The sequence below is a fragment of the Pristiophorus japonicus genome, chromosome 5, assembly GCF_044704955.1.
Source record: "Pristiophorus japonicus isolate sPriJap1 chromosome 5, sPriJap1.hap1, whole genome shotgun sequence".
NCBI classification, from domain to species: Eukaryota; Metazoa; Chordata; class Chondrichthyes; family Pristiophoridae; genus Pristiophorus; species Pristiophorus japonicus.
The window spans coordinates 194,000,987-194,145,165 of NC_091981.1; the positions used below are offsets into that span (position 1 = coordinate 194,000,987).

The following is a 144,179-nucleotide window of genomic DNA, read 5'->3' on the forward strand; positions in this document are numbered from 1 at the left end:
CAAGGGAAGGTCATGTCTGACTAACTTGATTGAAGTTTTTGAGAAGGCAACCAGGAGGGTCGATGAGGGTAGTGCGTTTCATGTAGTGTATATGGATTGTAGCAAGCCTTTTGATAAGGTCCCACATGGCAGTCTGGTCACAAAAATAATAGCTCATGAGATCAAGGGCAAAGTGGCAAGTTCGATCCAAAATTGGCTCAGAGGCAGGAAGCAAAGGGTAATGGTTGATGGGTGTTTTTGTACTGGAAGGAAGTATCCTGCTGAAATCGATTCTTCCCATTGGTGGGCTTTGTGATTTTGAAAAATGCAGCAGTTTTAGATTATTGCAGGTTTTTTCCCACTGATGTTAACCTACTCAAGGTTTGGGTGGGTGTTGATTGTTTAGGCCTCCAGTAGCCATTGTGTAGGCCCTTGGGTTGTTTTGGGTTCCCTAGTTTTCTGAAGGTCTGCATAATTTCCCTCCAATTCAGTTTTCTCTAACCTACTCAAGGTTTGAGTAAGGGTTGATTGGGTTGGCCTCCTGTAGCCATTGTGTAGGCCCTTGGTTTGTTTTGGGTTCCCTAGTTTTCTGAAGGTCTGCATAATTTCCTTCCATAGTGTAAACATGGGGAAGACAATAGCCTGATAATGGCAATGAGTCAGTCCCACCGTTTTCGAGCAAGTGCTCTCCCATTGGCTTGAAAGCCCCATGCTTCGGGCTGTCTCTGTCTCACCATTGGCTCTCCGGTGTCCTCCCCCCGTCCAATCACTGCTCTGCCAAGGTCAAACCATCTCGGTTTCAATTTCACATTGTAGCACAGACAGATCCCACAGCCCTTTTCCTTCTGGGTAAAATGAGGGGTTTTCGTCCTCCCCTACATAATCCCCCATCTGACACAGTCAGACACCACTCGAGTGTGTCAAAGTTCAGGGTGGTGAGAAAACCCTAGGTCTTCCAAATTGCCCAACTTTCCCCAGTTTAACTCCAAACTGATCCCGTCGATATATATCGTAATTCCTTTTAACGTGGTACAAAACACAGAATCCAACAGGTTACAATATACGACAGCAATATACATATATGTACTTAAGGTTACAGCAGTAATTGTACATTGAGTCTCATTTCAGTCTTAACCGTAAAACAAAGAAACCTGCCCTGCAAACTCCCCAGGGGCCATGTATGAAAACGCAGTCATCCCTGGGAATAACAAAACTGCCTAAGTGTCACGGTCAAGCTTTGTTTACACGCCTTGAGTGTTTAGCAACGGCTCTCCTATCTGTGTAGTAGCCTGAGGAACTGCTTTCTTTTTCTTTTTCTCCTGAGCTTACAGCTTGTAACTAGCAGATAAGCTACAATCAGGAATTGGCCGATTACTAAGGCATGTGATCCCACCCGGATCCACGCAGGTATGTCTGCTCATATCCCCAAATCCCACCATGCTGGGGGTTTAATCTGGGCAATCTCCCCTGCTAGAATTTCAGTTTTCTGCTTCATGGTGTAAAAATGTTTTTGAGACAAATCCACTGCCTGGAGGAGGGCTGTAAGTTTTTCAGGTAGTGGGGCAAAGGGATAGCCAAAATGGGCGACATATTGTTGTAGGTGGCTGAGGTTGTTTTGTACCGTGAGGTGAATCGTGGAAGGTTCAGGGATGGGTGTGATTCTGGTGTGTGCCACTTGAACCTCTGAACTGGGTTTAAAGCAAAAGCTGCTGTACGGTATGAGACACTACCTTCCCGGTCGGTGTTCATACCGTTGAGTACTTGTGGTGACACTATGTCCCACCGCCTACATATGCTACCTGTGGAGGCATGTGGTTAGGGGCCATTACCTCCATTGTGCAATTGATGGGCTCTGCCCCAGCAGTGCTGAACCCGTATTGTGGCCTTGTAAAAGCGTTCAAGTGCTGGGGGCACAGGATTACCTGTGCTCCTCTGCTCCGACAACCCGAGAGGTCTGTACCTGTCACAGTGTGCTCCCACATTGTGACATAAGGTGGGACCTCTTGGAATCGAACATGCACCCCTCCACAAATGGCTCCCATATTCTCCACTCGGTACAGGGGTGCTGGTCGTGGGGACGCTCCTATCACGGGCATCCTGACCACCACACCCATAGAAAGCAATGGAGACCCTCTCTGAACACACGTGAGTGGATCCCCACATACACAAATAAATTCCTTGGTCGTACGCCCACCATTTCTCCCAGCACACCGTGACCTCGCCAGATGACCCCATGATGGTTCGGTAGGTATCATTATCGAGACGTTCCCAGTCCGAGTGTCGGTCTCCCACGTCCCTCTTGAGCTTTCTGAACCACCTCCACCGTCCCAGAGGTATGTTCCCTTGGCAAGTTAGGCGTACCTTCCTGCCTTCTGTCATTCTCACTCTGGAAGTGGCCACAGTGATCTCCGGGCAGGGGATGGAGGCCTCTCCGTAGGTAAAGTCCTTATGGTTGGAGTACTTGGTGGAGTTCGATCCCAACCACCCAGGCCATCTCTTCTTGTGGGAGTAGCTGACCCGGCCTTCCGCCGCTGGAGTCCCTTCTCCTGTGGTCACTGTCGGCGCTCTGCCCCCGGAGCATCCGAAAACCAAGGAGTCCTCGGTGTCCCCTCGGTGCCCGGTGCAGATCCTTAGCGATACCAGCATCACTAACGTCCAGTAGGGAGGTATTGACATCTGAAAGGCAAGAAGAACATGGCCTTGCCTTGAGAGACCTCTCCAGGCTCGGCCCGCTTAACATGTTCCAAACATAAAATGCTGTACCCAACCGTCACTGCCTTACCTAAACACATATGCACACAACACAAAGTAACAAAACAGGAAGGGAAAATATATATACCGCCACCCGTCCCCGGGTGGCCAGGCTACATCCTGTCACTGTACAGGCGTCGTCGACCACTCGGCTGACCGTACCCTGGGGACCAGGATGCCCACCGCTGGGGGGCTCGTATAGTTCCCCTTAATGAGTCTTGTGCTGCCCTCCCGAGCCCCGGATAATCGGTGGAGACCCTTGCTAGCGCAACAGAGCACCGTCCCTGTTGTCTTTCGCCTTTTCGGTCTGAGTAAACAGGGAACCACGGCGCCCTGGGCTGTGGCACTCTGTCACTCTTCCTTACTGTCGGTGCAGAGTCTCACGTTATGGGCTGCAATGCTATCTCCTCCACCTCTTGGGCTAGCCCCAGCTGATCCACCATGGGAGGTTCAGCTTCCCCTTGGAGCCTTTCTCCCTACTTCTGTTAGTGGGCTGGGAACCTCTACCCAGTGGTGGGATAGCCTTACTGGAGCAGTAAACCATCCCCGGCTGTAGAGCTTCGGGGCCCGCTGCCTCCTCCGGAGCCTCCAAATCCACCGGGGCCTGTTCTTCCCCCAGTGCCTGATTCCCTTCCCTTGCTCGTCCCCTCTGTTTTTTACCTCTTTTGGGGTCAAACAATTTACACTGATTAATGTGATACCACGTCACCCGGCAAGGCAATTGAACCGCATAGACCATAGGGCTAGCCTTGTCGACTATGCTGTATGGTCCCATATACAGTGGTTCAAATACCCCGACCCGGGCAAAGCATCTCACCATCACCTGGTCGCCCACCTCCCAATCATGGTGACTATGGGGTTCCAGCAGCAGCCGATTGGCACGGTGCTGTTTACCCATGTTGTTGGCCGCCTGTCAATGAATCTGTTGAAGCTGTTCAAACAGATTCCTGACGAAGCGATCCCGGTTCACCTCTCGAAGCTGCCCTTCGGTGAGAACCAGCGCCAACACATGCACTGGGGTTCTCATGATCCGGCCAGTCATCAGCTCATGGGGTGAGTACCCTGTGCTCTTTGACTGACTGGCCCGGATTCCCATGAGGACCAACGGTAAGACCTCCACCCACTTGTTCGGTGAGTCTCCCGTCTCCTTGCGCAGCCTTTCCTTTAGGGTCCGGTTCAGGCGTTCTACGGGGCCTGAGGACTGAGGGTTGTAGGCGTCATGCCATTTGGCTCTTATCCCCAGCACCTTTAGGGTGGCCTGCATCACCTGACCGGTGAAGTGGCTTCCCCGGTCGGACTCCACGATTTGAGGTAGACCCCACCGAGAGAACACCTCCCTCATCAGGATTTTTGCAGTCCCCACCGCGGTAGCTGTTCGGCAAGAGAAGGCTTCCACCCACTTGGAAAACACATCCACCAGGACGAGGCAGTATTTATAACCTTTCTGGGCGGCCGGGAGGGGTCCGATGTAGTCGATCTGGATCGACTGCCATGGTCCCTCTACCCGCCTGACGTGTCCCATAGGCACCTTCCTTTTCTGGAGGTACGGGTTGTTTGCAGCACAAACCAGACAGCCCGCACAGAAGTCGCGGACGTCTTCCCGGAGGCCTGGCCACCACCCTGCCTTTTCTACCCGTTGCCAGGTAGATTCCGGCCCGGGGTGTCCCGCACCTGGACCTTCATGGGCCAGCTGAAGGAATTCCCTCTGGTGTTGTGGCGGCACTACCCATTTGTCCCCTTTAAACAACATGCCTTCCCGCACAGCAATATCTGCAGCACTGTATGGGCCCTCCGCCTTTTCCCCCTTTTTGATAGCAGCCAAGGCAGCCTTCAGGACCGGATCCTGCATCTGGACTACTTTAAGGTCCAGGGCCGCAGCCGCCCCTACGCTCCCTTGTGTCCCTGGCTTGCTTCTTGCTGCTGCTATCCTGCCTGCCTCGTATGGGTCCCATGGGCGACCTGTACGAGCACCTTCCCTTGCCAGCAGGTCTGCCTGCTGGTTACCTTCCCCCCGTGGCTCAGTTTTGGAGTGGGCCTTTACCTTATGGATATATACATCCCCGGTTTCTCCCACTGCAGCCACGATCTTTTCTAGCAGGGGTTTGTTAAAAGGGGCTTCCCATCCGCAGAGGTGTACCCCCGGCGTGACCAAATCGCCAGATACTCTGTACACGAATTGCAAGTGAACACGCTGTCCGAGCAAATTGTGTATGGGGTAGGGAATTCCTCGGAGTGTGTGACCACATACATCACCGCCGAGAGTTCCGCCTGCTGGGCGCTCAGGGTGCATGGGAGTTTAAGAGCCAAGGCAATCCCTGCCTTAGGATCCCAAACTCCGCAGCCCGTGAGTCTTGTACCCGCGGAAACTGAACTGGAGCCATCAACGTAGATCTCGCGGCCTGTGGAGTGTATCCCTGCCCGAAATCCAAAGTTGATGTCCCATACCCGCTCCACAGAGCATCTATGCGGCTGCCCTGGATACATTAAATTTGCTGCGAGCCTGGGCTCGCAGAGACCCTTGACCTTTAAAGTCATTTGGGAGAGGAGGAGGGTCCAGCGAGTGATTCTAGCACTGCTCACTGTCCGGTCCTTAATCCTCCCGTCCAACAGCATCTGCGTCGGGGTATGATGGGTGAGGAGTGTAATGGGGGATACTCCGGTAAAGATCTGAGCTCTCTTTACTGCCCAGTGGGTGGCAAGCAAGTGCCTCTCACAATTGGAGTATCCCTTTTCTACCTCCGTGAGGACCCTGGAGGAGTACACCACTGGTCTCAGCTGACCGTTTCGCTCCTGGAGCAACACTGACTTGTTTTTAAAGTCCTTTTCATCAACAGTTGCGCGGGGGGGATCCCAGTCAATGAGTGCGGACGAGATCTGTATGCCAGCAGCAGTCGAGACAGGCGACCCTGCAGTTTGGGACCTTGGATTTTAAACATGCCTTGTTTAATGATTTGCACTGCTCTCTCCGCCTGGCCGTTGGAGGCCGCCTTGAACAGTGCCGTCTTGACGTGATTTATGCCGTGGTCAATTATAAAGTCGTGGAATTCTGCACTGGTGAAGCACGGACCATTGTCACTGACCAATATGTCATGCATTGCAAACATGGTTGTGAGGCTCTCCACAATGGTGGAGGTTGTGCTCGAGTTTAAAATGGTGCATTCGATCCATTTTGAAAATGCATCTACAACTACGAGGAACATTTTGTCCATGAATGGGCCCGCATAGTCTACGTGCACCCGCGACCACGGTTTGGTAGGCCAGGGGCTCAGTGGAGCCTCCCTGGGGGCAGTGCTGAGTTGGGCACAAATGGTGCACCTTCGGACGCAGAGTTTCAGGTCAGCGTCAATACCAGGCCACCAGACGTGGGATCTGGCTGTGGCCTTCATGAGAACGATCCCTGGGTGCCCGCGGTGGAGCTCCCGGACAAATGCCTCTCTGCCTCGCAGAGGCATGACTACTTGGCTGCCCCACATCAGGCAGTCTGCTTGTAGTGATAGCTCATGCATGTGCCTGTGAAAGGGTTTGAATTCCTCGGGGCAGGCATCGCAAGCCTCTGCCCAGTCACCGGTTAGGACACATCTTTTTACTAAGGATAACGTGGGGTCGCTGGCCGTCTAGGCTCTGATTTGGCGAGCCGTCATGGGCGAACCTGTGGACTCAAAGGCATTGATTGCCATGACTATCTCACAGTCCTGTTCGTCAGACCCTTCCGTGGTCGCCAGGGGTAGCCTGCTGAGCGCATCGGCACAGTTGTCTGTACCTGGTCTGTGCCTTATGGTATAGTCGTAGGATGCCAGCATGAGTGCCCACTGTTGAATTCGCACTGAGGCGTTGGCGTTTATTGCCTTGCTCTCGGATAGAAGGGACGTGAGGGGCTTGTGGTCGGTTTCTAACGCGAACTTGGCCTCGAAAAGGTATTGGTGCATCTTTTTGACACCGCACACGCACGCGAGCACCTCCTTCTCCACCATTCCGTACCCGCGCGAAAGTGACCTGGAGGCATAAGCTATGGGTTGTAATTTGCCCGCACTATTGACATGTTGCAAAACGCACCCGACCCCATACGCTGACGCATCGCATGTGAGAACTAGCTTTTTACCTGGGTCAAAGAAAGTCAAATACTGTTGGAACACAGAAGGTTGCGTGCCTTATTGAAGGCGCGTTCCTGGGCGTCACCCCAAAACCAATTGCACCCCTTTATGAGTAGCACGTGGAGAGGCTCCAGCAGCGTGCTTAAGTTCTGCATAAAGTTCCCAAAGTAATTGAGTAGCCTGAGAAAGGCGTGCAGTTCTGAGACATTCCGGGGCCTGGGTGCCAGGCGAATTGCTTCTGTTTTGGACTCTGTTGGGCGGATTCCATCAGCGGCAATCCTTCTGCCCAAAAATTCAACCTCGGGTGCGAGAAACAGGCACTTGGATTTCTTGACTCGTAGACCTACCCGATCCAACCGCTTTAGTACTTCCTCCAAATTGGGAGTCGGTGTCCCTGCCCGTGATAAGTATGTCGTCTTGAAATACAACCGTCCCCGGGATGGACTTGAGCAGACTCTCCATGTTGCGCTGGAATATGGCAGCTGCTGACCTGCTGCCGAATGGGCATCGATTGTACATGAAAAGGCCTCGATGTGTGTTGATGGTGGTGAGTAGCTTGGATTCCTCGGTCAATTCTTGCGTCATATACGCAGATGTGAGGTCTAATTTTGAGAAAAGTTTACCTCCAGCCAATGTGGCAAATAAGTCCTCCGCTCTGGGCAGCGGGTACTGGTCCTGTAGGGAGACTCTGTTTATGGTAGATTTGTAGCACCCACAGATTCGTACGGATCCATCAGGCTTCATGACTGGGACGATGGGACTTGCCCAGTCGCTAAATTCCACAGGTGATATAATGCCTTCCCGCAGAAGCCTGTCTAGTTCGTGTTCAATCTTTTCCCTCATCACATAGGGTACAGCTCTGGCCTTGTGATGGACCGGTCTAGCATCCTGTGTGATGTAGATTTTGACTTTGGCCCCTTTGAAAGTGCCCACACCTGGCTGAAAGAGATGTTCAAATCGCTTTATAACTGTTGAGCAGGAGGTCCGTTCCTCTAATGACATGGCATGGACATCATCCCATTTCCAGTTTAGTTTTGCCAGCCAGCTTCTCCCCAGCAGTGCTGGGGGGTCTCCGGGGACAATCCACAGGGGAAGTCTGTTCACTGTCCCTTTGTGTGTGACAGAGAGCATGGCGCTGCCGAGGACTGGTATGATTTCTTTGGTATAGGTCCTTAGTGTGGTGTTGACCCTTGTGAGTTTTTGTCTGTCTCTTTTATGCAGCCACAGTTGTTCAAATTGTTGAGCGCCCATGAGAGATTGACTCGCTCCTGTATCCAGCTCCATGTTGACAGATATCCCATTGAGTAGGACCCTCATCATTATAGGAGGCATCCTGTTGTAGGAGCAACGGCCATTGATCGTGTTGACCCACTGTACACCGGTGTCCCGGGTACTGTCCCCACCATCTTCTGGTCCGCTTTCCGACCCATCCGATTCGTATACCAGCCGAGCTGCCGTTTTTTTGCACCTGCGGGCCAAATGCTCTGTATATTCACAATTTCTGCAAACAGCCTGCTGAAATCGACATCCCCTTGCCGAGTGCCCACCCCCACACCTCCAGCACAGACCTGTTCCATTGTTCAAAGAGTTTCCAAAGAATGAGCTGCGTCTGGCTGATCTCTCTTGAGCTTCTCTCAGTTTGTAGTTGATTGCTCGCATTGTGGGTTGATGAGGTGTGAACGGCCGTTCCTGTGGCCCTTGATGGCTTCTGCCTGCTGTCGAGAGCTTGTTCTCCCGGTTTTGTCTGTGTGTGGGGGTAGCAGCTTGTTTAGTGCTGTAAACTTCTTGTTCCAATATTTTGTTAGTTGTCGTACCTGCATTGTAAATCAACCTCGATTCTTCTTCCCCTACCAAGAATGTCTGTGCAACCAGTGCTGCTGCCTCTAAGGTCAGGTTCTTGGTCTCTATGAGCTTTCGGAATATGCCTGCATGGCCTATTCCTTCAATGAAAAAGTCTCTCAGCATTTCTCGCCTCAGTTCATCAGAGAACTCACATAAACTAGCCAACCTCCGAAGTTCCGCCACGAAGTCGAGTATGCTATTGCCCACAGAGCGTCTGTAGTTGTAGAACCTGTGTCTGGTCATGTGTTGGCTGCTCGCTGGCTTCAGGTGGTCTCTTACCAGTGTGCTCAATTCTTCAAACGACTTGCTTGCTGGTTTCTCGGGTGCCAACAGATCCTTCATTAAAGCGTATGTTTTCGAGCCACAGCTGGTCAAGAGATGGGCTCTTCTCTTGTCTGCCTTATCATCGCCTAACCAATCTTTGGTTACAAAGCTTTGCTGGAGCCTTTCTATTAAGTCCTCCCAATTGTTTCCCGCATTGTACTTTTCATCTGATCCGTTGTTCGCCATTCTGTGGATTCTGTAATCCCGTAACCCGTTGCCACTGTAAAGTCCTGTCCCCTCAGTACAGATTCACACGAGGCATGCAATGAAGTCAAGGTCACTCTGGACCTGCACCTTTATTTCACAGCTCTGGAATGCTGCACTTGCCTGAGACCTGCCCTTATATACCTGTCTCTTGCAAGTGCACCCCTGGTGGTTACAGGTCATATCTTATTACAGTCATGTATAGCATGTTAGGATACAGTTATATATAATAATGTAAGATACATGACACTGCCGGTAGGGCCTGGTACAATTTGCTGTCCAGAGCGAAGAGCAGCAGCTTGGCTGTCTCTTCCTCGTCGCACCCATTAATTTTCCCTGCCTGCATCACCTCCATGAAGTGGATAGACGGGTCCCCGCTGTGAGTGAGTTTGGCCAAATGGGACACCATGGCCCTGAGTGATTGAACTCCATGGGGAATAATTAAATCGCTCTCCAGCGCTCCCTGACCTTGGCCACCTCCCTGTGGAGGACCGTACTTGCGCTGCCTGACCGGGCACATCCGCCCTGGTTCAGGATCTTTCTGCGCTGGTCTCTCTACCTCCGGCTGTCCCACCAAACCCGGTGCAGCAGACAGTGCCTGGTCGCCTGATCCAGCTCTTAACTGACCCTCGGCGGGAGCCTCACCTCCCTGCTGCTGAGCGAGACACATTGGTCCTGCCCCCAGTCCTGGGTATGCTACTACCTGCGTACCCCACTCCTCCTGGTACCCCACCGGACAAACCACCGGTGCCTCAGGAGGTGGTCGGGTGTCTCTTGCCTTTGGATCCTCCTCTATCCCCCAATACTCTCCTTTGTCCGCTGTGGACCCTCCAGGTCCTATCAGGGCGACCATCCCCTTTGCCTGGGATAGAGCATGGGTGAGAGTTTTAATCCTTTCCTGGCAGGGACCGTGATCTGCAAACTCACTGCTACTGGCCACTTTATAGTCTGCTTGTATGTCTTTTAATTTATTCTCTAGTTCCCAAATTTTCTGTTTGTACCGAGATTTCTGTTCCCGGAGGGACCCCTCACTACCCTTGGCCTCAGTGACCTGACACTGAAGATCGTCCCGGCTATTTCGGAAGGTCTCCTCCAACTGCCTTTTCCCTTGCTGCTCCTCTGCTAATTCGGCCAGCAGGTTGTCCCCAACCGCAGCCCGGAAAGCAGGGAGCTCCTCTGATTTCTGAAGACTCTGTTCCAAGTCCTTCACCCGCTGGACTTGGCGGGTGAAGCAGATAAGCCAGATGGCCTTTTCCGTCCTGCGTTTGTGGTCCTTCCCACCTGTCCACTGGGAAGCAGCATCCACTGGGCGCTCTGCCCGTGTGAGGGTTTGCACCCAAGGTTTGGTGAGGTTCACCTTGCCAAAAATGTATGAGGAAATTCTCTCCTCCATTTTAGTTTCCTCTCTTATCACCTCATCTGTTATATTAACATCTCCTGTTTGCTTATGTCCTGCCATGTTCTGTAAGGGGTTCTTGGGGAGTGTTGTTGTGCCTTCGGTGTCTCTCTCTGGGCTTCTGCCTTCACAGCTTATGCCTGGCCTGTGAGGTACCCTGAGTGCTGCAAGAGTGCTGGAGAGACTGTGTCCACAGCTTATGAAGGGGGTTTTTGAGACTCGTGCGTCCCCACAGCTTATGCCTAGCCTGTGAGGCACCTGTGAGTATCAAACACTCCTAACCCCTTCTTCCCTAGCCTGTGACACACAGTTGAGCATTTGTGAGGCGCTCCTAGCTTCCCTTACACTGTTCTGACATAAGACTCACGATCAGGAGATGTAATACAATAGAACTGAGACAAGGTGATTCCAAGAGGAACTTAGGCTTCCAATTTATTTGACAAGGTGTATCTCAACAAATAGCAAAACAACAAAACAATCCCCCTAAATCCCACTAAACGGACACAACGAAAATCTTTATGCAAGTTTAGCAGTACAATGCTCAACCTCCCACCTTTCCTGGCCTAACTGAGTTGGGAGTTCCGGGGACCAGAGGTTATACTTACTACTGTGCCTTCTGCAATCTGGTGATTTGTTTCTTCTATCTTCGGTGTCTTCAGACACTGGTTTTCCTTCAGTGTCGAGAGGCTTGCTGGTTGTTGGATCACGAGAGCAGGGAACCACACACACTACGTCAGAAACCCCTTTTTATAGCCAGATTATCCAGTCCGCCTCTCCTGCTGAAATCGATCCTTCCCATTGGTAGGCTTTGTGATTTTGAAAAATGCAGCAGTTTTAGATTATTGCGGGTTTTTTCCCACTGATGTTAACCTACTCAAGGTTTGAGTGGGTGTTGATTGTGTTGGCCTCCTGTAGCCATTGTGTAGGCCCTTGGTTTGTTTTGGACTCCCTAGTTTTCTGAAGGTCTGCATAATTTCCTTCCATAGTGTAAACACGGGGAAGACAATAGCCCGATAATGGCGATGAGTCAGTCCCACCGTTTTCGAGCAAGTGCTCTCCCATTGGCTTGAAAGCCCCATGCTTTGGGCTGATTCTGTCCTCCCATTGGCCCTCCGGTGTCCTCTCCCGTCCAATCACTGCTCTGCCAAGGTCAAACCGTCTCCGTTTGAATTTCACATTGTAGCACAGATAGATCCCACAGCCGTTTTCCTTCTGGGTAAAATGAGGGAGTTTTCGTCCTCCCCTAAAGTGGTCATAAAAGGCGCTATATAAATGCAAGGCTTTCTTTTCTTTTTTTTTTACTGTTTGGAAACTTATTCATAATAATTGGTAACCCCCCTGTTGCTCTACTGACCCAGAAATGGACAACATTCAATCAAAGTAAAATGTAGTGATATCTATTACAAAGCTGTTAATATACTTTGATATGCATGTTTACATTAATGGGCTTGATGTTGTTCACTTGCATTGCACAGTGATGCCATGTATTGTGTGTTCTTGATATAATTTACAAGTCAAGCAGAATCAAAGGTTAGAAACTTTCTGTTCGCTAAGCAGGACATTTCTATATATTTGTTTGACTGTTTCATACATTATTTTTGTTCCTAATGCCAATAAAAAAAGGTGCTTCCTTTTTCCCATGAGACATTCTAATTTCCCACAGTTAGCTTTGGAAGTTAATATAGATGTGCCTTTTCCAATCGTGCAATACAGAGTTGCAATGTGTACTGATGTATGAATTGTTGCATATGCTACTTTGTTGTCTGCCAATTCTTCCTTGATTAAAAACACACAATTTGTGAAGAATATATTATTTCCTTTTCATATCTTAAAGGGGCATCAACTTCTTGAAAAATTATTTCTCAAAAAGCTTTTTTTCATTTTTTCAGTTGTACAACACAATATTGTAAATCATAACCAAACATGCCAATGTGCATAACATAATTGTATTGAAAATTATACTTCACTATTTTCCCTCCCCAAACAAAAAAAGTCTTAAAGGGAAATTGTTTTCATGATAATAGAAACATAGAAACATAGAAATTTACAGTGCAGAAGGAGGCCATTTCGGCCCATTGTGTTCGCACCAGCCAATAAAGAGCTACACGGCCCTTGGTCAGCAGCCCTGAAGGTTACATTAAACTTATGAACAATGAACAATGGCGGACAGGAAAAGAGAATCCGGTCCAACCAGCCCGCCCCACACAACTGCGATATTCCATGTATTGCAACATTTTACAACTGCCAGAGCTATACGATCTCCTAGGAGAGGCAAAAAAAAAGATAAAATCCCAGGCCAATTGGGTAAAGAAATCTGGGAAAATTCCTCTCCGACCCACCCAGGCGATCAAAACTAATCCAGATCACTCTGGCCATATTAGATTTACTGAAGTACTTACCATCATATCTGTGTCAGCCAACAAATAGTATGCAGTCTAATCTCACTTACTAGCTCTAGGTCCATAACCCTGCAGGTTACAGCACCTCAAGTGCCTATCCAAGCACCTTTTAAATGTGGTGAGGGTTTCTGCCTCGACCACCTTTCCAGGCAGTGAGTTCCAGACCCCCACAACCTTCTGCGTGAAGAAGCTTCCCCTCAAATCCCCTCCTAACCATCCACCAATCACCTTAAACCTATACCCCCTCATAATTGACCACTATATTCAGGCCCCACAAAATTTTATACACCTCAATGAGGTCTCCTCTCAGCCTCCTCTGTTCCAAGGTGAACAAACCCAGCCTATCCAATCTGCCCTCATAACTAAGATTCTCCATTCCAGGCAGCATCCTCATAAATCTCTGCACCCTTTCCAGTGCAATCACGTCCTTACTATAATTTGGCGACCAGAACTGCATGCAGTATTCCAGCTGTGGCCTAACCAGTGTATTACACAATTTAAACATAACCTCCCTGCTCTTATATTCTATGCCTCGGCCAATAAAGGCAAGCATTCCGTATGCCTTCTTAACCACCTTATCCAACTGGCCTGCTAATTTTAGGGATCTGTGGACAAGCACTCTAAGGTCCCTTTGTTCATCTGCACTTCTAAGTGGCCTAACATTTAATGTGTAAACCCTTTCCTTATTAGCCCTCCCAAAGTGCATTACCTCACATTTCTCTGAATTAAATTCCATTTGCCACTGTTCTGCCCACCTGACCAGTAGATTGATATCCTCCTGCAGTCCATGACTTTCCTCTTCAATATCAACCACACAGTGAATTTTAGTGTCATCTGAAAACTTTTTAATCATACTCCCTATATTCAAATCTAGATCATTAACGTATACCACAAAAAGCAAAGTTCCCAGTACTGAGCCCTGCAGAACCCCACTGGAAACATCTTTCTAGTCACAAAAAGATCCATCAACCCTTTGCTTCCTACCTCTGAGACAATTTTGGATCCAACTTGCCACTTTGCCCTGGATCTCATGGGCTTTTACTTTCGTGACCAGTCTGCCATGTGGGACCTTATCAAAAGCTTTGCTAAAATCCATATACACTACATCAAACATACTACCCTCATCGACCTCCTGGTTACCTCCTTGAAAAATTCAATTAGGTTAGTCAAACACGATCTCCCCTCAACAATCCGTGCTGACTGTCCCTGATTAATCCTTGACTTTCTAAAAGTAGATTTATCCTGTCCTTCAGGTATTTTTCCAATAATTTTTCCACTACTGAGGTTAGGCTGACAGGCCTGTAATTACTCGATCTAGCCCTTTCTCCCTTCTTAAACAAGGGTACCATATCAGCAGTCCTCCAGTTCTCCGGCACGATGACTGAATTCAAAGAGGACTAAAAAATGATGGTCAAAGGCTCTGCTATTTCTTCTTTTGCTTCGCTCAACAGCCTGGGATGTATTTCATCCAGGCCTGGGGACTTATCTACTGTCAACGCTGTTAAACCCTTTAATACCTCCTCTCTCACTATGTTTATTCATCTAGAATTTCACACTCCTCCTCGATAGCAGTATCTTTCTTTCCTTTGTGAAAACAGACACCAAGTATTCATTAAGAACTATACCACCATCTGCCACCTCCACACAAAGATTACCCTCATGGTCTCTAATAGGCCCTACCCTTTCTTTAGATATCCTCTTGCCCTTAATATATTTATAGAACATCTTTGGATTTTCCTTGATTTTACTAGCCAAGAATTTTCCATGCTCTCTCTTAGCATTCCTAATCTCTTTTTTTTATTTTACCTCTGAACTTATTATATTCCTCCAGAGATTCTACAGTATTTAGCTGTCGGTATATGGCATAAGCTTTGCTTTTTTTCTTTATCCTCCCCTGTAAGTCCCTAGACATGCAGGGGGCTCTAGAATTGTTATTCCCACCCTTTTTCTTTAAGGGCACATGTTTGGCCTGAGCCTTCCGGATCTCCTCCTTGAATGCCTCCCACAGTTCCGACGCTGATTTACCTTTAAGTAGCTGTTTCCAGCCCACTGTGGCCAAATCACTTCTCAACTTAGCAAAGTTAGCTTTTCCCCAATTTGGGACTTTTATTACTGGTCTATCCTTGTCCTTATCTATAACTACCTTGAATCTGACTGAATTATGGTCACTGGCACCACGTGCTCTCCCACTGATGCCCCTTCCACCTGCCCAGCTTCATTCCCCAAAACTAAATCCAGAACCGCCCCCTCCCATGTTGGACTTGTTACATACTGACTAAAAAAGTTTCCTTGAATGCATTTTAGGAATTCTGCACCCTCTATACCCTTCACACTTTATTTGGCCCAATCAATATTCGGATAGTTGAAATCCCATACTATTACTGCCCTATGGTTTTGGTCTTCACAGAAATTTGCCTACATATTTGCTCTTCTATCTCCCTCCCACTGTTTGGTCATCTATAATACACGCCCAGCAGTGTGATCGCCCCTTTTTTATTTTTCAGTTTGACCCATATGATGATCCCTCCAATATATCAGTCCTCCTCACAGCTGTAATAGTTTTTTTAATCAATACCGCAACCCCCCCCCCTTTTTACCCCCACCCCATCTCTTTCCTGTATAAAAATCCTGTAACCAGGAATATTGAGCTGCCAAACCTGCCCCTCCTTCAACCATGTCCCTGTAATGGCTATAATATCATACGCCCAAGTGTCTACCTGTGCTCTCAGCTCATCTGCCTTATTCGCTATACTCCTTGCATTGAAGTATATACTGTTGAGCACAGGAAGACTTCCTTGATTACTACTTACTAACCCTTGTTTCCTCTGTTTTACAGATTCACTTTCTGCATTCTTGCTTTGAAATTTCAGCTTTACTTCCTTCCCTATTGAATTTGTTCTCAGGTTCCCATCCCCCTGCCAAGATAGTTTAAACTCTCCCCAACAACATTAGCAAAACTCCCCACGAGGATATTGGTCCTGGCACTGTTGAGGTGCAATCCGTCCAGTTTGTACAGGTCTCTTCTCCCCCAGAAGCAGTCCCAATGCCTCACGAATTTAAAGCCTTCCCTCCTACACCAACTCTCCAGCCACGCGTTCATCCTCACTATCCTTCTATTCTTGTACTCATTAGCATGTGGTAGTAACCCAGAGATTACTACCTTTGAGGTCCTACCCTTTCAATTTTGTCCTAGCTCCCTAAATTCTGCCTGCAGGACCTGATCCCCCTTTCTACCTATGTCAATAGTACTGATATGGACCATGACCTCTAGCTGTTTGCCCTCTCCCCTCAGAATGACTTGCGTCCGCTCTGTGACATCCTTGACCCTGGCACCAGGGAGGCACCATACCATCCTAGAGTCACGTCTACGGCCGCAGAAATGCCTCTCTATTCTCTTAACTATTGAATCCCCTACCACTACAGCCTTGGACTTGGCTCTGGCTGCACTCCCCAGAGGCATCCTCACCCTCACTGGTGCTCAGAAGAGAATATCGGTTTGAAAGCGAGATGGACTCATGGGGGGACTCCTGCACTACCTGCCTAGCGTTCTTCCTCCGTCTGGTGTTCACCCACGTCCCCTCTACCTGCATGCTTTTAAGCTGCAGGGTGGCCACCTCCTGAAACGTGCTATCCACGTAGCTCTCAGCCTCGTGGATGCATCGTATTGACTCCAGCCGCTGCTCAAGCTCCGATACATGGAGTTCGAGTAGTTGAAGCTGGAGACACCTCCTGCACACATGGTTGTCTGGATCACGCAAAGCATCCAGGACCTCCCACATGCCACAGGATGTGCAGTCCACAGGACTGAGTTGTCCTGCCATCCCTCTAATTTGACTTATCCGATTATAAAAGAGAAAGAGAGATTACTTACCAATCAATGAATGTGACTGGAAAATGTTTTTAGTTTTGAGATGAGGGATGGGAGGGCAGAAAATGTGTGCAGGATTTTTATCACCTGCAAATGATGAGCTAACCATTGAAATATTTTTATATTTGTTCTTGGGATGTCAGCAACCCTGGTAAGCCAATATTTATTGCCCTGACGGTATTGCCCTGAGTCAACCATGTTGTCTGGAACTGGAGTCACATGTAGAACAGACCAGGTAGGGGTGTCAGGTTCCCTTCCTTGAAAATATATTAATAAACCAACTATATTTACAGCAATCCAGCCGCTTATAAATGGGTATTTTCTTGTGCAAATGCAAATTGAAATATCTGCTTTGAGCTTGTAACCTGATCAGGGAGATGAGTAGGAATAACAAAATTATTGTTCTACAAGATTTTAATTATCCACTTATTGATTGAGATAGCAGGGAAGTAAACAGCGAAAGAGGAATGACATTCCTAAAATGTGTGCAAATCTCCTTTCTCAAGCAATATACGCATATGTCGACAAGGGGAGAAGTGGTGCTGGATCTAGTTATGGCAAAAAAAATAAATCAAATACATATGTGGGTGAGCAAATTGTTGTTGTTCCACATATAAAGGGAAAAATTGAGAACAAAAATATGGTAAATATAGTTAGTTTTAAGAAAGATGAGGAGTGAGCTCACTGAGATGAGGTGAAAAGAGAAATTCGCACACAGGACTGTAGATCAACAAGAGGATATTTTTAAAGAGGTGATTGCAAAGTTTCAGACTAAATATATACCATTACAAACAATAGAGACTACTTAAAAAGTCAGAAAACCATGGATAAAAAAAGATGTTGGAGATAAACTGACATTGAAGGAGCAGGTATATTGGGGGCAAAAGGTATGATAAAAGACTAAAAATAAATAAGAATATGAGAAAATAAGGAACAAAGTTAAGGGTGGGATAAGGAAATTGAGGAGGACTATAAGGATAGAATCTCAAAAATATTTAAGACAACAGTAAAGTATTCTATAACTATATCAATATAAAGAGAATTGTTAAATGTGAGGTGGGACTCAGAGGAGAAGATAGTGAATTAACAAGTAGTTTACCTTAGTGCTTACAAATGAGAAGTATACTGGGGAGGTAAATCCTAAATTGGTTAAAAGTGAGATGAGAGATATTATAATGAAAAACAGAAGAGAAGTTAGTTAAGCTAAAGGAGGGCAAAGAGCCAGGACCTGAGGGGATGCATCCAAGAATCTTGAGGAAAATGGTGGCAGAAACAGTGGAGTCCCTAGAAAATATATTTCAGGGTTGTATTAAGAGTGATTTGTGACAGAGAGTGCGAGAGTAGCCACTGCAATACCCATTTTCAAAAGGGGAGACAGCTAACCCTGGTAATTACAGGCTAGTTTGTGATAAGAAAAAATGATGGAATCTTTAATTAACTATGAAATTACTAAATACTGAGATGAAGGGAAAATAACTAAAAGCAGCCAACACAGATTTCAGAAAAGAATATTATACTTGACAAATCTTACAGGATTCTTTACGGTGGGTGGGAAAATGCAGTGGATGTGGTATACATGACCTTTCAGAAAGCCTTCGACATGGCACCATACAGAAGACTGTTAGAGAAGATGAAGGGATTAGAATTAGGGGTAGAGTAAAAATTTGGATTAAAACCTGGTGATTCCGGAACTTGCAGCCATTTTACAGCTTGTGTATTAGTGTGCTCTGAAGATATGACAAGAAGGAAGGTAACAGAGGTGTTCAGGATTGTTTCTCAAAGTGAAAGCGGGAGATGCAATCCAACGGGTTATGTTCCGTGGCTGTTTCTGTTCCCTGTTGTCATGTATTCAACTGGCATTGTAACCCATGTATAAACTGACCTAAGTTGTACACCATGAGAACATTGACCACTAGGTGGTGAACTTGTGGGAGACACTCCTAACCTGGACTTTCAGGTATAAAAGGGGAATCTCCACCCACCTTCATCACTTCAGTGCTGGCTAATAAAGGTTACTGATCACAGAGTGACCTTCTCTCAAGTGTGGGCCTCGTGTGCATTTAAATTGTATAGTAAGGACATATTATTGGCGACGAGAAACAGGGATTTAAACCACGCGAGCATGGCCACGAGCAGCACAGATGAGAGGCGCTGTGTTTGTGATGATTGGGACGATTTTATTGAGAGATTACAGCAAAGTTTCGTTACCAGGGAATGGTTGGGACAGGATTCGGCTGACAAACGCAGGGCTCATCTCCTGACGGTTTGCGGATCCAGGACGTACTCCCTGATGAAGGACCTTCTAGCACCAGAGAAGCCGGAGGACAAAACTTTTGAAGAGTTCAGTAAGTTGATCGGGGAACACCTTAAACCGGCGAGCAGCATGCACACGAGGCCCATACTTGAGAGAAGGTCACTCTGTGACCAGTAACCTTTATTAGCCAGCACTGAAGTGATGAAGGTGGGTGGAGCTTCCCCTTTTATACCTGAAAGTCCAGGTTAGGAGTGTCTCCCACAGGTTCACCACCTAGTGGCCAATGTTCTCACGGTGTACAACTTAGGTCAGTTTATACATAGGTTACAATGACAGCTGAATACAGGACATCACCTCCCCCCCCAAATTCTTATTGGGATCACAGGTTAAGTCTCTCTGGTGGTTTATGCTCCCTTGTAGAGCGCCTGAGTTGGGGCTCCTGTTGTTGGGCGCTGGCCTGAGTATCTGCTGTTTGCGGTGCCTCAGGCCTGTCCGGACTGCCCACAGTGACTGGGCTCTACTCCATTTGGTTCCGGTGTTCGGTCACCTGTGGTGGAGTGAACTCTACATCATATTCTTCCTCTGCTTCTTCTATGGGGTTGCTGAACCTCCTTTTTGTTTGATCCATGTGTTTGCGGCAGATTTGTCCATTGGTAAGATTAACTACCAGAATCCTATTCCCCTCTTTGGCAATCACAGTGCCTGTGAGCCATTTGGGCCCTGCAGCGTAGTTGAGGACAAAGACAGGGTCATTGACATCAATGCATCGCGCCCTCGCATTCCTGTCATGGTAGTCACATTGTGACTGGCGCCTGCTCTCAACAATTTCTTTCATGCTGGAGTGTATAAGGGATAACCTGGTTTTGAACATCCTTTTCATTTGCAGCTCTGCGGGTGGAACCCCTGTGAGCGAGTGTGGTCAATAGGAGGCGTGATAAGTGGCTTTGTAGGGAACCCCCTTGGATTCTGTGCATCCTCTGTTTGATTATCTGCACTGCTTGTTCTGCCTGGACATTTGAGGCCGGCTTGAACGGTGCCGTTCTGACATGGTAAATACCATTTCCCGCCATGATGTCCTGGAATTCAATGCTTGTAAAGCACGGGCCATTGTTGCTGACCAAGACGTCCAGTAGACCATGGGTAGCGAACATTGCCCATAGACTTTCTACCGTGGCAGAGGATGTGCTTGAATTAAGAATGTCACACTCGATCCATTTGGATAGGCGTCTACTACAACCAAAAACATTTTTCCCATGAAAGGACCTGCATCGTCCACATGGATGCGTGACCATGGCTTGGCATGCCAGGACCAGGGGCTAAGGGGGGCTTCCCTGGGCGCATTGCCCAGCTGGGCACACGTGTTGCACCTGCGAGCATAAAGTTCCAGGTCTGCATCTATCCCTGGCCACCAAACGTGTGACCTGGCAATTGCCTTCATCATGACAATGCCTGGGTGCTCATTGTGGAGTTCTCTGATGAACATCTCTCTGCCCATCTGGGACATGACTACTTGGTTACCACATAGTAGGCAATCGGCCTGAATCGAGAGTTCATCCTTGCGCCTGTGAAATGGTTTAAATTCCGCAGCGCATTCCTCATACGTGGCTGCCCAGTCCCCATTCAGGACACATTTCTTGACTAAAGATAGTAGCGGGTCTCTATTTGTCCAGACTTTGATCTGACGGGCTGTCACGGGTGAACCATTGCTTTCGAAAGCTTCAACAGCCATGACCATCTCAGCAGCATGCTCGGTTGCCCCATCAGTGGTGGCTAGTGGGAGCCTGCTGAGTGCATTGGCGCAGTTTTCAGTGCCTGGTCTGTGCCAAATTGTATAGTCATAGGCGGCTAACGTGAGTGCCCACCTCTGTATGCGGGCCGATGCATTTGCATTTATGGCCTTGTTGTCGGCCAAAAGGGACGTTAGGGGTTTGTGATGTCTCCAGCTCAAATTTCCTGCCAAACAGGTACTGGTGCATTTTTTTTACTGCATACACACATGCAAGCGCTTCCTTTTCTACCATCCCGTAGCCCCTTTCTGCCTGGGACAGACTTCTGGAGGCATAAGCTACCGGCTGTAACTGACCTATGGCATTAACCTGCTGCAAAACACACCCGACCCCATAGGACGACGCATCGCACATTAAAACAAGTTTCTTACATGGTCATATAATGCTAACAGATTGTTAGAGCATAACAAAATGCGTGCTCTATCAAAAGCCCTTTCCTGGCTGTGCCCCCAGACCCAATCACGACCTTTGCGTAGGAGCATATGTAGCGGCTCTAACAGCGTGCTCAATTTGGGAAGAAAGTTACCAAAATAGTTCAGGAGCCCCAGGAACGAACACAGCTCCGTCGTGTTACGGAGTCTGCGTGTTCTCTGGATCGCTTCCATTTTGGACGCAGTAAGTCTGATCCCGTCTGCTGCTACCCTCATCCCCAGGAATTCTACCTCTGGAGCTAGGAAGACGCACTTCAACTTTTTCAGTCGCAGCCCTACCCGGTCCAGTCTGCGTAACACCTCCTCCAGGTTGTGGAGGTGTTCTTCAGTATCGCAACCCGTTTTGACGATGTCGTCTTGAAAAACCACCGTCCTTGGAATCGACTTGAGGAGGCTTTCCATATTTCGTTGAAAGATCGCGGCGGCCGAGCGAATCCAGAACGGACATCTGTTTTACTCAAACAACTCCTTGTGTGTTGTGATGGTGGTCAGATTCTTTGACTCACTCGCCAGCTCCTGGGTCATGTAAGCTGAGGTCAGGTCCAATTTTGAAAAAAGTTTGCCACCGGACAGCGTCGCAAAGAGGTTCTCCACTCTCAGTAGCGGGTACTGGTCTTGGAGTGACACATGATTCATGGTGGCCTTATAATCACCACATATCCTGACCGACCCATCTGCCTTGAGCACCGGCACAATCGAGCTCCCCCAGTCACTGAATTCGACTGGCGAGATGATGCCTTCCCTCAGCAGGCGGTCCAATTCACCTTCCATCTTTTCCTGCATCACGTACGGCACCGCTCTGGCCTTGTGGTGTACTGGCCTGGCGTCCGGTGTTATTTGAATCACTACCTTGGTCCCTATGAAAGTGCCAATGCCGGGTTGAAATAACGAGTCAAATTTGTCCAGGAGCTGTGAGCATGATACTCGCTCCACAGAAGAAATTGCGTTGACATTGCCCCATTTCCAGTTCATGACAGCAAGCCAACTCTTCCCCAGTAGTGCGGGACCGTTCCCCGGGACAATCCAGAGTGGCAATCTGTTCTCCGAATCTTTGTGGGTCACGACTACCATGGCGCTGCCTAGCACCGGAATGATCTCCTTTGTATATGTCCGTAGCAGTGCGTCAATTGGCAATAATTTTGGCCTCCTGGCCTTGGACGCCCACAACTTGTCGAACTGTTTGATACACATCAGGGACTGGCTGGCCCCTGTGTCTAGCTCCATTGATATTGGGATGCTATTGAGGAGCACTTTCATCATTAGCGGTGGCATCCTAGTGTATGAACTGTATATGTGCTCCACATGAACTTGCTGAACTTCAGCTTCCAGTGATTTCCCTCAGTGTTCATTTGGCCTCGTGAGGCTTACATTGGGCCCGTCCTCCTTGTACATCAACCTGGCTGCAGGCTTCCTGCACATACGCGCCAAGTGACCGCTGACGTTGCAGTTTCTGCAGGTATATTGCTGATACCTGCAAGCTCTGGCTGGGTGTTTGCCTCCACACCTCCAACATGAGCCGTTGTTGGAAACAAAAGGTCCATTACCAGTTGATCGTCTCTGACTGTCTCTGTAACTGTCCTTAAGCACACCATTTTACTTGAGAGAAGATCACTCTGTGACCAGTAACCTTTATTAGCCAGCACTGAAGTGATGAAGGTGGGTGGAGCTTCCCCTTTTATACCTGAAAGTCCAGGTTACGAGTTTCTCCCACAGGTTCACCACCTAGTGGTCAATGTTCTCATGGTGTACAACTTAGGTCAGTTTATACATGGGTTACAATGACAGTTGAATACATGACATATGTGTACATAAATTATTTCTAAATAAAGCCACCATAAAGCAAACTTTCCAATCCAACTTTATTCATATACACATCCAATATTGCATCAAAAAAATTAACTAATCACCCTTGTGCATTCCCTTAGTGAGTGTCTTATGTGTGCATTTGCCAATCCTAGTGATGTCATGTCGTGCTACCCTAGTGGCTGCAGCATGGCTGATGGAAGTTTGCTGATTTTCAGTCGGGAGTCTACAGATGGCCTTGCAAGACAACATCGAGGAGCTGATGGCCTGGAGTGTGAAATCGAGTGAGGTGTTTCTTCTTCTTCTTCTTCACACTCCTCTCCCTCTTCTTGTTCAACCTTACAACATTTCCCACATTACAACAGTGACTACACTCCAAAAGTATTTCATTGGCTGTTAAGTGCTTTGAGATGTCCAGTGAAAGGCATTATATAAATACAAAGGCTGAAATTCTTGGGTGTCTGAAATGAGGAAGGCACAAGGGTAGGGTTGTGTTGATGGGAGGGTGGGAAAGCAAGAGCTGCATGCTTACACCATGTACAACTTGTACATCAGAAGATATTACGGGATGGGGGTAAGTAGGATGTAAGAAGGAGGATAATATATGAGGATAACAGCATTTTGTATTCTTTCAGCCCCGCCTCTGGCCAAAGCCTCAGCCATGCCCCTGCTAAGAATGGCCAGCACCGTCTCCTCCAAGTGGGTGAGGTGAAGCTAGAAATGTGAGGTGTGCCTTGTGTTTGGTAGAGATTGTTGGTAGGTGAGTGATGTGGGGTGCTCGTGCATTGGGCCATTTGTGAGGCTAGTCGTGCAGTTGGTAGGAGATGTCTTTTGAAAATGCATTCATTGACCCTGACCATTGGACTGAGGTCATGAAACTTCTTTGCGCACTGAAGCCAGGTCCTGGGTTTGACACTGCTGGCAGTGATGGCCTTGGTGATCTGGTCCCATATCCTTCTTTCTGGAGGGCCTCCTGGCCCCCTATGGGTAGAGGACCTCTCTTGCCGTTTTGACCCCTTACACAAAGCTGGAGTGCTGTGTCCGAGACCCTGGGTGTTCTGTGCCTGGCCTGTTGAGCCATTTGTGTTAGGGCTGAAGCACTTTTACCATTTTTATGTGCAGAAGGCAGTTCAGCTTTAAGTGCTGAACACTGCCTAGTTTGGAATGACTTGTATTGTTTTTTTGCAGAATGCAGTTGAGCTTTATGAGTTAGAGACTGCCTATGTTTGAATGATTTTTTTTCAGAAGGCAGTTCACCTTTAAGGGCTTGCGACTGATTTCAAAACTGATAGCCTTGCTTTAAGAAACTGAAGCATTGCTACATTGGGCCTCCTACTCAGTGCACAGCCTGAAGCAGCGCGATAATCACTGGGATGTGCGCTAAAATCATTTAAAATAGCAGTTAGCACCAAATTAACATGCTGCTTGTGCTTTCTAAATGGGCACGAGCAAATCGCGTCCCGCGTTTGTCCTACCCGTTTGTGGGCCTTATCGAATTTCAACCCCTTAGAACCTACATTATTAAGTGCTGGATATGACACACTTTCTCTGTTTATGCTACTCTTGTATAATAAATAAGAATTTATTATAAAACTTTCAATCAACATTTATAAATTGGAATTGTTGCATTTTGCTGCTGCAAAAAGTAAGACTTTTGACTGCAGATCTTTGTCATTATAATGTTTCAAAACCACAAAAATATAAATAATTAGTTTCAGCGTGGTGGTGGGAAAGTTCTATGAGCTTCTTTCCCATCTTGTTTACTGATTATTTGATTATGATCTCATGTTTTTAACAGGAATCCAGATTCCACATTATTTGCTGGTTATTTATATAGCTTATCATTTGTTGGGTCAAAAAGACAGAAATCTCAAATGCCTAGAAACATTTCTTGATTTAAAAAAAATCTGATGGAACAAGCCTTCTGAGGATTTCAGTGCTGGATTTATTTTATTTATTCACAGAAACAGCCGCTTTGCTCATCATCAATTGAAGAACGGGGAACTACGCTCAAGTCTGCTGGAAAATAGGGAAAAACTCATGCGCGCCAACAGAATTGCCGATGTCACCGGCAACTTGAGATAACAGCCGCTGAAAATGGCATCACCACTACCATTGAAACATTTGCGCTGGGGGTTGGCAATGTGGAGCACAGAGCTAACTTACTGTGCAACACTCTCTTGGTGGCGTTAATGGAGGCCTCCAACTCGACATTCCCATCCGCAGGCGGCGTTGCTGCTTCTGACAGCCCCTGGGAGCAAAGCTGTGGAGTTTGCAAGGGATTGTGGGCAATTAAAGGCGCAATGCATTCAAGAGTAATAAAAATTACAATGCAGTGGAAAAAATGCAGCTTTCAGCCCTTACTGCCTTTCAATAAAACAATTAAAAGGAAGTCCCAAATGGGATTCTTCAGCACTTGAAGCTGAATTCCCTTCCGAACCTCAAAAAAATGGAAAAAGTGCTTCAGCACTAACATAAATGGCTCAGCAAGCCAGGGAAGCATCACCCAGGGTCTCGCATGGAGCACTCCAGCTTTGTGCATACACTGCAAGACTGGCCCTCTAACCATAGGGGCCAGGAGGCCCTCCAGAAAAATGATATGGGACCAAATCACTGAGGCGGTCACTGCCAACGGTGTCGCCCCAACCACTTGGCTCCAGTAAGCAAAGAAGCTTCATGACCTCAGACCAGTGGTCAAAGGTCAGTGAATGCATCTTCAAAAGCAGTCTCCTACCAACTGCATCACTAGCCTCACACATTGCTCAATGCACAACTCCCCCCACCCCCATCACTCACCTACCAACAATCACGAGGCACATCTCCCATTCCTAATCTTACCTCATCCCCTTGGAGGAGATGGTGCTGACCATTCTTGGCAGGGGCATGGCTGAGCCCTTGGCCAGCGGCAGGGCTGAAAGGTGTATTGTATGAAATGATACAATGAACTCTGTACTGTGAGCCAGTGACTAGATGTAACCTGGTCAGTCTTTAATGGCTTCCAGAAGTGAAGATACAAAGGTGAAGTTCAGGTTATATACCGGTCCCAGCACTAGTGTACCTATGACCCTAGGACCTCCGCGGTAGTGCCCCTCTGGTGGTGGGCAGACCTTATGTACATACATTACATCATTCCCCCCCCTCAGTTCTTGGCGCAAGTCCATATTACAAGTTCAGACGGTCCGGAGCCCTTCGTTCCCTGGTTGACCGTCTCAGTACAATCCCAGTGCTTTCCGAGTCTCTCACAACTTGGGGCTGGGCATTGACTACAGTGGGTTCTTCTGATGGCTGGACATGAGTTGGTTGGTCATCTAAGCTTGCAGTGTCTTCTTTCAACTGTTCCATTTGTCAGTGTGTCTTAGCTTGATTTGATCAATGTGTTTCCTGCACATCTGCCCATTCTTGAGCTTAACCATATACACCCGGTTACCCTCCTTATTCGTAATTTTGCCCTGGAGCCATTTGGGCCCTTGACCATGGTTAAGTACATACACTGGGTCATTTACAGATATGTCAGGTGACACTGAGGTGCAGTCGTGATACCACTGCTGGCATTGATGTCGGGTTTTGACATGATCATTAAGGTCAGGATGGACTAGAGAGAGGCTGGTTTTGAGGCCTCTCTTCATCAATAATTCCACAGGCGGGACCCTGATGAGCAAGTGTGGCCTTGTCCTGTAACTGAGCAGTATGCGTGACAGGCATGTCTGCAAGGAACCATGAGTTATGCGTTTCAGGCTCTGCTTGATGGTTTGAACTGCCCGCTCCGCTTGACCATTGGACTCGGGTTTGAATGGGGCTGACTTCACGTGTTTTATGCCGTTGCGTTTCATGAACTCTTGAAACTCCAGGCTTGTGAAACACGGTCCGTTGTCGCTGACAACGATGTCTGGCAGACGATGTGTGGCAAACATGGCTCTCAGGTTCTCAATGGTGGCAGTGGAAGTGCTGGATGACATGATCACTCATTCTATCCATTTGGAGTATGCATCCACCACCACAAAAAACATTTTACCGAGGGAGGGACCCGCAAAGTCGATGTGGATTCTAGACCACGGTTTGGATGGTCATGACCACAGACTGAGCAGAGCTTCCTTTGGGGCATTGCTTAACTGCATGCAAGTGCTGCACTGATACACGCATGACTCTAAGTCCGAGTCAATGCCAGGCCACCAAACATGGGACCTGGCGATGGCCTTCACCATGACAATACCGGGATGCGTACTATGTAACTCCCATACAAATCTTGCCCTGCCTTTCTTGGGCATTACAACACGATTACCCCACAGTAAAGAGTCGGACTGATGGAAAGCTGATCTTTGCGATGGCTGTACGATTTGGTTTCATCACCCATTTCCTGGGAGATGGTCGACCAGTCCCCGTTAAGAACAGAACATTTTACAACTGATAGGGTCGGATCCTGGTCCAGGTCTTAACTTGTTGAGCAGTGACAGGAGACCCTTCACTCTCAAAGACATCCATGACCATAAGTAGCTCTGCGTGCATTGGCGTTTCCACCTCTGGTGTGGGCAATGGTAACTGGCTCAATGCATCAGCGCAGTTGTCGGTGCCTGGTCTATGGCAAATGACATATTCATAGGCAGATAATGTCAGTGCCCACCTCTTGATGCAGGACGACGCGTTGGTATTGATACCTTGTTGTTCCGAGAACAACAATATAAGCGACTTGTGATCAGTTTCCAGCTTGAAGTGAAGCCCAAACAGGTACTGGTGCATTTTTTTACCCAATAAACACATGCTAAAGCCTCTTTCTCGACCATGCCGTAAGCTCGTTCCGCCTTGGACTGGCATCGAGACGCTTATGCAACTGGTTGTAGTTTGCCTGACTCATTGGCTTGCTGGAGTATGCAGCCGACCCCATAGGACGACGTATCACAGGTCAAAAATAGATGCTTGCATGGGTCATACAGTACCAGTAGCTTGTGGGAACACAACAGATTTCTAGCCTTCTCAAAGGCTCTGTCTTGAAGTTCACCCCATACCCAGTTGTCTCCTTTCCTGAGCAGCTTGTGCAAAGGCTCTAATACTGTGCTCAACTTGGGTAAGAAGTTACCGAAGTAGTTGAGATGACCCAGGAACGAACGCAGCTCTGTCACATTCTGGGGCCTGGGCGCATTTTTGATGGCCTCTGTTTTTGCGTCTATAGGCCTGATTCCGTCTGCAGCAATCTTTCGTCCAAGGAATTCGACCTCTGGTGCCATGAAAACGCACTTCGAATGTTTCAGCTTGAGTCCCACTTTGTCCAGACGACGCAGAACCTCTTCCAGATTGTGCAGGTGCTCGGCGGTGTCACGACCTGTGACTAGGATGTCGTCTTGGAATACCACGGTCCTGGGGACGGATTTCAATAGGCTCTCCATGTTTCTCTGAAATATGGCTGCTGCCGAACGAATGCCAAAAGGGCACCTGTTGTAAATAAACAGTCCATTGTGCGTGTTGATGCACGTAAGTTTCTTTGATGATTCGACTAGTTCCTGTGTCATGTAGGCTGACGTTAGATCCAATTTGGTGAACGTCTGGGCATAATTGAATCTGCACCTTGCCTCCCTTGAAGGTGTCAATTCCTGGTTCAAACAGTGAGGGAAATTTGCTCAGCACTTGAGCACACAAATCATCATCCGCTGATGACAAAGCTTTGATATCGTACCATTTCCATTCTATTTTCTCCAGCCAATTCTTGCTGAATAAGGATGGACCGTTGCCCGGGATAATCCATAATGGAGGATCATGAAGCGTTCCCTCGTACGACACTCTTACTGCTATTTTTGTTTTTGTTCAATTGGTCTGCCATTTCTTTGTTCCCCATTATAAATTTACCTGATTCTGACTGCAAGGGACCTACATTTGTCTTCACTAATCTTTTTCTCTTCACATATCTATTGAAGCTTTTGCAGTCAGTTTTTATGTTCCCAGCAAGCTTCCTCTCATACTCTATTTCCCCCCTCTTAATTAAACCCTTTGTCCTCCTCTGCTGAATTCTAAATTTCTCCCAGTCCTCAGATTTGCTGCTTTTTCTGGCCAATTTATATGCCTCTTCCTTGGATTTAACACGATCCCTAATTTCCCTTGTTAGCCACGGTTGAGTCACCTTCCCCGTTTTATTTTTAATCTAGACAGGGATGCACAATTGTTGAAGTTCATCCATGTGATCTTTAAATGTTTGCCATTGCCTATCCACCGTCAACCCCTTAGGTATCATTCGCCAGTCTATTCTAGCCAATTGATGTTTCATACCATCGAAGTTACCTTTCCTTAAGGTCAGGACCCTAATCTTTGAATTATCTGTGTCACTCTCCATCTTAATAAAGAATTCTACCACATTAGGGTCACTCTTCCCCAAGGGGCCTCGCACAACAAGATTACTAATTAGTCCTTACTCATTACACATCACCCAGTCCAGGATGGCCAGCCCTCTAGTTCATTCCTTAACATATTGGTCAAGAAAACCATCCCGAATACACTCCAGGAAATCCTCCTCCACCATATTGCTACCAGTTTAGCCCAATCTATATGTAGATTAAAGTCGCCCATGATAACTGCTGTACCTTTATTGAACGCATCCCTAATTTCTTGTTTGATGCTGTCCCCAACCTCACTACTACTGTTTGGTACACAACTCCCACTAGCGTTTTCTGCCCTTTGGTATTCCGCAGCTCTAACCATACAGATTCCACATCATCCAAGCTAATGTCCTTCCTTACTATTGTGTTAATTTCCTCTTTAACCAACAACACTACCCCCACCTCCTTTTCCTTTCTGTCTATCCTTCCTGAATGTTGAATACCCCTGGATGTTGAGTTCCCAGCCTTGGTCACTCTGGAGCCATGTCTCCGTAATCCCAATTACATCATATTCGTTAATTCGTCCACCTTATTACCAATACTCCTCGCATTGAGGCATAGAGCCTTCAGGCTTGTCTTTTTAACACACTTTGTCCCTTTAGAATTTTGCTGTAATGTGGCCCTTTTTGATTTTTGCCTTGGGTTTCTCTGCCCTCCACTTTTACTTAAGTGTGAACTTCATTTTTTTTTTAATCAATTTTCAGCAGGCTCTAAGTTTAGTAATATCAGAATAATTAGTTAGCACTGATATCGTTACACAAATAACCTTCCGCAAATACAAGGGGACCAATGGTCTAACGAGAAGGAGGAACTGAAGAAAATCCTTATTAGTCAGGAAATTGTGTTTGGAAAATTGATGGGATTGAAGGCCAATAAATCCCCAGGTCCTGATCGTCTGCATCCCAGAGTATCTAAGGAAGTGGCCCTAGAAATAGTGGATGCATTGGTGATCATTTTCCAACAGTCTATCGACTCTGGATCAGTTCCTATAGATCGAAGGGTAGCTAATGTAACCACTTTTTAAAAAAGAAGGGAGAGAGAAAACAGGGAATTAGAGACCGGTTAGCCTGACATCAGTAGTGGGGAAAATGTTGGAATCAATTATTAAAGATGAAATAGCAGCGCATTTGGAAAGCAGTGACAGGATCGGACCAAGTCAGCATGGATTTATGAAGGTGAAATCATGCTCGACAAATATTCTAGAATTTTTTGAGGATATGACTGGTAGAGTAGACGAGGGAGGACCAGTGGATGTGGTGTATTTGGACTTTCAAAAGGCTTTTGACAAGGTCCCACACAAGAGATTAGTATGCAAAATTAAAGCACATGGTATTGGGGGTAATGTAATGATGTGGATAGAGAACTGGTTGGCAGACAGGAAGCAGCGAGTAGGGATAAATGGGTCCTTCTCAGAATGGCAGGCAGTGACTAGTGGGGTGCCGTAGGGCTCAGTGCTGGGGCCACAGCTATTTACAATATACATAAATGATTTAGATGAAGGAATTGAATGTAATATCTCCAAGTTTGCGGATGACACTAAGCTGGGTGGCGGTGTGAGCTGTGAGGAGGATGCTAAGAGGCTGCAGGGTGACTTGAACAAGTTAGGTGAGTGGGCAAATGCATGGCAGATGCAGTATAATGTGGATAAATGTGAAGTTATCCACTTTGGTGGCAAAAACATGAAGGCAGAATATTATCTGAATGGTGGCAGATTAGGAAAAGGGGAGGTGCAATGAGACCTGGGTGTCATGGTACATCAGTTGTTGAAAGTTGGCATGCAGGTACAGCAGGTGGTGAAGAAGGCAAATGGCATGTTGGCCTTCAACGCAAGGGGATTTGAGTATAGGAGCAGGGAGGTCTTACTGCAGTTGTACAGGGCCTTGGTGAGGCCTCACCTGGAATATTGTGTTCAGTTTTGGTCTCCTAATCTGAGCAAGGATATTATTGCTATTGAGGGAGTGCAGCGAAGATTCACCAGACTGATTCCCGGAATGGCAGCACTGACATATGAGGAGAGACTGGATCGACTGGGCCTGTATTCACTGGAGTTTATAAGAAAGAGAGGAGATCTCATAGAAACATATAAAATTCTGATGGGACTGGACAGGTTAGATGCAGGAAGAATGTTCCCAATGATGGGGAAGCCCAGAACCAGGTGTCAAAGTCTAAGCATAATGGATAAGCCATTTAGGACCGAGATGAGTAGAAACTTCTTCACTCAGAGAGTTGTTAACCTCTGGAATTCTCGACCACAGAGAGTTGTTGATGCCAGTTCATTAGATATATTCAAAAGGGAGTTTGATATGGCCCTGATGGCTAAAGGGATCAAGGGGCATGGAGAGAAAGCAGGAAAGGGGTACTGAGGTGAATGATCAGCCATGATCTTATTGAATGGTGGTGCAGGCTCGAAGGGCCGAATGATCTACTCCTGCACCTATTTTCTATGTTTCTATGTTTCTATGCTGCACTACTGATCACTAGTAAGAGCTCTTTGGTGTAGGTATGCAACTTCGCATTGATCGGACTCAGCTTGGGTCTCTCTGCCTTGGTCTCCCACAGCGTTTCGAAAGTCCTCTGGCTCATTATCGATTGACTTGCACCCGTGTCTAATTCCATGGATACCGGCACGCCGTTTAATTTTACCTCCATCATTATAGGTTGGCTCCTTGTTAGGAATGCACACACGCTATACACTTCCTTCTCGGAGCTCTCAAATGCCTCGGGCTTCATTGCCAGATCTACGCTGAATTGATCATCATCCACGTGGTGTGTTGCAGCTCGCTTGCTCCGCTGCGGACACGTCCGCTGAAGATGCCCTGTCTTCGCACACCCTCTGCATACATACTGCCTGAAGCGGCACTGATGGGGTCGGTGATTGCCCCCGTAATTCCAACACATTGAGCGCGGATTTGCGCCCGATGGCGGGCTTTGTGCGGCTCCCGTTCTCGCATACGCAGTCGAGTAGGCCCTCGATGGCGAACTTCGAGTGGCTCCCAGTCTTGCAGACGCAGTCGAGTAGACCCTGCCATGTGCAGCTCTGCTGGCTGTCGATGCAATTTTGTACACAGCACTTGCCGTGGAGTTCCTGTTTTGTCGCGATATCTGCTTTGTGCTTTTCTGCGTGGACATGCAAGCCTGGACGATGGTGATGACCTTGCTGAGGTCCGGCGTCTCCGCAGCCAGCAGGTTACTTAAGATTGCCTCGTGGTTGACCACAATCATGAAAAAATCACACAGAATGTATTCCAACGCAGGCCCAAATTTGCAAGGCCCTGCAAGACTTCTCAGGTCGGTAACAAATGCCGCTACGTCCTGGCCTTCTGGACGAATGTGCGTATGGAAGCGATATCTGGATATGAGGATTCCTTCCGTGGGTTTATAGTGTTCCCGAACTAGAGCACATAGGTCTTTGTCATCCTTTTCTGTAGGAGGAGTGGGTGAGAGCAGATTCTTGATGAGTGCATAGATCGTGAGGCCACAGACGTTGAGAAGAACTGCCCTGCGCTTCTCTGCATCCTCATCTTTGTTTCGGTCGTTTGCCACAAAATACTGGTCAAGACGATCCGTGAAATCTTCCCAATCCCCTCCCTCATTGAATCTCTTGAGAATTACAACAGATCATGCTGTGCTTGCCATACTTTTGCGTAGGTTCCTATTTGCCTCGTCGCCAATTGTAGTGTATGAAATGATACAATGAACTCCATACTGTGAGCCAGTGACTAGGTGTAATCTGGTCAGTCTTTAATGGCTTCCTGAAGTGAAGCTACAAAGGCGAAATCCAGGATATATACCGGGCCCAGCACGAGAGTACCTATGACCCTAGGACCTCTGACTGTAGTGCCCCCTGGTGGTGGGCAGACCTTATGTACATACATTACAAAAGGATATAAAGATGCTGGTATTCTCATATGTTACCCTCCTTCTCACATGCACTTCTTGCTTTCCCACCCTCCCCTCACCACAATCGCACCCTTGTACCTTCCTCATTTTGCACACCCAATTAATGCAGCCTGTCCAGCCAGTGGGTGACCAAGAAAAGGGAGCGCTTTTCACGCAAAGGGTAGTGAAAATCTGAAACTCTCTCCCTCAAAAAGCTGTTGATGCTAGGTCAATGAAAATTTTCAAGACTGAGACCTAGGAGAGTGAAGAAGAACAAGAACAAGAAGATTGATTTGACACTCCCAGCCATCAGCTCCTCAAAGTCGACCAGCAAGGCCATCTGCAGTGTCCCCCACTGAAAGTCAGCAGCCTCCTACCGGCCATGCTGCAGCCACTGGGGTAGCACTGTGTGACATCAGTAGGATAGACAAAGACACACACAAGACAGTCACTAAGGGAATGCATAAGGGTGATGAGTTGATTTCTTGATGTCATATTGGATGGATAGATGAATAAAGTTGGATTGGAAAGATTGCTTTGTGGTGGTTTTTATTTCAGTATTGTGGCCAAGATGAAGTTGTAATGGTCAGTAACAGAGGGAAGGTAAGGTGTGAGACTAATGTTGAAAGGGGAATTGGGGTTGAGGTCACTGGGACAGCAGGCGGATGATTTGATCCCGGATTTTCCGGCCACAAAAGGGCTGTCTGGGATACATCCTTCTGTCTGCTTCTTCCTCTTCAGCTTCCTCCTCTTCGGCTTCCTCTTCTTCTGTGTCTTCTTCTTCCCTCTGTGAGCAGATGCTGTAAATCTGAAATGCCAGCATAAAATTCTGGAAATACTCAGCAGTTCAGGCAGCATCTAGACCTAAGATATGAACTCTGTTTCTCTCTCCATGGATGCTGCCTGGCCTGTTGAGTATTTGTAGCATTTTCTGTTTTCTGAGAGGTCTTCTTTTGCCATCCAGCTGAGGCTTTGCAAGCATCCAGCAGCACTTAAAAAACACACTTGAAAAACTTTTAACATCTATTGCAGTAAGCCACCACTTCAGTAAAACCAAAAAAAAAACCACTCCAAAAACTTAAATGCAAACTTACCTGAAAAATGTGTGTGTTCCTTTAAGAGGTGCTGACAGTGCCTCTGTCAATCTCTTTGCATGCTGGGTTTCCCTGGTGTGGTTATGACCCAACACCAGGGTCGAAGTTGGCCGTGGGGACATTAAGTCAGCATGACGTCACGAGTCCATCACTTTTTTTTTGCAGGGCACTAATACTTACTGTCAGCGCTATGGGGAGAACCAAAATGGAGGATGCCATGTGACCCACCGCCGCACTTTCGCCATTTGTTGACAGTAACGGCTGGCGTAAAGCCCCTGAATTTTTCACCCAAGTCTCCAAGAGCTATACTGAATTTTACATGGATAACTTTAGGTAAGGTAAATAAGACATGAGCTTCTTATCATCAGGATGGAAAATAGGAAATTTATGAGGACAGGTTGCATAAACTTGGTTCGTATTCCCTTGAGTTTAGGAAGCTGAGGGGTGATCTGACTGAGGTGTTTAAAATGATAAAGGGATTCGATGGGGTAAATGCAGAAAAATATTTCCTCTGGTGGAGGACTAGAGAATAAGAGGACACAATCTTAAAATTAGAACTAGGCCTTTTAGAAGTGAAATCAGGAAGCGCTTTTCACGCAAAAGGTAGTGAAAATCTGGAACTCTCTCCTCCAAAAAGCTGTTGATGCTAGGTCAATGAAAAATTTCAAGACTGAGAGCGATAGATTTGTGTTAGGTAAGGGTATCAAGGGATTTAGATGAAAAGTGGGTAAATGGAGTTGAAGTACAGATCAGCCATGATCTGATTGAATGGTGGAACAGGCCTGAGGGACTGACTGGCTTACTCCTGTTCCTATGGTTTTCAGGAGAAGTAGAACCTCCCCACAGCTAATTTATGAAGGAAATAGCTGAGCCCTAAAGACCAGAATTAACCCAGATTCAGATTGGCAATTAGTGGGCTGGGATTAATAATAGGAGCAGTAGATGGTAACTTTGATTACATCTGTAGACGGGCAGGAAAGTGGAGTTGAGGTCGAAGATCAGCCATGATCTTATTGAATGGCGGAGCAGGCTTGATGGGCCGTATGGCCTACTCCTGCTCCTAATTCTTATGTTGTCAAGTTCAGTTTCAACACTATCGGATTTCACAGCTGTGTTGCCCGTTATCCTTGTTGCTAACTGTTATGTCCAGTAAACACTCATGTTGGTGTGATAATCTATTGGTTTCTTTCATTTCAGACCCTCTGGAACATTCTGGATATAGCATACAATGGCCTAGATTTTGCAGTGGGTAATGACGGTGAACTGTCAGCATTCGCCGTCGTTACCCCTCTGAAACTGACCATAACTTCAGGATTTAAGTCATGCGCATCTAAACGCGGAAATCCTAAAATTGCAGTCTGTCATTCACTGCTCCACCATCGGCTGTGCTGTGGAACTCCCCATAGCCGGCAATCAGTGAAATCAGTTGAACTGACAAAAACTTAAGCTTTTCTGATCTAATATCCCATTAAAAAAAGTTAAGTCTTATTGGAATATGTGTAACTGCGGTTTTAACAGGATATTGACTGCTGAACAACAATTCTGACCCTGAAAAACAGATTTTATATTTGTGGAATATCAAAATTCTCCATTGTGATAGAAAATTACTAGATTTTAAAATAATAAAAAATATTTTTATTAAATTTTGTTTTAAGTTTGTTTATGATTTTCAGTTTCTACCTTAACCCCATGTATATGTCTCTGTAAAAAAAAATTAAATTAAATTGAATCAGTGCTTTTTGAAATGGTTTGAAATGGCGTAAATTCTTCAATGTGATTGGCTGCTTTGACAACTTGATGACATCATTGTTGCATCGCGCTTGGGATACCCTATTGACAGCGTTTCAATCAATTTAATGTCGAGAAAGCTTAAGTTTTCGCCACAGAGATCATGCGATCTTTGTGGGCAACTTACTTCATGGTCAATGGCAATCGCCGTCACTTCACCGCTGACCGCAAATTCAGGGTCAATATGAGTGGTGACTCTGGAGTGTATCTGCTGCAGCATGCTTGCTCCTGTCAGGGAGGTCCTCTAGTGTTCAATTACCAATATGCAAGTCCAATACATAGCGAACAGTAATTTCCAGGCTTATATTTTCAAAAAGGATTTTCTAGTTGGCAGTGTAAAATGGCAAATTAGAAGGTCAAATTTTGTGCCAAACCATAATGAGGTACAGGAGGATACTTGCAGTTTCCATTTGTGTTTCAGCTGTGCAAAACCCAGAGAATTCTCGACAAAGAGAGGAAATAATGGAGGACAGGTTCTGATGGTTGATTATAAAACATTATTGGCAGACACAAATAACCACAGCCAGCATATGTTGTATAGCATCATCTTCAATCAGCCAAAGTAAAATCACCTCAGACTTACAGATGGCTGCAAGCTTTAACTAAATTGGAAATCAGTCAGATTCCCACAGCTATGTTAAGCTGCCTCATTGCTTAAAAATCAGAGGACAGCAAATAAAAACAAGTAGTCTCAAAGCACAAAGGCCTTTGGATGTGAATTAAAACTGACATTGTGCCACTGGGACATCAGTAATATTAGTCAGTCAGTTGTGCATAGACGCATTAAGCAATGCTTACAAGAGCAGGCAATTTCATCTCCTTTCCTATGACACAAAGGCAACACAATGACAGGGCACAGCAATGTCACAGTGGCAGGAAGGTTCCACTGTCTCAGAGATTTCACCCACATGTCCCTACCTGCTCCCATATTCAATACAACTGCTTACATCAACTTGTGACCAGCAGCACCACACTACGTGGGTAAATGCATGCTATGATGAGAAAATCCAGGAAGACTCCCAACGTAACATTGGTGGAAACTAGGCCAGGCCAGTTATGAATATGCTGGATCCTGGCCTTGCATCCAGGTTTCATGGATGGTCCGTGGGCATGGAGTCTTCTCCTGCCCCTTACAGCGCTATTGACATGAGGAAAGTGACATCTCCGAACATTGGAGGTCCCATTTCCTGGGCCTTCTTTGGGGCTATAGTGTATGTAAGCACCTTTAGTAATGACTCCACAAAGCAGGGTATGATACTTAAACTGTGCAGACCTGTAGTCCTTTATTTGCAGCTCCTGAGTGCAGACAACAAGCTGTGTGTTCCTTTTTATACTGGGTTACCTGCAGTGTGCAGGTAACCCTTAGATCTCCAGCAGCAGCACCCTCTGGTGTACAGTTCTCAGGTGACTGAAGAGTCCAGTGCGGAACCTACAGTCTCTGTCACAGTGGGGCAGACCTTGGTTGAAGGAATGGATGGGTAGGGTGCTTGGATTGTCAAGCGCTCCTTTCGCTGTCTATGCTTGGCTTCAGCTTGCTCCCGGTGAAGAGGCTTGAATTGTTCGGCGCCTTCAGGGATGTTTCTCCTCCATTTTGAGCGGTCTTGGGTCAGGGATTACCAGGTGTCATGGGGGTTTTTTCAAGGAGGCTTTGAGGGTGTCCTTGAAGCGTTTCTTCTGCTCACCTGGGGCTCGCTTGCCATGTTGAAGCTCCGAGTAGAGCACTTGTTTTGGGAGTCTCGTGTCAGGTATGTGGATGATGTGGCTCATCCAATGGAGCTGATCGCGGTGCATAAAGAGATACTGGACCACCTACATCTCTAAAAGCAGACACTCATACCCAGTAGTTATCCACCTCACTTCCTCCCCCGACTGAGAACACATTTTTAGGAAGTGGAAAATTCTGAGGGTGAAATTCATCTTGGGTGGCAGTGCAAAATGGGCGATAGCGAATCGGCAGCTCATTTTACACTCCGCCCTATTCTGTTTTCTGTTATAGTCTGTTTTGCACCACTGCCCAAGACAAAATTTCAGAACGACGAAACACCGGGAAAAACACACTGAGCTCACCTGCGCACTTCCATGGCCTCTTGCTGGGGTATAGATCCAAGGTTGTGGGTAGCTTTTTGATACCTCACTTAAGTGGCTATTGTTCATTTTTCATGCAGCATGCATGCAAATACCCCTAGAAATGCATCATTAATTTTACACCTTCAACATTCGGATTTCACTGTTCAGTTTTCAGGCATTTATGCTTTTTTTCCTCTTATAAAGTGGAAGGAATTCTTTGGTTGGGATGTTTTTCTGCGTTAGGGTACTATATAAATACAAAGTATTGTTGATTGGCTAGAGCTTAAGTTGCAAAGTCAAGGTAACTACTCTTTCCACATCTCATAGATTTATAATCAGGACCGTCATGGAGGTATCAACTTTGGGAGCTGTTTTGGCTATTTCTGGAACTGTTGGTCAAGTTTTCCTAGTTTTCTAGGTTGGTATGTATGAATGCACTGATATCCTTTAATAATTAACCATGCTATATCAAAGTTGGCACAAGGGGACAAAAACTGATTAGATAATTGATAGCTTTAAAAAAACACATGGTGCCTGAAAATTCACAGGGTGTTGCATCTCAGTGTAGGTGTTGAGATGTCCCCATTATAGAGCTCTGCCACTTATCCCACAAAAGTTCATGGAGTTGGGGAGGCCCTGAGATTTAAGTGTCTTCCGTGGATTGGGGTGTATTTGGCTACTCCCCCCGCAAATGGCCTCTCTCCCAACCTTCCGCCGAACAGGAAGGAAAATTTAGCTGAAGAATCCCAGGCTGGGGAACAGGCTCTGGGGTCATAATCCTTGCCTGCACCCCAACATGGGATTCACATCTGTCTATGCATCTGGTCACACCAGGCTTACCTGCAACAACCAATCATTGGGCCCCTGTTGTGTATGCATGCCTGTTTACTGTGTGATGTCTGTAACACTGTTATGCAAACTGAATGTACCCTTACACTGTACACACCTTACCTGTACACCAGAGGGTGCTGCTGCTGGAGACCTAAGGGTTACCTGCACACTGCTTGTTGGAACACAGCTTGTTGTCTGCACTCAGGAGCTGCAAATAAAGGACTACAGGTCTGCACAGTTTAAGTATCATACCCTGCCTCGTGGAGTCATTACTAAAGGTGCTTACATACACTATAACTGGTGATGGGAATACGAGGTCAAGAACTACACGCTCAACATGTCTAACCTCAGCAACCTTCAGCAATTTACAGAGGGGGAAGATTGGGACGCTTTTGTGGAAAGATTGGAACACTTCTTTATAGCCAACGACCTGGACGGGGACACACCAGCTACACTACCGAACAAACGCAGGGCCATCCTGCTTAGCAGTTGTGGGCCCACCATCTACGGTCTCGTCAGGGACTTACTAGCCCCAGCGAAGACAACCACCAAGAGCTATGAGCAACTTGTAACAATCATACAGGAACAACTGAAATCAAAAGAAAGCATCCTCACAGCCAAACACCAGTTCTACACTTACCAGCGACCTGAGGGCCAAGAAATTGCCAAGTATGCTGCACACTTAAGAAGACTAGCTGCACCATGTGATTTTGGCGACCACCTTAATGAAGCACTAAGGGACATATTTGTCATCAGAATCGACCACGAAGACCTCCTACACATAATTGCTCTCGGCTGACATCACGGTCACCCTGCAGAAAGCAATTCAAGTGAGCCAGGCCTACATGGTTTCAGCCAGCGACTCCAGGCGAATACTGACCCAGGACTCTGAACCGGTGAGCGCAGTGCACCGCATGGATACTTACTTCTAAAGGAAGAAATGCTGCCCCGAGTCCCGCAACCCTGAGTCCGCCACATGGGGCAAACCAGATGGCCCCGTGCTGGCGCTGTGGAGGAAACCACAGGGCCCACCAGTGCGGCTACAAAGACTATACATGCAAAGGCTACAAAGAGAAAGGGCACCTTCAGAGAATGTGCAGAAAAAGCTTTACTCACCGTGTCTCTGATGAGTTGGCTGATCACCGGGGCTCCGACACAGAGGAGGGTGAAGTTGGTCAACCCCTGGAAGAAAAGTATGGAACTCATACCTGCTCCACCAAAAGTCCTCCATGGGCGATGAAAGTAGACGTCGACAGTCCCAGTTTCTATGGAGAGCGACACAGGGGCGAGCCAATCTGTGATGAGCCAAGCGACCTTTGAAGAACTTTGGATGAATCCCACCAATCGACCACAACGGCATCCTGTCCAAGCGATGCTGCTTCCAGGCCTCCAGGCTCCGGCAATCGACCTCGAACATGGATCCATCGCAGCATCTGGAGATTCCACTGTCCAGCTCGACTGCCCACAGCACCCCGCCAAAATCTCCGAGATCGAGGATCCAAACTCCACTTACCAGGCCGGGGCAGCACTCCAAGAGGTGAACATCGACGAAAGAAATGGATTCCCAACATCCAGGATTAAATCTGTGGAAGAAAAGAGCACCACAGCCTATCTGCAGCAAGACCAGAAAATGGCTGCCGCAGCACAAGCAGCAGCACTTGTAATCAAAATAGGCGCCGCCATGCCAGCAGTGAGCATGGAGGAGCATCACATGACACCGAGCGGCCAATCGGATTTGAAGGCTCCCTTAAAGGAGACCGGTAACCAAAGGAATTTAAAGGGGAAGTTTCAACTATTTGAGTACACGGACTTTAAAGCTAAAGATGCGATTAAAGGGTGCAAGTATGAAAATGTATGCAATGTAACAATGAATTGTGATGCTGGTTTAACTAATGTGACTAATGATATGAATGCAGGTGTCAATATAGTTAAGAACAAGTTTATAATGCTTAACAATAATGATAACGTGAAATGCCTAATGTAACCATCTGTTGAAACCAGGACACCCAAAAGTGATGCAAATGTTAGAATGTATAATGAAGGCTCGACTATGAGTGATCAGAGCCAAGGTGTCATGTATACCGGTAGGACACTGCCAAAGGACATTGGGTCCTACAGGGACCATGCTGATGTCAATGGAATCCCCTGTGGGAGACCTCTAGGTACAAGAGAAGATGCACCAACATCGACAGGAACTACAGGTATTGCTATGTTAACTGCTTGGGCTGCTTGGAATCTGGCACACCTGGAGTCATTTGACCAGATGTGTTGTCACCTTGAGAGACATCGCCATCATCCCTTGCCAACACCTGTCAGTCCCCTACGGCTGGCTACTCCCTCAGCACAGTCAGATAATCTGCAAAACAATAATGATTTAATTGGCTTTGGGATCCAAGGGATGGGAAAAGTGTAAATTATTTCTTAATTTCTTGGGCAGAACCAGCAGGCTTGGTAAGAGGCAATTTTGCATTCAGATTTTTACCCCTAATAGATGCTCAAGGCACCAGTTGGTGCTAATTGCTTTTTCTGACATTTTGCAGGCCCTTGTCAGGATTAAGTGATTCCATTGACTGACACTTGGCCTCAACCATTGTTTATTGCTTCTTCTGAAATATTCCTGGCCTTAGATGATATGGACTGCTTTGCCTGACTGACACGAGGACTGAACCAATGTTGATTGCTTCCTCTAGTGACAGATGTTCCAGGCCCTGGCCAATGCTGACTGCTTCCTCTGACAAATGCTGCAGACTCAAGCTAACGCTCATCATTTCCCTAATGGGTGCTCCAGGCCACAGTTAGTGCTGACTGTTTCCCTTGACATGTTCCAGGTGCTGTTGATGCAAACGCTCTGGGCTTTAATCAATGCTAATTGTTTTCTGTACTGCTGCATGCTTTGGTTGATGCCGACTTCTTCCTCTGATGCATGTTCCAACTCTCACTTCTGCCAGCTTCCTTTAGCGATGAATGTTTTAAGCCCCAGTTGCTCGAGGCTTTGTAATGTTGACTATTTTTTTCCATTCCAGGTCAACATTAACACTGAATACTTCTTTTGATGGGCAGTCCAGGCCAGTGGTCAATGCCAACGACTTCACCTGACTAACAGTGTAGACTTCAATAACTGCTGACTGGTTCCTCTGGATAGCTACACAGGATCAATACTGACTGGAAGATCCCTTTTCCTAATCTGTCACCATTCACATAATAGTCTGTCTCTCTGTTTTTACCACCAAAGTGGATAACCTCACATTCATCCACATTATACTTCATCTGCCATGCATTTGCCCACTCACCTAACCTATCCAAGTCACTCTGCAGCCTCATAGCATCCTCCGCGCAGCTCACACTGCCACCCAACTTAGTGTCATCCGCAAATTTGGAGATACTACATTTAATCCCCTCATCTAAATCATTAATGTACAATGTAAACAGCTGGGGCCCCAGCATAGAACCTTGCGGTACCCCACTAGTCACTGTCTATCATTCTGAGAAGTACCCATTTACTCCTACTCTTTGCTTCCTGTCTGACAACCAGTTCTCAATCCACGTCAGCACACTACCCCAATCCCATGTGCTTTAACTTTGCACATTAATCTCTTGTGTGGGACCTTGTCGAAAGCCTTCTGAAAGTCCAAATACACCACATCTACTGGTTCTCCCTTGTTCACTCTACTGGAAACATCCTCAAAAAATTCCAGAAGATTTGTCAAGCATGATTTCCCTTTCACAAATCCATGCTGACTTGGACCTATCATGTCACCTCTTTCCAAATGCGCTGCTATGACATCCTTAAAAATTGATTCCATCATTTTACCCACTACCGATGTCAGGCTGACCGGTCTATAATTCCCTGTTTTCTCTCTCCCTCCTTTTTTAAAAAGTGAGGTTACATTGGCTACCCTCCACTCCATAAGAACTGATCCAGAGTCTATGGAACGTTGGAAAATGACTGTCAATGCATCTGCTATTTCCAAGGCCACCTCCTTAAGTACTCTGGGATGCAGTCCATCAGTCCTGGGGATTTATCGGCCTTCAATCCCATCAATTTCCCCAACACAATTTCCCGACTAATAAGGATTTCTCTCAGTTCCTCCTCCTTACTAGACCCTCTGACCCCTTTTATATCCGGAAGGTTGTTTGTATCCTCCTTAGTGAATACCGAACCAAAGTACTTGTTCAATTGGTCTGCCATTTCTTTGTTTCCCGTTATGACTTCCCCTGATTCTGACTGCAGGGGACCTACATTTGTCTTTACTAACCTTTTTCTCTTTACATAGCCATTGAAACTTTTGCAGTCCGTCTTAATGTTCCCTGCAAGCTTCCTCTCGTACTCTATTTTCCCTGCCCTTATCAAACCCTTTGTCCTCCTCTGCTGAGTTCTAAATTTCTCCCAGTCCCCGGGTTCACTGCTATTTCTGGCCAACTTGTATGCCACTTCCTTGGCTTTAATACTATCCCTGTTTTCCCTTGATAGCCACGGTTGAGCCACCTTCCCTTTTTTATTTTTACGCCAGACAGGGATGTACAATTGTTGTAGTACATCCATGCGGTCTCTAAATGTCTGCCATTGCCCATCCACAGTCAACCCCTTAAGTATCATTCGCCAATCTATCCTAGCCAATTCACGCCTCATACCTTCAAAGTTACCCTTCTTTAAGTTCTGGACCATGGTCTCTGAATTAACTGTTTCATTCTTCATCCTAATGTAGAATTCCACTATGTTATGGTCACTCTTACCCAAGGGGCCTCGCACAACGAGATTGCTAATTAATCCTCTCTCATTACACAACACCTAGTCTAAGATGGCCTCCTCCCTAGTTGGTTCCTCGACATATTGGTCTAGAAAACCATCCCTTATGCACTCCAGGAAATCCTCCTCCACCGTATTGCTTCCAGTTTGGTTAGCCCAATCTATATGCATATTAACGTCACCCATGATAACACCCCTAATTTCCTGTTTGATGCCCTCCCCAACATCATTACTACTGTTTGGAGATCTGTACACAACTCCCACTAACCTTTTTTGCCCTTTGGCGTTCTGCAGCTCTACCCATATAGATTCCACATCATCCAAGCTAATGTCCTTCCTAACTATTGCATTAATCTCCTCTTTAATCAGCAATGCTACCCCACCTCCTTTTCCTTTTATTCTATTCTTCCTGAATGTTGAATACCCATGGATGTTGAGTTCTCAGCCCTGATCATCCTGGAGCCATGTCTCTGTAATCCCAATCTCATCATATCTATTAACATCTATTTGCACAGTTAATTCATCCACCTTATTACGGATACTCCTTGCATTAAGACATGTTTTCAGGCTTGTTTTTTTATCACTCTTTGTCCTTTTAGAATTATGATGTAGTGTGGCCCTTTTTGTTTATTGCCTTTGTTTACTCAGCCTTCCACTATTGCTTTTTACCTTTCTACCATCTGTTTCTGACTCCATATTACTTCACCCTATCTCGCTGCATGGGTTCCCATCCCCCTGCCATATTAGTTTAAACACTCCCGAACTGCATTAGCAAATGTTACCCCTGGGGCATCAGTTCCAGTCCTGCACAAGCGCAGACTGTCCCTTTTGTACAGGTCCCACTTCCCCCAGAACTGGTTCCAATGTCCCAGGAATTTGAATCCCTCCCTCTTGCACCACTGCTCAAGCCACTTATTTATTCTAACTATCCTGCTCCCTCTACTCTGATTAGCACATGGCACTTGTAGCAATCCAGAGATTACTACCTTTGAGGTCCTACTTTTTAATTTAACTCTTAGTTCCCTAAATTCAGCTTGTAGGACCTCTTCCCGCTTCTTACCTATATCATTGGTACCTACATGTACCACGACAACTGGCTGTTCACCCTCCCTCTCCAGAATGCTCTGCAGCTGCTCCGAGACATCCTTGACCCTTGCACCAGGGAGGCAACATACCATCCTGGAGTCGCGGTTGCGGCCGCAGAAACTCCTATCTATTCCCCTTACAATAGAGTCCCCATATCACTATAGCTCTCCCACTCTTTTTCCCGCCCTTCTGTGCAACAGAGCCACCCATGTTGCCATGAACCTGGCTGCACAGAAGGGTGGGAAGCTATTGGGTTGTTGTAAAAACACAATAGGTTCATTAATGTTCTTTAGGAAAGAAAACCTACTAATCTTACCAAGTCTGGTCTATATGTGACTCCAGTCCCACACCAGCATGGTTGACTCTGAAGTGATCCAGCAAGTTGCAAGTAGTTGTATCAAACTGCTAATGGTTCAAGAGGAAGGCACACCACCAAGGCAACTTGGGATGGCGCAAGAGTGAATAAAAAAAAAACAGGCAAAGCTGGCGACCTCAATACCTGTCACTTTGATGACCCAAAACTTGAGAAGATAGGTCCCTACGTCACTCTCAGGTAGGTTTTCCAGGGCCTGCAGAAATGGTTGGTGGCATCTTGGCAGGTGTGACCAAACAGGCTGTGCTGTCGTTCATTCTGTAATGAAAAACATGACATACTATGATTGTGGTGCTTATAAAAAAACTTCCAACAGAATGGTTCGTCAGGAAACAGGGTCATTGATTGACTGTAAGGATAGCTTAGTACTGGGGTTTCCAATGATGGGACTATATTGGGCTTTATATGCTTAGTTTGAGAGTCAGTCTTAATTTTTAAGCTCTGTGATTTAAGATTGTATTGAATAGCTAGATCAACTTGAAGTGTGCTTTTGTTTCAGTCTTTGTTTAGAGAGAATGTTGCAAGAAGCATATAAAGTGTACCGTTCACTGTTTATACTATATACTTATTTGTTTTATGTAAATACATATGAGACTTGGTTAAATATAGTGTACATGCAGTCCACCTTTTGTAAAGAGAATCACATGGTGCCACATGATATAATCCATTAGTTGATATACAAAGTAAGACTTCTTTGTTACAATCCTTGGGTCTTGCTATTGTTTACCTACACATTAGGCAGATAAAAGTACACTCTAGATCATAGGGGGTGTATGGGTGCTGCTGGTTGCGCTGAACCTGAGAAAAATGAAAAAGTATCCCATACCGCAAAATGAGAGAGAGGTAGCTACTTACTTGGGAAATAAAGGTATTAAAGAATATGGAAAAAGGGAGAGACATTGGCATTGACATCAAGCAAAAATTTTCTCCAATTGACTATTGGGAAGACCGAAGTCATTGTTTTCAGCCCCCGCCACTAATTTCGTTCCCTAGCCACTGACTCCATCCCTCTCCCCAGCTTCTGTCTGAGGCTGAACCAGACTGTTCACAACCTTGGTGTCAAATTTGACCCTGAAATGAGCTTGTGATCACATATCTGCAGCATAACTATTTCCACCTCTGAAAACAATGACTTCGGTATGGGATACTTTTTCATTTTTCTCAGGTTCAGCGCAACCAGCCGCACCCATACACCCCCTATGATCTAGAGTGTAATACCAACCATCTCTGCCCCCTTGCCTCAGCTCATCTGCTGCTGAAGCCCTCATCCATGCCTTTGTTACCTCTAGACTTGACTACTCCAATGCACTCCTGGCTGGCCTCCCACATTCTACCCTACATAAACTTGGCTGCCCGTGTCCTAACATGCACCAAGTCCTGATCACCCATCACCCCTCGCTGACCTGCATTGGCTCCCGGTTAAGCAACGCCTCAATTTTAAAATTCTCATCCTTGTTTTCAAATTCCTCCATGGCCACGCCCCTCCCTATCTCTGTAATCTCCTCCAGCCCAACAACCCCCCGAGATGTCTGCGCTCCTCTAATTCTACCCTCTTGAGCATCCCTGATTATAATCGCTCAACATTGGTGTCCATGCCTTCTGTTGCCTTGGCCCTAAGCTCTGGAATTCCCTGCCTAAAGCGCTCCGCCTCTCTACCTCTTTCCTCTTTCAAGACGTTCCTTAAAACCTACCTCTTTGACCAAGCTTTTGGTCACCTGCCCTGATTTCTCCTTATGTGGCTCAGTGTCAAACTTTTTCTCTCATAATAATCCTTGGGGATGTTTTACAACGTTAAAGGTACTATATAAATAAAAGTTGTTGTTGTTGATTAAAAAGACAGAGCTACCATTGCTAACAAAAACAATGGAGCATACTTGAATGCACCCCACCCCCCACCCTCCATTCCTATTTACCACGTCTATCTTTCATACTGGTTTCTAATATCAATTCCTGTTGTAATTTAAAAAATAACTCCTACCTGTACATATTTATGTGGGTTTGAAAATAGCCAAACATTTTTTGCTAATTGACAAAAAAGACAATGGTAATTGAAGCATTTCCAAGAGTTAACCCAAACCAGAGGGGCTGAAGAACAATGAAAACATGAAAATGGAGTTCTTACAATATAATTGTTCACAGACACTTGGAGAGCAACGAGGTATGTAAATGAAGTGTCCCTTGGCAGTCAGCAAGCCAAGCTAAAATTAATGATGGAGGATGGTTTAGGAGCACAAATGTAATCCTTTGTGATTAAAAGAAAACAAGTTGGAGAAAAAGGCATGACTGGGAGATCATCCGACTGCCCACACTCACTGTTTTCTACGAGCGTACTATGCTTAAACAAAGGGGACTACAGTGGGATGAGGGCAGAGTTGGCTAAAGTAGACTGGGAACACAGACTAAATGGTGGCACAATTGAGGAACAGTGGAGGACTTTTAAGGAGCTCTTTCATAGTGCTCAACAAAAATATATTCCAGTGAAAAAGAAGGGCGGTAAGAGAAGGGATAACCAGCCGTGGATAACCGAGGAAATAAAGGAGAGTATCAAATTAAAAACCAATGCGTATGAGGTGGCCAAGGTTAGTGGGAAACGAGAAGATTGGGAAAATTTTAAACGACAGCAAAGAATGACTAAGAAAGCAATAAAGAAAGGAAAGATAGATTACGAAAGTAAACTTGCGCAAAACATAAAAACAGATAGTAAAAGCTTTTACCGATATATAAAACGGAAGAGACTGACTAAAGTAAATGTTGGTCCCTTAGAAGATGAGAAGGGGGATTTAATAATGGGAAATGTGGAAATGGCTGAGACCTTAAACAATTATTTTGCTTCGGTCTTCACAGTGGAAGACACAAAAACCATGCCAAAAATTGCTGGTCACGGGAATGTGGGAAGGGAGGACCTTGAGACAATCACTATCACTAGGGGGATAGTGCTGGACAGGCTAATGGGACTCAAGATAGACAAGTTCCCTGGTCCTGATGAAATGCATCCCAGGGTATTAAAAGAGATGGCAGAAGTTATAGCAGATGCATTCGTTATAATCTACCAAAATTCTCTGGACTCTGGGGAGGTACCATCGGATTGGAAAGCAGCTAATGTAACGCCTCTGTTTAACAAAGGGGGCAGACAAAAGGCAGGTAACTATAGGCCGGTCAGTTTAACATCTGTAGTTGGGAAAATGCTTGAAGCTATCATTAAGGAAGAAATAGCGGGACATCTAGATAGGAATAGTGCAATCAGGCAGACGCAGCATGGATTCATGAAGGGAAAATCATGTGTAACTAATTTACTGGAATTCTTTGAGGATATAACGAGCATGGTGGATAGAGGTGTACCGATGGATGTGGTGTATTTAGATTTCCAAAAGGCATTCGATAAGGTGCCACACAAAAGATTACTGCAGAAGATAAAGGTACGCGGAGTCAGAGGAAATGTATTAGCATGGACTGAAAATTGGCTGGCTAACAGAAAGCAGAGAGATAGGATAAATGGGTCCTTTTCGGGTTGGAAATCGGTGGTTAGTGGTGTGCCACAGGGATCGGTGCTGGAACCACAACTGTTTACAATATACATAGATGACCTGGAAGAGGGGACAGAGTGTAGTGTAACAAAATTTGTAGATGACACAAAGATAAGTGGGAAAGCGGGTTGTGTAGAGGACACAGAGAGGCTGCAAAGAGATTTAGATAGGTTAAGCGAATGGGCTAAGGTTTGGCAGAAGGAATACAATGTCGGAAAATGTGAGGTCATCCACCTTGGAAAGAAAAACAGTAAAAGGGAATATTATTTGAATGGGGAGAAATTACAACATGCTGCAGTGCAGAGGGACCTGGGGGTCCTTGTGCATGAATCCCAAAAAGTTAGTTTGCAGTTGCAGCAGGTAATCAGAAAGGCGAATGGAATGTTGGCCTTCATTGCGAGAGGGATGGAGTACAAAAGCAGGGAGATCCTGCTGCAACTGTACGGGATATTGGTGAGGCTGCACCTGGAGTACTGCGTGCAGTTTTGGTCACCTTACTTAAGGAAGGATATACTAGCTTTGGAGGGGGTACAGAGACGATTCACTAGGCTGATTCCGGAGATGAGGGGGTTACCTTATGATAATAGGTTGAGTAGACTGGGTCTTTACTCGTTGGACTTCAGAAGGATGAGGGGTGATCTTATAGAAACATTTAAAATAATGAAAGGGATAGACTAGAGGCAGAGAGGTTGTTTCCACTGGTCGGGGAGACTAGGACTAGGGGGCACAGCCTCAAAATACGGGGGATTCAATTTAAAACCGAGTTGAGAAGGAATTTCTTCTCCCAGAGGGTTGTGAATCTGTGGAATTCTCTGCCCAAGGAAGCAGTTGAGGCTAGCTCATTGAATGTGTTAAAATCACAGATAGACAGATTTTTAACCAATAAGGGAATTAAGGGTTATGGGGAGTGGGCGGGTAAGTGGAGCTGAGTCCACGGCCAGATCAGCCATGATCTTTTTGAATGGCGGAGCAGGCTCGAGGGGCTAGATGGCCTACTCCTGTTCCTAATTCTTATGTTCTTATGTTCTTATATTCTTATGTAACTGCATCTGCAGCCCTTGGTGCACCAACCATGAAGAACTGGCTCCACAGGCTTAAGGTCAGCACAGAGCTAGTTGCAGACCTATACCATCTACAGCTTAGAGCCATCACTGCTCGTTACAATAAACATCACTTCCTCCCTCAATATTTTTATCTGTACCTACTTCTAGGCTTCATCTGCAGCATCAGACAATATGTTGACTACACATGGCGTCAAATGATTCAGTGATGCATAGGTAAGTATGTCCAGCAATTCCTGCCCTTTTCCACTTAATGACAAAAGCACCATGACACAGCTTCCCAATTTCAGCACACTGCTGCATTTCTCAACATTGAGAGGTCTTTCTGATGGTTATCTTGTGGCTCATTTAGTGTGCCAGTAAGTGACTATGCATCGTGCAGGTCGGTTGTGTAAAAATAATTTTATGCATGAAACCCTTTGAAGGTGAGATTGTACCAAGGGTGTCCAGCTATAAATTGCAGCTTAAACTTGTGTTCTGGAGTGTGGATGTGATAAGCAATGAAAGAGCTGCAAGGTTGTGTGTGGGCTTGGCCTGGCTCAGCTGTAAATCTGAAACTTGCTTATCTGAATAAGACTAGGCAACACTTTGTAGCATATATACTTGGACTATCTATCTGGTAAACAATACTGTTGGGTAGTTTTACCTTGGCAGTTCCCTTAGGGTGTGCCATCCTTTCTATTTTTCCCATGTAATGTGGGTAGTGCATACAGTGTTAAGTTCTGACTATCGCCCTCTGCTGGTCATGCTGCACTGCTGCCCTCTGCAGAGGATGCCCTGGACCCAACAGTTCCACATTATTTGCCATGAAACAAGAGGTTCAGCTGCTGCACTGCTTTATCACATGTCCACAGATTCATTTCCTGCCCGCAGATTTAATTTGCTTTTTACCAGACGCTTTTCTTTTTGATAAATACCACCTTTTGAAAGACTGAAATGTACTTTTAAATTATTTTCAGCCTTTGTAAATGTTGCAAGGATATTCACCCACATCTGCTTGCCTTTAAGTGGGCATGTCCCTCTAAATTTTAGCTGAAGCCCTCTAAGATATGGACATGAGAAGAAGTTGCAAAACTTCTCATAGATTAACAACTTCATTAGAGAAGACACATGACCAGTGTGAGGAATTGGCTGGAAAATGAGTTCCAGAAAATCAAGCAATGTAGTCTTATTGTTGTCTACCCCTGCCTGCCTGTGCTTCATTCATTGGCGACAAGTGCTTTGCTCGGGCAACTCACTCTCTGACATACGTCTGTCCTGCCAGCCAGTTGTTCCCCACCTTGGCTCGAACCTGCCCTTCAACTTGCTGCTCCATTTGGCCTTTACACAAAGCTTCAGGAGAAGTATTGATTTATTTTTTTGAAAAATAACTGTTCTCTGTTGTACTGGCAGGATTTAGTGGGTGGGAAATGAATGTAAATAAATACGCAGTGGTGAGCACAAAACATGGCAGGGGCATGATCTAAATCTGTAAAATGCTGAAAGACATTGATAATGGGGATATAAGCAGATTATTACATTTATGATATGATTGCTGGAGGACATGATCACCAGGACCAACAATAGTCCAGCAACACTGGAAAGGAGAAAATAGGAGATATGTGGAATTTAAAGTAGCTAAGTTGATTCTGAATAGCTCCTTTAAGAAATAATTGGCTGACTGATTGAAGATCATCGGGATTAAATTGAATAATCCCTGAAAACGGGCGCAGGGATCGCGATGCAAGATTAGTCCGCGCTTGTTGATTGTATTGCAGGCAAGACGTCAAATTTGTGCTGCCTACTCATTTCCATGATAGAAAAATAGAAACATAGAAAATAGGTGCAGGAGTAGGCCATTCGGCCCTTCTAGCCTGCACCACCATTCAATGAGTTCATGGCTGAACATTCAACTTCAGTACCCCATTCCTGCTTTCTCGCCATACCCCTTGATCCCCCTAGTAGTAAGGACCTCATCTAACTCCTTTTTGAATATATTTAGTGAATTGGCCTCAACAACTTTCTGTGGTAGAGAATTCCACAGGTTCACCACTCTCTGGGTGAAGAAGTTCCTCCGCATCTCGGTCCTAAATGGCTTACCCCTTATCCTTAGACTGTGACCTCTGGTTCTGGACTTCCCCAACATTGGGAACATTCTTCCTGCATCTAACCTGTCTAACCCCGTCAGAATTTTAAATGTTTCTATGAGGTCCCCTCTCATTCTTCTGAACTCCAGTGAATACAAGCCCAGTTGATCCAGTCTTTCTTGATAGGTCAGTCCCGCCATCCCGGGAATCAGTCTGGTGAACCTTCGCTGCACTCCCTCAATAGCAAGAATGTCCTTCCTCAGGTTAAGAGACCAAAACTGTACACAATACTCCAGGTGTGGCCTCACCAATGCCCTGTACAACTGTAGCAACACCTCCCTGCCCCTGTACTCAAATCCCCTTGCTATGAAGGCCAACATGCCATTTGCTTTCTTAACCGCCTGCTGCACCTGCATGCCAACCTTCAATGACTGATGTACCATGACACCCAGGTCTCTTTGCACCTCCCCTTTTCCTAATCTGTCACCATTCAGATAATAGTCTGTCTCTCTGTTTTTACCACCAAAGTGGATAACCTCACATTTATCCACATTATACTTCATCTGCCATGCATTTGCCCACTCACCTAACCTATCCAAGTCGCTCTGCAGCCTCACAGCATCCTCCTCGCAGCTCACACTGCCACCCAACTTAGTGTCATCCGCAAATTTGGAGATACTACATTTAATCCCCTCATCTAAATCATTAATGTACAGTGTAAACAGCTGGGGCCCCAGCACAGAACCTTGCGGTACCCCACTAGTCACTGCCTGCCATTCTGAAAAGTACCCATTTACTCCTACTCTTTGCTTCCTGTCTGACAACCAGTTCTCAATCCATGTCAGTACACTACCCCCAATCCCATGTGCTCTAACTTTGCACATCAATCTCTTGTGTGGGACCTTGTCGAACGCCTTCTGAAAGTCCAAATATACCACATCAACTGGTTCTCCCTTATCCACTCTACTGGAAACATCCTCAAAAAATTCCAGAAGATTTGTCAAGCATGATTTCCCTTTCACAAATCCATGCTGACTTGGACCTATCATGTCACCTCTTTCCAAATGCACTGCTATGACATCCTTAATAATTGATTCCATCATTTTACCCACTACCGATGTCAGGCTGACCGGTTTATAATTCCCTGTTTTCTCTCTCCTTCCTTTTTTAAAAAGTGGGGTTACATTGGCTACCCTCCACTCCATAGGAACTGATCCAGAGTCAATGGAATGTTGGAAAATGACTGTCAACGCATCCACTATTTCCAAGGCCACCTCCTTAAGTACTCTGGGATGCAGTCCATCAGGCCCTGGGGATTTATCAGCCTTCAATCCCATCAATTTCCCCAACACAATTTCCCGGCTAATAAGGATTTCCCTCAGTTCCTCCTCCTTACTAGACCCTCTGACCCCTTTTATAACCGGAAGGTTGTTCGTGTCCTCCTTCGTGAATACCGAACCAAAGTACTTGTTCAATTGGTCCGCCATTTCTTTGTTCCCCGTTATGACTTCCCCTGATTCTGACTGCAGGGGACCTACGTTTGTCTTTACTAACCTTTTTCTCTTTACATATCTATAGAAACTTTTGCAATCCGTCTTAATGTTCCCTGCAAGCTTCTTCTCATACTCCATTTTCCCTGCCCTAATCAAACCCTTTGTCCTCCTCTGCTGAGTTCTAAATTTCTCCCAGTCCCCAGGTTCGCTGCTATTTCTGGCCAATTTGTATGCCACTTCCTTGGCTTTAATACTATCCCTGATTTCCCTTGATAGCCACGGTTGAGCCACCTTCCCTTTTTTATTTCTATGCCAGACAGGAATGTACAATTGTTGTAGTTCATCCATGCGGTCTCTAAATGTCTGCCATTGCCCATCCACAGTCAACCCCTTAAGTATCATTCGCCAATCCATCCCAGCCAATTCATGCCTCATACCTTCAAAGTTAGCCTTCTTTAAGTTCTGGACCATGGTCTCTGAATTAACTGTTTCATTCTCCATCCCAATGCAGAATTCCACCATATTATGGTCACTCTTCCCCAAGGGGCCTCGCACAACGAGATTGCTAATTAATCCTCTCTCATTACATAACACCCAGTCTAAGATGGCCTCCCCCCTAGTTGGTTCCTCGACATATTGGTCTAAAAAAACATCCCTTATGCACTCCAGAAAATCCTCCTCCACCGTATTGCTTCCAGTTTGGTTAGCCCAATCTATGTGCATATTAAAGTCACCCATTATAACTGCTGCACCTTTATTGCATGCACCCCTAATTTCCTGTTTGATGCCCTCCCCAACATCACTACTACTGTTTGGAGGTCTGTACACAACTCCCACTAACGTTTTTTGCCCTTTGGTGTTCTGCAGCTCTACCCATATAGATTCCACATCATCCAAACTAATGTCCTTCCGAACTATTGCCTTAATCTCCTCCTTAACCAGCAATGCTACCCCACCTCCTTTTCCTTTTATTCTATCCTTCCTGAATGTTGAATACCCCTGGATGTTGAGTTCCCAGCCCTGCTCATCCTGGAGCCACGTCACCCCTGATTGCTGCGTGCAGCCAGCACTCCCCACTCAGTTCATTGACTGCATGTATAAGCAGGGTGCCCGATATCGCAAGTGCCTAGCGCTACTTAAAACTAGCCTGCATCTCTTAAAGGTGCTTTGAGGCTGTTGGAATTGCTGAGAGTATTTTCAAAAGTGTGCTGTGGTTGATTCAACAATGCTTGACCATGGTGGAGAGCATGCACCAAGATTTTCAGATACTGCACTGGATGTCTTGGTGGAAGAGATGGAATGGAGGAGAGAGATCTTGTATCCTCAGGGCGCAGGTCGCCCTGCAGACACGGGCTCAGCAGGCAGTGGGACATCAATGCCAGGAGTGTTGGTCCTCAAAAATGGATGCAGAGCAGGAAAAAGTTTCATGGTCTCACAAAAGTTGACAAGGTCAGTGCGTATCTTCAAATACCATATCCTACCAACTGCACCACTAGTCTCATCCACTGTTCAATTCATTACATTCACATCACTCACCTGCCAACAATCATTATCATTCAGGACTCAACCCTGTCATACATATGCTTTTCTTCACCCTCACACACTTAGCACTGTTGCAAGCTTCACACCCTCATCTCACAGCTCGTACATACTGGCAGCTATTCAACCTTGACAGCCATATCATATTGCACGACAGTCACCAACACACTTCCCTCTCTTGCAAGAGAAGGTGGCGCTTAACAGGAGGCAGTAGGCCTGGAGGAGGACAAGCGCGCCTGCATTTTTAATCCCATGGAGGAGACAGTGCTGGCCATCATGGGAAGTGCCTTCGCTGAGGCTGTGGCCACTGGTGGGGCTGAAGCGATCGATGATGAGGGTATCGGCATACATAAGCCTCGTTCCCTCATCATACTTCTCCTTCATCCCTCAATCTCTTCTGACTGAAAAGCTGCAGAGGGTGTAAGCAGCATTTCTTACTTTCTTCTCTCCCCTCACCACAACCCAACCCTTGCCCCTTTTTGATTAAAGATACTCAAGATACTCAGGCAGTGGAGGAAGAGGAAGAAGAAAGTGAAGATAAGCCACCATCATTCAATCTCACCATCACAGCCACCAGCTCCGATACTGACACTGTACATATTTTAGAGGATAGGATAGAGGAGGTATATGCTTAAAACGTGAGGTCATCCACCTTGGGAAAAAAAACAGTAAAAGGGAATATTATTTGAATGGGGAAAAATTACAACATGCTGCGGTACAGAGGGATCTAGGGGTCCTTGTGCATGAAACTCTTTTGGAGTTTACCTGTAAAACATAAACATTAATCGGTGCCACCCAACCTGGATGACACACCAGACATTTACAAGGCCCCTTTTTTTTTTTCTTTCTTTTTTTTTGTGTTTTTTTTTTGTGTTTTTCTTTTTTTTTGTTTTTTTTTGGGGGACTAAAATCACATTTTTTTCCTCCTGTGCCCCCTATAAAAGGGGAGGGGGACACTAAAAGCACCGGCAATTAAAACAAATTAAACTTTAAAACGTAAAATCAAATTAAAATTTGGTTGCCGGGCGTGATGATGCACTCCAGTCCCTCCGGTGCCCACCTCTCGCGGAAGGCCGCGAGCGTACCGGTGGACACCGCGTGCTCCATCTCCAAGAACACCCTGGACCGGATGTAAGAGCGGAAGAGAGGCAGGCAGTCAGGTTGAACGACTCCCTCGACCGCCTGCTGCCTGGACTGGCTGATGGCACCCTTGGCCGTGCCCAGGAGCAGTCCTACGAGGAGGCCCTCGGACCTACCCACTCCCCTCCGCACAGGGTGCCCAAAGATCAGGAGAGTGGGACTGAAGTGCAGCCAGAATTTCAGGAGCAGCCCCTTTAAATAATGAAACAGGGGCTGCAACCTTGTGCACTCAATAATCCTTGTGCATGAATCCCAAAAAAAAGTTAGTTTGCAGGTGCAGCAGGTAATCAGGAAGGCGAATGGAATGTTTGCCTTCATTGCTAGAGGGATGGAGTACAAAAGCAGGGAGGTCTTGCTGCAACTGTACAGGGTATTGGTGAGGCCGCACCTGGAGTACTGCATGCAGTTTTGGTCACCTTACTTAAGGAAGGATATACTAGCTTTGGAAGGGGTACAGAGATGATTCACTAGGCTGATTCTGGAGATGAGGGGGTTACCTTATGATGATAGGTTGAGTAGACTGGGTCTTTACTTGTTGGAGTTCAGAAGGATGAGGGGTGATCTTATAGAAACATTTAAAATAATGAAGGGCATAGATAGGATAAAGGCAGAGAGGTTGTTTCCACTGTTCGGGGAGACTAGAACTAGGGGGCACAGCCTCAAAATATGGGGGAGCCAATTTAAAACTGAGTTGAGAAGGAATTTCTTCTCACAGAGGATTGTGAATCTGTGGAATTCTCTGCCCAAGGAAGCAGTTGAGGCTAGCTCATTGAATATATTCAAATCACAGATAGATAGATTTTTAACCAATAAGGGAATTAAGGGTTATGGGGAGCGGGCGGGTAAGTGGAGCTGAGTCCACGGCCAGATCAGCCATGATCTTGTTGAATGGCGGAGCAGGCTCGAGGGGCTAGATGGCCTACTCGTGTTCCTAATTCTTATGTTCTTATGTTCTTATTAATGTTGGGGAAGTCCAGAACCAGGGGTCACAGTCTAAGGATAAAGGGTAAGCCATTTAGGACTGAGATGAGGAGAAACTTCTTCACCCAGAGAGTGGTGAACCTGTGGAATTCTCTACCACAGAAAGTTGTTGAGGCCAATTCACTAAATATATTCAAAAAGGAGTTAGATGTAGTCCTTACTACTAGGGGGATCAAGGGGTATGGCGAGAAAGCAGGAATGGGGTACTGAAGTTGCATGTTCAGCCATGAACTCAGTGAATGGTGGTGCAGACTCTAAGGGCTGAATGGCCTACTCCTGCACCTATTTTCTATGTTTCTATGTTTCTCCTGCATAGCGGAAACTGGATGGGAGAGGGCTGTTAAAATGAAGCGGCTGAACCATCCTTGATCCGTTGCAATTTTAAAATGCTTCATTTTCAGGCATATAAGGTGCCTGCCTAAGTCAAGCAGACACCTCATGCATTTATGGAAATCAGAGTCCTATTGCGCCATCTTACACAGGTAGAAAGCTGGGTGCTCACAGCAGCCACCCAGAGAGCAAGAACCTGGTTAGACCACTGAAGAGGCCTTGTAAGGTTAATTTAAAACTTTCCTCTGTGGGGCCAAAAGGAGAAGGAATGCTCCTCCAGATCCCACAAGGGAAAATGTACGCCTCACCTGCACAGATTTCGCCCCTCCCCTGAACCACTGACGTCCCAGAGCCCCTGAGCCCACACTTAAACCTCTGGACAGTCCAGATTTCTGCCGCTTCCTGCTAATGTCCCAGATGTTTGACAAATTTGCTGGAAATCTTTGAGGATGTAATGAACAGGGTGGATAAAGGGGAACCAGTGGATGTGATGTATTTGGACTTCCAAAAGGCATTTGACAAGGTGCCACATAAAAGGTTACTGCACAAGATAAAAGTTCACGGAATTGGGGGTAATATATTAGCATGGATAGAGGATTGGCTAACTAACAGAAAACAGAGAGTCGGGATAAATGGTTCATTCTCTGGTTGGCAACCAGTAACTAGTGGGGTGCCACAGGGATCAGTGCTGGGACCCCAACTATTTACAATCTATATCAACGACTTGGAAAAAGAGACTGAGTGTAACGTAGCCAAGTTTGCTGATGATACAAAGATGGGAGGAAAAGCAATTTGTGAGGAGGACACAACAAATCTGTGAAAGGACATAGACAGGCTAAGTGAGCGGACATAAATTTGGTAGATGGGGTATAATGTTGGAAAGTGTGAGGTCATGCACTTTGGCAGAAAAAATCAAAGAGCAAGTTATTATTTAAATGGAGAAAGATTGCAAAGTGCTGCTGTACTGCGGGATCTGGGGGTACTTGTGCATGAAACACAAAAGCATAGTATGCAGGTACAGCAAGTGATCAGGGAGGCAAATGGAACCTTGGCCTTTATTGCAAAGGGGATGGAGTATAAAAGCAGGGAAGTCTTGCTACAGCTATATAGGGTATTGGTGAGGCCACACCTGGAATACCGTGTGCAATTTTGGTTTCCATATTTACAAAAGGATATACTTGTTTTGGAGGTAGTTCAGAGAAGGTTCACTAGGTTGATTCCGGAGATGAGGGGGTTGACTTATGAGGAAAGGTTGAATAGGTTGGGCTTCTACTCATTGGAATTCAGAAGAATGAGGTGTGATCTTATCGAAACGTATAAGATTATGAGGGGCCTTGACAAGGTGGATGCTGAAAGGATGTTTCCACTGATGGGGGAGACTAGAATTAGAGCGCATGATCTTAGAATAAGAGGCCGCCCATTTAAAATTGAGATGAGGAGAAATTTCTTCTCTCAGGGGGTTGTAAATCTGTGGAATTCGCTGCCTCAGAGAGCTGTGGAAGCTGAGACCTTGGATAAATTTAAGACAGAAATAGACAGTTTCTTAATCGATAAGGGATAAGCAGTTATGGGGAGCGGGCAGGGAAGTGGAACTGAGTCCATGGTCAGATCAGCCATGATCTTATTGAATGGTGGAGCAGGTTCGAGGGGCCTTATGGTCTACTCCTATTCCTATTTCTTATGTTCTTATGTTCTTATGTTTTGGTTGGGAAGTCGGCCATTGGCATGTTAATGAAGCCTGGCCATTAGAATCGGCCGGGATTCCTGCTGCTGCACCCAGATAGGCTGGCCACTCACTAGGCCTCTTTCCTGCACTAGAGTTTAAATTCTCACCTATTCTCATGACATGTGTGTGTATTAAATCAGTACTGCTGCATGCTGTGAAGAACACAGAATGCAAAGCAAACTACATTCAGGGTTCTGGAAGATTAGAGAGTATGTATGAGAGTGTTGGAACTGGACAAAAAAAGAGTAGCCTCTTACATTTTCTTTAGTACATCTAGAATCACTTTTATGTTTGCATGCAAATATTCACAAATATATACTGATGTCACTTAGGCTTTTTCATAAGTACATTCCATGTATTATCATTTCTTTAAAATCGTTCAAGTTAGACCTTACTATTATTAATGTTCAGGAGAAATAAATTTATCACCGATTGATCTAGTTTAGAGAGCAAGGAAGTAATGGATGATTTCTGCAAAGAACTGCTTCCAGAATAGAAACATAGAAAATAGGTGCAGGAGTAGGCCATTCGGCCCTTCGAGCCTGCACCGCCATTCAATAAGATCATGGCTGATCATTCCCTCAGTACCCCTTTCCTGCTTTCTCTTCATACCCCTTGATCCCCTTAGCCGTAAGGGCCATATCTAACTCCCTCTTGAATATATCCAATGAACTGGCATCCATCAACAACTCTCTGCGGCAGGGAATTCCACAGGTTAACAACTCTTGAGTGAAGAAGTTTCTCCTCATCTCTGTCCTAAATACCTACCCCTTATCCTAAGACTATGCCCCCTGGTTCTGGACTTCCCCAACATCGGGAACATTCTTCCCGCATCTAAACTGCCCAGTCCCATCAGAATCTTATACGTTTCAATGAGATCCCCTCTCATTCTTCTTAACTCCAGTGAATAAAGGCTCAGTTGATCCAGTCTCTCCTCATATGACAGTCTAGCCATCCCTGGAATTAGTCTGCTGAACCTTCGCTGCACTCCCTCAATAGCAAGAACGTCGTTTCTCAGATTAGAAGACGAAAACTGAACACAATATTCCAGGTGAGGCCTCACTAAGGCCTGTACAACTGCAGTAAGACCTCCCTGATCCTATACTCAAATCCCCTAGCTAGGAAGGCCAACATACCATTTACCTTCTTCACCACCTGATGTACCTGCATGTCAACCTTCAATGGCCGATGAACCATGACACCCAGGTCTCGTTGCATCTCGCCTTTTCCTAATCTGCCGCCATTCAGATAATGTTCTGCCTGTGTGTTTTTGCCCCCAAAATGGATAAGCTCACATTTATCCACATTATATGGCATCTGCCATGCATTTGCCCATGCACCTAACCTGTCCAAGTCACCCTACAGCCTCTTAACGGTCCCCTCACAGCTCACACCAGCACCCAGTTTAGTGTTATCTGCAAACTTGGAGATATTACACTCAATTCCTTCATCCAAATCATTAATGTATATTGTAAAGAGCTGGGGTCCCAGCACTGAGCCCCGCAGCACTCCACTAGTCACTGCCGGCCATTCTAAACGGTCCCGTTTAACCCGACTCTCTGCTTCCTGTCTGCCAACCAGTTCTCTATCGACGTCTGTACATTACCCCCAATATCATGCGCTTTTGCTTTGCACATAAATCTCTTGTCCGGGACCTTGTCAAAAGCATTTTGAAAGTCCAAGTACACCACATCCACTGGTTCTCCCTTGTCCACTCTGCTAGTTATATCCTCAAAAAATTCCAGAAGATTCGTCAAGCATGATTTCCCTTTCATAAATCCATGCTGACTTGATCCGATCCTGTCACTGCTTTCCAAATGCACTGCTATTTCATCCTTAATGATTGATTCCAACATTTTCCCTGCTACTGATGTCAGGCCAACCGGTCTATAATTACCCGTTTTCTCTCTCCCTCCTTTTTTAAAAAGTGATGTATCATTAGCTACCCTCCAGTCCATAGGAACTGATCCAGAGTCGATAGACTGTTGGAAAAGGATCACCAATGCATCCACTATTCCTAGGGCCACTACCTTAAGTACTTTGGGATGCAGACTATCAGGCCCCAGGGATTTATCAGCCTTCAATCCCATCAATTTCCCTAACACAATTTCCCACCTAATAAGGATATCCTTCAGTTCCTCCTTCTTACTAGACCCACTGTCCCCTATTATATTCGGAAGGTTATTCGTGTCTTCCTTCGTGAAGACAGAACCAAAGTATTTGTTCAATTGGTCTGCCATTTCTTTGTTCCCCATTATAAATTCACCTGAATCCGACTGCAAGGGACCTACATTTGTCTTCACTAATCTTTTTCTCTTCACATATTTATAGAAGTTTTTGCAGTCAGTTTTTATGTTGCCAGCAAGCTTCCTCTCATACTCTATTTTCCCCCTCTTAACTAAACCCTTCGTCCTCCTCTGTTGAATTATAAACTTCTCCCAGTCCTCAATTTATATGCCTCTTCCTTGGTTTTAACACTATCCTTAATTTCCCTTGTTCGCCACAGTTGAACCACCTTCCCTGTTTTATTTTTACTCCAGACAGGGATGTACAATTGCTGAAGTTCATCCATGTGATCTTTAAATGTTTCCCATTGCTTATCCACCATCAACCCTTTAAGTATCCTTTGCCAGTCTATCCTAGCCAATTCACACCTCATACCATCGAAGTTACCTTTCCTTAAGTTCAGGACCCTAATTTCTGAATTAACTGTGTCACTCTCCATCTTAATAAAGAATTCTACCATATTATGGTCACTCTTCCCCAAGGGGCCTTGCACAAAAGATTGCTAATTAGTCCCTTCTCATTACACATCACCTAGTCTAGAATGGCCAGCTCTCTAGTTGGTTCCTCGACATATTGGTCGAGAAAACCATCCCTAATACACTACAGGAAATCCTCCTCCATCGCATTACTACCAGTTTGGTTAGCCCAATCGATATGTAGATTAAAGTCAAACATGATAACTGCTGTAGCTTTATTGCACACATCCCTTATTTCTTGTTTGATGCTGTCCCCAACCTCTCAACTACTGTTTAGTGGTCTGTACACAACTCCCACTAGCGTTTTCTGTCCTTTGGAATTCCGCAGCTCCACCCATACCGATTCCATATCATCCAGGCTAATGTCCCTCTTACTATAGCATTAATTTCCTCTTTAACCAGCAATGCCACCCCGCCTCCTTTTCCTCTCTGCCGATCCTTCCTAAATGTTGAATACCCCTGGATGTTGAGTTACCAGCCTTGGTCACCTTGGAGCCATGTCTACGTGATGCCAATTACATCATATCCGTTAACTGCTGTCTGCGCAGTTAATTCGTCGACCTTATTCCGAATACTCCTCGCATTGAGGCACAGAGCCTTCAGGCTTGTCTTTTTAACACACTTTGCCCCTTTAGAATTTTGCTGTAATGTGGCCCTTTTTGTTTTTTGCCTTGGGTTTCTCTTTTACTATTCTCCTCTCTATCTTTTGCTTCAGCCTCCATTATATTTCCCTCTGTCTCCCTGCATAGGTTCCCATCCCTATGCCATGTTAGTTTAACTCCTCCCCAACAGCACTAGCAAACACTCCGCCCAGGACATAGTTTCCGGTCCTGCCCAGGTGCAGACCGCCGGTTTGTATTGGACCCACACTCCCCAGAACCGGTTGCAATGTCCCAGGAATGTGAATCCCTCCCTTTTGCACCACTCCTCAAACCCGTGTTCATCTGAGCTATCCTGCGATTCCTACTCTGACTAGCATGTGGCACTGATAGCAATCCTGAGATTACTACTTTTAAGGTCCTACATTTTAATTTAGCTCCTAGCTCCCTAAATTCGTCTTGTAGGACCTCATCCCATTTTTTACCTATATCGTTGGTACCTATGTGCAACACGACAACTAGCTGTTCACCCTCCCTTTTCAGAATGTCCTGCACCCGCTCCGAGACATCCTTGCACCAGGGAGGCAACATACCATCCTGGAGTCTCAGTTGTGGCCGCAGAAACACCTATCTATTCCCCTTACAATAGAATCCCCTATCACTATAGCTCTCCCACTCTTTTTCCTGCCCTCCTGTGCAGCAGAGCCACCCACGGTGCCATGAACTTGGCTGCTGCTGCCCTCCCCTGATGAGTCATCCCCCTCAACAGTACCCAAAAGTGGTGTATCTGTTTTGCAGGGGGATGACTGCAGGGGACCACTGCACTACCTTCCTTCCACTTCTCTTCCTGTTGGTCACCCATTTACTATCTGGCTGTGTACCCTTCACCTGCAGTGAGACCAACTCGCTAAACGTGCTATTCACGTCATTCGCAGCATCATGCATGCTCCAGAGTGAATCCACCCGCAGCTCCAGCGCTGCAATGCGGTCTGTCAGGAGTTGGAGGTGGGTACACTTCCCGCACACTTTGTCGTCAGGGACACTGGAAGCATCCCTGACTTCCCACATAGTACAGGAGGAGCATAACATGTGTCCGAGCTGTCCTGCATGACTTAACCCTTAGATAAACTTAAATTGGCAACAACAATGCTAAAGGTTACTTAAATATATAGAAAAGAAAAAGAAAAATTACTTACCAATCACCAGCCAATTCACTTACCCCCTTGGCTGTGACGTCACCTTTCGAGTTCTTTCTCCTTCTTTTTGCCTTCTCCCCCCGCTGCAGTTGCACAAGCACGCCTCTCCGACTGCCCGAACTGCTCGAGTGTAGGCCTTTTATAGGTCTCCGCTGACTCTGCTCCCTGGACTCCCGCCTCTCCGACTCCCCGGACTGCTCGAGTGTGGGCCTTTTATCGGTCTCCGCCGAGTCTGCTTCCTGGACTCCCGTCTCTCCGACTCTCCGAATGCAACAAGCGTACCAGTTGCTGAAAATAAGAGGTATGGAGAAAGAAAACAAGAGGTATGGAGAGAGAAGTCAAGAAATTAACACAGTTGACAGAATTGTTCAGGATATCTAAAACTAGCCTTCATGTTAAGGCGGCTAATTACTGCATGAACATTATGGTGGGGGCAAGGACCTGGAATAAATGTTTTGGACTGAGGATACAACATCTGCCTAATTAACCAAGGGAAAGAGAGCCAAAAATAAAATCTTTTTTTTTAATGAAGTCATTGGTTTATTTTTCACAAACTTATAAGACTTACAGAATAATTGCAACCCATACGATTCTCCATTGTTGTCCCTGATGGAATCCAGATCCTGTTGCAGCCAGAGAGTGACAACTTTGGCCATTTATAATGGTAGTTGCACTCTTTTGATTGGGTAAAACCTTGCAAGATTTTGGAATCATTTGGGAATTTGTTAATATTTGTGTAACTATTATTCTGCAAGGATATTAACATAAGAAATATAAACAGAAAATGCTGGAAATACTCTGCAGGTCAGGCAACATCTGGGGGGAGGGCTATCGCCAGGTGTTATGCAGAGAGAAGGAGTAATGAAGAGCTGTCAGATGGTGCCTGACCTGCTGGAAATTTCCAGCATTTTCTGTATATATTTCAGATTTCCAGCATCTGCAATATTTTGCATTTTGTACTACAATAAGTAATTGTTTTCAATAGTTTGTTTTTGTTTTTTATCATACTCCAGCTCAGTCCTCGTCTTGTTGCTCCAATAGAGACAGCTACCCGCATTGTGATTTTTAAATGATCTGCCTGAGCATCCTTTATGGTGCCTCTGTTTAAAACATGTATCTGTTCCAATTGTTTTTCAGAAGAAAAAATTTGCGAAATTGCAATAAATGGACATTTTCATTTCATCGAGAATTTGGACGAATGATTTTGTATTTACAAATGTTTCAATGATTCATTGGCATTGAAACGACACTGTGTGAAAATGTGCAGTGAAAGTAGCCACAATCCATAACTTCTTTGCCTCAGCATCTTTCCAGGCTGCTGTAGGGGACATTTCTCGCATCTCTCAGTCTGCTGTTTGTAAGTGCATTAAGCACGTTACCAATGACCACTTTGCAGGGATAAAGACGACATATCCTTCCTAATGGATGGCAACAGTCAGAATGACAGGGCTCTGGGATTTGCTGCAGTGGCTGGTTTCCCTTTGGCGGGATAAGGAGGGGAGGGTAGAGTGGGGAGTGAGTTCAAGCCCACCTGGTGTAGATGCTTGAGAATGGGAGTGGGGTGGGGGCGGTGTGCTAGACAGTTGGTTGCCAGGTGTTACGCAGCGGGATGGAGAAATTAGGAGCTGTCTGATAATGTTGCCGTGGAGCGCTTGGAATGGTTTACTACATTAAAGGTATATAAATCCAAGTTGTTGTTGTTGTTGCGCTCATCCTTGCTACTTTGATCAGGTTATTGAACCTTTTTTCTGCATTGAATCCATGTCCTGGGGGTGATACACTTTGAACTGACATGTTCAGCCACTTATCTCAATGCCTGTCGGTCGTTGGTCTTTGGAATCTACTTCGCATATGTTCAAAAGAGAATGTCCCTCCTTGCCCACAACTCTTCCATTAGCACCTCCAGGGAACCTGGAGGCTTGCTTGTGACTCATTTCCCACAATCATTGATTTGCAGCAGTATAGCACAGCAATTTTCCACAATGTGAATGCAACCTCCCTTTAAGAGGTGTATTCATGCTTTAAATAGGCCTTGGAGGCTCAGCCTGTTCCTGATGCATTTGGACAGACAATCGCCAGTCAGATGTGAATGAGGTCTGGCGTTAGCATTGTCCCAGTCTTTAGGTCGGTATGCACTCATCCTGCCCCCACTGCCTGAAACCCGCTGCCAATTAAAATTCTGCCCTTCATGTCAGGTTGATTTATTGGCACTTTCTTTTGGGTGTTCACTCATGGGGATGGGGGTGCAAGGGGAGTTGGGGGGGGGTGGAGAGGAAGTGGGGGTGGGAGGGGAGTTGGGAGGGGGAGAGGAGGTGGTGGTGGAGGGGTGATGGGGGCTGGAGGGGAGGTGGGGGGGCAGGGGGAGGTAGGGGAGTGGGGAGAGGATGTGGGGGTGGGAGGGGAGGTTGGAGGAGGGGAAGTCGGGGGGAGATGGGGAGGTGGGGGTTGGAGGGGAAGTGGGGGAGGGGAGGTGGGGGGAGGCTCCAGCATAGTCTGGCTGGTGATGCTGCTGATGAAAACAAAAGCTTTCTCTTTAAATTTATTTTAAATCTACTGCCCTGCAAACAATTTCATGAGACAAGGCCGTCTTTTCATTTAGAAATGGCTTCTCCACCTCCTTAGCTACTCAGGATGCAAGGAATGCAGTGGCAGTCATGATGCTTACTGTTAATGGCAATAATGATGAGAAAAAATATAAGATGATGCTTGCCGGTGTTACCATAAAATTTGCATATGCCAGCTTAAATACGAGCAGGCCAATTCAATATCAACAGTCACTTCCGAGAAACCGTGGAAGTGGTAGCAGATGTCAGGGAAGTGTCAGAATGGCTCCCCACTACAATTCCCACTCCATCAGCAAATCACATAAAAATGGATGTAACTACAGACAAAATACTAGGGGCTATAACTTCAGAAGAGGCGAGGGCCCAGGGACAGCACGGGCCAGCCCACACTGCGATATGTGTCGCACTAGATCCGTGCAGTAGAGCTGGTCTTCAGTCGTCTTGGTTAATCCTTGCTATTGGACCAAGACCGAGCTTTGTCAAACCCGCGTGGTGGCTGGTGTGCAACGGCCACCACACATTAAAAAAATCCAAGCACAGGCATCGTCCACCCTTCAAGATTTAGTTAGGACCTGGAATTTTAGGTCCATCATTGAAACACCTGTGAACTTTTTGACGTGGAAGCAAGTCACCCTCGATTCGAGGGACTGCCTATGATGATAACTTCAGTGTAGCCTGGTTTGAGGCGGTAACATCACCTGGTCACTAACTTTAGCAGCGGGCGATGTTCACCACCTCCAACCGGGACATTCAGTTTTAGCAGCCCAAGAGGGGAATGGAGCACTAAGGGAAGCGTTTCACACTCCACTTCGGGCTCTAACCCTGATTCCTGGGGCGGTAGTGCAGTAATGCGGCATCGCAACTGACGTTCTCGTGCTAGGAATCCGGCATCCTAAAAGGGAGTTCCGTTGGACTGGAACTGGAAAAAATGCACCGGAGCACTTTTGAAGATGATTGCTCACCAATCCAGGTGAAATAAGTGCACAATAACTAAATGGAAATGCAAAAATCGTAATTTATGGGCACCCACTTGCTCAGCCGTCTTTGTATCGCCCCGAGAGGTTGGAGAACGTCTGCTTTCCCTGTCGCGATTAACGGCAGGCGCTAAGGCAGGCGAACCCAATGAAATTCACAACCAGGGCGCTAACACGGTATTACATGCCCATCTACGTCACCAAGTGGGTGGCACGAGAGTGCGCAGCACAGCACAGTAACCGTTGTCATTGTTGTTGCCAAATTAAGTTAATCGAGGGCTTAAGTCATGGCAGGAGAGCTCGGACACGTGTCATGCTCCTCCTGTGCTATGTGGGAACTCAGGGATGCTTCCAGTGTCCCTGACAGCTATATGTGCAGCAAGTGTATCCTGCTGCAGCTCTTGACCGACTGCATTGCGGCACTGGAGCTGCAGGTGGATTCACTCTGGAGCATCCGCGATGCTGAGGACACGATGAATAGCACGTTTAGTGAGTTGGTCATACCACAGGTAAAGGTTTCACAGATAGAAAGGGAATGGGTGACCAGCAGGAAGAGCAGTGGAAGGAAGGTAGTGCAGGGGTCCCCTGCGGTCATCCCCCTCCAAAACAGATACACCGTTTTGGGTACTGATGGGGGGGGGGGATGATTCATCAGGGGAGGGTAGAAGCAGCCAAGTTCATGGCATAGTGGGTGGCTCTGCTGAACAGGAAGGCAGGAAAAAGAATGGGAGAGCTATAGTGGTAGGAGATTCTATAGTAAGGGGAATAGATAGGCATTTTGCAGCCACAATCGAGACTCCAGGATTGTATGTTGCCTCCCTGGTGCAAGGGTCAAGGATGTCTCGGAGCGGCTGCAGGACATTTTGGAGGGGGAGGGTGAACAGCCAGTTGTTGTGTTGCATATAGGTACCAACTATATAGGTAAAAAATGCGATGAGGTCCTACAAGTCGAATTTAGGGAGCTAGGAGTTAAATTAAAAAGTAGGGCCTCAAAGGTAGTAATCTCAGGATTGCTAACAGTGGCACGTGCTAGTCAGAGTAGGAATTGCAGGATAGCTCAGATGAATACGTGGCTTGAGGAGTGGTGCAGAAGGGAGGGATTCAAATTCCTGGGACATTGGAACTGATTCTGGGAGAGGTGGGACCAGTATAAACTGGACGGTCTGCACCTGGGCAGGACCGGAATCAATGTCCTAGAGGGAGTGTTTGCTAGTGCTGTTGGGGAGGGGTTAAACTAATATGGCAGGGGGATGGGAACCTATGCAGGGAGAAAGAAGGAAGTAGAAGGTGGGTGTTGTGTATCTGTAAAGCATGCACTCCCATGTTCCGCCACCAGGGAGTGCATCCCCTGAAGTCCCAAGGAATCCCAGCATTCCTTGGGAGCATTGTATATAAGCCGGCCCCGAAGGCCTGTTCCTCACTCTGGAGTGTCTTAACAAAGACTGAGGTCGCTGTTACTTTAACCTCCCTGTGTGTAGTCTCATCTGTGTTAGGAGCACAACAGGGGGCAGAAGCAAAAGAAGGCAAGAGGAAAAGTAAAAGTGGAGGGCAGAGAAACCCAAGGCAAAAATCAAAACGGGCCACATTACAGCAAAATTCTAAAGGGGCAAAGTGTGTAAAAAAGGCAAGCCTGAAGGCTCTGTGCCTCAATGCAATGAGTATTCATAATAAGATGAACGAATTAACTACACAGGCAGCAATTAATGAATATTATATAATTGGTATTACGGAGACATGGCTCCAGGTGGCCAAGGTTGGGAACTCAACATCCAGGGGTATTCAACATTCAGGAAGGATAGACAGAAAGGAAAAGGAGGTGGGGTTGTGTTGCTGGTTAAAGAGGAAATTAACGCAATAGTAAAGAACGACATTAGCTTGGATGATGTGGAATCTGTATGGGTGGAGCTGCAGAATACCAAAGGGCAGACAACGCTAGTGGGAGTTGTGTACAGACCACCAAACAGTAGTAATGAGGTTGGGGACAGCATAAAACAAGAAATTAGGGATGCGTGCAATAAAGGTACAGCAGTTATCATGGGCTACTTCAATCTACATATAGATTGGGCTAAGCAAACTGGTAGCAATACGGTGGAGGAGGATTTCCTGGAGTGCATTCGGGATGGTTTCTGGACCAATATGTCGAGGAACCAACCAGAAGGCTTGCCATCCTAGACTGGGTGATGTGTAATGAGAAAGGATTAATTAGCAATCTTGTTGTGCGAGGCCCCTTGGGGAAGAGTGACCATAATATGGTAGAATTCTTTATTAAGGTGGAGAGTGACACAGTTAATTCAGAGACTAGGGTCCTAAATTTAAGGAAAGGTAACTTCGATGGTAAGAGACGTGAATTGGCTAGAGTAGACTGGCGAATCATACTTAAAAGGTTGACGGTGGATAGGCAATGGCAAATATTTAAAGATCACATGGATGAACTTCAACAATTGTACATCCCTGTCTGGAGCAAAAATAAAATGGGGAAGGTGGCTCAACCGTGGCTAACAAGGGAAATTAAGGATAGTGTTAAATCCAAGGAAAGGAATATAAATTGGCCAGAAAAAGCAGCAAACCTGAGAACTGGGAGAAATTTAGAATTCAGCAGAGGAGGACAAAGGGTTTAATTAAGAGGGGGAAAATAGAATATCAGAGGAAGCTTGCTGGGAACATAAAAACTGACTGCAAGAGCTTCCATAGATGTGTGAAGAGAAAAAGTTCAGTGAAGTCAAGCGTAGGTCCCTTGCATTCAGATTCAGGTGAATTTATAATGGGGAACAAAGAAATGGCAGACCACTTGAACAAATACTTTGGTTCTGTCTTCATGAAGAAAGACACAAATAACCTTCTGGAAATACTAGGGGACCGAGGGTCTATGAGAAGGAGGAACTGAAGGAAATTGTTATTAGGCAGGAAATTGTGTTAGGTAAATTGATGGGATTGAAGGCTAATAAATCCTCAGGTCCTGATAGTCAGCATCCCAGAGTTCTTAAGAAAGTGGCCCTAGAAATAGTGGATGCATTGGTGATCGTTTTCCAAGAGTATATCGATTCTGGATCAGTTCCTATGGACTGGAGAGTAGCTAAAGTAACACCACTTTTTAAAAAAGGAAGGAGAGAGAAAACAGGGAATTATAGACCGGTTAGCCTGACAACAGTAGTGGGAAAAATGTTGGAATCAATTATTAAAGATGAAATAGCAATGCATTTGGAAAGCAGTGACAGGATCGGTCCAAGTCAGCATGGATTTATGAAAGGGAAATCATGCTTGACAAATCTTCTGGAATTTTTTGAGGATGTAACTAGTAGAGTAGACAAGGGAGAACCAGTGGATGTGGTGTATTTGGACTTTCAAAAGGCTTTTGACAAGGTCCCACACAAGTGATTGGTGCACAAAATTAAAGCACATGGTATTGGGGTTAATGTACTGACGTGGATAGAGAACTGGTTGGCAGACAGGAAGCAGAGAGTCGGGATAAACGGGTCCTTTTCAGAATGGCAGGCAATGACTAGTAGGATGCCGAAGGGCTCAGTGCTGGGACCCCAGCTATTTACAATATACATCAATGATTTAGATGAAGTAATTGAGTGTAATATCTCCAAGTTTGCAGATGAACTAAGCTGGGTGCTGGTGTGAGCTGTGAGGATGAAGCTAAGAGGCTGCAGGGTGACTTGGACAGGTTAGGTGAGTGGGCAAATGCATGACAGATGCACTATAATGTGGATTAATGTGAGGTTACCCACTTTAGTGGCAAAAACGAAGGCAGAATATTATTTGAATGGCGGCAATTAGTAAAAGAGACTTGGGTGTCATGGTACATCAGTCATTGAAAGTTGGCATGCAGGTACAGCAAGCTGTGAAGAGGGCAAATGGTATGTTGGCCTTCATAGCTAGGGCATTTGAGTGTAGGAGCAGGGAGGTCTTACTGCAGTTGTACATTGCCTTGGCGAGGCCTCACCTGGAATATTGTGTTCAGTTTTGGTCTCTTAATTTGATGAAGGATGTTCTTGCTATTGAGGGAGTGCAGCGAAATTTCACCAGACTGATTTCCGGAATGGCAGGACTGACATATGAAGAAAGATTGGATCGACTAGGCTTATATTCATTGGAATTTAGAAGAATGAGAGGGGATCTCATAGAAACATATAAAATTCTGATGGGATTGGACAGGTTAGATGCAGGAAGAATGTTCCCGATGTTGGGGAAGTCCAGAACTAGGGGTCATAGTCTAAGGATAAGGGGTAAGACATTTAGGACTGAGATGAGGAGAAACTTCTTCACTCAGAGAGTTGTTAACCTATGGAATTCCTTACCGGAGAGAGTTGTTGATGCTAGTTCATTGGATATATTCAAGAAGGAGTTAGATATGGCCCTTCCGGCTAAAGGGATCAAGGGGTGGAGAGAAAGCAGGAAAGGGGTACTGAGGTGAATGATCAGCCATGATCTTATTGAATGGTGGTGCAGACTCGAGGGGCCGAATGGCCTTCTCCTGTACCTATTTTCTATGTTTCTATGTTTCTAATGGGCTGTACATTGTTCAACTTCAATAGACCAATCAACAATTCATGAAAACTCTCATACATTTTGTTCTGTATCTGTAAAGCATGCACTCCCATGTTCCGCCACCAGGGAGCTCATCCCCTGAAGTCCCAAGGGATCCCAGCATCCCTTGTGAGCACTGTATATAAACTGGCCCCTAAGGCTTTTTCCTCACTCTGGAGTGTCTTACTAAAGACTGAGGTCACTGTTACTTTAACCTCCCTGTGTGCAGTCTCATCTGTGTTAGGAACACAATAACTGACGACGAGAATACGAATCCCAAACAAAGATGCAGTGAACTGTGGGCATCCTGGAGAAGTTCTCGGAGGGTGAGAACTGGGAAGCCTATGTCGAATGGCAAGACCAGTATTTTGTCGCCAACGAGCTGGACGGAGAAGGAAGCGCTGCAAAAAGGAGAGCGGTCCTCCTCACGGTCTTCGCGTCACCGACCTACAGCCTGATGAAGAATCTTCTAGCTCCGGTGAAATGCACAGACAAGACATATGAGGAGCTGTGTACACTGGTTCGGGAGCATCGTAACCCGAGGGAGAGCGTGCTGATGGCGAGTTATCGGTTCTACACGTGCCAGCGATCTGAAGATCAGGAAGTGGCGAGCTACGTTGCTGAGCTAAGGTGACTTGCAGGACAATGTGAGTTTGATGGCTACCTGGAGCAAATGCTCAGAGACTTTTTTTACTGGGCATTGGCCACAAGACCATCCTACGAAAACTTTTGACTGTAGAGACACCGAGCGTCAGTAAGGCCATTGAGATAGCACAGGCGTTTATGTCAACCAGTGATAACACAAACAAACCTCTCAGCACACAAGTGCTAGCAATGTTCATAAATTAACTGGAACTGTGTCTGCGCGCAGAAATGTACAGGGCATAACCCACGAGTCTGCAACTGCCAGCAGGCCTCAGGTGACCCAGATGACTCAGAGTCCCCAACAAAGGCTGAATGCAAGGCAATTCACACCTTGTTGGTGTTGTGGAGGCTTCAATTCAACCTATTCATGCTGCTTCAAAGGGTATGTTTGCAAGAGCTGTGGAACAATGGGGCACCTCCAACGAGCTTGCAGACGAGCTGCAAGCGCTGCAAAACCTGCTAACCACCACATGGCAGAGGAAGATCGGTCTATGGTGGATCAAAGCAATTTCGAGCCTGAGAGAGAGGAGGCAGCTGCTGAAGTACATGGGGTGCACACATATTCAACGAAATGTCCACCTATAATGCTAAACGTAAAATTGAATGGCTTACCCGTAGCCATGGAACTAGACACTGGCGCTAGCCAATCCATCATGAGTAAATAGATGTTTGAGAGACTGTGGTGCAACAAGGCATTTAGACCAGCCCTGAGCCCCATCCACATGAAACTGAGCACGTACATCAAAGAGCTTATCACTGTCCTGGGCAGCGCCATGGTTAAGGTCACCTATGAGGGCACGGTGCATGAACTGCCTCTCTGGATTGCCCCGGGCGATGGCCCCACACTGCTTGGAAGGAGCTGGCTAGGCAAAATCCACTGGAACTGGGATGACATCCGAGCACTATCACATGTCGATGAAGCCTCATGTACCCAGGTTCTTAACAAATTTCCTTCCCTTTTTGAGCCAGGCATTGGAAACTTTTCTGGGGTGAAGGTGCAGATCCACTTGGTCCCAGAGGCATGACCCATTCACCACAAAGCGCAAGCGGTATCTCACATGATGAGGGAGAGAGTGATGGCCTCACCTGCATCAACACGCACAAGGGACTGTTCATCTACAACAGATGCCCGTTTGGAATTCGGTCAGCTGCAGTGATCTTCCAGAGAAACATGGAGAGCCTACTCAAGTTGGTATCACACACGGTCGTCTTTCGGGATGACATATTGGTCACCGCCGAGCACCGACAAAACCTGGAGGAGGTCCTCCAGCGGCTGGATCGCGAAGGGCTGCGGCTGAAGAGGTCGAAATGCATCTTCATGGCAACAGAAGTGGAGGTTTTGGGGAGAAAGATCGCGGCGGATGGCATTCGGCCCACAGACGCCAAGGCAGAGGCTATCAGGAACGCGCCCAAGCCACAGAACGTCACGGAGCTGCGGTCGTTCCTGGTACACCTCAACTATTTTGGTAACTTCCTACCGGGGTTAAGCACCCTATTAGAGCCCCTACATGTGTTATTGTGCAAAGGTGAGAACTGGGTATGGAGAAAAAAAACAAGTAATTGCTTTTGAGAAAGCCAGAAACATTTTATGCTCCAACAAGCTGCTTGTATTGTATAACCCATGTAAAAGACTTGTGCGAGCATGTGATGCATCGTCGTACAGAGTCGGGTGTGTATTACAACAAGCTAACATTGTGGGGAAGTTGCAACCTGTCGCCTATGCTTCCAGGAGCTTGTCTAAGGCCGAGAGGGCCTACAGCATGATTGAGAAAGAGGCATTAGCGTGTGTGTTCGGGGTAAAGAAAATGCATTAGTACCTGTTTGGCCTCAAATTTGAGCTGGAAACCGATCACAAGCCCCTCACGTTCCTGTTCGCTGAAAACAAGGGGATGAATACTAATGCCTCAGCCCGCATACAAAGGTGGGCACTCGCGCTATCAACGTATAACTATACCATCCGCCACAGGCCAGGCACCGATGTGCAGATGCTCTCAGTTGGCTACCATTGCCCACCACGGGGGTGGAAAAGCGCAGCCTGCAAACTTGTTGATGGTGGCGCAGCCCGCAGACTTGTTGATGGGCATGGTAGCGTTTGAAAATGATGAATCACCTATCATGGCCCGCCAGATTAGGACTTGGAGCAGCCAAGATCCTCTGCTGTCCCTAGTAAAAAACTGTGTACTGCATGGGAGCTGGGCCAGCATCCCCGTTGAAATGCAAGAGCCAATGAAGCCGTTCCAGCGGCGAAAGGACGAGCTGTCCATTCAGGCAGACTGCCTGTTGTGGAGTAACCGCATAGTGCTACCCAAAAAGGGCAGGGAGACGTTCATTTTGGATCTCCACAGCACACACCTGGGTATGGCAATGCAGCGTGTGTGCTCAGTTGAGCAATGCGCCCAGAGAGGCACCACTAAGTTTGTGGTCCTGGCCCTCCAGACTATGGTTGAGGATACATGTCGACTATGCGGGCCCGTTTCTCAGTAAAATGTTCCTGGTGGTGGTGGATGCTTTTTCAAAATGGATTGAATGTGAAATAATGTCAGGAAGCACTGCCACCGCCACCATTGAAAGCCTGAGGGCCATGTTTGCCACCCACGGCCTGCCTAACATACTGGTCAGTGACAACGGGCCATATTTCACCAGTGCCGAATTTAAAGAATTCATGACCCGCAATGGGATCAAACATGTCACCTTGGCCCCGTTTAAACCAGCCTCCAATGGGCAGGCAGAGCGGGCAGTACAAACCATCAAACAGAGCCTTAAATGAGTAACAGAAGGCTCACTCCAAACCCGCCTGTCCCGAGTACTGCTCAGCTACCGCACGAGACCCCACTCGCTCCTCGGGGTGCTCCTGACTGAGCTACTCATGAAAAGGACATTAAAACCAGACTCTCGCTGGTTCACCCCAACTTGCATGATCAGGTAGAGAGCAGGCGGCAGAAACAAAATGTAAATGATGGTCGCACCACTGTGTCACGGGAAATTGATCTGAATGACACTGTGTATGTGCTAAACTATGGACTTGGTCCCAAGTGGATTGCAGGCACGGTGATAGCTAAAGAAGGGAATAGGGTGTTTGTAGTCAAAGTAGATAATGGACAAATTTACAGAAATCACCTGGACCAAACGAGGCTGCGGTTCACAGACTGCCCTGAACAACCCACAGCAGACACCACCTTTTTTGAGCCCACAACACACACCCAATGGATCAACGACACCACGCCGGACCAGGAAATCGAACCCATCATGGCCAAACAGCCCAGCAAGGCCAGGCTTACCTCACAGCCCTGCAGGGCCAACAACATGCCAGCCCAGCGAGGGCACAGCCAACACACCAGAACAGACATTTGTACCGAGGCGGTCCACCAGGGAAAGAAAGGCGCCCGACCGCCTCACCTTGTAAATAGTTTTCACTTTGACTTTGAAGGAGAGTGATTTTGTGTATCTGTAAAGCATGCACTCCCATGTTCCGCCACCAGGGAGCTCATCCTCTGAAGTCCCAAGGGATCCCAGCATCCCTTGGGAGCACTGTATATAAGCCGGCTCCTAAGGCCTGTTCCTCACTCTGGAGTGTCTTATTAAAGACTGAGGTCACTGTTACTTTAACCTCCCTGTGTGCAGCCTCATCTCTGTTAGGAACACAATACATTTCTAAGTTTATCTGAAGATCCTGCTTTTTAACTATATATAATTTATAATAGTGATGTGCAAGAGTAATAAAACATTCAGAGCTAACCAAGAATCTAGACTCAATCTGGTGACAGCAGTCTACAGCTACTGTTTATTTTGGAAGAATGTTCATGTAGGTTCACTTGTTATTAGTAGAATTGAGATTTCACAATGTTTTATCTGAAAATAAATTCTGCTCGCGAAAAAAACATTTTGTTCACAAGGGCATCAGTGGGTCTTTTCGAGTCAGAGGTAAATTCCAGTAATAGTTCTGGATTGGAAATACAGCTGGATTGCTTGCTCTCAGACCTTTGCTCTGAGTACTACTCCGCAAGATCCTACAAATAACCTGGAGGACAGACACACAAACGTTAGCATCCTCGAGCAGCTAACATCCCCAGCATTGAAGCACTGACCACACTTGATCAGCTCCGCTGGGCAGGCCACATTATCCGCATGCCAGACACGAGACTCCCAAAGCAAGTGGTCTACTCGGAACACCTTCACGGCAAACGAACCAAAGGTAGACAGCGGAAACGTTACAAGGACACCCTAAAAGCCTCCCTGAAAAAGTGCAACATCCCCACTGACACCTGGGAGTCCCTGGCCAAAGACTGCTCTAAGTGGAGGAAGTGCATTTGGGAGGGCGCTGAGCACCTCGAGTCTCGTCGCCGAGAGCATGCAGAAATCAAGCGCAGGCAGCGGAAAGAGGGTGTGGCAAACCTGTCCCACCCACTCTTTTCCTCAACGACTATCTGTCCCACCTGTGACAGAGTCTGTGATTCTCGTATTGAACTGTACAGCCACCTAAGAACTCATGTCAAGAGTGGAAGCAATTCTCCCTCGATCCCAAGGGACTGCCTATGATGACTAGGTTGGAGGCACTTTGCTGAAGTGGTGCTTTAGCTGTTGCAGGGCGGAATTTTAACACTCCTCTCCGGGCGGGAATGGGGCAAGCACACAGTTAAAATCTGCTCTGCTCTGCCACATTACTGCCCACGCGGTGAAAATTAAAATCTAAGATCAATGCGTCACAGAAGAAATGAGTCCTCGCCTTCTATTCCATGCCACGTGAAGGCTTTAACTTGTACAGGAAGAGCAGTGCAAGGAGGTAGTGCAGGAGTCCCCTGTGGTCATCCCCCTGCAAAACAGATACACTGCTTTGGGTACTGTTGAGGGGGATGACTCATCAGGGGAGGGCAGCAGCAGCCAAGTTCATGGCACCGTGGCTGGCTCTGCTGCACAGGAGGGCAGGAAAAAGAGTGGGAGAGCAATAGTGATTGGGGATTCAATGGTGAGGGGAATAGATAGGCGTTTCTGCGGCCGCAACCGAGACTCCAGGATGGTATGTTGCCTCCCTGGTGCAAGGGTCAAGGATGTCTCGGAGCGGGTGCAGGACATTCTAAAAAGGGAGGGAGAACAGCCAGTTGTCGTGGTGCACATTGGTACCAATGACATAGGTAAAAAGAGGGATGAGGTCCTACGAAACGAATTTAAGGAGCTAGGAGCTAAATTAAAAAGTAGGACCTCAAAAGTAGTAATCTCGGGATTGCTACCAGTGCCACATGATAATCAGAGTAGGAATCGCAGGATAGCGCAGATGAATACGTGGCTTGAGCAGTGGTGCAACAGGGAGGGATTCAAATTCCTGGGGCATTGGAACCGGTTCTGGGGGAGGTGGGACCAGTACAAACCGGACGGTCTGCACCTGGGAAGGACCGGAACCAATGTCCTAGGGGGAGTGTTTGCTAGTGCTGTTGGGGAGGAGTTAAACTAATATGGCAGGGGGATGGGAACCAATGCAGGGAGATAGAGGGAAACAAAAAGGAGGCAAAAACAAAAGACAGAAAGGAGATGAGGAAAAGTGGAGGGCAGAGAAACCCAAGGCAAAGAACAAAAAGGGCCATTGTACAGCAAAATTCTAAAAGGACAGAGGGTGTTAAAAAAACAAGCCTGAAGGCTTTGTGCCTTAATGCAAGGAGTATCCGCAATAAGGTGGATGAATTAACTGTGCAAATAGATGTTAACAAATATGATGTGATTGGGATTACGGAGACGTGGCTCCAGGATGATCAGGGCTGGGAACTCAACATCCAGGGGTATTCAACATTCAGGAAAGATAGAATAAAAGGAAAAGGAGGTGGGGTAGCATTGCTGGTTAAGGAGCAAATTAAGGCAATAGTTCAGAAGGACATTAGCTTGGATGATGTGGAATCTATATGGGTAGAGCTGCAGAATACCAAAGGACAAAAAACGTTAGTGGGAGTTGTGTACAGACCTCCAAACAGTAGTAGTGATGTTGGGGAGGGCATCAAACATGAAATTAGGGGTGCGTGCAATAAAGGTGCAGCAGTTATAATGGGTGACTTTAATATGCACATAGATTGGGTTAACCAAACTGGAAGCAATACGGTAGAGGAGGATTTCCTGGAGTGCATAAGGGATGGTTTTTTAGACCAATATGTCGAGGAACCAACTAGGGGGGAGGCCATCTTAGACTGGGTGTTGTGTAATGAGAGAGGATTAATTAGCAATCTCGTTGTGCGAGGCCCTTTGGGGAAGAGTGACCATAATATGGTGGAATTCTGCATTAGGATGGAGAATGAAACAGTTAATTCAGAGACCATGGTCCAGAACTTAAAGAAGGGTAACTTTGAAGGTATGAGGCGTGAATTGGCTAGGATAGATTGGCGAATGATACTGAAGGGGTTGACTGTGGATGGGCAATGGCAGACATTTAGAGACCGCATGGATGAACTACAACAATTGTACATTCCTGTCTGTCGTAAAAATAAAAAAGGGAAGGTGGCTCAACCGTGGCTATCAAGGGAAATCAGGGATAGCATTAAAGCCAAGGAAGTGGCATACAAATTGGCCAGAAATAGCAGAGAACCCGGGGACTGGGAGAAATTTAGAACTCAGCAGAGGAGGACAAAGGGTTTGATTAGGGCAGGGAAAATGGAGTACGAGAAGAAGCTTGCAGGGAACATTAAGACGGATTGCAAAAGTTTCTATAGATATGTAAAGAGAAAAAGGTTAGTAAAGACAAACGTAGGTCCCCTGCAGTCAGAATCAGGGGAAGTCATAACGGGGAACAAAGAAATGGCGGACCAATTGAACAAGTACTTTGGTTCGGTATTCACTGAGGAGGACACAAACAACCTTCCGGATATAAAAGGGGTCAGAAGGTCTAGTAAGGAGGAGGAACTGAGGGAAATCCTTATTAGTCGGGAAATTGTGTTGGGGAAATTGATGGGATTGAAGGCCGATTAATCCCCAGGGCCTGATGGACTGCATCCCAGAGTACTTAAGGAGGTGGCCTTGGAAATAGTGGATGCATTGACAGTCATTTTCCAACATTCCATTGACTCGGGATCAGTTCCTATGGAGTGGAGGGTAGCCAATGTAACCCCACTTTTTAAAAAAGGAGGGAGAGAGAAAACAGGGAATTACAGACCGGTCAGCCTGACATCGGTAGTGGGTAAAATGATGGAATCAATTATTAAGGATGTCATCGCAGTGCATTTGGAAAGAGGTAATATGATAGGTCCAAGTCAGCATGGATTTGTGAAAGGGAAATCATGCATGACAAACCTTCTGGAATTTTTTGAGGATGTTTCCAGTAAAGTGGACAAGGGAGAACCAGTTGATGTGGTATATTTGGACTTTCAGAAGGCTTTCGACAAGGTCCCACACAAGAGATTAATGTGCAAAGTTAAAGCACATGGGATTGGGGGTAGTGTGCTGACATGGATTGAGAACTGGTTGTCAGACAGGAAGCAAAGAGTAGGAGTAAATGGGTACTTTTCAGAATGGCAGGCAGTGACTAGTGGGGTACCGCAAGGTTCTGTGCTGGGGCCCCAGCTGTTTACACTGTACATTAATGATTTAGACGAGGGGATTAAATGTAGTATCTCCAAATTTGCGGATGACACTAAGTTGGGTGGCAGTGTGAGCTGCAAGGAGGATTCTATGAGGCTGCAGAGCGACTTGGATAGGTTAGGTGAGTGGGCAAATGCATGGCAGATGAAGTATAATATGGATAAATGTGAGCTTATCCACTTTGGTGGTAAAAACAGAGAGACAGACTATTATCTGAATGGTGACAGATTAGGAAAAGGGGAGGTGCAAAGAGACCTGGGTGTCATGGTACATCAGTCATTGAAGGTTGGCATGCAGGTACAGCAGGCGGTTAAGAAAGCAAATGGCATGTTGGCCTTCATAGCGAGGGGATTTGAGTACAAGGGCAAGGAGGTGTTGCTACAATTGTACAGGGCCTTGGTGAGGCCACACCTGGAGTATTGTGTACAGTTTTGGTCTCCTAACCTGAGGAAGGACATTCTTGCTATTGAGGGAGTGCAGCGAAGGTTCACCAGACTGATTCCCGGGATGGCGGGACTGACCTATCAAGAAAGACTGGATCAACTGGGCTTGTATTCACTGGAGTTCAGAAGAATGAGAGGGGACCTCATAGAAACGTTTAAAATTCTGACGGGGTTAGACAGGTTAGATGCAGGAAGAATGTTCCCAATGTTGGGGAAGTCCAGAACCAGGGGACACAGTCTAAGGATAAGGGGGAAGCCATTTAGGACCGAGATGAGGAGGAATTTCTTCACCCAGAGAGTGGTGAACCTGTGGAATTCTCTACCACAGAAAGTTGTTGAGGCCAATTCACTAAATATATTCAAAAAGGAGTTAGATGAAGTCCTTACTACTAGGGGAATCAAGGGGTATGGCGAGAAAGCAGGAATGGGGTACTGAAGTTGCATGTTCAGCCATGAACTCATTGAATGGCGGTGCAGGCTAGAAGGGCCGAATGGCCTACTCCTGCACCTATTTTCTATGTTTCTATGTTTCTATGTATTGGGCTACAGCTCCACGGTATTGGAAGTTGAGAGCCAATAATAGCAGCTACATTAATGACAGGGACATTTGGAGGGGGTTGCGCACTCTGGAGGTAAGCAGACAGGCACTCGGCTTCCTCACATCGAATAAGTTCCTGCACCTGCTTCTACCACAGAGGATGGTGATTACAGGCACCCGAATGAGACAGCATTTCCAACAGTTAATCATAAAGTGGTGCTCACATTCTGTTCCAAAGAATTCTCTCCAATAAGCCCCGAACCAATGATTTTTTTATATGCGATACTCAATGTTTAATGTAAGGTGAAGAATGACAGATGGTTATGCCATTCACAAAGGTTTTATTTTAAAATGAACAGCCAAGTACTTACCCACGCCTGTCGACTCATGTTTTTTAAAAATGTTCTCCTGTATAAAGTCAATGGCCCAGAAATTCCGTGTCCGTATGGAATGTGCACGGACCCGGGAAGGCAACGCAAAACCGGTTTTCAGCGCACAATGCGCATGCGCTGAAACTGTTTTTTCCGATCTATCAAGCTGGAGCTTGACAAATCCTCCGCATCTCGGGAGCGAGGAGATTTGCAAGGGCAAGATTGCGGCATTTACCCATATCTTGCCCAGCAAATGTCCTGAAAACTCTTGCACCTGATAAAAGCAGGCGCATAGCCTACTTTTACAGGCGTAAGAGTTTTAAAATACACAAAAACATTATAAAATTAAATTTTAAAAGCACATTTTATTAATAAAAACCGTCCCCACTACAATAAGTTTATTTTAAACTATAATTTAAAACATGTTAAAAATTAAAAAAAAACTTTTTTTTATAATACATAAATAACTTTAATTTAAATTAATAAAACTATGTGGTGTAATTTTTCTATTTTTTATCAGAGTTTTGTGTGTTGGGGTGGGGGGGTTCTCATTCATAATAATGGGAACTCCGACTTATGGAGTTCCCATTATTATGAATGAGAACATACTTTATCTGGATTGGCTGCCAGAGCCATGTGACTGCAGTTCCAGCCCTGCGCACGTTCTGACGTGTGCGCGCTCCGACGCACATTGAGAGGAGGCCTCAGGACCGGGAACTCATGTGGGCGCAGCAGGAACATGTAGGTACACATCTTTTTTAATATTTTTATCCAATCACCCGCAGGAAGCAACTGACCAGAATTTCTGGGCCAATAACTGTGTGACTTTTCTTTTGTCTATCTTTACCCTAATATCAGCTGGCAGTGCAAAACTTTTGTTTCCAAATAAACTTTTTTTTAATAAAAACTACAATAAAATATAGTTTAACAGTGAACAGCCGGATTCCAATAATCCAGGGAACTTTCAAGTGATTTTTCATCATAAAGAGAAAAGGCTTTTCGAGTTTTTCCTTTCCTTTTGTCTGACATCAGCTAAAGCCAAAAACAATCCTTTAAAATGCTGCCTGTTACTGTGTGAAGTAAAGGTTGCTGCCTGGCAGATATCAAGTTTCCTGCCTTGCCTAACCTGTTTGCACGTGCTGGGTGTGTACTGACTATTGGCTGAACAGAGGCTGTCAACTGAGGACACACCAGATCAATAGCATCATTGGCTGAAAACCTCTCCAGAGGCAATAACTTCAGACATCAACCTTCACATAACAGCCTTAATCCAAGAGTATTGGACACCACTAAGCGGGACACCAACCAGTGTGAGCAGATATCAGCACAGGTGAGGAAAAACATGAGGGAGCAATAGGCTAGAAGCCAATAAGGATAGCTCGCAGCAGATCAGGAATAGAGAGGCAGTCCTGGCTCGCAGGAGTCTTGGCAGTCATGTGATAATGTCTAGGAGAGTCGCAGAATGGTGCAGACAGGGAGTGCACATAGATGCTTTGGCTCTGGAATTCCACAGGGATTCTCGTAGTCGCTTAGCTTCCCCCATAAATTTGGCCAGGAAAATCTCTGCAGATTCTGGAAATTTTCACCTTCAGCACTTGACGAGTAAAATGGCAAAGTGGATTGCTCGCCCTTTACAGAACCCGACTGACTTTCAATTAAATGAATGCATAGGAAAATCAGGCAGGTTTTATTGCAGGCATGCGATCCATGTTGCCAGTTTACCATCCAAGGGGTGAAGGTAAAAGTTACATCCGCAGGCCCTGATTTTAAGTTACAATGCATTGGGAGTTGAGAGGTGGGGGGAGATGGGGGACGGGTCCGATAGCACTGGGGAAACTCAGAAGTAAGTTCAGCGTGTCTTTCAGTGGCTTTTTACTTCCAGGTTTCCCGTCCAATCAGCGATGGGAGGGGTTGTGAAGTGGACTCGCATAATGCAATCTCAACTCCAGTGATTAAAGGGACAATCTAAAGATGAAAGTCAGAGGAGTTTGGAGGTTAAATTATGAGGAAAGACTACACAAATTAGGGTTGTATTCCCTAGATTTTAGAAGGTTAAGGGGTGATTTGATCAAAGTTTTCAAAATATTAAAGGAACAGATAGGGTAGATAAAGAGAAACTATTTCCGCTGGACTAGTCTAATCTAGGACGAGGGGGCATAGTGTAAAAGTTAGAGCCATGCCTTTCAGAAGTGAAATTAGGAAACACTTCTACACACAAGATCCTCAAAATTGGGGTCATTTGCACCTCCCGTTAGCATCCCCCCAGCAGGCACTAACGGGACGCAAATGGCTTTTCGGCTGCAGCGGCACCACTACCAACTCCCGCTAAATTCTGTGGGAGTTTAGCGGCGGCAGTAACCCATAGCGCCCTGCTCCGCTGCGCCGGTGATGACAATATCATCACTGTGCTTAGCACTCTGGACCTTAAATTTGGTATAGCCTCCTGAAGCTGTGCTGGGTGATGCCAGTGACAGTTTCAGGGGGCGCATACAGGGCGGCCAGATGCTCGCGGGGCACAAATTATAGGGGAGGTGTGAGCCATTACAAAAAAAATCCATTGATTTTGCCCAGCGTTGTTGGTGCTTTGAACGCGGGGTCCGTGCCGCGATCAGTCAGGCCAGCACTCTGCTTGAGTGCCGGCCTGTTGGCATGGCATCTCCACTCCCCGGTGGTCCAGGTAGGTCCCTTTCATCACTGCAGACTTCGCAGCTTGGACCCTTCCCTTTAATTAAGGGAAGAGTCCTGCCTACACGGCAACGCCATAGAAACATAGAAACATAGAAACATAGAAAATAGGTGCAGGAGTAGGCCATTCGGCCCTTTGAGTTTGCACCGCCATTCAATGAGTTCATGGCTGAACATGCAACTTCAGTACCCCATTCCTGCTTTCTCGCCATACCCCTTGATCCCCTTAGTAGTAAGGACTACATCTAACTCCTTTTTAAATATATTTAGTGAATTGGCCTTAACAACTTTCTGTGGTAGAGAATTCCACAGGTTCACCACTCTCTGGGTGAAGAAGTTTCTCCTCATCTCGGTCCTAAATGGCTTACCGCTTATCCTTAGACTGTGACCCTGGTTCTGGACTTCACCAACATTGGGAACATTCTTCCTGCATCTAACCTGTCTAAACCCGTCAGAATTTTAAACGTTTCTATGAGATCCTCTCTCATTCTTCTGAACTCCAGTGAATACAAGCCCAGTTGATCCAGTCTTTCTTGATATGTCAGTCCCGCCATCCCAGGAATCAGTCTGGTGAACCTTTGCTGCACTCCCTCAATAGCAAGAATGTCCTTCCTCAGGTTAGGAGACCAAAACTGTACACAATACTCAGGTGTGGCCTCACCAATGTCCTGTACAACTGTAGCAACACCTCCCTGCCCCTGTACTCAAATCCCCTCGCTATGAAGGCCAACATGCCATTTGCTTTATTTTGCGCTCCATTTCTTTTGGGAGCAGTAACCCGAATTTAGCGAGCAGAGTGGGACTTCCACGCCTGGCGCAAAATGTCTCGACTCACGGAGGTTACGACCCCCAAATGGGGTGCAACGGAATTTTTCCCCCAAACGGTGATAGAAGTTTGGAACTTTCTTCCGCAACTGACAATTGATGCGAGATCAATTGTTAATTTTAAATCTGAGATTGATAGATTTTTGTTAATCAAAGGTATTAAGGGATATCGGACAAAGGCTGTTATATGGAGTTAGGTCACAGATCAGCCACGATCTCATTGAATGGCAAAACAGTTTTGAGATTCTAAATGGCCTACTCCTTTTCCTATCTTCCTATGATTGCAGCACACAGCTTAGTGCTGAATGTGCTGCTGACTGGCTGTGCGCTCAGCAGGTGACCAAAGTCTGCGCTATTCAAGCGAGACTAGCTTCACTTAAAGCTAGCCTGCTCTACTTAAAGGCAGTCAACACATACTGCAGAGGAAGAAGTTTTAAAGTGTTTCAGCACTAGGCAGTCTGCACCTCTTAAAGGTGATAAAAATGCTTCAGCACTAACACAAACGGCTCAAAGACCAGGGAAAAGACACCCAGACTCTCGGACGCAGTGCTCAAGCTTTGTGCAGAGGTGAAGAGCAGTCCTCTCCCCACAGGGAGCCGGGAGGCCCTCCAGAAGAAGGATATCGGACCAGATTGCCAAGGCAGTCATTGCCAGCAGTGTCGCCCCCCCAGGACCTGGCTCCAGTGGCCAAAAATGTTTCATGACCTTAGTCAATGGTTAAGGTCAATGAATGCATCTTCAAAGATTGTTTGCTACCAACTGCAGTGTCCCACTACTAAAAGTTAGCAGCCTTCCACCAGCATTTTTGCAGTCACTGGGACACTGCAAAAGAGTACTAGAATAGGCAAACAAACACGCAAGACACTTACTCTTCTTCTTATTAGGCAATCCCCCGGAGTCAAGGATGACTGGCTTCCACACTAAAATGAGTTCACAGGTAACTGATGAGACCAATGCGGGATCTGCAGTCTCTGTCACAGATGTGGCAGATGGTGGTTAGAGGGACGGGTGGGTGGCATGCCTGGTTTGTTGTACGCTCTTTCCGCTGTTAGTCCTTGGCTTCCGCATGCTCCCGGCAAAGAGACTCAAAGTGTTTGTCACCTTCTCGGATGCTTCTCCTCCATTTTGAGTCGACTTGGGCCAGGGATTCCCAAGAGTCGGTGGGGATGTTACATTTTTTCAAGGAGGTTTAGGGGTGTCCTTGAAGTGTTTTAGCTGCCCTCCTGGGGCTCGCCTACCATGACATAGCTCGGATTTGAGTGCTTGTTCAGGAGTCTAGTATTGGGTATGCAGACAATGTGGCCTGCCCATCGAAGCTGATCAAGCGTGGTCATTGCCTCGATGCTGGGGATGTTGGCCTGAGGGCGAATGCTGACGTTGGTGCACTTATCCTGCCAATGAAGTTGGTGGTACTTCTCCAGTGCTTTGAGGTGCCTACTGTACATAGTCCATGTTTCTGAAGCATATAGGAGGGCGTGTATCACTACTGCTCTGTAGGCCATGAGCTTGGTGCCAGGTTTGAGATCCTGATCTTCGAACACTCTTCCTCAGGTGACCGAAGGCTGCACTGGCGCACTGAAGGCAGTTTTGGATTTTGTCATCGATATCTGTCCTTGCTAATAGTTGGCTCCCAAGGTATGGGAAGTGGTTCACATTGTCCAAGGTCTCGTCCTGGATCTTGATCATCAGGGAGCAGTGCTGTGTGGTGGGGGCAGGTTGGTAAAGAACCTTTGTCTTGCTGATGTTTAATGTTAGGCCCAGACTCTCGTGCGCTTCAGTGAAGGTGCCAAGGATGGTTTGGAGTTTGGACTCTGAGTGTGCACAAACGCAAGCATCATCTGCATATTGTAATTCAATAACAGAGGTTGGAATGACCTTGGATCTGGACTGGAGGCATCGGAGGTTGAATAATTTCCTGCTTTTCCTGTAGATTAACTCCACTCCAGCGGGGAACTTGTTAACGGTGAGATGAAACATTGCATCGAGGAAGATTCAGAAGAACATTGGTGCGATAACACAGCCTTGCTTGACTGCAGTCTGCACTTGTATTGGGTCTGTGGTGGACCCGTTGGTAAGAATCACGGCTTGCATATCGTCATGAAGCAGGCGGAGGATGGTGACAAATTTTTGAGGACAGCTGAATTTGAGAAGGACATGCATAATCCTTCACGGTTGACAGAGTCAAAGGCCTTTGTACACTCACTAATGGAATGCACAAGAGCGATAAGTTGAATTATTGATGTAATATTGGATGTATATATAGATAAAGTTGGATTGGAAAGTTTGCTTTGTGGTGGCTTTCATTTCAGCAATGTGGCCAAGAGGACACTGTGATAGTCAATAACAGAGGCAAGTAAGGTACGGGACAAATGTTGAAAGAGGAATTGTAGTTACGTTCACTGGTACCGAAAGTAGATGATTTAATCCCGGATATCCCGGACAGAAATGGGCTGTCAGGGTTGCCGCCTGCCTTCTACTTCCTCCTCTCCTGCTTTCTCCTCTCCTGCTTCTTCCTCTTCCTCCTCCATCTGTGAACAGCTGCCTCTGCTCCATCTCCATGTTATGCTGCAGCCCAAGGGGGACTGCAACTAGAGCCCCTAAGACTATACCAAGTGATGTTCTCAGAGGCCTTTGTTTAAGAGCCACAACCGTGCAAACATCCAGCAGCAGTGCCAGCATTCCAGTCACACTCGAACAACTTTTTAAATGTATTACACCAAACCACTACTCTAATAAAGTGTAAAGAAACCAGCACAAAAGCAAAAATCTGAACTTACCTGAAAGCTGCATGCATTCCTTTAAGAAGCACTAACAGCAGGTCCATCATATTCTGCATGCACGTTCTCCCGTGTGAACTATGGAGAGGGCGTTATTTAGAGTAACAACGTCCAAAATACCAGATTGCAGTATTTACCCATATCTTGCCCAGCAAATGACCTGAAAACTCTTGCGCCTGATCAAAGCAGGTGAATAGCACACTTAAAACATAAAAAATAAAATTTCAAAAACACATTTTATTTTTAAAAACCTTGCCCACTACGTTACATTTACTTTAAAGCATAATTAAAAAAACTTTTTTAAAAATCGGAAAAATATATATTTTTAATAATACATAAATAACTTTAATTTAAATTAATGTTAAATATGTAGTGTATTTTTTCTATTTTTCATTAATGTTTTGTGTGTTTGGGGGGTTTCTCATTCATAATAATGGGAACTCCAACTTACGGAGTTTCCATTATTATGAATGAGAACATGCTTTATCTGATTGGCTGCCCAGAGCCATGTGACTGCAGCTCCAGCCCTGCGCAGGTTCTGACGTGCACGCGCTCCGATGCGCAGTCAGTGGAGGCCTCAGGACCGGGAAGCCTCATGGGCGCAGCAGCTTCAGGTAAGTGCGCTGCTTTGTAAAAGTTTTTTACCCGATCACCCGCTGGAAGCAGCCAACCGGGATTTCTGGGCCTATATGTCACTTTTCAAGAAGTGCTCAGGTGAAATATTTCATTTAAGAATTACTTTCAGATGTTGTGCATTGCGGTGAAAGCAAATAAAGCGAGGGCTGCACATAGCCAGCTTTTCAATGTGACATGTTTTTTTTATTCATTCACAGGATGTGGGCCTCGCTGGCAAGGCCAGCATTTATTGTCCATCCCTAAATATATTGACATTATAACAGAGACTGACAACGAGGTTAAGTGTACATGGTGGTTAATTTTTTATTTCATTATTTGTTATTTATAAGAATTTTAATGGTTTTTTTGCAGTCTTTTTAAATGCTCGTGTTATTTACAATTGATATTTACAAAGTATTATTAGAATAAATAAATATGTTAATACAATGTTAATTATGTAAACAGTATCTTATTTTCCAAATTTATAAGCCATTAGACAATATAGTTAGAAGATTTTCATTTTTAAACAGTTAATCTAAAATAATGTGGTTATGTTTATTGACCATTATATATATAATCACAGTCTCTGTATACTCATTTTTACATGCGTTTCATTATTTCATTATTTCTAAATGAAGGAAAACCAGAGACAGGAGCTGTATTATCACGTTTAACTCTAATTTTGTAATTTATAATCATTGACTGGCTTCAGATGTGTGTAATTAAATTATTGATGCATTGACAGTGCCCTGGATGCAATTGCTACGAATAATTTGTGCGCCACACGTAACTAAACAGCAGAGACACAATGTACTGACAAATATAGATTGAGCATTCCCATAATCTTTCCTTATTCGATAAATTACAATTCCTGACTAGGGTATCTAATGTTTTGCTGAGTCCTGGCTACCACTCAAATCATTTGTTTCACTCTCAACATTCTGAGCTTCTTTGCTAATCTTCATACAGAAAATCACTCGTCTCCAAGAATACAGAATAATCAAATTTGACAATTATTCTGATACTTGCCAGTGTACCCCATGGGCCCTCTTACTGCTTATTTTTCCAGCCACTCTTTAGCACAATATGTCATGATTAATTTAAACTACCAATTCTGCTCTGCACTGTTCTTATACAAATACTTAGCATGCTCATGCTAAATACCTCTCTATGTTATATTAGTGTGAGTGCACTATTCAAAGAAGAACAGGGGAGTTATCCCCAGTGTCCTGGATAATATTTATCCCTCAACCAAAGACCTAAAAACAGATTATCTGGTCATTATCACATTTACATTTGTGGAATCTTTGTCATTGGCTTAGAACTGGTACAAATCCAAAAGGTCAAGTGCAAATAACATGTGATTCATTAGTTCAAACTTATTTGCAAGGTTATTCACCTATGTGGACCTAGGAATGACAAGAGGAACTTGTGTGCAAGTCAAATTTAAAGTGAAGAGAATAATTAAAAGGGACTATCACAATGGAGTGACATATATTCAGTAAGCTTTTGGAGAGCCTCAAAATGCATTGCAACCAATTAGTAGCCTTTGTCAAGGTTAAACATAAAGTGAGAGGAAATCCTATTAAATATGAGTTAAATTGTCTGTACGTCAATGCACACAGTATCCGTAATAAAACAGGAGAGCTGGAGGCAATGATGCGTTGCGAGGAACCAGACATAGTAGGGATTACTGAGACATGGCTACAGACAAATCAGGACTGGGAATGAAACATTGCAGGGTGTAACATATTTAGAAAAGATAGAGGGAGAAAAAGGGGAGGTATTGTAGCTGTATTTATTAAGGATAACATTAAGGCAGTAGAAAAAAGGAATCAGCTGTCAGCAAGACAAAAATAGAATCCATATGGATAGAGATAAAATATAATAAAGGATCAATCACACTATTCGGAGTAGCCTACAGACCACCTAATAGTGGAAGAGAGGTGGAGGAAGAAATATACAGATAAATTAGGGAAATTAGTAAAAAACATAGAATAGTAATCATGGGGGATTTCAACTACTCCGATATTAATTAGACAGAAGAGGTAGGAAAAGGGGATAAGGGAAAACAATTCCTACAATGTGTACAGGATGCCTTTCTAACATAATATTTAAAAAGCTCAACAAGGGAGGATTCACTATTGGATCTAGCAATGGTGAATGAACCAGAGTAGATAAGAGAAGTAAAAGTAGGGGAACATCTAGGCAATAGTGACCATAGTATAATATGCTTTAAGATGATAATAGAGAAGGACATAAGTATGACGTAAACCAGGTTAATAGAATGGAGAAAAGCTGATTTTGAGTGGCTGAGAATAGAAATTAGGAAGATGAAATAGGCCACAATATTGGCAAACAATGATGCAGAACAACAATGGGAAACATTTAAAATGGTAGTCAACAGAGTGCAGGAAAAATATATTCTGCTAAAAGGAAAGAACAAACTAAACACAAATGAGACTCCATAGATGAATACAGGCATAAAATAGCAATTGAGGGTAAAGAAAGAGGCATACATGAAGTACATACACAGCAGAAGAGTGCATGATAAGAGAGACTATGAAGGGATTAGGAGAGAAGTCAAAAAAACAATTAGGAAGACAAAGAGGAACTATGACATTAAATTATCAAGGAACATAAAACAAAATAGTAAAATATTTTACAGGCATATCAATAAAAAAAGGAAGGTTGGGATGGGAATAGGGCCATTAAAGGATAGACATCATCATAGGCAATCCCTTGGAATCGAGGAAGACTTGTTTCCACTGTTAACATGAGTTCTTAGGTGGCTGAACAGTCCAATATGAGAACCACAGTCTCTGTCACAGGTGGGGCAGATAGTCATTGAGGGAAGTGCTGGGTGGGATTGGTTTGCTGCACACTCTTTCCGCTGGCTGCGCTTGTTTTCTGCATGCTCTCGGCGATGAGACTCGAGGTGCTCAGCGCCCTCCCGGATGCACTTCCTCCACTTAGGGTGGTCTCTGGCCAGGGACTCCCAGGTGTCAGTGGGGATGTTGCACTTTATCATGGAGGCTTTGAGGGTGTCCTTGTAACGTATCCTCTGCCCACCTTTGGCTCGTTTGCCGTGAAGGAGTTCCGAGTAGAGCGCTTGCTTTGGGAGTCTTGTATCAGGCATACGAACAATGTGGCCTGCCCAGTGGAGCTGATCAAGTGTGGTCAGTGCTTCAATGGTGGGGATGTTGGCCTGGCCGAGGACACTGCTGTTGGTGCATTTGTCTTTCCAGGGGATTTGTAGGATCTTGCAGAGACATCATTGGTGATATCTCTCCAGCGACTTGAGGTGTCTGCTGTACATGGTCCATGTCTCTGAGCCATACAGGAGGGCGGGTATTACTACAGCCCTGTAGACCATGAGCTTGGTGACAGTTTTGAGGGTCTGGTCTTCAATACTCTTTTCCTCAGGCGGCCGAAGGCTGCACTGGCGCACTGGAGGCGGTGTTGAATCTCATCATCAATGCATGCTCTTGTTGATAGGAGGCTCCCAAGATAAGGGAAGTTGTCCACGTTGTCCAGGGCGGTCTCCGCAAGATCCTACAAATCCCCTGGGAGGACAGACGCACAAACATTAGCATCCTTGTCCAGGCCAACATCCCCAGCATTGAAGCACTGAAGCATTGATCAGCTCCGCTGGGCAGGCCACATAGTTCGCACATAGCCTGACATCAGTAGTGGGGAAAATGTTGGAATCAATTATTAAGGATGAAATAGCAGCGCATTTGGAAAGCAGTGACAGGATCAGTCCAAGTCAGCATGGATTTATGAAAGGGAAATCATGCTTGACAAATCTTCTGGAATTTTTTGAGGATGTAACTAGTAGAGTGGACAAGGGAGAACCAGTGGATGTGGTGTATTTGGACTTAGATATGGCCCTTACGGCTAAAGGGATCAAGGGGTATGGAGAGAAAGCAGAAAATGGGTACTGAGGGAATGATCAGCCATGATCTTATTGAATGGTGGTGCAGGCTCAAAGGGCTGAATGGCCTACTCCTGCACCTATTTTCTATGTTTCTATGCCAGACACGAGACTCCCAAAGCAAGCGCTCTACTCAGAACTCATCCACAGCAAACGAGCCAAAGGCGGACAGAGGAAATGTTACAAGGACACCCTTAAAGCCTCTCTGATAAAGTGTGACATTCCCACTGACACCTGGGAGCCCCTGGCCATAGACCGCCCTAAGTGGAGGAAGTGCATCCGGGAGGGCGCTGGGCTCCTCGAGTATTGTCGCCGAGAGCATGCAGAAATCAAACGCAGGCAGCGGAAGGAGCGTGCGGCAAACCAGACTCCCTGCCCATCCTTTCCCTCAACGACTATCTGTCCCACCTGCGACAGAGACTCTGGTTCTCATATTGGTCTGTACAGCCACCTAAGTACTCATGCTAAGAGTGGAAGCAAGTCTTCCTTGATTCCGAGCGACTGCCTATGATGAGGTGATGATATATTTTATAGTATGCACCAGACCAGTATGCCCGCCGTCTTGACTGGCCCCAATCAGGATTGCAGTTGGCTGCTTGGGGACAAGGGTTATCCCCTTTCCACTTGGCTGTTCACGCCACTGCGGAACCCCAGAGCAATGCCAGAGCGTGCATACAAGAGCTAGGAGGGGTCAACCCATCGTCATCCTGGAAGGGCCGGGTGTAGACTGGCTAGCACCATCCTGGGAGGGTGTATCCTCACATATATGGAAGTGCCCGACACCTGCCCTGCAATCTCCCTCCATGCATTATGCACTGCCTTTCTGCCAGGTCTCCCCACGTCAGGAAACAGTATTCCTCTTCTGTCCTCCACACCATCCATCAGTGTCTCCAGCTCCATATCAGTGAACCTGTTGGCTCTACTTGCACCTCTTACACCAGCCAGCCATCCTTCCAAACACCTTACAAACTCCTCCCCCCCCCTCCTCAGGGCTTTGCTGCAAAGGCCAGGGAGCAGCTGGCTCATTAGAAACCCTTACCTGCATGCTGAATTTCCCATTGGTGATAACGCTCAAATTAAGACAGCCACACCGCTGAAAAATCCACTTTGGAAGGGTTCATTAGCGCTGGAACCAAATTGTTCACTTTGGCAACTGAATATGGGGTGGCCCAGCCACGAAAACATTTTGGCGCTAATGGCCCCAAAAAGCTGGGGGGAGCACCAGCTTTACAGCGGTACTGAATTTCGGGCCCTGGGAATGCAGTAGATTTGGTGAATATAGACTTTCAGCAGGCATTTAATAAGATGCCACACAAGAAGTGTATCAGAAAAATTCAAGCGTTGGGTGTAAGAGGAAATGTAGCAGCATGGACAGAAAGTTCATGAAAGAAGACAAAGTTAGGGAAAATGTGTGTTCCTTGTACTGGAGAAGGGTTGGAAATGGTATACTCCAGTGCTAGGTCCACTCGGTATATATAGATGATTTAGAGTAGCGTATAGGGAATGCAAATGCTAAGATTGATGATGACGCAAAACTAAGGTATTTTGCAAACAACAAGTAGGACTGTAAAAGTCTTCAAAAGACAGGTTAGTGGAATGAGTGGACAAGTGACAGATACAATTTAATATTGATAGCAATTTGCATTTATAGAGCGCTTTTAACGTAGGTAAATGTTCCAGAATGCTTCACAGGCATGTAATCAGACAAAAATTGACACTGAGCCAAAGTAGGAGATATTAGGATGGGAAACTAAGTTTGGTTAAAGAGGTAGCATTCAAAGAGAATCTAAAAGGATGAAAGAGAGGTGGAGAGGCTGAGAAGTTATGGGGAGAATTCCAGAGCTTAGGGCACCAATGATGGGCAAAGGGAGTGGAGGATGCACAAGAGGCCAGAGGTGAAGAAACAAAGACTTATTGGGGGGCTTGTGGAACAGGAGGAAGTTACAGAGATAGGGGTAAGGTTGTGGAGGGTTTTGAAGATGAAAGTGAGAATTTTAAATTTGAGATATAGAAGATAAGTGAGCAAAAGGTTAATGGATGAACAGGACGTGATGTGAGATAGGATACAGGCAATGGCATTTTGGATGAGCTCAAGTTTATAAAGGTAGAAGATGGGAGGCCAGCCAGGAGAATATTGGAATAATCAAGTCTAGAATTAACAAAATCATGAACGAGGGTTTCCACAGCAGTTGGGTTGAGGTAGGGGCAGAGAAGGTGGATATTAATGAGATGGAGGTCGGCGGTCTTTAGGTCACCAAGGTTGCAATCAGTCTGGTTCAGCCTAAGTCAGTGGCCAGGAAATGGGATTTAATCAGTGGTGAGGGAACAGAATTTGTGGCGGGGTCTGAAGAGCATGGCTTTGAACTTCCCAATACTTAGTTGGAGGAAGTTGCAGCTCATCCAGGACTGGATTATGGACAAGCTGTCTGACAAAACACAGCTAGTGGAGGGGTCCAGAAAGATGTTAGTGAGCTCGAGCCGGGTGTCATTGGCATGTGGATCTCATGGACAAGATGAGCTGAGAGCCAATGAAGAGAGATAAGACAAAAAGTAGAGAAAGATGGAAAGTCAGGACTAGGGCAGGGGGAACCTTGGGAAAGCTTGGCTTGGTGGACAGGGGTGCAGCAGAGGCAACTAGAATGGATTGTCTCAATCTGAGTGACAAAGAACTCCATGAGCTCCTCGCACTTGTTGTTGGAGGTGAGAGGGGAGGGGGAAGGGGAGAAGGGTTTTAGGAAATGGTTGGTTTTGGAGAAAGAAGCCAGGGGTTATCTTTGCATTCCAGGATAATCCTGGATTAATGAGCAATTTTGACAGAGGAAAGCAGGGCCTTATGGTGCTTAATGTAATCCAGCCAGAGCACAAATTGTGTGCAATATACATTCAAATCTGCGCCTCTTGGACTTAAGGAAATGAAGATGGAAATGATTAGGATGGGAGAGAGTGAGGGTTTTACTGGGGACGAGGACATTAAATGCAGAAGTGAGGGTATAATTTAGCAGATTGATAGCTGCAAAAGTATCATGGCAAATGGAGGGATAAAGGTTAGAAAATTGGGAGTTTGAAAGTGCTGTTATAAATGAATTGGTGGAAAGTTGTTACCAAGGGCAGATGCAGAAATAAATGGGATTGGAAAGGGGATATGAGTGCAAGGAAGTGATCAGATATAGCCTTGTCTATGATTGAGATGATGGGAATAGAGTGGTTACAAGATATGGCAAGGTTGAGGGAGTGGCTGTGAATACGGATAGGAGTTTCTCTGGAAGGAGCAGTTAAGGGAGGACCAGAGGGCAGTGACCTCAGAGGAGAGAGGGCAAGGTAAGTTGAGAGGTGAAGGAGTGACAATATGTTAGTGACAAACTTGGCGTGGGGCTTGAGTGGGCAGCAGGGTATACAGATTTTAAAGAAGAGGAGGTATGGGAATCAAGGGGGTGATGTTACAAAGAAGAAACAATGCCAGAGGAGTTTGCAGACAGATCAAGGTGAGATTTAGTGATAAGAATCATACTGCGGCGGTTTGGGTGGGGCAGGTAGAGGGAAGGTATAGCTAGACGGTATGGCTTCAGTAAGGGCTAAGGAAAAGCGTGAGGTATTATATTTTGGGGGGAAAACCAAGAATGGGAGAATGCACTCAAGATGAACAAAGACCCCATGGGATGATAATACATAACTCCCTAAAAATGCGCGTGCAGGTAAATAACACCATAAGAATGGCAAACAACATTTTGGGTTTATAAATAGGGTACAAGAGTAAACAAGTCATGGTAAAATTGTACAAAACACTGGCTAGACCACAGTTAAGAGTACTGGGTGCCCCATTATAGAATTCACAATACAGTCATAGAGACTGTAGAGTGTAGATTCATCAGGATGATGCCTGGAATGGAAAACTATACTTGAGCAGACATAGACTACTTACACTGGAATAGAAAAGGCTCAGAGGAGATTTAAGAGGTTTTTTCAAATTATGAAGTTAAAACAATTTCCTCTGGCTGAGGAGTCAATACTGAGGCATCATCAATTTAAAATTGTCACTAAGAGAGTGAAGCTAGAGCTTAGGAGCAATTTCTTTATACAGAGGGTTGTTGGAGCATGGAATCCTTTACACAGGGAATAGTTGTGACAGACATCATTGCACCTTTTAAAGAAAAATTGGATCAATATTTGAAGCACAGAAAGATACAGCGTTGTGGAGAGAGCAGAGGCTTGGAATCAGTTTCAAATTGCTCTAGTATAAAGCCAGCGCAATTGTCAAAGTTAAAGAGAGTGAAAGAGAAGGTGAAATAAATCAAGAAGTAGTAATTAGGTGATGCCAAGTTTGGGTTTTTAATGGCTGATGATTGTAGTGAGAAGGAAAGACTAAGGAAAATAAATTGTTCTGTGTTTTGAAGACACGGGAAAGACTAAGTTAGATTAAGTAGCTGTGCAATAAATCTTAAGGGTGGATTTTCGATCTGCATTTGTAGCAAGTCAAATGCCTCCGCATGGGCCCTCTAATTTCAACAAAGTAGAAGGAGCAAGAGCATTATCATTTTTAGGAATTGAGATCATTTTTCTTCATGGAAAATATTTTCCAAATTCCATTATGTTTACAGGTTGCGGTTTTAATAGAAAGTGAATTTGCACAGGTTTCAAAGGAGAGTCCACAAGCTGCAGGCACTTAGAGTTGCCAACCCTCCAGAATTGTCTTGGAGTCTCCAGGAATTAAATATTAATCCCCTGGACACTGCTGCGAGCAATGCAGGAGAAAAATCATAGAGACATAAAAACACAACTGAATGTTGTTTCCATTTCCTTTGAATATTTTTATATATTAGTTATAAAAGTATTTGGAGATAGGAAAAAAAAGCTGTTTGATTGACAGCCAAGAATCATCCAATCGGGTACTGAAGAGTCTGTTCGCTTTCTGATTGGCATGTGAAGGCGATATGCCACAAGGGTGGATATGTCAGGTGCGGGGGCTGGGTGGTTGAACGCGGGAGGTCATGTGATGAAACCACCAGGAATACATCCAACAAAGAGTTGGAATCCCTATAGGCACTGGAAATAATTATGAAAGCCAGACAAGCGAGTTTGGGGGCTGTCAAAATACACAACCAATTCCGAACTGATACCATGAGAATCTATTGTCTCATCCCAGATCAATTAACCAGAATAAGCAAGGACGTTAATCTCATTTCAGGTGGCCAAATAAATATGCACACCCATTGTGGTGAGGATGGTTCTATTCATATGAGCACGGTTTGAGGTGTCTGCAGAGAATATATTCCTGGGAGAGGCGTTAGTCAGTTTGGTTGAAAGGCCTGCTGGTGATTCCATGCACAGGAAGGTGTCAGAAACTCTGCTTCCTGAAACTAGAATTAACAGAAAAAGGGATGAAGGAACACAGGGGCAGTCAAATTTTAAAGAAGAGATTGTGAGGTATAGGCCAGGTGGAGCTGGAAGCTAAAACATGCTAAATTACTGATTTTAGCTGTTGGTTGAGGGATAAATGTTGACCAGGACACCATGAAAACTCCCTATTTTTCTTTCAATAGTATAGCAGGGTAATATCTATCTGACAGAGAAGATAGAGCATCGGTTTAATGTCTTATCTGAAAACATCCAGCAGAGTAGCACTCCCTCAGTACTTCAACTAAAGTGTCAGTCTAGATCAAGTCTCCAGAGTGTGACTTGAACCCGCATCTTTCTCAGAAGTGAGAGTGCGACCACTGAGCCAAGGCCGACACCTTACATTGCAGTGCAATAAATTTTTTTAATTCATTTTTGGGATGTGGGCGTCGCTGACAGGGCCAGCATCTATTGCCCATTCCTAATTGCCCTTGAGAAGATGGTGATGAGCCACCTTCTTGAACAGCTGCAGTCCTTGTGGTGAAGGTCCCACAGTGCTGTGAGTTCCAGGATTTTGACCCAGCGACGATGAAGGAACGGCGATATATTTCTAAATCAGGATGGTGTGTAGCTTGTAGGGGAACTTGCAGATGATGGTGTTCCCATGCACTTGCTGCCCTTGTCCTTCTGGATGGGAAAGGTCGTGAGTTTGGGAGGTGCTGCCGAAGAAGCCTTGGCGAGTTGCTGCAGTGCATCTTGTAGATGGTACATACTTCAGCCATGGTACGACGATGGTAGAGGGAGTGAATGTTTAAGGTGGTGGATGGGATGCCAATCAAATGGGCTATTTTGTCCTAGATAGTTTTGAGCTTCTTGAGTGTTGTTGGAACTGCACTCATCCAGGCAAGTGGAGAGTATTCCATCACACTCCTGATGTGTGCCTTGTAGCTAGGGGGAAGGATTTGGGGAGTCAGGAGGTGAGACACTCGCCACAGAATACCCAGCCTCTGACCTGCTCTTGTAGCCACAGTATTCATGTGACTGGTCCAGTTAAGCTTCTAGTCAATGGTGATCCCAGAATGTTGATGGTGGGGAATTCGGCGATGGTAATGCCATTAAATGTCAAGGGGCAGTGGCTAGACTCTCGCTTATTGGAGATAGTCATTGCCTGACACTTGTGTGGCATGAATGTTACTTGCCACTAATCAGCCCAAGCATGAATGTGGGATTCTAATGTGCTGTGTAGGACAGGGGTGGTAATGTAATTTTGCAATGAATAACAGAAAGATTTGAAAGACAATTTGTACTGGAAAAAATTATTTTGGTCTGATGATGCTTTGTTTCTTTAAACTGAGTTAGAGTTACAGCACAGAAGGAAGCCATTCAGCCTGTCGAGCCCTTGTGGGCGCTCTGAACGAACATATCAGCTGGTCCCACTCCCCTGCTCTTTCCCCGTAGCCCTGCAATTCTTTTCCCTTCAGGTACTTATCCAATTATTTTTTGAAAGCCACGATTGAATCTGCCTCCACCACCTTTTCAGGCAATACATTTCAGATCCTAACCACTTGCTACATAAAATGTTTTGTCGTCATGGTACGATGATGGTGGAGGGAGTGAATGTTTAAGGTGGTGGATGGGATGCCAATCAAATGGGCTATTTTGTCCTAGATAGTTTTGAGCTTCTTGAGTGTTGTTGGAACTGCACTCATCCAGGCAAGTGGAGAGTATTCCATCACACTCCTGATGTGTGCCTTGTAGCTAGGGGGAAGGATTTGGGGAGTCAGGAGGTGAGACACTCGCCACAGAATACCCAGCCTCTGACCTGCTCTTGTAGCCACAGTATTCATGTGTCGTCTTTGGTTCTTTTGTCAATCACCTTAAATCTGTGTCCTCTGGTTATCGATCTTTCCGCCAATGGGAACAGTTTCTCTCTATCTACTCGGTTTAGACCCCTCATAATTTTGAACACCTCTATCAAATCTCCTCTCAACCTTCTCAGTTTTAAGGAGAACAACTCCAGCCTTTCCAGAATATCCACGTAACTGAAGTCCCTCTTCCCTGGAACCATTCTTGTAAATCTTTTCTGCATACTCGATCGTGGGTTTCAAAAGAGAATTGGATAAGTACCCGAAGGAAAACAAATTGCAGGTAAGTGATTGATTCCTGAGTATTTCTCTCTTTTTCTCTAAAACTAGGGCATTGGTTTAAATTAAGAGCTGAGATTATCGATTAAAAACTTTAAATAGATATTTGAGTGATATTTCAAAACTTAAAAACCAAATTAGTTAAATAACATACAATAGGCGGCGGACCAGAGCGGAGGCGAAGCACAGCAGCAGAGGAGTGGGATAAAAGAGTGGTGAGCACAGGCCCAGACCAGAGGCAGTGGACCCGAGCGCAGGCAGAGCACAGCAGCAGAAGAGCGGGATAAAAGAGCAACTCAACAAAGGCAGAAATTGAAAGTGTGACGTTGGCTCGAGAAATAGCTGATTGGTGAGTAGCCAGTGAGTGTTTTTGTCTTCTAGTTTTAAGTTTATTTCATAGTCAAAAAGTTCAAAGTTCATAGTGTAATGCGTAGTCAAATAAATAGAGGCAGGACAAGGCAGTTCAGTCCCGTGGAGTGCACATTCTGTGCCATGTGGGAAGTCCTGGATGCTTCACGTAGCCTGGACGACCATATGTGCAGGAAGTGTTGCCAGCTACGGAGCTTGAGCGGCAGCTGGAGTCACTGCGGTGCGTCCACAAGGCTGAGAACTTTATAGATAGCACATTTCTAGAGGTAGCCACCCCGCAGCTTAAGAGTGTGCAGGCAGAGAGGGAATGGGTGAGAGGGCAGAGAGGAGGACCAGGCAAGTAGTGCAGGATCCCCCGAGTGCATCTCGCTCTCCAACCAGTAGTCTGTTCTGAGTACTGGTGGGGCGATGGTTCCTCTGGGGAGGGCAGTCAGAGCCAAATCCACGGAACCATGGGTGGCTCAGCTACACTGGGGGGAGAGGAAGAAGATTGGAAGAGCTATAGTGGTAGGGGATTCAATAGTTAGGGGAGCAAACAGGCGTTTCTGCGGCCACAGACGTGACTCCAGGATGGTATGTTGCCTCCCTTTTGCAAGAGTCAAGGATATCACCGAGCGGCAGCAGGGCATTCTGGGGGGAAGAGGGTGAACAGCCAGAGATCGTGGTCCATATTGGTACCATTGACATAGGTAGAAAGAGGGATGAAGTCCTGCAGGCAGATTTTAGGGAGTTAGGAGGGAGATTAAAAGCAGGACTTCAAAATAGTAATCTCCAGATTACTCCCAGTACCACATGCTAGTGAATACAGAAATAGGATGATAGAGCAGATGAATGCAAGGCTGGAGAGATGGTGCAGGAGGGAGGGCTTTAGATTCCTGAGGCATTGGAATAGTTTCTGGGGGAGGTGGGACCTGCACAAGCCGACGGGTTGCAGTTCAACAGAGCCGGGTCCTCGCTGGGAGGTTGCAAGTGCTGTTGGGGAGGATTTAATTTAACTTGGCAGGGGGATAGGAACCTGAGAATAGATTTAGAAGGGAGAGAAGCAAAGCTGAATCATAGAATCATAAAATTATAGACGTTTATTGCACGGAAGGAGGCCATTTTGGCCCATCGTGTCCGTGCCAGCCAACAAGAGGCTATCCAGCCTAATCCCACTTTCCAGCTCTCGGTCTGTAACGCTGCAGGTTCCGGCACTTCAAGTGCACATCCAAGTACTTTTTAAATATGGTGAGGGTTTCTGCCTCTTCCACCCTTTCATGCAGTGAGTTCCAGACACCCACAAACTTCTGCATGAATAAATTTCCCCTCAAATCCCCTCTAAACCTTCTACCAATTACTTTAAATTTATGCCCCCTGGTTGTTGACCCCTCTACTAAGGAAAATAGGCACTTTATATCCACTGTATCTAGGCCCCTCATAATTTTATACACCTCAATTATGTCTCCCCTCAGCCTCATCTGTTCATAGGAAAACAAACCCAGCCTATCCAATCTGTCCCCATAGCTAAGATTCTCCACTCCCAGCAACACTGTCATAAATCTCCTCTGTACCCTCTCCAGTGCAATAATGTCCTTCCTGTAATGTGGTGACCAGAACTGCATGCAGTACTCCAGCTATGGCCCAACCAGTGTTTTATACAGTTCAAGCATAACCCCCCCTGCTCTTGTATTCTGTGCCTTGGCTAATAAAGGCAAGCAATCCGTAGGCCTTCTTAACCACGTTATCTACCTGGCCTGCTAACTTCAGGGATCCGGGCACATGTACCCACGGGTCCCTTTGCTCCCCTACACTTCTCAGTGTCCTACCATTTAATATGTATTCCCTTTCATTGTTAGCCCTCCCCAAATGCATTACATCACACTTCTCTGGATTGAATTCAATTTGCCACTGTTCTGCCTACCTGACCAGTACATTGATATCTTCCTGCAGTCCTCAGCTTTCTTCTTCATTATCAACCACATAGTCTATTTTAATGTCATCTGCAAACTTCTTAATCAGACCCCCAACATTTAAGTCCAAGTCATTGATATATACCACAACAAGTAAGGGACCCAGCACTGAGCCCTGTAAAACCCCACTGGATACAGCCTTCCAGTCACAAAAACACCTATCAACCATTACCCTTCCTTCCTGCCTCTGAGCCAATTTTGGATCCAACTTGCCATTTTGCCCTGGATCCCATGGGCTTTTACTTTCGTGACCAGTTTGCCATGTGGGATCTGATCAAAAGCTTTGCTAAAATCCATATACACGACATCATACGCACCACCCTCATCGACCCTCCTGGTTACCTCCTCGAAAAATTCAATCAAGTTAGTCAGACACGACCTTGATTAATCCATGTCTTTCCAAATGAAGAGTTATCCTGTCCCTCAGGATTTTTTCCAATAATTTTCCCACCACTGAGGTCAGGTTGACTGGCCTTAATTACTCAGTTTATCTCTTTCTCCCTTTTTAAATAATATTATATTTATATAATATTAGCCGTCCTACAGTCCTCTGGCACCACACCTGTAGTTGGAGAGGACTGGAAAAGTATGGTCGGAGCTTCTGCTATTTCCTCTTTTGCTTCGCTTAACAGCCTGGGATACATTTCATCTGGGCCTGGGGATTTATCCACTTTCAAAGCTGCTAAGCCCCTTAATACTTCCTCTCTCACTATGTTTATCTCGTCTAATATTTCACACTCCTCTCTCTTTGCAACATCTGCATCACCCCTCTCTTTTGTGAAAACTGATGCAAAGAATTCATAAAGAATCATATCCACGTCTTCTGCCTCCACACACAGATTTCCTTTATAGTCTCTAATAGGCCCCACTCTTTCTCTTGTTATCCTCCTTCTCTTAATGTATTTATAAAGCATCTTTGGGTTTTCCTTGATTTTACTTGCCAACATTCCTTCATGTTCTCTTTGCTTTCCTGCTATCTTTTTTAATTGCACCCCTGCATTTTTTATACCCCTCTTGAGTTTCTGCAGTATTGAGTTCTCAGTATCTGTCAAGCTTCCCTTTTTTTCTTTATCTTACCTTGTATGTCCCTTGACATCCAGGGTGCTCTAGTTTTGTTAGCCCCACCCTTTTTTCTTTATGGGAACATACTTGCCTTGTACCCTCAGGATCTCCTGCTTGAACGCCTCCCACTGCTCTGACACTGATTTACCATCAAGTAGCCGTGTTGTCTTTTTAACATCACTAAATCTTTCATGTGTGCAACTGCACTCGAGCTCTGGCCTTAGAGGGATGGTCATAACGGTGCTCGGTGCCATGAAGAGCTGGTTTGATCAGGTACACTAGTTGTTAACTTTTTTTCATGTAAAATACTGCCAGAAATAAACACTTCCAAGCAGTGTTTTCATTGCATGCTACTTTTTATGATCTTACTCGAGCTGACTGTGTGACAGCCAGCACTGCAGAACGATATGAACATTATGGTTCCAGTCCTGAGCTCAAAGAAGGCCTCCAGCCTCGCAAGTTCACCACTCCATCAATACTCTGCTGTCCAATGCTTTTTAGTTGCCTCTTCAAAAAGAGTCAGCAATTCTGTAAATTTCTTCAGATCACTTTCTGTACCGGTGCAGTGACTGTCACACAGTTGCACTGCTTTGGAGGCACACTGCACATTGCAACCTGAGAATGCATATTCTTTCTGTGAAGTCTCTTTTATTAATTGTTGCTGTGCACATAGATTAACATATCCATTTCTTAACTGTATCATTAATCCTGACTGTCGCCATTCCAGTAAAGCATGCACGTCTTGGTACAATTATGGCAGGATTACATCTAGGTAACAGTCGTGCAACATTAAAGGATGAAACTGTTGGCAAAGAGGATTTATTGCATGTGTGCTAAGGGGGAGGTACTTGTCATATATAACAGTATTGTTAACTTACCATAGCAGATTTCTTGAGGTCTTAGTCCTGCTAGCTGCAGCAGATACTTTCTTCCACCACCTCGCAAGCCTGATGCTTCTGGGGACTTTGAAGTGTGTTCCTGCTTTCCCTGACTCTGTACAACAGGGATTTGAGTGCCTCATCAGTAAATCTAGCTTTCTTTTCTCTGCTGCACTCTATTCCTCACAATATTGCTAAGTAAACAGTTAGAATGGCTTCCTCTATTTCAGCTGTAATATAAGAACATAAGAAATAGGAGCAGGAGTAGGCTATACGGCCCCTGGAGGCTGCTCGGCCATTCAATAAGATCATGGCTGATCATTAACCTCAGCTCCACTTTTCCGCCCGATCTCCATATTCCTCGATTCCCCTAGAGTCTAAAAATCTATCCAACTTAGTCTTAAATATACTCATCGACTGAGCATCCACAGCCCTCCGGGGCAGATAATTCCAATGATTCACAGCCCTCTGAGTGAAGAATTTCCTCATCTCGGTCTTAAATGGCCTACCCCTCATCCGGAGACTATGCCTCCTAGTTCTAGACACTCCAACCAGAGGAAACAATCTTTCAACATTTACCTTGTCAATCCCCTTCAGAATCGTGTATATTTCAATGGGATCACCTCTCATTCTTCTAAACTCCAGAGAGTATATGCCCATTCTGCACAATCATCATAGGAAAGCCCTTTCATCCCAGGAATCAATCTAGTGAACCTTCATTGCACCGCCTCCAAGGCAAGTATATCTTTCCTTAGATAAGGAGACCAAAACTGTGCACAGTACTCCAGTGAGAGGGAGATTGAAGAGCAAATATGTAGGCATATTTCTGAGAAGTGCAAAAACTATAGGGCAGCACTTGAGCACAGGAAGCATTATCCACTGAAAATAATACTTTGACATCTTCCCAGTTCCACGGAATCTTCCCCATCCAGCCTCTGCCAAGCAGCATTGGCCCATCACAATCCACAGTGGCAGCTCGTATGCCTCTCCATCATAGGATACTTTTACGTTCGCACTGCCAATAATTGGTATCAGTTCCTTGGTGTAAGTGCAGAGCTTTATCTGAATCGGGCTCAGCTTGGGTCTTTGTGCTTTGTTGTTGCCCCACAGCCTTTCAAATGCCTTCTGGCTCATAATTGATTGACTCGCCCCCGTGTCCAGCTCCATGGATACAGTCATTTAATTTGACTTTTACCATCATGGGAGGACTTTTTGTGGAGAGCGTGTGCACCCCGCACACTGCTCCCTCGGGCTGAGTTGCCTCCCTAGCTTGTCCTTTGTGATCCACACTAGATCGGGACTCTTCTGCCGATTCCAATGCCACGTGGTAAGTCACGCATAGTCTTTAAATCGATCTTGATGGGCCCCATGATTACCCCCACAATGCCAGCATTGTGATAATGATTTCACATTTACACCCCTTGGTGGCCTAGCAGCAGCAGGCATGCAGGCTCTGCTCTGTACAGTTCTTATTTTTTCAACAGTTCTGCCTGCAATCGGCATTATTTTACACACAGTACTTGCTAGTGAGCTCTGATTCTGGTAGGAAGTCATCTGTATGGTATTGCGAATTAATTCAGTCAGCTCATCGTATGGCTTATCCTTGGCCTTCGTGGGTGCCAGCAAGTCCCTGACGAGGCAGTAGACCTCGGGCTCACAACTGGTCAGCAGTATAACCTTGTGCTTCTCCGCCAATGTGTCCGTCTCCCCGCCAGGTCGTTTGCCATGAAATATTGCTCGAACCTTTCCGTGAAGGCATCCCAATCATCACCCTCTGAGAAGTCTTTTAGTGTGCCAAAGGTAGCCATAATCACATGAAAGTCCGTATTCTCATCGCCAGTTATTATGTCTGCAATTACCATCGAATAACTCCACGAGGCCTTGTACTGTAACTAAGAGCTGTGTGACTTCAGTCCATTTAATACGACTGCAAAGTGAGGAGCAGCATGGCTGGCTGCCTTTTATATGCCCCTGCACACCAGGGCAGGAAACGCCTCGCCTCCAACAGCAGCGCCCTCAGGTGGTACATCGTACAAAGAGTTTGCATACATGACAGTATCATTATTTTTGGGTGAAGTCCTTTCCAGAATAAATGTTGCTCAAGTGTTGGTGAAGTCTTGACAAAGTATCCTAGAAAGTCGCCCGATGTGTTTCAGAAGTCCTCTTCACAGCTCCAGCAGCAATGATCATGAAATGGTGACTATACCTTTAAGTGGTGAGTATCCCTACAAGTGGCACGTGAAACCGACATCAGCACTGTGTTTTGATACGTCCTTACTGCACAGTATAAATGCACACGAGGCCCATGCTTGAGAGAAGGTCAGTCTGTGACCTGTCCTTTATTCCTTAGCACTCAAGTGATGAAGGTGGGTGGAGCTTCCCCTTTTATACCTGAAGGTCCAGGTTCGGAGTGTCTCCCACCTAGTGGTCAGTGTTCTCACGTTGTACAACTTAGGTCAGTTTATACATGGGTTACAATGCTGGTTGAATACATGACATCACCTCCCCCCCCCAAAATCTTATTGGGATCACAGGTTGAGTCTCTCTGGTGGTTTACGCTCCCTTGTAGAGCGCCTGAGTTGGGGCTCCGGTTGTTGGGCGCTGGCCTGAGTGCCTGCTGTTTGCAGTGCCTCAGGCCTGTCCGGACTGCCCACAGTGACTGGACTCTCCTCCCTTTGGTTCCGGTGTTCGGTCACCTGTGGTGGAGTGAACTCTATATCGTGTTCTTCCTCTGCTTCTTCTATGGGGTTGCTGAACCTCCTTTTTGTTTGATCCACATGTTTGCGGCAGATTTGTCCATTGGTAAGTTTAACTACCAGAATCCTATTTCCCTCTTTGGCAACCACAGTGCCTGTGAGCCATTTGGGCCCTGCAGCGTAGTTGAGGACAAAAACAGGATCATTTACATCAATACATCGCGCCCTCGCATTCCTGTCATGGTAGTGATATTGTGACTGGCGCCTGCTCTCGCCAATTTCTTTCATGGTGGGGTGTATAAGGGATAATCGGGTTTTGAGCGTCCTTTTCATTAGTAGCTCTGCGGGTGGAACCTCTGTGAGCGATTGTGGTCGGGATCTATAGGCCAACAGGAGGCGTGATAAGTGGGTTTGTAGGGAATCCCCTTGGAATCTGAGCATCCCCTGTTTGATTATCTGCACTGCTCGTTCTGCCTGGCCGTTTGAGGCCGGCTTGAACGGTGCCGTTCTAACATGGTTAATTCTATTGCCTGCTATGAAGTCCTGGAATTCAGTGCTTGTGAAGCACGGGCCATTGTCGCTGACCAAGATGTCCAGTAGACCGTGGGCGGCGAACATTGCCCGTAGACTTTCTACCGTGGCAGAGGATGTGCTTGAATTTAAAATGTCACACTCGATCCATTTGGAGTAGGCGTCTACTACAACCAAAAACATTTTCCCCATGAAAGGACCTGCGTAGTCCACATGGATGCGTGACCAAGGCTTGGCGGGCCATGGCCAGGGGCTAAGGGGTGCTTCCCTGGGCGCATGGCCCAGCTGGGCACACGTGTTGCACCTGCGAACACAAAGTTCCAGATCACAAAGTGTGACCTGGCAATTGCCTTCATCGTGACAATGTCCGGGTGCCCATTGTGGAGTTCTCTGATGAACACCTCTCTGCCCATCTAGGGCATGACTACGCAGTTTCCCCACAGTAGGCAATCGGCCTGAATCGAGAGTTCATCCTTGCGCCTGTGAAATGGTTTAAATTTCTCAGGGCATGCCCTGTACGTGGCTGCCCAGTTCCCATTCAGGACACATTTCTTGACTAGAGACAATAGCGGGTCTCTATTTGTCCAGACTTTAATTTGACGGGCTGTCACGGGTGAGCCTTCGCTTCCGAAAGCTTCAACAGCCATGACCATCTCAGCACCATGCTCGGTAGCCCCCTCAGTGGTGGCTAGTGGGAGCCTGCTGAGTGCATCGGCGCAGTTTTCGGTGCCCAGTCTGTGCCAAATTGTGTAGTCATAGGCAGCTAACGTGAGTGCCCACCTCTGTATGCGGGCCGATGCGTTTGCATTTATGGCCTTGTTGTCGGCCAAAAGGGACGTTAGGGGTTTGTGATCTGTCTCCAGCTCAAATTTCCTGCCAAACAGGTACTGGTGCATTTTCTTTACCGCATATACACATGTGAGCGCCTCCTTTTCTACCATCCCGTAGCCCCTTTCTGCCTGGGACAGACTCCTGGAGGCATAAGCTACGGGCTGTAACTGACCCTTGGCATTGACATGCTGCAACACACACCCGACACCATAGGACGACGCATCGCACGTTAACACAAGTTTCTTACATGGGGCATATAGCGTTAACAGATTTGTTACATGGGTCATATTGCATTAACAGATTGTTGGAACATAACAAATTGCGTGCTCTATTAAAAGCCCTTTCCTGGCTGTCCCCCCAGACCCATTCGCGACCTTTGCGTAGGAGCATGTGTAGCGGCTCTAGCAGCGTGCTCAATTTGGGAAGAAAGTTACCAAAATAGTTCAGGAGCCCCAGGAACGAACGCAGCTCCGTCGTGTTACGGGGTCTGGGTGCTCTCTGGATCGCTTCCGTCTTGGATGCAGTAGGGTTGATCCCGTCTGCTGCTACCCTCATCCCCAGGAATTCTACCTCTGGAGCTAGGAAGACGCACTTCGCCTTTTTCAGTCGCAGACCTACCCGGTCCAGTTTGCGTAGCACCTCCTCCAGGTTGTGGAGGTGTTCTTCAGTATCGTAACCCGTAATGAGGATGTCGTCCTGAAAAACCACCGTCCCTGGAATCGACTTGAGGAGGCTTTCCATATTTCGTTGGAAGATCGCGGCGGCCGAGCGAATCCCGAACAGACATCTGTTGTACTCAAACAACCCCTTGTGTGTCGTGATGGTGGTCAGCTTCTTCGACTCACTCGCCAGCTCCTGGGTCATGTAAGCTGAGGTCAGGTCCAATTTTGAAAAAAGTTTGCCACCGGATAGCGTCGCAAAGAGGTCCTCCGCTCTCGGTAGCGGGTACTGGTCTTGGAGTGACACCCGATTGATGGTGACCTTGTAATCGCCACATATCCTGACCGACCCATCTGCCTTGAGCACCGGCACAATCGGGCTCGCCCAGTCACTGAATTCGACTGGCGAGATGATGCCTTCCCTCAACAGGCGGTCCAATTCACCTTCTATCTTTTCCCGCATCACGTACGGCACCGCTCTGGCCTTGTGGTGTACTGGTCTGGCATCCGGTTTTATGTGAATCACTACCTTGGCTCCCATGAAAGTGCCAATGCCAGGTTGAAATAATGAGTCAAATTTGTCCAGGACCTGTGAGCATGATACTCGCTCCACAGAGGAAATTGCATTGGCATCGCCCCATTTCCATTTCATGACAGCAAGCCAACTCCTCCCCAGTAGTGCGGGACCGTCCCCTGGGACAATCCAGAGTGGCAACCTGTTCTCCGAATCTTTGTGGGTCACGACTACCGTGGCACTGCCTAGCACCGGAATGATCTGCTTTGTGTAAGTCCGTAGCTGTGCGTCAATCGGCGATAATTTTGGCCTCCTGGCCTTGGATGCCCACAACTTTTCGAACTGTTTGATACCCATCAGGGACTGGCTGGCACCCGTGTCTAACTCCATTGATACTGGGATGCCATTGAGGAGCACTTTCATCATTATCGGTGGCGTCCTGGTGTATGAACTGTATACGTGCTCCACATGAACTCGCTGAACTTCAGCTTCCAGCGATTTCCCCCAGTGTTCATTTCTGCAATTTCTGCAGGTATTTTGCTCATCTCTGCAAACTCCGGCTGAATGTATGCCTCCACGCCTCCAGCATGAGTTGCGGTTTGAAACAAAAGGTCCCTTGCCAGTCGATCGTCCCTGACTGCCCCTGTTATTGTCCTTGAGTGCACCATTAACAGGTGTTGATGGCCCCATTACTGGTCGCATTGTCCCTTGCAATGGCGTGAATCACTGTTCAGCTTGCCATTGTCTCTGTCGAACTCCCCCTCTGGGTTCGACTACATGTTGGGGCATGCCTGACTGCCCTTGTCTGCCTGGAGAACTGTGTGCTGCTTTAACAATGTTGAATCTCTGTCCCAACCATTCCTTAACACAGTACCTCTCGTCTGTTCTGCTAGTGGCCATGCTCGTGTGGTTTAAATCCCAGTTTCTTGTCGCCATTGATACGTCCTTACGACACAGTATAAATGTACACGAGGCCCATGCTTGAGAGAAGGTCAGTCTGTGACCTGTCCTTTATTCCTTAGCACTCAAGTGATGAAGGTGGGTGGAGCTTCCCCTTTTATACCTGAAGGTCCAGGTTAGGAGTGTCTCCCACCTAGTGGTCAGTGTTCTCACGGTGTACAACTTAGGTCAGTTTATACATGGGTTACAATGCTGGTTGAATACATGACATGTTTAGTCCCAAACAGTTGGTCACTGTAGAACAGGGCATTAGTTGAAGCACTAGCTACCAACGTGCCATACAGCCTCCTTAATGAGGGCTAGCAGGTATTTTAAGTGGCAATCAGCTGTTTAATAAGCATCTGGGTGGCCATTCCTAGCGCTGGCTTCAACTTCTTTACCAAGATGGCGTCTCGCGACAAACACAGCCTAAAATGATGTTTCAGCTTAAGGCCCCATCTTGGCCTCCTCTTTACCTCTTTACCGCCCAAAGTATTTAGCAAAAATCACCTCTTTATTTGAGAACATAAAGACATAAGAAAAAGGAGCAGGACTAGGCCATTAGACCCCTTGAGCCTGCTCTGCCATTGAATAAGATCATGGCTGATCTGATCTTGGCCTCAACTCCACTTCTCTGCCCACTTCCCATAACCCTTGACGCCCTTATCATTCAAAAATCTGTCTATCTCCACCTTAAATATATTCAAGGGCTCAGCCTCCACAGCTCTCCAAGGTAGAGAATTCCAAAGATTCACCACCTTCTGAGAGAAGAAATTCCTCCTCATTTTCCATTTAATGGACGTCCCCTTATTCTGAAACTTTGCTCACTCGTTCTAGTTTCCCAAGCAAGACTTCCCTACTTTTATACTCCATTCCCCTTGGATGGAGTATACTCCATTCCCCTTGGATGGAGTATAAAAGATGGCTTTCCAACCTATCTTTGTATCATCAGCAAATTTGGCTGCATTACACTTGGTCCCTTCATCCAAGTCATTGATATAGATTGTAAATAGTTAAGCCCCCAGTACTGATCCCTGTGGGTACCCCACTAGTTACAGTTTGCCAACCTTAAAATTACCCATTTATCCCGACTCTCTGTTTTCTGTTAGTTAGCCAATCCTCTATCCACGCTAATATATTACCCCCAACACCGTGAGCTCTTATCATGTGCAGTAACCTTTTATGTGGCACCTTAGCGAATGCCTTCTGGAAATCCAAATACACAACATCTACTGGTTCCCCTTTATCCACCCTGCTCGGTACAACCTCAAAGAACTCCAGCAAATTTGTTAAACATGATTTCCCTTTCATAAAACCATGCTCCCTCTACTTGACTGTATTCTAATTTTCTTAATGTTCTGCTAGCACTTTCTTAATGATGGACTCCAGCATTTTCTCAATGACAGATGTTAGACTAACTGGTCTATAGTTTCCTGCTTTCTTTCTCCCTCCTTCCTTAAATAGGCATTACATTTGCAGTTTTCCAATCCGTTGGGGCCTTTCTAGAATACAGGGAATTTTGGTAGACTATCTGTGCAGCCACTTCTTTTAAGTCCCTAGGATGCAAGCCATCAGGTCCAGGGAACTTTTCCACCTTTACTCCCATAATTTTACCAAGTACTTTTTCTCTTGTGACAGTCATTGTTTTAAGTTCCCTCTCCCAATAGCCCCTTGATTATCCATTATTGGGAAGTTTTTAGTGTCTTCTACCATGAAGACCGATACAAAATATGTGTTCAAAGTCTCTGGCATTTCCCTGTTCCCCATTATTAATTCCCCAGTCTCATCCTCTAAGGGACCAAGTAAGGAAATAAGAATGATATCAAATTGAAAACAATGGCATACAATGTTGGCAAGATTAGTGAAAGGCCAGAGGGTTGCAAACATTTTAAAAACCAGCAAAGGATGACTAAAAAAAAAGAAAATACACACTATGAACTCTTTCTCAAGGCTACCTTTGCCAATTTGATTTGTCCAATCAATTTCAAGATTAAAATCCCCCATAATTATTGCCGTGCCTTTCTTACAAACTTCCATTGTTTCTTGATATATACTCTGTCCTACAGTGTAGCTATTGTTAGCGGGCCTAGAGACTATTCCCACCAATGACTTATTTCCCTTATTATTTCTTATCTCCACTCAAACTGATTCTACATCTTGATCTTCTGATCCAATATTATTTCTCACTACTGCATGGATCTCATCCTTTATTAACAGAGCTACCCCTCCTCCTTTATGCCTATCCTTCCAAAATATTCCTGAATATTCAGTTCCCAGCCTTGATTACATTGCAGCCATGTCTCTGTAATGGCTATCAGATGGCATAAAAATAAAGCGGGGAAGGTGACTCAACCGTGGCTAACAAGGGAAATTAGGAAGAGGCATATAAATTGGCCAGAAAAAGCAGCAAACCTGAGGACTGGGAGAAATTTAGAATTCAGCAGAGGAGGACATAGGGTTTAATTAAGAGGGGGAAAATAGAATACGAGAAGAAGCTTGCCGGTAGCATAAAAACTGACTGCAAAAGCTTCCATAGATATGTGAAGAGAAAAAGATGAGTGAAGACAAACGTAGGTCCCTTGCAGTCGGATTCAGGTGAATTTATAATGGGGAACAAAGAAATGGCAGACCAAGTGAACAAATACTTTGGTTCTGTCTTCACGAAGGAAGACACAAATAATCTTTCGGAAATACTTGGGGACCAAAGGTCTAGCGAGAAGGAGGAACTGAGGGAAATCCTTATTAGTCAGGAAATGGTGTTAGGGAAACTGATGAAACTGAAGACCGATAAATCCCCAGGGCCTGATAGTCTGCATCCCAAAGTACTTAAGGAAGTGGCCCTAGAAATAGTGGATGCATTGGTGGTCATTTTACAACATTCTATAGATTCTGCATCAGTTCCTATGGATTGGAGGGTAGCTAATGTAACCCCACTTTTTTAAAAAGGAGGGAGAGAGAAAACAGGGAATTATAGAACGGTTAGCCTGACATTGGTAGTGGGGAAAATGTTGGAATCAATTATTAAAGATGATCAGCCATGATCTTATTGAATGGTGGTGCAGGCTTGAAGAGCTGAATGGCCTACTCCTGCACCTATTTTCTATGTTTCTATGTTTCTATGTAATAGCAGTGCATTTGGAAAGCAGCAACAGGATTGGTCCAAATCAGCATTGATTTATGAAAGGGAAATCATGCTTGACAAATCTTCTAGAATTTTTTGAGGATATAACTAGTAGGGTGGACAAGGGGGAACCAGTGGATGTGGTGTATTTGGACTTTCAAAAGGCTTTTGACAAGGTCCCACACAAGAGATTAGTGTGCAAAATTAAGGCACATGGTATTAGGGGTAATGTATTGATGTGGATAGATGTGGATAGATAACTGGTTGGCTGACAGGAAGCAAAGAGTAGGAATAAATGGGTCCTTTTCAGAATGGCAGGCAGTGACTAGTGGGGTACTGCAAGGTTCAGTGCTGGGACCCCAGCTATTCACAATGTATATCAATGATTTAGATGAAGGAATTGAATGTAATATCTCCAAGTTTGCAGATGACACTAAGCTGGGTGACAGTGTGAGTTGTGAAGAGGATGCTAAGAGGCTGCAGGGTGACTTGGACAGGTTAGGTGAGTGGGCAAATGCATGGCAGATGCAGTATAATGTAAATAAATGTGAGGTTATCCACTTTGGTAGCAAAAACAAGAAGGCAGAATATTATCTGAATGGTGACAGATTAGGAAAAGGGGAGGTCCAACGAGATCTGGGTATCATGGTACATCAGTCATTGAAAGTTGGCATGCAAGTAGGGAAGGCGGTGATGAAGGCAAATGGCATGTTGGCCTTCATAGCGAAAGGATTTGAGTATAAGATCGGGGAGGTCTTACTGCAGTTGTACAGGGCATTGGTGAGGCCACACCTTGAATATTGTGTACAGTTTTGGTCTCCTAATCTGAGGAAGGACATTCTTGCTATTGAGGGAGTGCAGCAAAGATTCACCAGATTGATTCCCGGGATGTCAGGACTGACATATGAAGAAAGAGTGGATCGACTAGGCTTATATTCACTAGAATTTAGAAGAATGAGAGGGGATCTCATAGAAACATATAAAATTCTGATGGGATTGGATTGGTTAGATGCAGGAAGAATGTTCCTGATGTTGGGGAAGTCCAGAACCAGGGGTCACAGTCTAAGGATAAGGGTTAAGCCATATGGACCGAGATGAGTAGAAACTTCTTCACTCAGAGAATTGTGAACCTGTGGAATTCTCTACCACAGAAAGTTGTTTAGGCCAGTTCGTTAGATATATTCAAAAGGGAGTTACATGTGGCCCTTACGGCTAAAAGGATCAAGGGGTATGGAGAGACAGCAAGAATAGGATACTGAAGTTGCCATGATCATATTGAATGATAGTGCAGGCTCAAAGTGCCAAATGGTCTACTCCTGCACCTATTTTCTATGTTTCTATGTTTTACCCGGATTGTTTGAGGCTTCGGCAACTCCGGGTAAACAAATTTTCCGATAGTGCGAGTTTACATTTTAAAGTTAATATTTGAAGGTGATAGAACCACCCACGAAATATTTTATATATCGTATCGTATAGATCCGCTCTTGATCCGCTCTTTCCAATGAGCTATTCAGATTGAAAATTGATTCATAACTTTTCAAAATATAAAACAAATAATTGACAAGTTCTAAATTTATAAAGTCGAATAAATAAAATGAAGATTTAGTTAATGTTATTTGAACGTGAACGTAATAAAATAAATGAAAATTGATTGATAACTTTTCGAAATTAAAAATAAATGTCTAATAAATGAAACAAAATATTTAGTTCATGTTATTTTATTATTTTATTCTGTTAAATTTGCTTATTCTGCCATTGCTGCTTCTTCAATTGCTACTTCTGCCAATGGTTCTTTGCCTGCAGATGCTCCTTTTTCTGCACTGACATTTGAGATTGATTATTAAAATAGCGATCTTATATCTACTTGTTTAAATGAATTCATTTTCTTCTTAATTAAAATGTTGTGGACGATATGAGTTTGCAGAACCTCGTGAGAAGTAAAATGAGAATTGTCCTCAAAAAAACGAACAACATATTTCATTGCTTCTTCAACACGTGTCCAAGTCTTTTATTGTTTTTCTTCAATTTCATTGTCTGAATCGCTCATCTCCATCAGATTTGTCTTTATTGGTGACTATGCTGATAAGTTCCTCATCAGTATAAGTTTGTGTTACATCTGTTTCGATGTCAACATTTATCCACTTAGCAATGTCATCTTCTGCTCAGGATTTAAGTGCGCTTGTTTCGTGTGCACTGCTGACAATCTTCACGATTTCGTTCACAGCTTGTTTTTTATTAGATTGTATATGAAAACATTCAAATTCTTGATTGATTGCTATTAATTAATTTGCACATGAAGTTATTCCTATAGTCACACTTGAAGTTTTGTATGTCACCCTGATCCATAGGTTGAATGAGCGAGGTCACATTGGGGGGCAAATAGCATGCAAAGATGTTGTCACAACTAGACACTAATTTTGACTCATGCGGGTGTGCTCTGCAAGTGTCCAAAAGCAGCACACTCTTTCCATTAGGTTTGCCTATTTTCATAATGTTTTCTCGAACTTGGGGGATGAATTCTGTTGAAAACCATTCCATGAATATGTCCTTGTCCATCCACACGCTTTTCTGAGCTTTATAGCTAACTGGTAAATGAGCAATTCCGTTTAAAACACGTGGTTTCCTTGATTTGCCAATCACTAAAAGTGGAAGTCTATGTTCTCCAGAGGCATTGGCACAATTCAAGATTGTTAACCTCTCCCTATTCATTTTAAAGCCTACAGCTTCCTTCTCTCCTGCTGCAGCCAATGTAGCAGTTGGCAAACACATTCATAGTAAGCCAGTCTCATCAGCGTTGTATAGTTGATCTGTAGTCAATTTCTTTTCCTGCACCGTTTCAGCAAATGTTCTTGAATAATTCTGTGCGGCCTCATTGTCTGCTGATTTTTTTTCGCCCGTCACATCCAGCTGGCGAGTGCCATGGCGATGCTTAAAACGTGTGAGCCAGCCTTCTGAAAAAATGCACTCTTCAGTTAAATTCATTTTCATCTTGAAATCCTTGGCCTTTGCTGTAATCATTGGCCCTGAAATTGCGACACCTTCAGACCATTTCAAAGAAAACCATTCATAAAACACTTGGTCAAGTTTGTCAAGCTTCGGCTTTCGCAAATTCTTGTGGGACATCGCCTTCATGGAAGGTTCAGAAGCAGCGGTAAAACTTTCTAAATCTTTCTTTTGCTTCTTGATATCATAAATTGTTGATGATCCAACTTCATATTCGTCCATCAAAGTACGCACACTTCTGCCAGCTTCAGACTTCTTTATAATTTCTAATTTCTGCTGAATGTTCAATACTTTTTGTTTTCTAATGCTGCATTGGCTTTTAGTGCTGTCAGAAGGCATTTTAAATTGTTTGATTTCAGGGTGTTTTGACAAGTACACTCGACAGACTGATGTGTTGCAATGAACTGCTTTCAATGTGTGTGACAGTTGAAATGCGAGCAAGAAGTCCACGCCTGCGTCAATTTATGTGTAATTGAGCAATCTGGCCACGTTTGCGATAGTTGAAGTGAGCGAGATATTCACGCGTGTGACAGTTAAATTGCTGAATCTCGCAATATTTTAAATTCCGTTACGGCAGGTTTTCCGTTACATTCGTATCTGGGTAAATGAGAGTTTACTGTATTTCTATTCATGCCATCAACTCATCTATCTTGTTACGAATGCTGTGTCCATTCAGACAAAGAGCTTTTAATTTTGTCTTATTACCATTTTTCCCTACTTTGACCCCACTTTCTGATGCACTTTTATGTTTATGCACTTTATCCCTTCCTGTCACGCTCTGGTTGTCATTACCTCTGCACTATTGCCTTCTACTTTCTTTTTGACTTTTTAAATTTCCTCTCACCTGATCCCTCCCTGCACTATTTAGTTTCTGCATGTAAGTCTTTTCTCCCTCCCCCTCCTGTTGGATCACTCACCATGACTGGGAATGGGGTGGGTGGGAACTCTACTCTGACACCTCTGGTAAGTGTTAATTACTAGCAAGCAACCTCACTGGCACTGGAAATTAACTTTAACAAGTGTGGAGTCTCATTCATTCAGATTTTAATTATTGTTGGAGATTTTTTTTTAAATGTGAATAAGCTTTTTTAAAAAAAAATTTCTGTCTCTTTTATATCTCTTGATCCAATCTTTCTTTCCATCTCTTTATTTCACTTTCTGTACCTGTTTTAACATTGAATTAAATACTCTAACTGATACTTCCTGAGCTCCTCATTAACGATTCTTCAATTTGACTGGTTGAGGAGATACACAGTTGCTTTCCCTGTTCTCAGAGGCACTGTAGGGGGCACTGCCCTTTTTCAATAATTAACTGACTGGAACTTCCAGTGCAAAGGCCCATAAAAAGTCTGTGGGAAAGTGCAAGTGTACTGAGCGGCTGGCGCCATTTGTTCACCACTGACTGTAAAATCCGAGCCAAGATACAACAGTGCACAGCACTCTTCCACTGCCCAGGTTAGGTTAGGTTGCCCAGGGGCTGGAGCAGGTGCCTTCTCTCCATCCTTCCCTCCTTCAGTCATTGGAAACCAGGTCATATTTATAGGTCACATCGTCTGCTTTCCCTCATCTAGCTCTTACCAATTCAAATGTCAATCCCGATCCCGATCCTCAATCTCGGAGGCTGATTACTAGGAAGAGAACAGAGTTGAAATTCTCAGAATTTAAAGAAAAGGAATAATATCTTGCATTTATATAGTGCCTTTCATGGCCTCCATATGTCCCAAAGTGCTTTATAACCAATGAAGTACTTTCAAAGTGTAGTCACTGTTGTAATGTAGGAAACACGGCCTCCAGTAAGTATACACAGTGCCAGAACAAAGAGCCGGGGAGATTTCCTCTGTGATTTCAGTGCAGCCACGTCATTCAACATGTTCATCTGGCGGGTGTTCTTGCTGATTTTACACGAGTGGAGCAAGTTCAGCGCCATAAAATACGTTTCTCTTGTGTTGCGAGCAGCAGTGCCCGGGAGAGCAAAACTCATTTCCACGAGACTCCAGGACAATCAGGATGGTTGTGTAAACCTACCCCAAAAACACCAGGCAACCCATCCACCACCTTAAACATTCACTCCCTCCACCACCAGCCCACTGTGACTGCAGTTTGTACCAATTATAAGTTGCACTGCAGCAACTCGCCAAGGCATCTTCGGCAGAACCTCACAAACATAAGAACATAAGAACATAAGAAATAGGAACAGGAGTAGGCCATACGGCCCCTCGAGCCTGCTTTGCCATCAATAAGATCATGGCTGATCTGATCATGAACTCAGCTCCATTTTCCCGCCCGCTCCCCATAACCCCTTATCCCCTTATCGTTTAGGAAACTGTCTATTTCTGTCTTAAATTTATTCAATGTCCCAACATCCACAGCTCTCTGAGGCAGCGAATTCCACAGATTTACAACCCTCTGGGAGAAGAAATTTCTCCTCATCTCTGTTTTAAATGGGCGGTCCCTTATTTTAAGATTGTGGCCTCTAGTTCTAGTCTCCCCCATCAGTGGAAACATCCTCTCTGCATCCACCTTGTCAAGCCCCCTCATAATCTTATATGTTCCAATAAGATCACCTCTCATTCTTCTGAATTCCAATGAGTAGAGGCCCAACCTACTCAACCTTTCCTCATAAGTCAACCCCCTCATTCCCGGAATCAACCTAGCGAACCTTCTCTGAACTGCCTCCAAAGCAAGTATATCCTTTCGTAAATATGGAAACCAAAACTGCACGCAGTATTCCAGGTGTGGCTTCACCAATACCTTATATAGATGTAGCAAGACTTCCCTGCTTTTATACTCCATCTCCTTTGCAATAAAGGCCAAGACACCATTGGCCTTCCTGATCACTTGCTGTACCTGCATACTATCCTTTTGTGTTTCATGCACAAGTATCCCCAAGTCCCGCTGTACTGTGGCACTTTGCAATCTTTCTCCATTTAAATAATAACTTGCTCTTTGATTTTTTTCTGCCCAAGTGCATGACCTCACTCTTTCCGATATTATACTCCATTTGCCAAATTTTTGCCCAATCACTTAGCCTGTTCATGTCCTTTCGCAGATTTTTTGTGTCCTCCTCACACATTGTTTTTCTCCGTCTTTGTATCATCAGCAAACTTGGCTATGTTACACTCTGTCTCTTCTTCTAAGTCGTTAATATAGATTGTAAATAGTTGGGGTCCCAGCACTGATCCCTGTGGCACCCCACTATTTACTGGTTGCCAACCAGAGAATGAACCATTTATCCCGACTCTCTGTTCTCTGTTAGTTAGCCAATCCTTTATCCTTGCTAATATATTACCCCCAACCCCATGAACCTTTATCTTGTGCAGTAATCTTTTATGTGGCACCTTGTCAAATGCCTTAAGGAAGTCCAAATACATCACATCGGCTGGTTCCCCTTTATCCACCCTGTTCGTTACATCCTCAAAGAATTCCAGCAAATTTGTCAAACATGACTTCCCCTTCATAAATCCATGCTGACTCTGCCTGACCGAATTTTGCTTTTCCAAATGTCCTGCTATTACTTCTTTAATAGCGGACTCCAACATTTTCCCAACCACAGATGTTAGGCTAACTGGTCTATAGTTTCCTGCTTTTTATCTGCCTCCTTTTTTAAATAGGGGCTTTTCATTTGCAGTTTTCCAATCTGCTGGGACCGCCCCAGAATCCAGGGAATTTTGGTAAATTGCAACCAATGCATCCACAATCCCTGCCGCTACTTCTCTTAGGACACTAGGATTCAAGCCATCAGGTGCAGGGGATTTATCTGCCTTTATCTGCATTATCTTACTGAGTACCACCTCCTTAGTGATTGTGATTGTGTTAAGTTTCTCCTCCCCTATAGCCCCAAGGCTATCCATTGTCGGAATATTGTTAGTGTCCTCTACTGTAAAGACTGATACAAAATATTTGTTCAGAGTTTCTGCCATCTCCATGTTCCCCATTACTAATTCCCCAGTATCGTCCTCTCAGGGACCAACATTTACTTTAACCACCGTTTTCCTTTTAATATACCTATAGAAACTCTTGCTATCTGTTTTATATTTTGCGCTAGTTTACTTTCATAGTCTATCTTCCCTTTCTTAAACATTCTTTTAGTCAAATTTTGCTGGCTTTTAAAAGCTTCCCAATCTTCTGTACTCCCATTACTTTTGGCCACTTTGTATACCCTTGTTTTGAATTGGATACCGTCCTTTATTTCTTTAGTTAGCCAGGGATGGCTATCTTTTTTCCTACATCCTTTCTTCCTCAATGGAATATATTTTTCTTGAGAGTTGTGAAATATCTCCTTAAATGTACATCAACCATCCTACATTTTAATCTATTTTCCCAGTCCACTTTACCTAACTCTGCACTCATATCTTCATAGTCTCCTTTATTTAAGACTAGTACGCTGGTTAGAGATCCAACTTTCTCACCCTCCATCTGAATTTGAAATTCAATCATGCTATGATCACTCATTTCGAGGGGATCATTTACTAGGAGATTGTTTATTAATCCTGTCTCATTACACGGGACCAGATCTAAGATAGCCTGTCCCCTGGTTGGTTCCGTTACATACTGCTCAAGGAACCCGTCCCTTATGCACTCTATGAATTCCTCCTCAAGGCTACCCTGACCAATTTAATTTGTCCAATCAATATGGAGGTTAAAATCACCAATGATTATTGCTGTTCCCTTTTTACAAACCCCCACTATCTCCTGGTTTATGTTCTGACCAACAGAGTTGCTACCTCTACCACCTCGAAGGAAAATGGGAACACCATCACCTGCAAGTTCCTTTCCAAGTTATACACCATCCTGACTTGTAAATATATCGCCATTCCTTCATCGTCGCTGGGTCAAAATCCTGGAACTCCCTCCCTAACATCACTGTGGGAGCACCTTCACCACACGGACTGCAGTGGTTCAAGAAGGCGGCTCACCACCATCTTCTCAAGGGCAATTAGGGATGGGCAATAAATGATGCCCACATCCCAGGAATGAATAAAGAACAAATATTGTACAATTGTAGAACTTAATGAAACAATCAGCAGCAGACATTTATTTTTAATTTATTTGCAAAACTATATATTTTTTTACAAATTAAAATATCTCTTTCAATTGTGGAAATTGAAATTCCACGTGCTGGTAATAAAAGGGAGATTGAGACAGCTTGGCTTTATTTTCTTCTGCTGGGGTTAAAAGTTCAGTACATATTTAATTTTTGGTTCCACACATTCAGTTAATTTAAATGACTTCCTCAAGGAAGTGGTCAACGTTTATTATTAATTTTATGCCTTTGTTACATCTGTTTGTTTTTATTTGAATGTTGGCTGTTCTTCAGTTTCTAAAGGGCAGAAGTGTCCCATGAAGCCCTTCTACATGTGGTGCACGTATCGTGTATCCTTCACAGAACTTCATTACAGATGCAGTATACTGCCAAAGGAAAGCAGGAGCTATTGGGCGGGTAGTCATTTATTTTGGTTGTTATATAACTTTTCCCATACAAATAGAATTGACACTCCACACTTCATTAAAAAAAAATTAAATGGTAGGACTGATCAAATCAAGCCTGGTCTTCTGTACAAATACTTGCAGGACTTTGCTTTATGCATAAGCCTCGACATTGCTTCAAAATTCCTGGAGAATAATGAGAGAAATAGGGGAATACAAAAATGGGTCCGTTTTTCAGCATTCTGGCCCCAAGTTTCCACATGATTTGCTCCTGATTTTTAGGAGCAACTGGTGTAGAACGGAGTATCTTAGAAATCGGAATTCTTGACATTTAGTTTGCTCCAGTTCTAATCAGTTAGAACAGTTTCACTTTGGAACAGAATTTTTTTTTCAAAAGGGGGCGTGTCCGGCCACTTATGCCTGTTTTCAAAGTTTCGTCAGTGAAAACTTACTCCAAACTAACTTAGAATGGAGTAAGTGAAGATTTTTGTACGCTCGAAAAAACCTTGTCTACACTTTAGAAAATCAGGCGTAGGTTACAAATTAGGCATAGGGAACGAGGTGGGGGGGGGGGAGGGGGGGAAGGGAAGTCATTAAATTCTACAAGCAATCCTTAGTTATACTTATACAAATATTATACAAATAAATCCAACCTGAATAAAAATTTATAAGCAAAGAAAAGATTAAATAAACCATGTTCCTACCTGTGTGAAATAGCATCAGCCTTCGAGCTGCTGTGCTTCAGGCAGGCCTTTCATGTTGGAGACAGGCAGGGGTGTGGCGTTAGTGTCTCGACGGCAGCGGCAGCAAGTTTCGAGCTGAGCTGCGGTGCTTGAGGCAGGTCTTCATTCTTTTCGTGGCTGGCCGCGAAGAAGCAACACCGGACGGACCCGAGGCCATTCGGCCATGAGATATCAGCGGCATCAGTGGCTGGCCGGCAGCCGAAGAATCAGCAGCGGACCAATGTGAGGCCATTCTGCCATGAGATAGCAGCGGCGTCAGTGGCTGGCCGGTAGCCAAAGAATCAACGCAGGACACATGCACCTCATTAAGGTTATTGAGGCCATTCGGCCACGCTTTAGGGGCAGCGTCAGTGGCTGGCCGGCAGCCAAAGAATCAACAACTGACACACGCAGCTCTATGGTGCTTGAGGCCATTCGGCCACGCTTTAGGGCCGGCGTCAGTGGCTCAACGGCAGCCGAAGATACAGCAGCAGCCTTCGAGCTGTGAGGGGGACTGAGGCCATTTGGGCAGGGAGAGGCAGCCACATCGACAGTTTTATATTTAAATTTGCAGAATGGGTGCTGCATTGTCAACACCACATATTATTGCAAAGTTGAATTGGCATTCTTATTTCTCCAAACACACAGTCCTTAATTTGCATGCACCAATGCAGCACCGGTTCTGCAAGTTTAGCAGTGAAAAGCTGAACTCACTGATTTCAGCAGATGATTTATTCAGCAGTGCTGCTAAAAGCACTCCCTCACACAGAAATATCAAAAAAAATTAAATTACAAGCCTTTGCAGGGGTCCAAGAAACAAATCTTCACTTTTTCTGCAGTATTTAAAAAAATGGCCGAGTGCCAATGTTTGTGTGAGACTGCGCGTGTGCGCACGCTCCAACGTGCATGTGCAGGGTTGCTGGCACCACGAAGGCTAATTTAAATTGTACCCGCCCCCTGCTACTTAGAAAATCGGCGTGAGTGTTAGGCTCTGCCCCCTGCTGCGAAGAGTGCGCCGCGCCAAGCAGACATCGAGCTCCAAGGAGCTCGAGAATATCGGACTTTTTTTTAGGCGCAGTTTTCGGCGCGAAAAACAGGTGCCCAGCTCGGAGGTGCGCCGCTTTCACCGTGGGACGAAACTTGGGGCCTCTATCTCCCCAGGTCACTAGGTATCCAGAGCTCCACTGTGGTCTTTATACCTAGGAAGATAGAGCTCTTTGGCACACTTATTCTACTACACACAATACAATCCAAATATAGATTTTGACGATGCAATCAGTCTTTTTGATGTCATTGCCTTCTCAATCTTTTTAGAGAAAAAAAAATTCTTCCCAGGAGATGAAGACATACAATAAAGAATTTCCATCACTGCCCCTGAAATGAAGGATAGCAATAGAGTAAATGACAAGCACTGCAGAAATGAGTGCTATGTTCACATTATTAAGCCACTCTCAGATTGTCGAACTGATTGTTGGAGTGGATTTTTGGACATATACTTGACTAGTATACGGGACCAAACATTTTGTTTTTATTTTCCCCTTCAATTAATTTTGTAAGGGACAATACTGATGCATTATGCTTCATATAAAAAAAAAACAGTTAGACTTCAAGGTATGCTGGCCTTGTGTTATGGAGATAGGAAAGTGAGATAATGAATGACTGGAGAGATAAGTGGGTATGTTTGTCTATACCGGTGCCAAAAGGCCTGCACTTGTTTATAATGCCCTGTCACAATGCAGGCTGGTTTATATCAAGAGCTCAGCCTTGGATAGTAATTGTATGAATGCGATGATTAGACTTAAAGACTAGTGCTAAAGCATGTGATGTAAAGTGATGTCATTTGTAAGATAAAAGAACCTCACTGGAGATGCCAAATTGAGAAGTGGTTCAGAGACAGGGGTCTCTAACACTTCTCCCAAAGCTTTGTCTCCGATTTAATAAACCTCTCTTTATATATTATACAGTCTCGGAAATATTTTTCCACAACAAAATGGCGTCACGAACAGGATGCGTCCGATCAGACGTGATCACTTAAGACAGTATCTGGAATCTGGTGTTAGAGACTGAAAAGAGAGGTGTACAGGCACGACGGGATAGTGTATGAGATACGAGTAAATAGATAGCGGGAAGAGGCTGACTAACCAGTTTGAGTTGTCCCTTTAGTAAATAAGATCAGTGCGGAAGGGAACTGATCACTCCAACCTAGAGCCGAAAACTCCGGTGGTAAGGAAACACGCTAGCTTTGTTGCGAAGACAAAGGGTCTCCACAGAGTAGTCGTGGCCGTGAGTATTACAGAAACAAAGGGAAACGTCCGAGACTGGTGAACATGGAAGGTAAGGAAGGGAATGTAAAACGCATGCTGCCCGGTTCATTAATTAATTCCTATCATTAATTGTAACTTGCGTAATTATGTAATGCCATAAAAAAGCTGATAGTGACTATCTTAAGTGACATATGGATCCAGACATAAGCTTTGTTGAATGAAGAGAGACTTTTGTGAGTGTCTATTTTGAATGAAGAGAGTACTTGAGTGATTTTGACTGTGGAATGAATGAAAGCCTGTTTGGGAAGGTGTGGAGTTGCCTGCCTGTTTTAGCTCCACCCACTTTTTCCAAACAGAGTGAATTTTTTTTTAACCCTTCGTAGTATTGTCCTGTATGTGGGAAGTTTAAGAAACTGTGAACCTTATGGTATTACATTTTAAGTTAGAACGAAGATGTGGATATATTCAGATGGTAAGTTACGGAGCTAGGAAATGCACAAAGGATAGGTTTGTTGAGCAAAAGATAAAAAAATACATGGTCCCGGTAGTAAAAATAAAATAATTTATTTGACACGCTCACTTACTTGTCGAAAGAAAACATGCAATTGGGTTGAAAGACATAAATTTAGTCTAGGAATGAGATAAAGAATGCCTTTTAAAACACTCCCATTTTCCTTTGTGTAAAACCTTGACATGAAAGCTTCTAGCTCAGTAAAAAAAAAAGTTTTAAATTTAGAAATACCTTCAGGGATCAGGTCAAACTCCTGGGCGAGTGGTGAGCTATCTGTGAAGGTGTAAAAGGGACTTTTGAAAAAGGCTAGAACAATAAGCTTTAGCAGTTTAGAAAATAAAAAGATAAAGCAGGAAAAGGTCTCTGCCATGGGAACAGGAGGAGGGCAGAAAAGGGGGACTTGTCATAATTGTGGAAAACCGGGCCATTTTGCCAGGGAATGCAAAGGGAAAGGCAGTGAAAAGCAATGTACGTATTGTGGTAAGAAAGGGCACCTGGAAGCGACATGCTATGGTAAAAATGGCTATCCTAATAAGGCAAGGACCCTGTCAGAACAGGAATACCAGAAGTGGCAGGCATACAAAACTACCCGGTGATGTCCGGCGGCCCCTGTACAAAGTAAAAAGGAGGGAAGGATATATGTGTCTGCACTAGTAGGGGGCCGACAGTGTGAGATGCTAGTGGACATGGGAGCCTCAATATCCATTACCAATATGCCCCTTCCCGTCACCGACAAGAAGGCTCTGATAAACGGAAGAGATGGACGGCCCACACTGGCCTACCTGAGCACCACCCAATTGGTGGAAATTAATAACTTATACATACCCATGAGATTTTACCAATGCAAGAATCGTGAGGGAACAATATTGGGGAATGATGTAATGAGGGAATTTAAGGCCTAGACCAGTTACGGTAAGGGGGGTGAGGAAGGTACTGGGCCTCTTTAATTACAGCCGGAACTTTATCCCTGATTTTGCAAAAATTGCTGAGCCAGTACAAAGATTAGTGAAAGGGGGGAAACCGGCCCTAGACCTCATAGAGTGGGGCCCTGAACAAGAACAGGCGTATAGTAAACTCAAGTCAGAACTAGTGTCCGCACCTGGATTGGGACTGCCTGATATGGGTAAGGATTTCCACATCCACTGTAACAATGAAGGTGGGTTCGATATGGCCGTGGTCACCCAAGATCACGGGGATAAAAGGAGACCTATAGCCTATTACTCTACCACCGAAAGCTTGGTGGTGACTGGGTTATCCAGATGTATAGCCGCGCTAGATTGCGCAGCTTGGGCGGTAAAAATTAAGCGAGCCTGTGGTGATGACTGGAAACATCATTCTCCACACTAAACACACATTGGTAGAAATGTTAAACACAGGAAAACTGAGAACCGTATCTAATATGAGACGGGCAAAGTGGGAAGCAGTCCTCTTAACACCCAACAAAGTGGTAACCATAATTAGGGATGTAGGAAACAACCCCGCAGAAGGTATGATGGGTGAAGGGGAACCCCACTTTTGCGAAGAGATATGTGAGGATATGGAAGAGGATAGAATAAAAGACGCCCCCCTTCAAACCGCAGAACAAACCTTGTTTGTGGACGGCTCACGAAAATACATAGAGGGACTACCTCGTACCGGATGGGCCGTAGTTAACTAGGATCTAGAGACAGTTGAATCAGGGCGAATTAATGGGGGGTCATCAGCTCAAGTGGCAGAACTGGTAGCCCTCACCCGGGCACTGGAATTATCGGAAAATAAGATTGTTAATATCTATACGGACAGTAGATATGCATTCGGGGTAGTACACGATTATATGACAGCATGGGGGAGAAGGGGTTTTATCACAACTAGCGGACATCCCATAAAGCATCAGCTGAGAATAGAAGCTCTTTTAGCAGCCAGTAGTAAACCAAAACAGGTAGCGGTTATTAAAATTAAAGCCCACAGGAGGGAACCGGACCGAACCAGTCCAGATTGGCTGAGTCACCAGGGGAATAAAGCTGCAGACGTAGCTGCACAGAAGGCCTTAGAACAGGAAGAGTGTGAGGAGGCCTCAGTCAGTGCCGCTGGGGCCCGAGACCAACAGATAAGTATTGAGAAACTACACCAGGACACTTCTGAGGAGGAAATAGGTATGTGGACAAAGCAGGGCGCAATGCAAGGGAAGGATAACGTTTGGAGATGAAACGACAAGGTAATGGCGCCTGAATGCATACAGAATACCTTATTGGAGTTGCATCATGGCCTGTCTCATTCGGGACGAGAGGCCATGACCGGGAGTCTTGGAAGAGATTGGTGGTGGAAAGGGATGGGGAGAGATATCGCCAAATATTGCCATCGATGCGTTACGTGCGCACAATATAATCCAGGCAGGCCCATTAAAATTAAAATGGGACACCAGCCCCATCCACGGGGGCCATGGGAACACGTACAAATTGATTTCACAGGTCCTTTGCCCCCATCCAATGGAAAAAGATATTGCCTAGTGATTATAGATCAATTTACCCGGTGGGTGGAAGCTTTCCCCACACGTGATTGCACTGCCTCAACAGTGGCAAGGACATTGACCAAGGCACTCACTTCACCGGAAATAATTGTAAAAACAATATGCCAGCTGATGGGCATAAAACAAAAATTCCACATCCCCTACCACCCGCAGAGTTCTGAGATGGTAGAGCGCATGGACCATACCCTTAAGAAAGCCCTGGCAAAGGCCATGAAAACGTCAGGAAAAACGTGGACAGAGGTATTACCCATTATATTGATGAAGTTAAGAGCCACGACAAACCGGACAACTGGATTAACCTCTTATGAACTAATGACAGGAAGGGCGATGCAATTACCAGAGAACATCATAACAGGGGGGGCCGATGTAGGCTCATTAAATGACAAAATAAAACGGTATGTTTTGGAACTAAGTACTCAATTAAAAGGGGTGCGTAAATTAGTTGGGGACAATCAGGAAGAAAGAGACGCGGAAGCAGAGCTTACAAACCTCCCTGAAGTCCCGTTGGCAGGAATTCGCGTTATGGTAAGGGTCCTCCCGGGAAAACCGGGGTTTGCCCCAAAATGGATAGGACCGTAGGAGGTTATAATCAGTAGGGACACTTGTACTTGCATCAATGTTAAAGGGAACGGCAATGGAAGCATCGGACCCAGCTTAAGGTTTTTGAACCAGTGGTTAAGCACACGTATTAGTTGTTGTTGTTTGTCTATTTACAGATTGACAGCGAGAGATTCTTCAAGCAAGCCATACGGCCATTTGTTAATTATAGAGTAATAAGATGAAACTATATATATTGCGATCGGTGCGATTATCATAGTTCGTGTTAGGTCCAGCCTGCTAGCTAGACCGAAACGAGAGTTACATGTGAATAAAGAAACGTGGAGATCGGGGGGGTTACCTTTTGGATGCATTGACGGATGGTACCAGCTGGAATACAATAGGTCGGTACGACCCCCGTTCCTGGTTTTGACCAACACCTCAGGAGTTGGAAGGCCCACCGCTGACATTTGTTTCACTAGAAACCTGACTGGTGAGGAAACAGGTTTTGTAGCAGGATACTTTAACCTTGCCAGGTGGAACATAATAGCCAGCGAAACAACAAACCAGGGGTTCTTTGAAATAGAGGGTTTGAAGAATCAGACAAGTAGTCAGGACTGGGACCCTAAGATTAGGTGGCGACGGGGGGCTGAGAGAGAGATTGGGATCGAATCTAACAGTATACAATGGCACTTATTTTGTGTGCGGGCATAAGGCCTACCCCTGGTTGCCTCAGGACTGGAGGGGGTCCTGTTATTTGGGATATGTGGTCCCCTTTTGTCAGACAGGTACGTACTTTAGCAGAAGTATAGACACCAGGTCGACTAAGACGAGATCTTACCCCGGTAGAGAGGCTATTTGGGGTCATGATGCTTCCATTCGGGATAGGACGCACCATGCATGAATTACGTAACCTAGAGAGGGTACTGGAACAGATAGTTAACGACACTGCTGAAGCAATGGAGGGCATAACGGCTGAAATGGTAGCCATATACACAATGGTACTCCAGAACCGAATGGCCCTAGATTATATACTAACACAAAGTGGGGGCACATGTACCTTAATTGGAGCTGAATGTTGCACTTACATTCCCGATAATTCAGAAAACATAACCAACCTCGCTGATCACATAAGAAGGGAGGTAAAGAAGTTATCCACAACAGCAGGAGGATCTGGCTGGTTTGACTGGCTGTCAGGGTCCTATCTTATGCATAGAGTAATTATTCTGGTTGTAATAATAATTACTTGCTGTCTGATTATCGGGTGTTTTAATATCTGCTGTAAAGTTATGATGGCTCGACTGATGCCAGTAGCCAGTGTAATCGCCGAAGAAGAAGCACACCTGATGGAAATACCTGAAGACACCAAGAATGAAGAAACAGACGATGATGACACCGACCACTATCTTTGAAGGGTAGCCTAGAGCTATAGGCAAGGTGGACATACAGAACATCAGGGAAGTAACATACCCCAAAGGACGAATATGTGACACCATGCTACTATCATTGTGGTCATCTGGATTTTGTGAACATCCTCCAGGACCAAAAGGGGGTATATTGTTGGAGCGGATTTTTGGACATATACTTGACTAGTATACGGGACCAAACATTTGTTTTTATTTTCCCCTTTAATGAATTTTGTAAGGGACAATACTGATGCATTATGCTTTATATAAAAAAAACAGTTAGACTTCAAGGTATGCTGGCCTTGAGTTATGGAGATAGGAAAGTGAGATAATGAACGACTGGAGAGATAAGTGGGTATGTTTGTCTATACCGGTGCCAAAAGGCCTGCACTTGTTTATAATGCCCTGTCACAATGCAGGCTGGTTTATATCAAGAGCTCAGCCTTGGATAGTAATTGTATGAATGCGATGATTAGACTTAAAGACTAGTGCTAAAGTATGTGATGTAAAGTGACGTAATTTGTAAGATAAAAGAACCTCACTGGAGATGCCAAATTGAGAAGTGGTTCAGAGACAGGGGTCTCTAACACTTCTCCCAAAGCTTTGTCTCCGATTTAATAAACCTCTCTTTATATATTATACAGTCTCGGAAATATTTTTCCATAACACTGATATTGGTGTTACAGGCATCCTGCAAAGAGACGCGTTCCCCCAGGAATTGAAGATATGCTAATGTGATTGATCAGCCCAGACTTGCACTGTTCTCAAAAAATTATATTGAATAAGCAAATAGTATCTGTGTGGGCAGCTCCAAAATGATTAAGAATGTCAAGCCCCCACCCTATCAATGCAAATGAAGGAAAAATGCAGCACTCTCACATTTTGTTCTGGCACTTGTCAGACATTAACCAACAAATTGCTCAACCAGTGATGTCCAGAGTAATTTTGTTACATCAGCTGTACCATATCCTTATCACAGAGAACCAGCAGGTATTATTTTGGCCATTGCTGATCTCTTCAGTGTCTTGAGGTCAACTGACTGTGCTCATATACATATATCCATGCATTTGTCAACATGCTTGTCCACTGGAACAGGAAAGGCTTCCATTCTATTAATGTGCTGGCAGTTCATAATCCCAAGAATTTTGTAATGAATTATAATGCCAATTGCCTCAGTAGCACCCACCTTTAGTTTACCCTTATTCTGTGTACAGTCCAACTTTTCAACAACTCCTCATTTGCAGGTTGCCTTAAAACCAAATTTAAAGCATTTTGGAAAGCAGCACTGATAGTTTTCCTTTTTAGTTTTCTTGCTGATTTTCTCTCCTGAAGGCATTGACTTCTCACTGGTGTATGGATCCATGAGTGCCAGCTGCCCTCCAATATCTCACCCAAGTGGCTATTATTGATATATGAGCCTTAACAAAGTCAGAGCACAGACACACATGCACACACACGCACAAATACACAGTTTGGGTTGTTGGATAGTGATCAACAGCAGGAAACTAAGCTGATTCTTTAACTTGGGATCTTCGTGGTTTGTACGGTTTAACTGCTCATGGACACACTCACTAATTCATTGGAGAGGTCATAGACAGTATAGATTTGATGGGGCACCCACCTCCTCTACCTGTTTCATGCCTTCAAAATCCCCCTCTTAACTGCTCCATCTCTTCCAGATTCCTACTTCCTGCTTGCTCCATGTCTATGATTTTCACTCATTTTGGTCGTAATTTTCCAGGGTCCATGCGAGCACGATCGGAGGCGGGTCGGGTAAGAAAGTTGAAATTTCTTGCAGTGGGTTGGGTGCCCGCTGTCATCCTGCCCCCATGAGCCTTTCCCTCTGTCAGCGTGGCAGCGACCCGACTGGCAGAGACGGGTGACCCAATTTAAAGGACTATTAGCTAGTTCTCAGACTCTTAAGAGTCTTTTTAACCTTACCTTTCCAATTTCACTGGTTTCCCACAGGACTCACGCTCCTTGAGGACTAGGTCTGTCAACCTGAGGTGGGAGTTGAGAGGCCATTGATCAAGGTGATTAGTTGACAGCATCAAATGTAGTATAAAAGCTCCGACCTGACAGATGATCACTTTCCTCAGGTAGAAGCAGTTGCTCACTGCATTGCCAGCATAGATTGAGCTTTCTGCAGGATGCAATAATTTCCAGCAAAGTCTCCATTCAGAGTCAGCTCATTGAAAGAACTTGTCTCATCATTGACAGATTGATTCTGTTATCTTCACTTTACCTGCCATCTATTCCATCAACATCGGTGCCATTTATACTGTCTCATCTTGGTCCTCAGAATCTGACCACAATCAGCCCCAACACCAGCAGCACTAGGCACACCAGCAGCACCAGCAACAACAACACCAACCTTCTCCACAATCACCTGATGCTGCACAGGACAAAGAGCATCAGCACCTGAACAACTGTTGCCTAGGAGGCCAGGAATGGCATCATCATGGCCAGATTTAGTTACCTTTACGCTGTACACCCATATGGCTGCCACATGATGTGCCACCCTACAGCAACACCATAAAGCATCCCTACAAGGACCAAACCATTCCTTTCACATTTACCACCATTGCTGGAGGTACCATTATGTTTCACCATTCACTGCAACTCATGAAGCCACTTCCAAAGGTGCACACAAGTCTGTTCAAGACCAAAAATTGTTGAAAATAAAAATTTTAGGGCTGGATTTTCTGCTAATTTGTGCCTCGTTTTGCGTCACAGCGAGGCGATAAATCGTGTTTCTGGGTGTCAAATGGGACATCCTGGATTTAGCTCCCAGCTGGAAGTTCCGGCAATGGTTTTGCAGCGGTGCAAAAACTTACCGCCCTGTCCCCCGTTTTGACTGTCATGATAACATCAATCATCGTGCAAGGCTGCGCTAGCGCTCCAAGTGGAAATTACGGGCATTACGCCTGATTTAGCTTCCGCTCCAGGACCCGACCGAAAAAAACAGGCAGTCCCAGGGCACAGCAGGTGCAATTGGCACCATATTTAAAGGGAGGCTGGAGTTGTCAGTGACTGCCACGGTTGCATGCAGAACGCTGCATGAGTCTACAATTTAAAGTGGCACTTTTATGTGACTTAACCTTTTGTTTTCAAGGTCAGTAAGAGAGTTCAATGAGGGCAATGCTAGTTCGGCAGCAAATCATGCTGTTTGCTATTGGCAGGAGGCTTCAAAGCTGGAAGAAAAGTTCTTGTCCATGGTGTGCACTGGAATCGAAGAGGTCACAGATGTTTGGGGAAGAAGCCTTACCCCCTTACCCCGCCATGGGTTTACAGGGAACATTGCTGATACATCCACATCTCTGATGTGCAGTGCATTAGAAGACTGCACATCTGAAAAGAAGTACAGACAGAGATATACCAGCTCCTACAGGCAGTCGGACATCTAACCAGTGCCAACAGGACTGCGCTGCCCGTCGAGGTGAAGGTTACTGTGCGATAGCCTTCTATGCCTCTGGCTCCTTCCAGGCAGCAGCAGGGGAAGTATGCAGCATCTCGCAGCATGCTGCACATTGCTGCATTCACCAGGTGACAAGGGCACTGTACGCCGCAGAATGAACTTCATAAAATTCCCAATGAGCAGGGACAGCCAGAATGAGAGTGTTATATATGTGGACTTGTACTTACTCGGTACAGCCACCAGAGGGCTTATCCCCTGGAGTCCCAAGGGATCCCATAATCCCTTGGGAGCACAGGTATTAAAGGAGGCTTTACAAGTTGGAGAGGCACTGTGGAGACCTGCAATAAAAGACTAAGATCACACTTTACTTTGAGCTCACAGTGTTCAGTCTGACTCTTTCTCCATACACAACAACTGGCGACGTGATACAGATAGCGAATCCAAAGATGCAGAGAACAGTGGGCATCCTGGAGAAATTTTCGGAGGGAGATGATTGGGAAACTTTGGGGAGCGACTCGACCAATACTTCATGGCCAACGAGCTAGATGGGGCAGAGAACGCTGCCAAACGAAGGACGATCCTCCTCACCGTCTGTGGGGCACCAACGTATAGCCTCATGAAGAATCTGCTCACTCCAGCAAAACCCACGGAGAAATTGTACGACGACTTGTCCGAGAGCATTTGAACCTGAAGGAAAGCATTCTGATGTTGAGGTACCGGTTCTACACCTACAAAAGGTCTGAAGGCCAGGAAGTTGCGAGTTATGTCGCTGAGCTAAGATGCCTTGCAGGACATTGCGAATTTGAAGGACGTTTGGAGCACATACTCAGAGACTTTTTCATACTTGGCATTGGCCACGAAACCATACTTTGCAAACTTTTGATTGTAGAGACCCCAACCTTGATTAAGGCCAGAGCGATAGCCCAGGCGTTCATTGCCACCAGTGACAATACGAAGCAAATCTCTCAGCACACAAGTGCTGCTACAAGTACTGTGAACAAAGTGATGTTGTTTTCGAATCGTAACGTACAGGGCAGGTCACACATAACTGCAGCTGCATGTCTGCAGATGACTCAGAGTCCACCATCAAGGGTGATGAATGCAAGGCCATTAACACCTTGTTGGCGCTGTGGGGCTGATTCAAAGAGTACGTTTGCAAGGGCTGTGGAACAATGGGACACCTCCAACAGGTGTGCAGGCGAGCTGTTAAGCCTGTTAAACCTGCAAACCACCATGTTGCAGAGAAGGACAGATCCACGGAGGATCATGATGAACCAGAGCCTCAGATAGGGGAGGCAGAGGTACATGGGGTGCACACATTCACCACGAGTTGTCCCCCGATAATTCTGAATGTTGAACTAAATGGACTCCCAGTGTCAATGGAGCTGGACAAGGGTGCAAGCCAGTCCATCAGATAGTCTGCATCCCAGAGTACTTAAGGAAGTGGCCCTAGAAATAGTGGATGCATTGGTGATCATTTTTCAACAGTCTATCGACTCTGGATCAGTCCCTATGGACTGGAGGGTAGCTAATGTAACACCACTTTTTAAAAAGGGAGGGAGAGAGAAAACAGGTAATTATAGACCAGTTAGCCTGACATTAGTCATGGGGAAAATGTTGGAATCAATTATTAAAGATGAAATAACAGTGCATTTGGAAAGCAGTGACAGGATCAGTCCAAGTCAGCATGGATTTATGAAAGGGAAATCATGCTTGACAAATCTTCTGGAAATTTTTGAGGATGTAACTAGTAGAGTGGACAAGGGAGAACCAGTGGATGTGGTGTATTTGGACTTTCAAAAGGCTTTTGACAAGGTCTCACACAAGAGATTGGTGTGCAAAATTAAAGCACATGGTATTGGGGGTAACGTACTAACGTGGATAGAGAACTGGTTGGCAGACAGGAAGTAGAGAGTTGGGATAAATGGGTCCTTTTCAGAATGGCAGGCAGTGACTAGTGGGGTGCTGCAGGGCTCAGTGCTGGGACCCCAGCTATTTACAATATACTTTAATGATTTAGATGAAGGAATTGAGTGTAATATCTCCAAGTTTGCAGATGACACTAAACTGGGTGGCAGTGTGAGCTGTGAGGAGGACGCTAAGAACCTGCAGGGTGACTTGGACAGGTTGGGTGAGTGGGCAAATGCATGGCAGATGCAGTATAATGTGGATAAATGTGAGGTTATCCACTTTGGGGGCAAAATCACGAAGGCAGAATATTACCTGAATGGCGGCAGATTAGGAAAAGGGGAGGTACAATGAGACCTGGGTGTCACGGTATATCAGTCGTTGAAAGTTGGCATGCAGGTACAGCAGGCGGTGAAGAAGGCAAATGGTATGTTGGCCTTCATAGCTAGGGGATTTGAGTATAGGAGCAGGGAGGTCTTACTGCAGTTTTACAGGGCCTTGGTGAGGCCTCACCTGGAATATTGTGTTCAGTTTTGGTCTCCTAATCTGAGGAAGGACATTCTTGCAATTGAGGGAATGCAGCGAAGGTTCACCAGACTGATTCCCGGGATGGTAGGACTTACGTATGAGGAGAGACTGGATCTACTGGGCCTGTGTTCACTGGAGTTTAGAAGGATGAGATGCGATCTCATAGAAACATATAAAATTCTGACGAGGCTGGACAGGTTAGATGCAGAAAGAATGCTTCCGATGTTGGGGAAGTCCGGAACCAGGGGACACAATCTAAGGATAAGTTCTAAGCCATTTAGGACTGAGATAAGGAGAAACCTCTTCACTCAGAGAGTGGTTAACCTGTGGAGTTGTTGATGCCAGCTCATTGGATATATTCAAGAGGGAGTTAGATATGGCCCTTACGGCTAAAGGGATCAAGGGGTATGGAGAGATAGCAGGAAAGGGGTACTGAGGTGAAGGATCAGCCATGATCTTATTGAATGGTGGTGCAGGCTCGAAGGGCCGAATGGCCTACTCCTGCACCTAGTTTCTATGTTTCTATGTTTCTATCATGGGCAAAAGACTTTCGAAAGGTTGTGGTGCAACAAGGCCTCAAGGCCAGTCTTAACTCCAGTTCGCACGAAACTAAGAACTTACACTAAAGAACTGATTCCTGTAATCGGCAGTGCTACCGTAAAGGTGTCCTACGATGGAGCGATGCACAAGCTACCACTCTGGGTGGCAGCGGGCGATGGTCCCACGCTGCTCGGCTGGGAAAGATTCGCTGGAACTGGGACGACGTCCGAGTGCTATCACCCGCTGACGACACTTCGTGTGCCCAGGTCTTAAACAAATTTCCTTCGCTGTTCGAACCAGGCATCGGGAAATTCCAAGGAGCAAAAGTTCAGATCCACCTAATTCTAGGGGCGCGACCCATCCATCACAAGGCGAGAACAGTACCGTACATGATGGGTGAAAGTGTAGAGATCGAGCTAGACCGGCTGCAACGAGAGGGCATCATTTCACCGATCGAGTTCAGCGACTGGGCCAGTCCTCAAGGGAGACGGCACTGTCAGAATCTGTGGCGATTACAAAGTAACTATCAATCATTTCTCACTACAGGACCAATACCCACTACCAAAGGCCGACAACCTCTTTGCAACGCTGGCGGGAGGAAAGACGTTCACGAAGCTGAATCTGACTTCAGCCTACATGACGCAGGAACTGGAGGAATCATCGAAGGTCCTCACCTGCATCAACACGCACAAAGATCTTTTGTTTATAATATATGCCCGTTTGGAATCCGATCAGCGATACTCCAGAGAAACATGGAAAGTTTACTAAAGTTGGACCTGCACACCATGGTCTTCCAGAATGACATCTTGGTCACAGGTCGGAGCACAGTCGAGCACCTGCAGAATCTGGAGGAGGTTCTTAGTCGACTCAACCTCATGGGGCTCAGGTTAAAACGCTCAAAGTGCGTTTTCCTGGCGCCTGAAGTGGAGTTCTTGGGAAGGAGGATTGCTGCGGGCGGCATCAGACCCACCAACGTGAAGACGGAGGCAATCGAGAAAGCACCGAGGCCACAGAACGTGACGGAGCTGCGGTCGTTTCTGGGACTCTTGAACTACTTTGATAACTTCTTACCCGGTCTCAGCACATGCTAGAACCACTACATGTCTTACTACGAAAAGGGGGCGAATGGGTTTGGGGCAAAAGTCAAGAAAATGCCTTTGTAAAAGCGAGAAAATTGCTTGTGTTGTATGATCCATGTAAGCGTTTGGTACTAGCATGTGATCCGTTGTCATATGGCATCGGATGTGTATTGCAACAAGCTAATGGTTTCAGAAACTGCAACCGGTTGCGTATGCATCCAGGAATCTGTCGAAGGCTAAGAGTGCCTACAGCATGATTGAAAAAGAAGCGTTAGCGTGTGTCTATGGGGTAAAGAAAATGCATCAATACCTGTTTGGGTTAAAATTCAAATTGGAAACTGACCATAAGCCACTTATATCCCTGTTCTCCGAGAGTAAAGGGATAAATACCAACGCATCGGACCGCATCCAGAGATGGACGCTCACGTTGTCCACATACAACTACACCATCCACCATAGGCCAGGCAGAGAAAACTGCGCCGATGCTCTCAGTAGCCTGCCATTGCCCTCCACGGGGGTGGAAATGGCGCAGCCCGCAGATCTAGCCACGGTTATGGAAGCATTTGAGAGTGAGCAATCACCCGTCACTGCCCGGCAGATCAAAACCTGGACAAGCGAGGACCGGTTATTATCTCTCGTCAAAAGCTGTGTGCTTCACAGGAGCTGGTCCAGTGTCCCAGTAGAAATGCAGGAAGAGATAAAGCCGTTCCAGCGGCGCAAAGATGAAATGTCTATACAGGCAGACTTGTATGGGGCAATCGAGTAGTGGTCCCCAAGAAGGGCAGAGACACCTTCATCAATGACTTCCACAGTACACTCCCAGGCATCGTAATGATGAAAGCGGTAGCCAGATCCCACGTGTGGTGGCCCGGCATCGATACGGACTTAGAGTCCTGCGTTCACAGATGTAATACATGCACACAGTTAAGCAATGTACCCAGGGAGGCGCCGCTAAGTTTATGGTCTTGGCCCTCCAAACCGTGGTCTAGGGTACACGTCGACTATGCAGCCCTGTTCTTGGGTAAAATGTTCCTTGTGTTTGTAGACGCATACTCCAAGTGGATTGAATGTGAGATAATGTCGGCTAGCACGTCCGCTGCCACTACTGAAAGACTGCGGGCCATGTTTGCCACTCACGGCTGACCCGATGTCCTGGTAAGTGACAACGGGCTATGTTTTACCAGTGCTGAGTTCAAAGAATTCATGACCTGTAACGGGATCAAACATGTCACATCTGCCCATTTCAACCAGCGTCCAAAGGTCAGGCAGAGAGAGCAGTGCAAACCATCAAGCAAGGCTTGAAGAGCGTAACTGAAGGCTCACTGCAGACTCGCCTATCCCAAGTCCTACTTAGCTACCGCACGAGACCCCACTCACTCACTGGGATCCCACCTGCTGAACTGCTCATGAAAAGAGCACTTAAAACAAGGCTCTCATTAGTTCACCCTGATCTACATGAACAGGTAGAGAGCAGGCGGCTTCAACAAAGTGCATACCATGATAGTGCAAATGTGTCACGTGAGATTGAAATCAATGATCCTGTAATTTGTTTTAAATTATGGGCAAGGCCCCAAGTGGCTTCCCGGCACTGTCGTGGCCAAAGAGGGGAGCAGGGTGTTTCGGGTCAAACTTTCAAATGGACTCATTCACCGGAAACACTTGGACCAAATCAAACTCAGATTCACGGACTATCCTGAGCAACCCACCTTGGACCCTACCTTTGTTGATCCCCCAACATGCACACCAGTGGCAACCGGCATCATGGTTGACCATGAAGCAGAACCCATCATCCACAGCAGCCCAGCAAGGCCACACCAGGCAGCTCAGCAAGGTCAGCTGCACAGCAGCCCAGCGAGGGCCCAACAAATGATTCAACAACACCAGCTTTCACACCGAGACGATCAACCAGGGCAAGAAGGGCCCCAGATCGACTTACATTGTAAATAGTTACACTATTGACTTTGGGTGTTGTTATATATGTGGACTTGTATTTACTCTGTATAGCCACAAGAGGGCTCAACCCCTGGAGTCCCAAGGGATCCCATAATCCCTTGGGATCACAGGTATTTAAGGAGGCTTCACAGGTTGGAAAGCCACTCTGGAGACCTGCAATAAAAGACTAAGGTCACATTTTACTTTGCGCTCACAGTGTTCAGTCTGACTCTTTCTCCATACACAACAGAGAGGGTTCTAGGCTTTGGATGCTCTGCAGGCTTCCCCAAGGTTCAGGGTGCCATTGACTGTACACACATTGCCCTGTGAGCACCAATTCAGAATGCAGAGGTCTTCCGAAACAGAAAGGGTTACCACTCCCTAAACATTCAGCTGGTCTGTGACCACACTCAGCGCATCCTCACAGTCAATGCTCACTATCCAGGGAGCGCACATGATGCTTTCATCTTGCGTGAGAGCAGTGTCTCGCGAATGTTTCAGTGGCAAAGACAAGATTAGAGCTGGCTGATCGGGGACAAAGGATACAACCTGGCCATGAATTCCCTCTAGAACCCTGCCACAGAAGCCGGGCAGCGCTATAATTAGAGCCATGCAGCTACCCGGAACATCGTTGAACAGACAAGTGGCATGCTGAAGCAGTGCTTCCAATGCCTGGACTGCTCTGGAGGCAGCCTTCAATACTCCCCTCAGCAGGACTCCGAGTTCATTGTCATGTGCTGCACGCTACACAACTTAGCTATCATGAGGGGACAGGCATTGCCAATGGGGATTGCGGGGCCACTTCAGGAGGAGGAGGATGAGGAAGAGCAGCCTGCCGAGGATCCCATACCAGGACCACCACAACCACAGGGGAGGCAGCGTGGAGATGTGGCCTCTGCAAGAGCTTTACGTCAGCAGCTCATCATTGACCGGTTTGCTTGACTGGGGAAGGGGAGGTTTGAGCATTGTCTCGCTACTCTATGCCACCATGCTGGCTGTTCTACAACTGATTCTGCAAATGAGGCTCAAGACAGCAATGTCAAAGGTCAAATAACAACTTCTCCCAACATTGAACAGCCTCAATTTCCGCGCTCAACCTCCCCCCGCCCCCAGTCAAAAAACCCTGAATTATACAATGGTTAAACACTTAAGGACACAAAACTGATCCTTGCAATCAGCAACATCTAAAGTAACAAAAAACTGCATCCTGCAGTGCATAACATTCAAAGAGAAAAAAAATTATTCCTGCAGTGAGCAACATCTAAAGGGACAATGAATTGTTACCAGCCCTTAGTGGGCCTTGGACAGACTTCCCCTCTGCCCCTGTCCCCCCAAGCCGGCTGCCCCTCCTCAATGAGGCCTCGGTGTATGCAACAAGGCTGCGAGAGGGTTGCTGTGTTTGGAGGCCAGACAATGGAGGTGGCATCTGAAGACGCACTGGACCAGCTCCTAGCCTGGAAATCCCAGCTTTCAACGGTGTTACCAGTCACAGGTGGCTGGGGTATCAACCGTGTATGGTGCATGTTTGGTGAGTGAGTGGTGGGAGCCAGAATGCTGTCATCCTGAGGAATGACACCACCACCCATTTCCCTGGAGCCACTCACTCGCCGACATGGCTGGGCCTTAGGAACCGGAACAAGATGTTGACGAACAACTTGCCGGCCTGTTTTGGCACCGTCACTTCCCTGTGGGACAGTGGGGAATGCAGAGATTATGGAAGCAGACATAGACTGCATCACCTGCCCAATCTTGTGCCTGCGATGCGCCCGAGTCAGCGGCCTAATCAATGACACGCGCCACACTCTCTGGAACTCCGACGCTGCTCAAAGCCTCTGTGTGTGGGCAATGGTGGCCTCGGTGGACTTATGACTTGCAACGACAATCTGCGATGCTGCCTCTGCAATGGTTGTAGTGAGCTTGTCAATGCTCGCTGGGATCCATCCCAATGCATCAATAAGGTCACGGTTCATTACTGTGCTTTCCCTGGACATTTCCACCAGGTCCACTTCAATGTCTGCCTGCTTGTGAGCAGACCAACTTTGACAACTCACCCTCTGGAGAGATGGCCTGCGAGATTCCACCCCGGCACTGCATTGGGCCACTGGGGCCAGGAGCCTCCAATTCCTCAAAGCCTGCGAAGTCCACGTCATCCCCAGAATAACTTAATCTAGAGGGTGGAACTGGTGGGCTCAGATGCTCCACCGGAGCAGTGTCCTCCAGTACCTCATCGTCGGCCACATGGCCTGCAGTGGAGGCATCTCTCGAGGCATACTGCGCCTCTGATTGGTCACCTGGAAATAGAAAACAGCAGATGAATGGTTAGCAGCAGGGGAGGGGACAGGGTAACATGAGGAAGGTCACATAGCACAGGTTCATTTGAGGGCCACCTCAACTCCATTATATCTCGCAGTGCAGTGGATTTAGTAGCGCAATCTATTTACATACCCTCACTAGCCAAAGGGTGCTCAGCATCGACCCCGGCAACTGTCCGATCTCCGGTGAGGGCAGGGACCCTCTCCTCCACGTCTGTCAGAGGTAATGTTTGAGGTGGACCCCGGCCTTTCCGCAGCTGCTCCCTCCTGTTGTGGGATTGCTTTGACTGCAAAGAGAAAAATAGGAATGGTTCAAAAAGAGTCTCACTACTGTTGTGCCACATATGCCTGCCACAGTAGAATAGGTAATACTGTGTTAATGTTTTAGAGGCCTCCATTCAATCTGTTTGGATCTTGCATGTGCTTCATCAGTATGTATTCACAGGTTAGAAGCATCTACCATGGGGGCTGTCAGTGATCTTTTAGAAAGTGATAGGAGCAGTTGGAGTGCATTGCGAGGGATGATCTTAACAATACAAATGATGTGCATAGATCATTAAAAGCCAATGGGTGCCGAAGTAAGCCTTCATCTTTGTTAGGCATTGTGAAAGGCATCCCGCTGAGTGTTGAGAGGGACTAGATACATGAAAAAGTTCACATAGTGTGTGAGATTAATGTTACAAGTCATGGAGGTATGCATAGATGCAAATGGTACTCACCCTGATGACTCTCGTGAGGTTGTTTAACTTTTTTCGATACTGTGTGCCAGTCCTGCGCACAATGTTTGCAGCAGACACCTCCTGTGCAATGTCCCTCCATATTCTCTTAAACACAGGAAGAAGTGGTCTGGCTCCCCCAGCAAGATGGAGTGAGGGCCACCTCCTCTCTACCGTGCTCACTAAGGCCTCACTAGCCTCCTGGCTGAAGCGCCTGGCACGTTGTCTTCCCTCTTGCTCCTCCATCTCAGCAGAAGTGGCTGAAGTGGGCCGGTTTAAATGCGCATGCACGTAGAAAGCTGGTGTGCCCTGCATTTGCGTTTGCGACCGGAAATGAAACCAAGAGGGGGAAAGATATCAATGCGCAGGTGCAAAATGGCCACCTCCTTCAACGGCGAAAGTTTTGGCTCCGGTGCACAAAGTCAGTTGTGCAACGCCTGAATAAACGCCAATGCTCCTCCAGATCACTTGTTTGTCGAAAATTCCTGACGAGGGCACAAACTATTTCCCTGTACAAATTTTTGCGCAGCACCGCGAGTTGCGCTTCAAAATCTTAAAAGCTGAAAATCCAGCCCTTAATGTTTGACAGCACATTAATGGAAACTTTATATAAACATTGGATAAAACACCCAAGTGGCTATCCTTGTGAATCTACTTGCGTGCCATCTTTCTCTTCCACGTGCTTCTATGAGAGGCTACCCCTGTGGCTTCAACAATATTAGAGGCAGCCTGCTCCAGTCCCTGCTGCCAAGGAGCTGGACAGCACCTTGCTGCACAGCAGTGGGGCTATGAGGACCCACGTCTATGCAGATACCCTCCGAGAGAAGAGGTCTATGAGCCTCTGCCATCCATTCTCCATAGATAGCTATTTATTCTCCATAGAGACGATGAGCTCCTGTGAGTGGTGCATTAGCTGCTCCATGTGGGTGGCCATCCGATCCATGGAGGAGCCTACAGTCGCCATCACCTGCGACATGGTGGTACTTATGTTGGAGATGGACTCTTCCATTGTCTGAACATTTGCAGACATCACACTCGCAAAACGTGTCAGAGTACTTGCACTTCTTGTTGCACATCCATGATTGCCCTCTTTCTGGATGGCGCCAGTGGCTCATCATCCGCATGCAGCTGAGCAGAGCTAGGAGCATCCTGTGCCCTCCGGCGAGGACTCTCCACTGCTGCCCCTGTCTCCACCATCTTTTCTTGCTGACATGTGAGTAGTGAGACATCAGGTGACAGCACTACTCTATGTCGCGTATGTGCACTGGTGCTGGGTGCGCTTATGTCTGGTGCTGGTCCGCCCTCAGTGGCTGGTGCCTCATCTGAGGAGTCATCTTCCTCTTCCTCCGAGACAGTTTGAGGGGATGGTCTCTTGATAGACCTGTGGGAAAGTAAAGAGATGAGTTAGATATGTCATATGAAGAATGGATACAGATAGTATTATGCACATGATGACCATGGCTGCTGACATCAGTCCCCATTTGAGTGACTGATGTATGCCATGTTGCTGTATGATATGCAAATCTTGTTGCTGAAATGTCCCCCTCTTTCCATCACCCACCTCCAGCTGCTCGGCAACTCCAGATATTTCTAATGCATCCTCTTCTGCTGTTGTAAGGTTTGCAAGTGATTGGGGCCACTGCCGGTTCTCTCGCTCACACTCTTATTTCGGGCTCCCTTTCCTATAAGAAGGGAAATAAGAGAAGGTTGAGTGAGAGTGTTGGACTGAGTCTAAGGAATGGATGGGTTAGATCTTTAGAGGGTGACTATGATGGAGTGGGGTGCCAAAGCCAAGTGGCCTCCTTGTGTGTTGTTAGTTGGTATGATTGCACTAGGTTGAGGGTGAGGTGAGGGGTGGTTAGTCAGATGGGGATGAGATAATGTAGATAGAAAGAGAGGGATGGGTGGACGTGCAAGGCATGTTGGTGTGAGTAAGGATGGGCAGGAGTAGAGTTGGGAAGGCAGAATGATGGGGATGTGATGAGAGGCACAGCAGGATGAAGTTGATTGTGGCTTTGCACTCACCTTTCCTGGTCTAATGAGATCATAGAAACGCTTCCAGCATTGCACCCAGGTCCTCCTCACCACATCCCTGCTGTTCACCTCCTCTCAATCTCC

General features: G+C 45.8%; 1 pseudogene; it reads right to left on the reverse strand.

Annotated features, from left to right (window-relative positions):
* Positions 1-115,508: 115,508 nt before the first annotated feature.
* Positions 115,509-116,594, reverse strand: LOC139264131 (jerky protein homolog; annotated as a pseudogene).
* Between the last annotated feature and the right edge of the window lie 27,585 nt (positions 116,595-144,179).